The 142,415-nt window shown below is 28.7% G+C and overlaps 12 protein-coding genes across 20 annotated transcripts; 6 read left to right on the top strand and 6 right to left on the bottom strand.

The window, feature by feature from the left end:
- Positions 1-57,632: 57,632 nt before the first annotated feature.
- On the bottom strand, positions 57,633-58,839 carry LOC145751301 (uncharacterized). Its single transcript, XM_082567413.1, has 4 exons — positions 58,795-58,839; positions 58,560-58,703; positions 58,368-58,479; positions 57,633-57,771 (listed from the first exon to the last, which is right to left on the bottom strand). The coding sequence occupies exons 1-4, from the start codon at positions 58,818-58,820 to the stop codon at positions 57,745-57,747; spliced, it is 309 nt and encodes a 102-aa protein (XP_082423539.1). The 5' UTR covers positions 58,821-58,839; the 3' UTR covers positions 57,633-57,744.
- Positions 58,840-60,452: 1,613 nt separating this feature from the next.
- Positions 60,453-67,422, bottom strand: LOC145750801 (uncharacterized). Its single transcript, XM_082566878.1, has 11 exons — positions 67,363-67,422; positions 64,925-65,002; positions 64,170-64,827; positions 63,844-64,010; positions 63,590-63,729; positions 63,333-63,528; positions 62,691-62,789; positions 62,386-62,594; positions 61,736-61,883; positions 60,845-60,963; positions 60,453-60,605 (listed from the first exon to the last, which is right to left on the bottom strand). The coding sequence occupies exons 3-10, from the start codon at positions 64,787-64,789 to the stop codon at positions 60,944-60,946; spliced, it is 1,599 nt and encodes a 532-aa protein (XP_082423004.1). The 5' UTR covers positions 64,790-64,827; positions 64,925-65,002; positions 67,363-67,422; the 3' UTR covers positions 60,453-60,605; positions 60,845-60,943.
- A 1,638-nt stretch (positions 67,423-69,060) lies between these two features.
- LOC145750081 (trafficking protein particle complex subunit 12-like) lies at positions 69,061-74,046 on the top strand. 2 transcript variants are annotated; one of them, XM_082566019.1, is made up of 13 exons: positions 69,061-69,650; positions 70,266-70,430; positions 70,770-70,946; positions 71,206-71,321; positions 71,399-71,512; positions 71,671-71,800; positions 71,915-72,036; positions 72,111-72,231; positions 72,297-72,372; positions 72,446-72,586; positions 72,840-72,927; positions 73,189-73,320; positions 73,631-74,046. In XM_082566019.1, the coding sequence occupies exons 1-13, from the start codon at positions 69,095-69,097 to the stop codon at positions 73,778-73,780; spliced, it is 2,088 nt and encodes a 695-aa protein (XP_082422145.1). In that variant the 5' UTR covers positions 69,061-69,094; the 3' UTR covers positions 73,781-74,046. The 2 variants fall into 2 exon arrangements, with proteins under 2 accessions (XP_082422145.1, XP_082422144.1); XM_082566018.1 differs by having other exon boundaries at positions 70,263-70,430.
- A 102-nt stretch (positions 74,047-74,148) lies between these two features.
- On the top strand, positions 74,149-85,270 carry LOC145750080 (uncharacterized). Of its 4 annotated transcripts, none has more exons than XM_082566014.1 (24): positions 74,149-74,346; positions 74,658-75,372; positions 75,664-75,755; positions 76,229-76,331; positions 76,533-76,593; positions 76,667-76,770; positions 77,014-77,265; positions 77,630-77,803; positions 78,049-78,182; positions 78,424-78,548; positions 78,954-79,498; positions 79,751-79,790; positions 79,865-79,950; positions 80,193-80,437; positions 80,552-81,048; positions 81,423-81,582; positions 81,747-82,038; positions 82,269-82,394; positions 82,763-83,160; positions 83,240-83,363; positions 83,423-83,492; positions 84,015-84,142; positions 84,492-84,589; positions 84,664-85,270. In XM_082566014.1, the coding sequence occupies exons 2-24, from the start codon at positions 75,304-75,306 to the stop codon at positions 84,710-84,712; spliced, it is 3,972 nt and encodes a 1,323-aa protein (XP_082422140.1). In that variant the 5' UTR covers positions 74,149-74,346; positions 74,658-75,303; the 3' UTR covers positions 84,713-85,270. The 4 variants fall into 4 exon arrangements, with proteins under 4 accessions (XP_082422140.1, XP_082422141.1, XP_082422142.1 ...); XM_082566015.1 differs by having other exon boundaries at positions 74,149-75,372; positions 84,664-84,731; positions 84,816-85,270; XM_082566016.1 differs by having other exon boundaries at positions 74,149-75,372; positions 78,427-78,548.
- Positions 85,271-89,571: 4,301 nt separating this feature from the next.
- Positions 89,572-103,441, bottom strand: LOC145751517 (structural maintenance of chromosomes protein 4-like). Of its 2 annotated transcripts, XM_082567691.1 has the most exons (23): positions 103,250-103,441; positions 102,509-102,666; positions 102,153-102,344; positions 99,639-99,815; positions 98,518-98,623; positions 97,786-97,972; positions 97,505-97,645; positions 97,182-97,332; positions 96,830-96,994; positions 96,406-96,639; positions 96,109-96,294; positions 95,640-95,801; positions 95,352-95,549; positions 95,009-95,164; positions 94,663-94,891; positions 94,371-94,560; positions 94,129-94,255; positions 93,402-93,593; positions 92,669-92,854; positions 92,041-92,156; positions 91,697-91,807; positions 91,078-91,261; positions 89,572-90,805 (listed from the first exon to the last, which is right to left on the bottom strand). In XM_082567691.1, the coding sequence occupies exons 1-23, from the start codon at positions 103,332-103,334 to the stop codon at positions 90,653-90,655; spliced, it is 3,786 nt and encodes a 1,261-aa protein (XP_082423817.1). In that variant the 5' UTR covers positions 103,335-103,441; the 3' UTR covers positions 89,572-90,652. The 2 variants fall into 2 exon arrangements, with proteins under 2 accessions (XP_082423817.1, XP_082423818.1); XM_082567692.1 differs by lacking the exons at positions 102,153-102,344; positions 102,509-102,666; positions 103,250-103,441 and adding an exon at positions 99,927-100,689 and having other exon boundaries at positions 89,574-90,805.
- Positions 103,442-105,341: 1,900 nt separating this feature from the next.
- On the top strand, positions 105,342-106,619 carry LOC145751518 (stress-associated endoplasmic reticulum protein 2-like). Its single transcript, XM_082567693.1, has 3 exons — positions 105,342-105,486; positions 105,994-106,066; positions 106,337-106,619. The coding sequence occupies exons 1-3, from the start codon at positions 105,403-105,405 to the stop codon at positions 106,372-106,374; spliced, it is 195 nt and encodes a 64-aa protein (XP_082423819.1). The 5' UTR covers positions 105,342-105,402; the 3' UTR covers positions 106,375-106,619.
- Positions 106,620-112,006: 5,387 nt separating this feature from the next.
- On the top strand, positions 112,007-118,281 carry LOC145749701 (uncharacterized). 3 transcript variants are annotated; one of them, XM_082565531.1, is made up of 11 exons: positions 112,007-113,183; positions 114,333-114,362; positions 114,553-114,630; positions 114,901-115,073; positions 115,526-115,714; positions 115,985-116,073; positions 116,154-116,310; positions 116,499-116,619; positions 116,710-116,858; positions 116,974-117,130; positions 117,863-118,281. In XM_082565531.1, the coding sequence occupies exons 1-11, from the start codon at positions 112,331-112,333 to the stop codon at positions 117,871-117,873; spliced, it is 2,007 nt and encodes a 668-aa protein (XP_082421657.1). In that variant the 5' UTR covers positions 112,007-112,330; the 3' UTR covers positions 117,874-118,281. The 3 variants fall into 3 exon arrangements, with proteins under 3 accessions (XP_082421657.1, XP_082421658.1, XP_082421659.1); XM_082565532.1 differs by lacking the exon at positions 114,333-114,362; XM_082565533.1 differs by lacking the exon at positions 115,526-115,714.
- An 839-nt stretch (positions 118,282-119,120) lies between these two features.
- LOC145751341 (sperm-associated antigen 16 protein-like) lies at positions 119,121-124,429 on the top strand. The gene is made up of 16 exons (XM_082567457.1): positions 119,121-119,260; positions 119,967-120,013; positions 120,147-120,251; positions 120,644-120,768; positions 120,874-120,942; positions 121,010-121,078; positions 121,468-121,575; positions 121,646-121,763; positions 121,891-122,103; positions 122,230-122,363; positions 122,660-122,803; positions 122,899-123,084; positions 123,275-123,401; positions 123,485-123,550; positions 123,695-123,821; positions 123,964-124,429. The coding sequence occupies exons 1-16, from the start codon at positions 119,221-119,223 to the stop codon at positions 124,137-124,139; spliced, it is 1,854 nt and encodes a 617-aa protein (XP_082423583.1). The 5' UTR covers positions 119,121-119,220; the 3' UTR covers positions 124,140-124,429.
- Positions 123,816-127,143, bottom strand: LOC145751342 (uncharacterized). Its single transcript, XM_082567458.1, has 8 exons — positions 127,002-127,143; positions 126,572-126,657; positions 126,016-126,122; positions 125,842-125,942; positions 125,673-125,781; positions 124,525-125,580; positions 124,240-124,409; positions 123,816-124,134 (listed from the first exon to the last, which is right to left on the bottom strand). The coding sequence occupies exons 1-7, from the start codon at positions 127,104-127,106 to the stop codon at positions 124,243-124,245; spliced, it is 1,731 nt and encodes a 576-aa protein (XP_082423584.1). The 5' UTR covers positions 127,107-127,143; the 3' UTR covers positions 123,816-124,134; positions 124,240-124,242.
- A 188-nt stretch (positions 127,144-127,331) lies between these two features.
- Positions 127,332-128,997, bottom strand: LOC145751343 (mediator of RNA polymerase II transcription subunit 4-like). 2 transcript variants are annotated; one of them, XM_082567459.1, is made up of 8 exons: positions 128,833-128,997; positions 128,666-128,743; positions 128,357-128,495; positions 128,160-128,265; positions 127,927-128,039; positions 127,678-127,777; positions 127,547-127,599; positions 127,332-127,469 (listed from the first exon to the last, which is right to left on the bottom strand). In XM_082567459.1, exons 1-8 carry the CDS (start codon positions 128,901-128,903, stop codon positions 127,359-127,361), a joined length of 771 nt encoding a protein of 256 aa, XP_082423585.1. In that variant the 5' UTR covers positions 128,904-128,997; the 3' UTR covers positions 127,332-127,358. The 2 variants fall into 2 exon arrangements, with proteins under 2 accessions (XP_082423585.1, XP_082423586.1); XM_082567460.1 differs by having other exon boundaries at positions 128,889-128,988.
- A 148-nt stretch (positions 128,998-129,145) lies between these two features.
- Positions 129,146-131,799, bottom strand: LOC145751340 (dymeclin-like). The gene has a single exon (XM_082567455.1). It carries the CDS (start codon positions 131,744-131,746, stop codon positions 129,680-129,682), a length of 2,067 nt encoding a protein of 688 aa, XP_082423581.1. The 5' UTR covers positions 131,747-131,799; the 3' UTR covers positions 129,146-129,679.
- A 3,568-nt stretch (positions 131,800-135,367) lies between these two features.
- On the top strand, positions 135,368-138,295 carry LOC145750800 (ATP-dependent DNA helicase Pif1-like). The gene is made up of 5 exons (XM_082566877.1): positions 135,368-135,454; positions 135,729-136,254; positions 136,298-136,933; positions 137,078-137,640; positions 138,176-138,295. The coding sequence occupies exons 1-5, from the start codon at positions 135,368-135,370 to the stop codon at positions 138,293-138,295; spliced, it is 1,932 nt and encodes a 643-aa protein (XP_082423003.1).
- Positions 138,296-142,415: the final 4,120 nt, after the last annotated feature.

The following is a 142,415-nucleotide window of genomic DNA, read 5'->3' as shown; positions in this document are numbered from 1 at the left end:
TTGTGGATTGTTTAGGGTAATGATATGTTTTAAGATAATAGCATAATTTATGTGCCAATTTGCAAAATTGAGCTAGTTCTTAATTATGTGCCAATTTGCAAATTTGAGCTAGTTCTTAAAAGTTTACCAATTTGCCAAATTGAACTCATTCTTAATTATGTGGCAATAAGTTGTGAATTGTTAAGGGTAATAATATGTTTTAAGATAATGGTATTATATATGTGCCAATTTGCAAATCTGAGCTTATTCTTCAAAATGTGCCAATTTGCAAAATTAATTTTATTCTTAAAAATGTGCCAATTTGCAAAATTGAGCTATTTCTTAATTTTGTGCCAATAAGTTGTGAATTGTTAAGGGTAATGATATGTTTTAAGATAGTGGTATTATATATGTGCCAATTTGCAAATCTGAGCTTATTCTTCAAAATGTGCCAATTTGCAAAATTAATTTTATTCTTAAAAATGTGCCAATTTGCAAAATTGAGCTATTTCTTAATTTTGTGCCAATAAGTTGTGAATTGTTAAGGGTAATGATATGTTTCAAGATAATAGTACAAATTATGTGCCAATTTGCAAATCTGAGCTTATTCTTAAAAATGTGCCACTTTGCAAAATTGAGCTAGTTCTTAATTATGTGCCAATTTACAAAATTGAGCTGATTCTTAATTTTGTGCCAATATGTTGTGGATTGTTAATGGTAATAATATGTTTTAATATAATAAGATATATTATGTACCAATTTGTAAATCTGAGCTTATTTACAAAAATGTGCCAATTTGCAAATTTGAGCTAATTCTCAGTTATGTGCTAATAAGTTATGGATTGTTAAGAATAATGATATGTTTTAAGATAATGGTATAAATTATGTGCCAATTTGCAAAATTAAGCTAATTTTTCAAAATGAGCCAATTTGCAAAATTGAACTAATTCTAAATTATGTGCCAATAAGTTGTGGATTGTTTAGGGTAATGATATGTTTTAAGATAATAGCATAATTTATGTGCCAATTTGCAAAATTGAGCTAGTTCTTAATTATGTGCCAATTTGCAAAATTGAGCTATTTCTTAATTTAGTGTCAATAAGTTGTGGATTGTTAAAGGTAATGATGTGTTTTAAGATAATGGTACGAATTAGGTGCCCATTTGCAAAATTAAGCTAATTTTTAAAAATGTGCCAATTTGCAAAATTGAACTCATTCTTAATTATGTGCCAATGAGTTGTGGATTGTTAAGGGTAATGATATGTTTTAAGATAGTTGTATAAATTATGTGCCAATTTGCAAATCTGAGCTTATTCTCAAAAATGTGCCAATTTGTAAATCTGAGCTTATTCTTAAAAATGTGCTAATTTGCAAAATTGAGCTTATTCTTTAAAATGTGCCAATTTGCAAAATTGAACTCATTCTTAATTATGTGGCAATAAGTTGTGGATTGTTAAGGGTAATGATATGTTTTAAGATAATAGTACAAATTATGTGCCAATTTGCAAATTTGAGCTAATTCTCAGTTATGTGCCAATAAGTTATGGATTGTTAACGATAATGATATGTTTTAAAATAATGGTATAAATTATGTGCCAATTTGCAAAATTAAGCTAAATTTTTAAAATGTACCAATTTGCAAAATTGAACTGATCCTTAATTATATGCCAATAAGTTGTGGATTGTTAAGGGTAATGATATGTTTTAAGATAGTGGTATAAATTATGTGCCAATTTGCAAATCTAAGCTTATTCTTCAAAATATGCCATTTTGCAAATCTGAGCTTATTCTTCAAAATGTGCCAATTTGCAAAATTGAACTCATTCTTAATTATGTGGCAATAAGTTGTGGATTGTTAAGGGTAATGATATGTTTTATGATAATAGTACAATTTATGTGCCAATTTGCAAATTTGAGCTAATTCTCAGTTATGTGCCAATAAGTTATGGATTGTTAAGGATAATGATATGGTTTAAGATAATGGTATAAATTATGTGCCAATTTGCAAAATTAAGCTAATTTTTTAAAATGTGCCAATTTGCAAAATTGAACTGATCCTTAATTATATGCCAATAAGTTGTGGATTGTTAAGGGTAATGATATGTTTTAAAATAGTGGTATAAATTATGTGCCAATTTGCAAATCTGAGCTTATTCTTCAAAAAGTGCCAATTTGCAAAATTGAACTGATTCTTAATTATGTGCCATTAAGTTGTGGATTGTTAAGGGTAATGATATGTTTTAAGATAGTGGTATAAATTAAGTGCTAATTTGCAAATCTGAGCTTATTCTTTAAAATGTGCCAATTTGCAAAATTGAGTTTATTCTTAAAAATGTGCCAATTTGCAAAATTGAGCTAATTCTTAAAAATGTGCCAATTTGAAAATTTAAGCTAGTTCTTAATTATGTGCCAATAAGTTATGGATTGTTAAGGTTAATAATATGTTTTTAAATGATAGCATAAATGATGTGCCAATTTGCAAAATTGAGTTTGTTCTTAAAAGTTTATCAATTTGCCAAATTCAGCTATTTCTTAATTTTGCGTCAATAAGTTGTGGATTGTTAAGGGTAATTTTATGTTTTAAGATAATAGTACGAATAATGTGCCAATTTGCAAATCTGAGCTTACTCTTCAAAATGTGCCAATTTGCAAAATTGAGCTATTTCCTAATTTTGTGTCAATAAGTTGTGGATTGTTAAAGGTAATTTTATGTATTAAGATAATAGCACGTATTATGTGCCAGATTGCAAATCTAAGCTTATTCTTAAAAGTGTGCCAATTTGAAATACTGAGCTTATTCTTAAAAATGTGCCAATTTGCAAAATTGAGCTAATTCTTAAAAATTTGTCAATTTGCAAATTTGACCTAGTTCTTAATTATGTGCCAGTTTGCAAAATTGAACTTGTTCTTAATTATGTGCCAAGTTGTTGTGGATTGTTAAGGGTAATAATATGTTTTAATATAATGAGATATATTATGTGCCAATTTGTAAATCTGAGCTTATTTACAAAAATGTGCCAATTTGCAAATTTGAGCTAATTCTCAGTTATGTGCCAATAAGTTATGGATTGTTAAGGATAATGATATGTTTTAAGATAATGGTATAAATTATGTGCCAATTTGCAAAATTAAGCTAATTTTTCAAAATGAGCCAATTTGCAAAATTGAACTAATTCTAAATTATGTGCCAATAAGTTGTGGATTGTTTAGGGTAATGATATGTTTTAAGATAATAGCATAATTTATGTGCCAATTTGCAAAATTGAGCTAGTTCTTAATTATGTGCCAATTTGCAAAATTGAGCTATTTCTTAATTTAGTGTCAATAAGTTGTGGATTGTTAAAGGTAATGATGTGTTTTAAGATAATGGTACGAATTAGGTGCCCATTTGCAAAATTAAGCTAATTTTTAAAAATGTGACAATTTGCAAAATTGAACTCATTCTTAATTATGTGCCAATGAGTTGTGGATTGTTAAGGGTAATGATATGTTTTAAGATAGTTGTATAAATTATGTGCCAATTTGCAAATCTGAGCTTATTCTCAAAAATGTGCCAATTTGTAAATCTGAGCTTATTCTTAAAAATGTGCTAATTTGCAAAATTGAGCTTATTCTTTAAAATGTGCCAATTTGCAAAATTGAACTCATTCTTAATTATGTGGCAATAAGTTGTGGATTGTTAAGGGTAATGATATGTTTTAAGATAATAGTACAAATTATGTGCCAATTTGCAAATTTGAGCTAATTCTCAGTTATGTGCCAATAAGTTATGGATTGTTAACGATAATGATATGTTTTAAAATAATGGTATAAATTATGTGCCAATTTGCAAAATTAAGCTAAATTTTTAAAATGTACCAAATTGCAAAATTGAACTGATCCTTAATTATATGCCAATAAGTTGTGGATTGTTAAGGGTAATGATATGTTTTAAGATAGTGGTATAAATTATGTGCCAATTTGCAAATCTAAGCTTATTCTTCAAAATATGCCATTTTGCAAATCTGAGCTTATTCTTCAAAATGTGCCAATTTGCAAAATTGAACTCATTCTTAATTATGTGGCAATAAGTTGTGGATTGTTAAGGGTAATGATATGTTTTATGATAATAGTACAATTTATGTGCCAATTTGCAAATTTGAGCTAATTCTCAGTTATGTGCCAATAAGTTATGGATTGTTAAGGATAATGATATGGTTTAAGATAATGGTATAAATTATGTGCCAATTTGCAAAATTAAGCTAATTTTTTAAAATGTGCCAATTTGCAAAATTGAACTGATCCTTAATTATATGCCAATAAGTTGTGGATTGTTAAGGGTAATGATATGTTTTAAAATAGTGGTATAAATTATGTGCCAATTTGCAAATCTGAGCTTATTCTTCAAAAAGTGCCAATTTGCAAAATTGAACTGATTCTTAATTATGTGCCATTAAGTTGTGGATTGTTAAGGGTAATGATATGTTTTAAGATAGTGGTATAAATTAAGTGCTAATTTGCAAATCTGAGCTTATTCTTTAAAATGTGCCAATTTGCAAAATTGAGTTTATTCTTAAAAATGTGCCAATTTGCAAAATTGAGCTAATTCTTAAAAATGTGCCAATTTGAAAATTTAAGCTAGTTCTTAATTATGTGCCAATAAGTTATGGATTGTTAAGGTTAATAATATGTTTTTAAATGATAGCATAAATGATGTGCCAATTTGCAAAATTGAGTTTGTTCTTAAAAGTTTATCAATTTGCCAAATTCAGCTATTTCTTAATTTTGCGTCAATAAGTTGTGGATTGTTAAGGGTAATTTTATGTTTTAAGATAATAGTACGAATAATGTGCCAATTTGCAAATCTGAGCTTACTCTTCAAAATGTGCCAATTTGCAAAATTGAGCTATTTCCTAATTTTGTGTCAATAAGTTGTGGATTGTTAAAGGTAATTTTATGTATTAAGATAATAGCACGAATTATGTGCCAGATTGCAAATCTAAGCTTATTCTTAAAAGTGTGCCAATTTGAAATACTTAGCTTATTCTTAAAAATGTGCCAATTTGCAAAATTGAGCTAATTCTTAAAAATTTGTCAATTTGCAAATTTGACCTAGTTCTTAATTATGTGCCAGTTTGCAAAATTGAACTTGTTCTTAATTATGTGCCAAGTTGTTGTGGATTGTTAAGGGTAATAATATGTTTTAATATAATGAGATATATTATGTGCCAATTTGTAAATCTGAGCTTATTTACAAAAATGTGCCAATTTGCAAATTTGAGCTAATTCTCAGTTATGTGCCAATAAGTTATGGATTGTTAAGGATAATGATATGTTTTAAGATAATGGTATAAATTATGTGCCAATTTGCAAAATTAAGCTAATTTTTCAAAATGAGCCAATTTGCAAAATTGAACTAATTCTAAATTATGTGCCAATAAGTTGTGGATTAATTAGGGTAATGATATGTTTTAAGATAATAGCATAATTTATGTGCCAATTTGCAAAATTGAGCTAGTTCTTAATTATGTGCCAATTTGCAAAATTGAGCTATTTCTTAATTTAGTGTCAATAAGTTGTGGATTGTTAAAGGTAATGATGTGTTTTAAGATAATGGTACGAATTAGGTGCCCATTTGCAAAATTAAGCTAATTTTTAAAAATGTGCCAATTTGCAAAATTGAACTCATTCTTAATTATGTGCCAATGAGTAGTGGATTGTTAAGGGTAATGATATGTTTTAAGATAGTTGTATAAATTATGTGCCAATTTGCAAATCTGAGCTTATTCTCAAAAATGTGCCAATTTGTAAATCTGAGCTTATTCTTAAAAATGTGCTAGTTTGCAAAATTGAGCTTATTCTTTAAAATGTGCCAATTTGCAAAATTGAACTCATTCTTAATTATGTGGCAATAAGTTGTGGATTGTTAAGGGTAATGATATGTTTTAAGATATTAGTACAAATTATGTGCCAATTTGCAAATTTGAGTTAATTCTCAGTTATGTGCCAATAAGTTATGGATTGTTAACGATAATGATATGGTTTAAGATAAAGGTATAAATTACGTGCCAATTTGCAAAATTAAGCTAAATTTTTAAAATGTACCAATTTGCAAAATTGAACTGATCCTTAATTATATGCCAATAAGTTGTGGATTGTTAAGGGTAATGATAAGTTTTAAGATAGTGGTATAAATTATGTGCCAATTTGCAAATCTAAGCTTATTCTTCAAAATATGCCATTTTGCAAATCTGAGCTTATTCTTCAAAATGTGCCAATTTGCAAAATTGAACTCATTCTTAATTATGTGGCAATAAGTTGTGGATTGTTAAGGGTAATGATATGTTTTATGATAATAGTACAATTTATGTGCCAATTTGCAAATTTGAGCTAATTCTCAGTTATGTGCCAATAAGTTATGGATTGTTAAGGATAATGATATGGTTTAAGATAATGGTATAAATTATGTGCCAATTTGCAAAATTAAGCTAATTTTTTAAAATGTGCCAATTTGCAAAATTGAACTGATCCTTAATTATATGCCAATAAGTTGTGGATTGTTAAGGGTAATGATATGTTTTAAAATAGTGGTATAAATTATGTGCCAATTTGCAAATCTGAGCTTATTCTTCAAAAAGTGCCAATTTGCAAAATTGAACTGATTCTTAATTATGTGCCATTAAGTTGTGGATTGTTAAGGGTAATGATATGTTTTAAGATAGTGGTATAAATTAAGTGCTAATTTGCAAATCTGAGCTTATTCTTTAAAATGTGCCAATTTGCAAAATTGAGTTTATTCTTAAAAATGTGCCAATTTGCAAAATTGAGCTAATTCTTAAAAATGTGCCAATTTGAAAATTTGAGCTAGTTCTTAATTATGTGCCAATAAGTTATGGATTGTTAAGGTTAATAATATGTTTTTAAATGATAGCATAAATGATGTGCCAATTTGGAAAATTGAGTTTGTTCTTAAAAGTTTATCAATTTGCCAAATTCAGCTATTTCTTAATTTTGCTTCAATAAGTTGTGAATTGTTAAGGGGAATGATATGTTTCAAGATAATAGTACAAATTATGTGCCAATTTGCAAATCTGAGCTAGTTCTTAATTATGTGCCAATTTACAAAATTGAGCTGATTCTTAATTTTGTGCCAATATGTTGTGGATTGTTAATGGTAATAATATGTTTTAATATAATAAGATATATTATGTGCCAATTTGTAAATCTGAGCTTATTCTTAAAATTGTGCCAATTTGCAAAATTGAACTGATTCTTAATTATTTGCCAATAAGTTGTGGATTGTTAAAGGTAATGATATGTTTTAAGATAATAGTACGAATTATGTGCCAATTTGCAAATCTGAGCTTATTCTTCAAAATGTGCCAATTTGCAAAATTGTGCTATTTCTTAATTTTGTGTCAATAAGTTGTGGATTGTTAAAGGTAATGATATGTTTTAAGATAATAGTACGAATTATGTGCCAATTTGCAAAATTGAGCTAGTTCCTAAAAATGTGCCAAATTGCAAATTTGAGCTAGTTTTTAATTATGTGTTAATAAGTTATGGATTGTTAAGGATAATGATATGGTTTAAGATAATGGTATAAATGATGTGCCAATTTGCAAAATTAAGCTAAATTTTTAAAATGTGCCAATTTCCAAAATTGAACTGATTCTTAATTATGTGCCATTAAGTTGTGGATTGTTAAGGGTAATGATATGTTTTAAGATAGTGGTATAAATTAAGTGCCAATTTGCAAATCTGAGCTTATTCTTCAAAAAGTGCCAATTTGCAAAATTGAACTGATTCTTAATTATGTGCCATTAAGTTGTGGATTGTTAAGGGTAATGATATGTTTTAAGATAGTGGTATAAATTAAGTGCTAATTTGCAAATCTGAGCTTATTCTTTAAAATGTGCCAATTTGCAAAATTGAGTTTATTCTTAAAAATGTGCCAATTTGCAAAATTGAGCTAATTCTTAAAAATGTGCCAATTTGAAAATTTAAGCTAGTTCTTAATTATGTGCCAATAAGTTATGGATTGTTAAGGTTAATAATATGTTTTTAAATGATAGCATAAATGATGTGCCAATTTGCAAAATTGAGTTTGTTCTTAAAAGTTTATCAATTTGCCAAATTCAGCTATTTCTTAATTTTGCGTCAATAAGTTGTGGATTGTTAAGGGTAATTTTATGTTTTAAGATAATAGTACGAATAATGTGCCAATTTGCAAATCTGAGCTTACTCTTCAAAATGTGCCAATTTGCAAAATTGAGCTATTTCCTAATTTTGTGTCAATAAGTTGTGGATTGTTAAAGGTAATTTTATGTATTAAGATAATAGCACGAATTATGTGCCAGATTGCAAATCTAAGCTTATTCTTAAAAGTGTGCCAATTTGAAATACTGAGCTTATTCTTAAAAATGTGCCAATTTGCAAAATTGAGCTAATTCTTAAAAATTTGTCAATTTGCAAATTTGACCTAGTTCTTAATTATGTGCCAGTTTGCAAAATTGAACTTGTTCTTAATTATGTGCCAAGTTGTTGTGGATTGTTAAGGGTAATAATATGTTTTAATATAATGAGATATATTATGTGCCAATTTGTAAATCTGAGCTTATTTACAAAAATGTGCCAATTTGCAAATTTGAGCTAATTCTCAGTTATGTGCCAATAAGTTATGGATTGTTAAGGATAATGATATGTTTTAAGATAATGGTATAAATTATGTGCCAATTTGCAAAATTAAGCTAATTTTTCAAAATGAGCCAATTTGCAAAATTGAACTAATTCTAAATTATGTGCCAATAAGTTGTGGATTAATTAGGGTAATGATATGTTTTAAGATAATAGCATAATTTATGTGCCAATTTGCAAAATTGAGCTAGTTCTTAATTATGTGCCAATTTGCAAAATTGAGCTATTTCTTAATTTAGTGTCAATAAGTTGTGGATTGTTAAAGGTAATGATGTGTTTTAAGATAATGGTACGAATTAGGTGCCCATTTGCAAAATTAAGCTAATTTTTAAAAATGTGCCAATTTGCAAAATTGAACTCATTCTTAATTATGTGCCAATGAGTAGTGGATTGTTAAGGGTAATGATATGTTTTAAGATAGTTGTATAAATTATGTGCCAATTTGCAAATCTGAGCTTATTCTCAAAAATGTGCCAATTTGTAAATCTGAGCTTATTCTTAAAAATGTGCTAGTTTGCAAAATTGAGCTTATTCTTTAAAATGTGCCAATTTGCAAAATTGAACTCATTCTTAATTATGTGGCAATAAGTTGTGGATTGTTAAGGGTAATGATATGTTTTAAGATATTAGTACAAATTATGTGCCAATTTGCAAATTTGAGTTAATTCTCAGTTATGTGCCAATAAGTTATGGATTGTTAACGATAATGATATGGTTTAAGATAAAGGTATAAATTACGTGCCAATTTGCAAAATTAAGCTAAATTTTTAAAATGTACCAATTTGCAAAATTGAACTGATCCTTAATTATATGCCAATAAGTTGTGGATTGTTAAGGGTAATGATAAGTTTTAAGATAGTGGTATAAATTATGTGCCAATTTGCAAATCTAAGCTTATTCTTCAAAATATGCCATTTTGCAAATCTGAGCTTATTCTTCAAAATGTGCCAATTTGCAAAATTGAACTCATTCTTAATTATGTGGCAATAAGTTGTGGATTGTTAAGGGTAATGATATGTTTTATGATAATAGTACAATTTATGTGCCAATTTGCAAATTTGAGCTAATTCTCAGTTATGTGCCAATAAGTTATGGATTGTTAAGGATAATGATATGGTTTAAGATAATGGTATAAATTATGTGCCAATTTGCAAAATTAAGCTAATTTTTTAAAATGTGCCAATTTGCAAAATTGAACTGATCCTTAATTATATGCCAATAAGTTGTGGATTGTTAAGGGTAATGATATGTTTTAAAATAGTGGTATAAATTATGTGCCAATTTGCAAATCTGAGCTTATTCTTCAAAAAGTGCCAATTTGCAAAATTGAACTGATTCTTAATTATTTGCCAATAAGTTGTGGATTGTTAAAGGTAATGATATGTTTTAAGATAATAGTACGAATTATGTGCCAATTTGCAAATCTGAGCTTATTCTTCAAAATGTGCCAATTTGCAAAATTGTGCTATTTCTTAATTTTGTGTCAATAAGTTGTGGATTGTTAAAGGTAATGATATGTTTTAAGATAATAGTACGAATTATGTGCCAATTTGCAAAATTGAGCTAGTTCCTAAAAATGTGCCAAATTGCAAATTTGAGCTAGTTTTTAATTATGTGTTAATAAGTTATGGATTGTTAAGGATAATGATATGGTTTAAGATAATGGTATAAATGATGTGCCAATTTGCAAAATTAAGCTAAATTTTTAAAATGTGCCAATTTCCAAAATTGAACTGATTCTTAATTATGTGCCATTAAGTTGTGGATTGTTAAGGGTAATGATATGTTTTAAGATAGTGGTATAAATTAAGTGCTAATTTGCAAATCTGAGTTTATTCTTCAAAATGTGCCAATTTGCAAAATTGAGTTTATTCTTAAAAATGTGCCAATTTGCAAAATTGAGCTAATTCTTAAAAATGTGCCAATTTGAAAATTTGAGCTAGTTCTTAATTATGTGCCAATAAGTTATGGATTGTTAAGGTTAATAATATGTTTTTAAATGATAGCATAAATGATGTGCCAATTTGCAAAATTGAGTTTGTTCTTAAAAGTTTACCAATTTGCCAAATTGAACTCATTCTTAATTATGTGGCAATAAGTTGTGGATTGTTAAGGGTAATGATATGTTTTAAGAAAATGGTTTAAATTATTGGCCAATTTGCAAATCTGCGCATATTTTTAAAGATGTGCCAATTTGCAAAATTAAGCTAGTTCTTAATTATGTGTCAATATGTTGTGGATTGTTAAGGGTAATGATATGTTTTAAGATAATAGTATAAATTATGTGCCAATTTGAAAATCTGAGGTTATTCTTCAAAATGTGCCAATTTGCAAAATTGAGCTAGTTCTTAAATGTGTGCCAATTTGCAAAATTGAACTGATTCTTTATTATGTGCCAATAAGTTGTGGATTGTTAAGGGTAATGATATGTTTTAAAATAATGGTATAAAGTATGTCCACTTTGCAAAATTTTGCTGATTCTTAATTATGTGGCAATAAGGTGTGGATTGTTAAGGGTAATGATATGTTTTAAGATAGTGGTATAAATTATGTGCCAATTTGCAAATCTGAGCTTATTCTTCAAAATGTGCCAATTTGCAAAATTGAGTTTATTCTTAAAAGTGAGCCAATTTGCAAAATTAAGCTATTTTTTAATTTTGTGTCAATAGGTTGTGGATTGTTAAGGGTAATGATATGTTTTAAGATAATAGTACTAATTTTGTGCCAATTTGCAAATCTGAGCTTATTCTCAAAAATGTGCCAATTTGCAAAATTGAGCTAGTTCTTAATTATGTGCCAATTTGCAAAATTGAGCTGATTCTTAATTTTGTGCCAATATGTTGTGGATTGTTAAGGGTAATAATATGTGTTAATATAATGAGATAAATTATGTGCCAATTTGTAAATCTGAGCTTATTCTTAAAATAGTGCCAATTTGCAAAATTGAACTGATTCTTAATTATGTGCTAATAAGTTGTGGATTGTTAAGGGTAATGATATGTTTTAAGATAGTGGTATAAATTATGTGCCAATTTCCAAATCTGAGCTTATCCTTTAAAATAGGCCAATTTGCAAAATTGAGTTTATTCTTGAAAATGTGCCAATTTCAAAATTAAGCTAATTCTTAAAAATGTGCCAATTTGCAAAATTGAGCTAATTCTTAAAAATGTGCCAATTTGAAAATTTGAGCTAGTTCTTAATTATGTGCCAATAAGTTATGGATTGTTAAGGTTAATAATATGTTTTTAAATGATAGCATAAATGATGTGCCAATTTGCAAAATTGAGTTTGTTCTTAAAAGTTTACCAATTTGCCAAATTGAACTCATTCTTAATTATGTGGCAATAAGTTGTGGATTGTTAAGGGTAATGATATGTTTTAAGAAAATGGTTTAAATTATTGGCCAATTTGCAAATCTGCGCATATTTTTAAAGATGTGCCAATTTGCAAAATTAAGCTAGTTCTTAATTATGTGTCAATATGTTGTGGATTGTTAAGGGTAATGATATGTTTTAAGATAATAGTATAAATTATGTGCCAATTTGAAAATCTGAGGTTATTCTTCAAAATGTGCCAATTTGCAAAATTGAGCTAGTTCTTAAATGTGTGCCAATTTGCAAAATTGAACTGATTCTTTATTATGTGCCAATAAGTTGTGGATTGTTAAGGGTAATGATATGTTTTAAAATAATGGTATAAAGTATGTCCACTTTGCAAAATTTTGCTGATTCTTAATTATGTGGCAATAAGGTGTGGATTGTTAAGGGTAATGATATGTTTTAAGATAGTGGTATAAATTATGTGCCAATTTGCAAATCTGAGCTTATTCTTCAAAATGTGCCAATTTGCAAAATTGAGTTTATTCTTAAAAGTGAGCCAATTTGCAAAATTAAGCTATTTTTTAATTTTGTGTCAATAGGTTGTGGATTGTTAAGGGTAATGATATGTTTTAAGATAATAGTACTAATTTTGTGCCAATTTGCAAATCTGAGCTTATTCTCAAAAATGTGCCAATTTGCAAAATTGAGCTAGTTCTTAATTATGTGCCAATTTGCAAAATTGAGCTGATTCTTAATTTTGTGCCAATATGTTGTGGATTGTTAAGGGTAATAATATGTGTTAATATAATGAGATAAATTATGTGCCAATTTGTAAATCTGAGCTTATTCTTAAAATAGTGCCAATTTGCAAAATTGAACTGATTCTTAATTATGTGCTAATAAGTTGTGGATTGTTAAGGGTAATGATATGTTTTAAGATAGTGGTATAAATTATGTGCCAATTTCCAAATCTGAGCTTATCCTTTAAAATAGGCCAATTTGCAAAATTGAGTTTATTCTTGAAAATGTGCCAATTTGCAAAATTAAGCTAATTCTTAAAAATGTGCCAATTTGCAAATTTGAGCTAATTCTTAAAAATGTGCCAATTTGCAAATTTGAGCTAGATCTTAATTATGCGCCAATAAGTTATGAATTGATAAGGTTAATAATATGTTTTTAAATGATAGCATAAATGATGTGCCAATTTGCAAAATTAAACTGATTCTTAATTATGTGCCAATAAGTTGTGAATTGTTAAGGGTAAAGATATGTTTTAAGATGATAGCATAAATTATGTGCCAATTTGCAAATCTGAGCTTATTCACCAAAATGTGCCAATTTGCAAAATTGAGCTATTTCTTAATTTTGTGTCAATAAGTTGTGGATTGTTAAGGGTAATGATATGTTTTAAGATAGTGGTATAAATTATGTGCCAATTTCCAAATCTGAGCTTATCCTTAAAAATGGGCCAATTTGCAAAATTAAGCTAGTTCTTAAAAATGTGCCAATTTGCAAATTTGAGCTAGTTCTTAATTATGTGCCAATAAGTTATGGATTGTTAAGGTTAATAAAATGTTCTTAAATGATAGCATAAATTATGAGCCAATTTGCTAAATTAAGATAATTTTTCAAAATGTGCCAATTTGCAAAATTGAACTGATTCTTAATTATGTACCAATGAGTTGTGGATTGTTAGGGGTAATGATATGTTTTAAGATAGTGGTATAAATTAAGTGCCAAATTGCAAATCTGAGCTTATTCTTCAAAATGTGCCAATTTTCAAAATTAAGTTTATTCTTAAAAGTGTGCCAATTCGAAAAATTGAGCTATTTCTTAATTTTGTCCCAATAAATTGTGAATTGTTAAGGGTAATAATATGTTTTAAGATAATAGTACAAATTATGTGCCAATTTGCAAAATTGAGCTAATTCTTAATTTTGTGCCAATATGTTATGAATTGTTCAGGGTAATAATATGTTTTAATATAATGAAATATGTGCCAATTTGCAAATCTGAGCTTATTTTTTAAAATGTGCCAATTTGCAAAATTGAGATTATTCTTAAAAATGTGTCAATTTGCAAAATTGAGCTAATTCTTAAAAATGTGCCAATTTGCAAATTTGAGCTAGTTCTTAATTATGTCCCAATAAGTTGTGGATTGTTAAGGGTAATAATATGTTTTAAGATAGTGGTATAAATTATGTGCCAATTTGCATATCTGAGCTTATTTTCAAAATTGTGGCAATTTGCAAATCTGAGCTTATTCTTAAAAATGTGCCAATTTGCAAAATTATGTTTATTCTTAAAAGTGAGCCAATTTGCAAAATTGAGCTATTTCTTAATTTTGTGCCAAAAACTTGTGATTTGTTAAGGGTAATGATATGTTTTAAGATAAGAGTACGAATTATGTGCCAATTTTCAAATCTGAGCTTATTCTTAAAAATGAGCCAATTTGCAAAATTAATCTAATTCTTAATTTTGTGCCAATTTGCAAAATTGAGCTAATTCTTCAAAATGTGCTAATTTGCAAAATTGAACTGATTCTTAATTATGTGCCAATAAGTTGTGGATTGTTAAGGGTAATGATATGTTTCAAGATAGTGGTATAAATTATGTGCCAATTTGCAAATCTGAGCTAGTTTTTAATTATGTGCAAATTTGTTAATCTGAGCTTATTTATAAAAATGTGCCAATTTGCAAAACTGAGCTAATTTTTCAAAATGTGCCAATTTGCAAAATTGAACGGATTCTTAATTATGTGCCAATAAGTTGTGAATTGTTAAGGGTAATGGTATGTTTTAATATATTACGAATTATGTGCCAATTTGCTAATCTGAGCTTATTCTCAAGAATGTGCCAATTTGCAAAATTGAGCTAGTTCTTAATTAATTGCCTATTTGCAAAATTGAGCTGATTCCTAATTTTGTGCCAATTTGCAAAATTTAGCTAATTCTTCAAAATGTACCAATTTGCAAAATTAAACTGATTCTTAGTTATGTGCCAATAAGTTGTGAATTGTTAAGGGTAATGATATGTTTTATGATGATAGCATAAATTATGTGCCAATTTGCAAATCTGAGCTTATTCTTCAAAATGTGCCAATTTGCAAAATTGAGCTATTTCCTAATTTTGTGTCAATAAGTTGTGGATTGTTAAAGGTAATGATATGTTTTAAGATAATAGCACGAATTATGTGCCAATTTGCAAATCTGAGCTTATTCTTAAAAGTGTGCCAATTTGCAATACTGAGCTTATTCTTAAAAATGTGCCAATTTGCAAAATTGTTTAAAAAAATTCTTAAAAATTTGCCAATTTGCAAATTTGACCTAGTTCTTAATTATATGCCAATTTGCAAAATTGAACTTGCTATTTCTTAATTTTGCATCAATAAGTTGTGGATTGTTAAGTGTAATGATATGTTTTAAGTTAATAGTACGAATTATGTGCCACTTTGCAAATCTGAACTTATTCTTATATATGTGCCAATTTGCAAAATTGAGCTAGTTCTTAAAAATGTGCCAATTTGCAAATTTGAGCTAGTTCTTATTTATGTGCCAATAAGTTATGGATTGTTAAGGTTAATATTATGTTTTTAAATGATAGCATAAATTATGTGCTAATTTGCAAAATTAAGCTAATTTTTCAAAATGTGCCAATATGCAAAAATTGAACTGATTCTTAATTATGTGCCAATAAGTTGTGTATTGTTAAGGGTAATGATATGTTTTAAAATAGTAGTATAAATTATGTGCCAATTTGCAAATCTGAGATTATTCTCAAAAACGTGCCAATTTGTAAATCTGAGCTTATTCTTAAAAATGTGCCAATTTGCAAAATTGAGCTAGTTCTTAAAAATGTGCCAATTTGCAAATTTGAGCTAGTTCTTAATTATGTGCCAATAAGTTATGGATTGTTAAGGTTAATATTATGTTTTTAAATGATAACATAAATTATGTGCCAATTTGCAAAATTAAACTAATTTTTCAAAATGTGCCAATTTGGAAAAATTGAACTGATTTTTAATTATGTGCCAATAAGTTGTGTATTGTTAAGGGTAATGATATGTTTTAAGATAGTGGTTTAAATTATGTGCCAATTTGCAAATCTGAGCTTATTCTTCAAAATGTGCCAATTTGCAAAATTGAGTTTATTCTTAAAAATGTGTTAATTTGCAAAATTGAGCTAATTCTTAAAAATGTGCCAATTTGCAAATTTGTGTTAGTTCTTAATTATGTGCCAGTAAGTTATGGATTGTTAAGGTTTATAATATGTTTTTAAATTATAGCATAAATGATGTGCCAATTTGCAAAATTGAATTGATTCATAATTATGTGCCAATAAGTTGTGGATTGTTAAGTGTATTGATATGTTTTATGATGATAGCATAAATTATGTGCCAATTTGCAAATCTGAGCTTACTCTTCAAAATGTGCCAATTTGCAAAATTGAGCTATTTCCTAATTTTGTGTCAATAAGTTGTGGATTGTTAAAGGTAATTTTATGTATTAAGATAATAGCAAGAATTATGTGTCAGATTGCAAATCTAAGCTTATTCTTAAAAGTGTGCCAATTTGAAATACTGAGCTTATTCTTAAAAATGTGCCAATTTGCAAAATTGAGCTAATTCTTAAAAATTTGTCAATTTGCAAAATTGACCTAGTTCTTAATTATGTGCCAGTTTGCAAAATTGAACTTGTTCTTAATTATGTGCCAAGTTGTTGTGGATTGTTAAGGGTAATGATATGTTTTAATATAATGAGATATATCATGTGCCAATTTGTAAATCTGAGCTTATTTACAAAAATGTGCCAATTTGCAAATTTGAGCTAATTCTCAGTTATGTGCCAATAAGTTATGGATTGTTAAGGATAATGATATGTTTTAAGATAATGGTATAAATTATGTGCCAATTTGCAAATCTGAGCTAGTTTTTAATTATGTGCAAATTTGTTAATCTGAGCTTATTTATAAAAATGTGCCAATTTGCAAAACTGAGCTAATTTTTCAAAATGTGCCAATTTGCAAAATTGAACAGATTCTTAATTATGTGCCATTAAGTTGTGAATTGTTAAGGGTAATGGTATGTTTTAATATATTACGAATTATGTGCCAATTTGCTAATCTGAGCTTATTCTCAAGAATGTGCCAATTTGCAAAATTGAGCTAGTTCTTAATTAATTGCCAATTTGCAAAATTGAGCTGATTCCTAATTTTGTGCCAATTTGCAAAATTTAGCTAATTCTTCAAAATGTACCAATTTGCAAAATTAAACTGATTCTTAGTTATGTGCCAATAAGTTGTGAATTGTTAAGGGTAATGATATGTTTTATGATGATAGCATAAATTATGTGCCAATTTGCAAATCTGAGCTTATTTTTCAAAATGTGCCAATTTGCAAAATTGAGCTATTTCCTAATTTTGTGTCAATAAGTTGTGGATTGTTAAAGGTAATGATATGTTTTAAGATAATAGCACGAATTATGTGCCAATTTGCAAATCTGAGCTTATTCTTAAAAGTGTGCCAATTTGCAATACTGAGCTTATTCTTAAAAATGTGCCAATTTGCAAAATTGTTTAAAAAAATTCTTAAAAATTTGCCAATTTGCAAATTTGACCTAGTTCTTAATTATATGCCAATTTGCAAAATTGAACTTGCTATTTCTTAATTTTGCATCAATAAGTTGTGGATTGTTAAGTGTAATGATATGTTTTAAGTTAATAGTACGAATTATGTGCCACTTTGCAAATCTGAACTTATTCTTATATATGTGCCAATTTGCAAAATTGAGCTAGTTCTTAAAAATGTGCCAATTTGCAAATTTGAGCTAGTTCTTAATTATGTGCCAATAAGTTATGGATTGTTAAGGTTAATATTATGTTTTTAAATGATAGCATAAATTATGTGCTAATTTGCAAAATTAAGCTAATTTTTCAAAATGTGCCAATATGCAAAAATTTGACTGATTCTTAATTATGTGCCAATAATTTGTGTATTGTTAAGGGTAATGATATGTTTTAAAATAGTGGTATAAATTATGTGCCAATTTGCAAATCTGAGATTATTCTCAAAAACGTGCCAATTTGTAAATCTGAGCTTATTCTTAAAAATGTGCCAATTTGCAAAATTGAGCTAGTTCTTAAAAATGTGCCAATTTGCAAATTTGAGCTAGTTCTTAATTATGTGCTAATAAGTTATGGATTGTTAAGGTTAATATTATGTTTTTAAATGATAACATAAATTATGTGCCAATTTGCAAAATTAAACTAATTTTTCAAAATGTGCCAATTTGCAAAAATTGAACTGATTTTTAATTATGTGCCAATAAGTTGTGTATTGTTAAGGGTAATGATATGTTTTAAGATAGTGGTTTAAATTATGTGCCAATTTGCAAATCTGAGCTTATTCTTCAAAATGTGCCAATTTGCAAAATTGAGTTTATTCTTAAAAATGTGTTAATTTGTAAAATTGAGCTAATTCTTAAAAATGTGCCAATTTGCGAATTTGTGCTAGTTCTTAATTATGTGCCAGTAAGTAATGGATTGTTAAGGTTTATAATATGTTTTTAAATGATAGCATAAATGATGTGCCAATTTGCAAAATTGAGCTATATCCTAATTTTGTGTCAATAAGTTGTGGATTGTTAAAGGTAATTTTATGTATTAAGATAATAGCACGAATTATGTGCCAGATTGCAAATCTAAGCTTATTCTTAAAAGTGTGCCAATTTGAAATACTGAGCTAATTCTTAAAAATGTGCCAATTTGCAAAATTGAGCTAATTCTTAAAAATTTGTCAATTTGCAAATTTGACCTAGTTCTTAATTATGTGCCAGTTTGCAAAATTGAACTTGTTCTTAATTATGTGCCAAGTTGTTGTGGATTGTTAAGGGTAATAATATGTTTTAATATAATGAGATATATTATGTGCCAATTTGTAAATCTGAGCTTATTTACAAAAATGTGCCAATTTGCAAATTTGAGCTAATTCTCAGTTATGTGCCAATAAGTTATGGATTGTTAAGGATAATGATATGTTTTAAGATAATGGTATAAATTATGTGCCAATTTGCAAAATTAAGCTAATTTTTCAAAATGAGCCAATTTGCAAAATTGAACTAATTCTAAATTATGTGCCAATAAGTTGTGGATTGTTTAGGGTAATGATATGTTTTAAGATAATAGCATAATTTATGTGCCAATTTGCAAAATTGAGCTAGTTCTTAATTATGTGCCAATTTGCAAAATTGAGCTATTTCTTAATTTAGTGTCAATAAGTTGTGGATTGTTAAAGGTAATGATGTGTTTTAAGATAATGGTACGAATTAGGTGCCCATTTGCAAAATTAAGCTAATTTTTAAAAATGTGCCAATTTGCAAAATTGAACTCATTCTTAATTATGTGCCAATGAGTAGTGGATTGTTATGGGTAATGATATGTTTTAAGATAGTTGTATAAATTATGTGCCAATTTGCAAATCTGAGCTTATTCTCAAAAATGTGCCAATTTGTAAATCTGAGCTTATTCTTAAAAATGTGCTAGTTTGCAAAATTGAGCTTATTCTTTAAAATGTGCCAATTTGCAAAATTGAACTCATTCTTAATTATGTGGCAATAAGTTGTGGATTGTTAAGGGTAATGATATGTTTTAAGATATTAGTACAAATTATGTGCCAATTTGCAAATTTGAGCTAATTCTCAGTTATGTGCCAATAAATTATGGATTGTTAACGATAATGATATGGTTTAAGATAAAGGTATAAATTACGTGCCAATTTGCAAAATTAAGCTAAATTTTTAAAATGTACCAATTTGCAAAATTGAACTGATCCTTAATTATATGCCAATAAGTTGTGGATTGTTAAGGGTAATGATATGTTTTAAGATAGTGGTATAAATTATGTGCCAATTTGCAAATCTAAGCTTATTCTTCAAAATATGCCATTTTGCAAATCTGAGCTTATTCTTCAAAATGTGCCAATTTGCAAAATTGAACTCATTCTTAATTATGTGGCAATAAGTTGTGGATTGTTAAGGGTAATGATATGTTTTATGATAATAGTACAATTTATGTGCCAATTTGCAAATTTGAGCTAATTCTCAGTTATGTGCCAATAAGTTATGGATTGTTAAGGATAATGATATGGTTTAAGATAATGGTATAAATTATGTGCCAATTTGCAAAATTAAGCTAATTTTTTAAAATGTGCCAATTTGCAAAATTGAACTGATCCTTAATTATATGCCAATAAGTTGTGGATTGTTAAGGGTAATGATATGTTTTAAAATAGTGGTATAAATTATGTGCCAATTTGCAAATCTGAGCTTATTCTTCAAAAAGTGCCAATTTGCAAAATTGAACTGATTCTTAATTATGTGCCATTAAGTTGTGGATTGTTAAGAGTAATGATATGTTTTAAGATAGTGGTATAAATTAAGTTCTAATTTGCAAATCTGAGCTTATTCTTTAAAATGTGCCAATTTGCAAAATTGAGTTTATTCTTAAAAATGTGCCAATTTGCAAAATTGAGCTAATTCTTAAAAATGTGCCAATTTTAAAATTTAAGCTAGTTCTTAATTATGTGCCAATAAGTTATAGATTGTTAAGGTTAATAATATGTTTTGAAATGATAGCATAAATGATGTGCCAATTTGCAAAATTGAGTTTGTTCTTAAAAGTTTATCAATTTGCAAAATTCAGCTATTTCTTAATTTTGCGTCAATAAGTTGTGGATTGTTAAGGGTAATTTTATGTTTTAAGATAATAGTACGAATAATGTGCCAATTTGCAAATCTGAGCTTAATTTTAAAAATGTGCCAATTTGCAAAATTGAGCTAATTCTTAAAAATGTGCCAATTTGCAAATTTGAGCTAGTTCTTAAAAGTTTATCAATTTGCCAAATTGAACTCATTCTTAATTATGTGGCAATAAGTTGTGGATTGTTAAGGGTAATGATATGTTTTAAGATAATGGTATTATATATGTGCCAATTTGCAAATCTGAGCTTATTCTTCAAAATGTGCCAATTTGCAAAATTAATTTTATTCTTAAAAATGTGCCAATTTGCAAAATTGAGCTATTTCTTAATTTTGTGCCAATAAGTTGTGAATTGTTAAGGGTAATGATATGTTTTAAGATAGTGGTATAAATTAAGTGCTAATTTGCAAATCTGAGCTTATTCTTTAAAATGTGCCAATTTGCAAAATTGAGTTTATTCTTAAAAATGTGCCAATTTGCAAAATTGAGCTAATTCTTAAAAATGTGCCAATTTTAAAATTTAAGCTAGTTCTTAATTGTGTGCCAATAAGTTATAGATTGTTAAGGTTAATAATATGTTTTTAAATGATAGCATAAATGATGTGCCAATTTGCAAAATTGAGTTTGTTCTTAAAAGTTTATCAATTTGCAAAATTCAGCTATTTCTTAATTTTGCGTCAATAAGTTGTGGATTGTTAAGGGTAATTTTATGTTTTAAGATAATAGTACGAATAATGTGCCAATTTGCAAATCTGAGCTTAATTTTAAAAATGTGCCAATTTGCAAAATTGAGCTAATTCTTAATAATGTGCCAATTTGCAAATTTGAGCTAGTTCTTAAAATTTTACCAATTTGCCAAATTGAACTCATTCTTAATTATGTGGCAATAAGTTGTGGATTGTTAAGGGTAATGATATGTTTTAAGATAATGGTATTATATATGTGCCAATTTGCAAATCTGAGCTAATTCTTCAAAATGTGCCAATTTGCAAAATTAATTTTATTCTTAAAAATGTGCCAATTTGCAAAATTGAGCTATTTCTTAATTTTGTGCCAATAAGTTGTGAATTGTTAAGGGTAATGATATGTTTTAAGATAGTGGTATTATATATGTGCCAATTTGCAAATCTGAGCTTATTCTTCAAAATGTGCCAATTTGCAAAATTAATTTTATTCTTAAAAAAGTGCCAATTTGCAAAATTGAGCTATTTCTTAATTTTGTGCCAATAAGTTGTGAATTGTTAAGGGTAATGATATGTTTCAAGATAATAGTACAAATTATGTGCCAATTTGCAAATCTGAGCTTATTCTTAAAAATGTGCCACTTTGCAAAATTGAGCTAGTTCTTAATTATGTGCCAATTTACAAAATTGAGCTAATTCTTAATTTTGTGCCAATATGTTGTGGATTGTTAATGGTAATAATATGTTTTAATATAATAAGATATATAATGTACCAATTTGTAAATCTGAGCTTATTTACAAAAATGTGCCAATTTGCAAATTTGAGCTAATTCTCAGTTATGTGCCAATAAGTTATGGATTGTTAAGGATAATGATATGTTTTAAGATAATGGTATAAATTATGTGCCAATTTGCAAAATTAAGCTAATTTTTCAAAATGAGCCAATTTGCAAAATTGAACTAATTCTAAATTATGTGCCAATAAGTTGTGGATTGTTTAGGGTAATGATATGTTTTAAGATAATAGCATAATTTATGTGCCAATTTGCAAAATTGAGCTAGTTCTTAATTATGTGCCAATTTGCAAAATTGAGCTATTTCTTAATTTAGTGTCAATAAGTTGTGGATTGTTAAAGGTAATGATGTGTTTTAAGATAATGGTACGAATTAGGTGCCCATTTGCAAAATTAAGCTAATTTTTAAAAATGTGCCAATTTGCAAAATTGAACCTTTTCTTAATTATGTGCCAATGAGTTGTGGATTGTTAAGGGTAATGATATGTTTTAAGATAGTTGTAAAAATTATGTGCCAATTTGCAAATCTGAGCTTATTCTCAAAAATGTGCCAATTTGTAAATCTGAGCTTATTCTTAAAAATGTGCTAATTTGCAAAATTGAACTTATTCTTTAAAATGTGCCAATTTGCAAAATTGAACTCATTCTTAATTATGTGGCAATAAGTTGTGGATTGTTAAGGGTAATGATATGTTTTAAGATAATAGTACAAATTATGTGCCAATTTGCAAATTTGAGCTAATTCTCAGTTATGTGGCAATAAGTTATGGATTGTTAACGATAATGATATGGTTTAAGATAATGGTATAAATTATGTGCCAATTTGCAAAATTAAGCTAAATTTTTAAAATGTACCAATTTGCAAAATTGATCTGATCCTTAATTATATGCCAATAAGTTGTGGATTGTTAACGGTAATGATATGTTTTAAGATAGTGGTATAAATTATGTGCCAATTTGCAAATCTAAGCTTATTCTTCAAAATATGCCATTTTGCAAATCTGAGCTTATTCTTCAAAATGTGCCAATTTGCAAAATTGAACTCATTCTTAATTATGTGACAATAAGTTGTGGATTGTTAAGGGTAATGATATGTTTTATGATAATAGTACAATTTATGTGCCAATTTGCAAATTTGAGCTAATTCTCAGTTATGTGCCAATAAGTTATGGATTGTTAAGGATAATGATATGGTTTAAGATAATGGTATAAATTATGTGCCAATTTGCAAAATTAAGCTAATTTTTTAAAATGTGCCAATTTGCAAAATTGAACTGATCCTTAATTATATGCCAATAAGTTGTGGATTGTTAAGGGTAATGATATGTTTTAAAATAGTGGTATAAATTATGTGCCAATTTGCAAATCTGAGCTTATTCTTCAAAAAGTGCCAATTTGCAAAATTGAACTGATTCTTAATTATGTGCCATTAAGTTGTGGATTGTAAAGGGTAATGATATGTTTTAAGATAGTGGTATAAATTAAGTGCTAATTTGCAAATCTGAGCTTATTCTTTAAAATGTGCCAATTTGCAAAATTGAGTTTATTCTTAAAAATGTGCTATTTGCAAAATTGAGCTAATTCTTAAAAATGTGCCAATTTGAAAATTTAAGCTAGTTCTTAATTATGTGCCAATAAGTTATGAATTGTTAAGGTTAATAATATGTTTTTAAATGATAGCATAAATGATGTGCCAATTTGCAAAATTGAGTTTGTTCTTAAAAGTTTATCAATTTGCCAAATTCAGCTATTTCTTAATTTTGCGTCAATAAGTTGTGGATTGTTAAGGGTAATTTTATGTTTTAAGATAATAGTACGAATAATGTGCCACTTTGCAAATCTGAGCTTAATTTTAAAAATGTGCCAATTTGCAAAATTGAGCTAATTCTTAAAAATGTGCCAATTTGCAAATTTGAGCTAGTTCTTAAAAGTTTACCAATTTGCCAAATTGAACTCATTCTTAATTATGTGGCAATAAGTTGTGGATTGTTAAGGGTAATGATATGTTTTAAGATAATGGTATTATATATGTGCCAATTTGCAAATCTGAGCTTATTCTTCAAAATGTGCCAATTTGCAAAATTAATTTTATTCTTAAAAATGTGCCAATTTGCAAAATTGAGCTATTTCTTAATTTTGTGCCAATAAGTTGTGAATTGTTAAGGGTAATGATATGTTTTAAGATAGTGGTATTATATATGTGCCAATTTGCAAATCTGAGCTTATTCTTCAAAATGTGCCAATTTGCAAAATTAATTTTATTCTTAAAAATGTGCCAATTTGCAAAATTGAGCTATTTCTTAATTTTGTGCCAATAAGTTGTGAATTGTTAAGGGTAATGATATGTTTCAAGATAATAGTACAAATTATGTGCCAATTTGCAAATCTGAGCTTATTCTTAAAAATGTGCCACTTTGCAAAATTGAGCTAGTTCTTAATTATGTTCCAATTTACAAAATTGAGCTGATTCTTAATTTTGTGCCAATATGTTGTGGATTGTTAATGGTAATAATATGTTTTAATATAATAAGATATATTATGTACCAATTTGTAAATCTGAGCTTATTCTTAAAATTGTGCCAATTTGCAAAATTGAACTGATTTTTAATTATGTGCCAATAGGTTGTGGATTGTTAGGGGTAATAATATGTTTTAAGATGATAGCATAAATTATGTGCCAATTTGCAAATCTGAGCTTATTCTTCAAAATGTGCCAATTTGCAAAATTCAGCTATTTCTTAATTTTGTGTCAATAAGTTGTAGATTGTTAAAGGTAATGAAATGTTTTAAGATAATAGTACGAATTATGTGCCAATTTGCAAATCTGAGCTTATTCTTAAAAGTGTGCCAATTTGCAAAATTGAGCTAGTTCCTAAAAATATGCCAAATCGCAAATTTGAGCTAGTTCTTAATTATGTGTTAATAAGTTATGGATTGGTAAGGATAATGATATGGTTTAAAATAATGGTATAAATTATGTGCCAATTTGCAAAATTAAGCTAAATTTTTAAAATGTGCCAATTTGCAAAATTGAACTGATCTTTAATTATATGCCAATAAGTTGTGGATTGTTAAGGGTAATGGTATGTTTTAAGATAATGGTATAAATTATGTGCCAATTTGCAAATCTGAGCTTATTCTTCAAAATATGCCATTTTGTAAATCTGAGCTTATTCTTCAAAATGTGCCAATTTGCAAAATTGAACTCATTCTTAATTATGTGGCAATAAGTTGTGGATTGTTAAGGGTAATGATATGTTTTATGATAATAGTACAAATTATGTGCCAATTTGCAAATTTGAGCTAATTCTCAGTTATGTGCCAATAAGTTATGGATTGTTAAGGATAATGATATGGTTTAAGATAATGGTATAAATTATGTGCCAATTTGCAAAATTAAGCTAATTTTTTAAAATGTGCCAATTTGCAAAATTGAACTGATCTTAAATTATATGCCAATAAGTTGTGGATTGTTAAGGGTAATGATATGTTTTAAGATAGTGGTATAAATTATGTGCCAATTTGCAAATTTGAGCTTATTCTTCAAAATGTGCCAATTTGCAAAATTGAACTGATTCTTAATTATGTGCCATTAAGTTGTGGATTGTTAAGGGTAGTGATATGTTTTAAGATAGTGGTATAAATTAAGTGCTAATTTGCAAATCTGAGTTTATTCTTCAAAATGGGCCAATTTGCAAAATTGAGTTTATTCTTAAAAATGTGCCAATTTGCAAAATTGAGCTAATTCTTAAAAATGTGCCAATTTGAAAATTTGAGCTAGTTCTTAATTATGTGCCAATAAGTTATGGATTGTTAAGGTTAATAATATGTTTTTAAATGATAGCATAAATGATGTGCCAATTTGCAAAATTGAGTTTGTTCTTAAAAGTTTATCAATTTGCCAAATTCAGCTATTTCTTAATTTTGCTTCAATAAGTTGTGAATTGTTAAGGGGAATGATATGTTTCAAGGTAATAGTACAAATTATGTGCCAATTTGCAAATCTGAGCTAGTTCTTAATTATGTGCCAATTTACAAAATTGAGCTGATTCTTAATTTTGTGCCAATATGTTGTGGATTGTTAATGGTAATAATATGTTTTAATATAATAAGATATATTATGTGCCAATTTGTAAATCTGAGCTTATTCTTAAAATTGTGCCAATTTGCAAAATTGAACTGATTCTTAATTATTTGCCAATAAGTTGTGGATTGTTAAAAGTAATGATATGTTTTAAGATAATAGTACGAATTATGTGCCAATTTGCAAATCTGAGCTTATTCTTCAAAATGTGCCAATTTGCAAAATTGTGCTATTTCTTAATTTTGTGTCAATAAGTTGTGGATTGTTAAAGGTAATGATATGTTTTAAGATAATAGTACGAATTATGTGCCAATTTGCAAAATTGAGCTAGTTCCTAAAAATGTGCCAAATTGCAAATTTGAGCTAGTTTTTAATTATGTGTTAATATGTTATGGATAGTTAAGGATAATGATATGGTTTAAGTAAATGGTATAAATTATGTGCCAATTTGCAAAATTAAGCTAATTTTTTAAAATGTGCCAATTTGCAAAATTGAACTGACCCTTAATTATATGCCAATAAGTTGTGGATTGTTAAGGGTAATGATATGTTTTAAAATAGTCGTATAAATTATGTGCCAATTTGCAAATCTGAGCTTATTCTTCAAAAAGTGCCAATTTGCAAAATTGAACTGATTCTTAATTATGTGCCATTAAGTTGTGGATTGTTAAGGGTAATGATATGTTTTAAGATAGTGGTATAAATTAAGTGCTAATTTGCAAATCTGAGCTTATTCTTTAAAATGTGCCAATTTGCAAAATTGAGTTTATTCTTAAAAATGTGCCAATTTGCAAAATTGAGCTAATTCTTAAAAATGTGCCAATTTGAAAATTTAAGCTAGTTCTTAATTATGTGCCAATAAGTTATGGACTGTTAAGGTTAATAATATGTTTTTAAATGATAGCATAAATGATGTGCCAATTTGCAAAATTGAGTTTGTTCTTAAAAGTTTATCAATTTGCCAAATTCAGCTATTTCTTAATTTTGCGTCAATAAGTTGTGGATTGTTAAGGGTAATTTTATGTTTTAAGATAATAGTACGAATAATGTGCCAATTTGCAAATCTGAGCTTACTCTTCAAAATGTGCCAATTTGCAAAATTGAGCTATTTCCTAATTTTGTGTCAATAAGTTGTGGATTGTTAAAGGTAATTTTATGTATTAAGATAATAGCACGAATTATGTGCCAGATTGCAAATCTAAGCTTATTCTTAAAAGTGTGCCAATTTGAAATACTGAGCTTATTCTTAAAAATGTGCCAATTTGCAAAATTGAGCTAATTCTTAAAAATTTGTCAATTTGCAAATTTGACCTAGTTCTTAATTATGTGCCAGTTTGCAAAATTGAACTTGTTCTTAATTATGTGCCAAGTTGTTGTGGATTGTTAAGGGTAATAATATGTTTTAATATAATGAGATATATTATGTGCCAATTTGTAAATCTGAGCTTATTTACAAAAATGTGCCAATTTGCAAATTTGAGCTAATTCTCAGTTATGTGCCAATAAGTTATGGATTGTTAAAGATAATGATATGTTTTAAGATAATGGTATAAATTATGTGCCAATTTGCAAAATTAAGCTAATTTTTCAAAATGAGCCAATTTGCAAAATTGAACTAATTCTAAATTATGTGCCAATAAGTTGTGGATTGTTTAGGGTAATGATATGTTTTAAGATAATAGCATAATTTATGTGCCAATTTGCAAAATTGAGCTAGTTCTTAATTATGTGCCAATTTGCAAAATTGAGCTATTTCTTAATTTAGTGTCAATAAGTTGTGGATTGTTAAAGGTAATGATGTGTTTTAAGATAATGGTACGAATTAGGTGCCCATTTGCAAAATTAAGCTAATTTTTAAAAATGTGCCAATTTGCAAAATTGAACTCATTCTTAATTATGTGCCAATGAGAAGTGGATTGTTAAGGGTAATGATATGTTTTAAGATAGTTGTATAAATTATGTGCCAATTTGCAAATCTGAGCTTATTCTCAAAAATGTGCCAATTTGTAAATCTGAGCTTATTCTTAAAAATGTGCTAGTTTGCAAAATTGAGCTTATTCTTTAAAATGTGCCAATTTGCAAAATTGAACTCATTCTTAATTATGTGGCAATAAGTTGTGGATTGTTAAGGGTAATGATATGTTTTATGATAATAGTACAATTTATGTGCCAATTTGCAAATTTGAGCTAATTCTCAGTTATGTGCCAATAAGTTATGGATTGTTAAGGATAATGATATGGTTTAAGATAATGGTATAAATTATGTGCCAATTTGCAAAATTAAGCTAATTTTTTAAAATGTGCCAATTTGCAAAATTGAACTGATCCTTAATTATATGCCAATAAGTTGTGGATTGTTAAGGGTAATGATATGTTTTAAAATAGTGGTATAAATTATGTGCCAATTTGCAAATCTGAGCTTATTCTTCAAAAAGTGCCAATTTGCAAAATTGAACTGATTCTTAATTATGTGCCATTAAGTTGTGGATTGTTAAGGGTAATGATATGTTTTAAGATAGTGGTATAAATTAAGTGCTAATTTGCAAATCTGAGCTTATTCTTTAAAATGTGCCAATTTGCAAAATTGAGTTTATTCTTAAAAATGTGCCAATTTGCAAAATTGAGCTAATTCTTAAAAATGTGCCAATTTGAAAATTTGAGCTAGTTCTTAATTATGTGCTAATAAGTTATGGATTGTTAAGGTTAATAATATGTTTTTAAATGATAGCATAAATGATGTGCCAATTTGGAAAATTGAGTTTGTTCTTAAAAGTTTATCAATTTGCCAAATTCAGCTATTTCTTAATTTTGCTTCAATAAGTTGTGAATTGTTAAGGGGAATGATATGTTTCAAGATAATAGTACAAATTATGTGCCAATTTGCAAATCTGAGCTAGTTCTTAATTATGTGCCAATTTACAAAATTGAGCTGATTCTTAATTTTGTGCCAATATGTTGTGGATTGTTAATGGTAATAATATGTTTTAATATAATAAGATATATTATGTGCCAATTTGTAAATCTGAGCTTATTCTTAAAATTGTGCCAATTTGCAAAATTGAACTGATTCTTAATTATTTGCCAATAAGTTGTGGATTGTTAAAGGTAATGATATGTTTTAAGATAATAGTACGAATTATGTGCCAATTTGCAAATCTGAGCTTATTCTTCAAAATGTGCCAATTTGCAAAATTGTGCTATTTCTTAATTTTGTGTCAATAAGTTGTGGATTGTTAAAGGTAATGATATGTTTTAAGATAATAGTACGAATTATGTGCCAATTTGCAAAATTGAGCTAGTTCCTAAAAATGTGCCAAATTGCAAATTTGAGCTACTTTTTAATTATGTGTTAATAAGTTATGGATTGTTAAGGATAATGATATGGTTTAAGATAATGGTATAAATGATGTGCCAATTTGCAAAATTAAGCTAAATTTTTAAAATGTGCCAATTTCCAAAATTGAACTGATTCTTAATTATGTGCCATTAAGTTGTGGATTGTTAAGGGTAATGATATGTTTTAAGATAGTGGTATAAATTAAGTGCTAATTTGCAAATCTGAGTTTATTCTTCAAAATGTGCCAATTTGCAAAATTGAGTTTATTCTTAAAAATGTGCCAATTTGCAAAATTGAGCTAATTCTTAAAAATGTGCCAATTTGAAAATTTGAGCTAGTTCTTAATTATGTGCCAATAAGTTATGGATTGTTAAGGTTAATAATATGTTTTTAAATGATAGCATAAATGATGTGCCAATTTGCAAAATTGAGTTTGTTCTTAAAAGTTTACCAATTTGCCAAATTGAACTCATTCTTAATTATGTGGCAATAAGTTTTGGATTGTTAAGGGTAATGATATGTTTTAAGAAAATGGTTTAAATTATTGGCCAATTTGCAAATCTGCGCTTATTTTTAAAGATGTGCCAATTTGCAAAATTAAGCTAGTTCTTAATTATGTGTCAATATGTTGTGGATTGTTAAGGGTAATGATATGTTTTAAGATAATAGTATAAATTATGTGCCAATTTGTAAATCTGAGGTTATTCTTCAAAATGTGCCAATTTGCAAAATTGAGCTAGTTCTTAAATGTGTGCCAATTTGCAAAATTAAGCTAAATTTTTAAAATGTGCCAATTTGCAAAATTGAACTGATCCTTAATTATATGCCAATAAGTTGTGGATTGTTAAGGGTAATGATATGTTTTAAGATAGTGGTATAAATTATGTGCCACTTTGCAAATCTGAGCACATTTTTAAAAATGTGCCAATTTGCAAAATTGAGTTTGTTCTTAAAAGTTTACCAATTTGCCAAATTGAACTCATTCTTAATTATGTGGCAATAAGTTGTCGATTGTTAAGGGTAATGATATGTTTTAAGATAATAGTACGAATTATGTGCCAATTTGGAAATTTGAGCTAGTTCTTAATTATGTGCCAATAAGTTATGAAATGTTAAGGTTTATAATATGTTTTTAAATGATAGCATAAATTATAAGCTAATTTGCAAAATTAAACTGATTCTTAATTATTTGCCAATGAGTTGTGTATTGTTAAGGGTAATGATATGTTTTAAGATAGTGGTATAAATTATGTGCCAATTTGTAAATCTGAGCTTATTCTTAAAAATGGGCCAATTTGCAAAATTGAGCGAATTTTTCAAAATGTGCCAATTTGCAAAATTGAACTCATTCTTAATTATGTGGCAATAAGTTGTGGATTGTTAAGAGTAATTATATGTTTTAAGATAATGGTACGAATTATGTGCCAATTTGCAGATTTGAGTTAATTCCTAATTACATGCCAATAGGTTGTGGATTGTTAAGGGTAATGATACGTTTTAAAATAGTAGTATAATTTATGTGCCAATTTGCACATCTGAGCTTATTCTTCAAAATGTGCCAATTTGCAAAATTGAGTTTATTCTTAAAAGTATGCCAATTTGCAAAATTGAGCTATTTCTTAATTTTGTGTCAATAACTTGTGGATTGTTAAGGGTAATGATATGTTTTAAGATAATAGTACAAATTATGTGCCACTTTGCAAATCTGAGCTTATTCTTAAAAATGTACCAATTTGCAAAATTGAGCTAATTCTTAAAAATGTGCCAATTTGCAAATTTGAGCTACTTTTTAATTATGTGCCAATAAGTTTTGGATTGTTATGGTTAATAATATGTTTTTAAATGATAGTATAAATGATGTGCCAATTTGCAAAATTAAATTAATTTTTCAAAATGTGCCAATTTGCAAAATTGAACTGATTCTTAATTTTGTGCCAATAGGTTGTAGACTGTTAAGGGTAATGATATGTTTTAAGATAGTGGTATAAATTTTGTGCCAATTTACAAATCTGAGCGTATTCTTCAAAATGTGCCAATTTGCAAAATTGAACTAATTGTTCAAAATGTGCCAATTTGCAAAATTGAACTGATTCTTAATTATGTGCCAATAAGTTATGAATTGTTAAGGGTAATGATATGTTTTAAGATATTTGTATAAATTATGTGCCAATTTGCAAATCTGAGCATATTTTTCAAAATGTGCCAATTTGCAAAATTGAGCTAGTTCTTAATTATGTGCCAATTTGCAAAATTGAGCTAGTTAATAATTATGTGCCTATAAATTGTGGATTGTTAAGGATAATGATATGTTTTAAGATAATGGTATAAATTATGTGCCAATTTGCAAAACCGCGCTTATTTTTAAAAGTGTGCCAAATTGCAAAATTGAGCTATTTCTTAATTATGTGTTAATAAGTTATGGATTGTTAAGGTTAATAATATCTTTTTAAATGATAGCATAAATTATGTTCCAATTTGCAAAATTAAGCTAATTTTTCAAAATGTGCCAATTTGCAAAATTAAACTGATTCTTAATTATGTGCCAATAAGTTATGTATTGTTAAGAGTCATGAAAATGTTTTAAGATAATAGTACGAATTATGTGCCAATTTGCAAATTTGAGCTCATTCTCAGTTATGTGCCAATAGGTTATGAATTGTCAAGGATAAAGATATGTTTTAAGATAATGGTATAAATTATGTGCCAATTTGCAAAATTAAGCTAATTTTACGATATGTGCCAATTTGCAAAATTGAGCTAATTCTTAAAAATGTGCCAATAACTTGTGGATTGTTAAGGGTAATGATATGTTTTAAAATAATGGTATAAATTATGTGCCAATTTGCAAATCTGAGCTTATTCTTCTAAATGTGCCAATTTCCAAAATTGAGATTATTCTTAAAAGTGTGCCAATTTGCAAATTTGAGCTAGTTCTTAAATATGTGCCAATAAGTTATGAATGTTAAGGTTAATAATATGTTTTTAAAGGATAGCCTAAATGATTTGCCAATTTGCAAAATTAAGCTAATTTTTCAAAATGTGCCAATTTGCAAAATTAAACTGATACTTAACTATGTGCCAATAAGTTGTGGATTGTGAGGGGTAATCATATGTTTTAAGATAGTAGTATAAATTATGTGCCCATTTGCAAATCTGAGCTTATTCTTAAAAATGTGCTGATTTGTAAATCTGAGCTTATTCTTAAAAATGTGCCAATTTGCAAAATTGAGCTAATTCTTTAAAATGTGCCAATTTGCAAAATTGAACTCATTCTTAATTATGTGCCAATAAGTTGTGGATTGTTAAGGATAATGATATCTTTTAAGATAATGGTACGAATTATGTGCCAATTTGCAAATTTGAGCTAGTTCTTAATTATGTGCCAATGAATTATGGATTGTTAAGGTTAATAATATGTTTTTAAATGATAGCATAAATTATAAGCTAAGTTGAAAATTAAACTAATTCTTAATTATGTGCCAATGAGTTGTGTATTGTTAAAGGTAATGATATGTTTTAAGATAGTAGTATAAATTATGTGCCAATTTGTAAATCTGAGCTTATTCTTAAAAATGGGCCAATTTGCAAAATTGAGCTAATTTTTCAAAATGTGCCAATTTGCAAAATTGATCTCATTCTACATTATGTGGCAATAAGTTGTGGATTGTTAAGGGTAATTATATGTTTTAAGATAATGGTACGAATTATGTGCCAATTTGCAAATTTGAGCTAATTCCTAATTACATGCCAATAAGTAGTGGATTGTTAAGGGTAATGATAAGTTTTAAAATATTGGTATAAATTATGTGCCAATTTGCACATCTGAGTTTATTCTTCAAAATGTGCCAATTTGCAAAATTGAGTTTATTCTTAAAAGTATGCCAATTTGCAAAATTGATCTATTTTTTAATTTTGTGTCAATAACTTGTGGATTGTTAAGTGTAATGATATGTTTTAAGATAATAGTACGAATTATGTGCCACTTTGCAAATCTGAGCTTATTCTTAAAAATGTACCAATTTGCAAAATTGAGCTAATTCTTAAAAATGTGCCAATTTACAAATTTGAGGTACTTTTTAATTATGTGCCAATAAGTTATGGATTGTTAAGATTAATAATATGTTTTTAAATGATGTGCCAATTTACAAAATTAAACTAATTTTTCAAAATGTGCCAATTTGCAAAATTAAACTGATTCTTAAATATGTGCTAATAGGTTGTGGACTGTTAAGGGTAATGATATGTTTTAAGATAGTGGTATAAATTTTGTGCCAATTTGCAAATCTGAGCGTATTCTTCAAAATGTGCCAATTTGCAAAATTGAGCTAATTGTTCAAAATTTGCCAATTTGCAAAATTGAACTGATTCTTAATTATGTGCCAATAAGTTATGAACTGTTAAGGGTAATGATATGTTTTAAGATATTGGTATAAATTATGTGCCAATTTGCAAATCTGAGATTATTTTTCAAAATGTGCCAATTTGCAAAATTGAGCTAGTTCTTAATTATGTGCCAATTTGCAAAATTGAGCTAGTTAATAATTATGTGCCTATAAATTGTGGATTGTTAAGGATAATGATATGATTTAAGATAATGGTATAAATTATGTGCCAATTTGCAAAACCGCGCTTATTTTTAAAAGTGTGCCAATTTGCAAAATTGAGCTATTTCTTAATTATGTGTTAATATTTTATGGATTGTTAAGGTTAATAATATGTTTTTAAATGATAGCATAAATGATGTGCCAATTTGCAAAACTAAACTAATTTTTCAAAATGTGCCAATTTGCAAAATTGAACTGATTCTTAATTTTGTGTCAATAACTTGTGGATTGTTAAGGGTAATGATATGTTTTAAGATAATAGTACGAATTATGTGCCAATTTGCAAATCTGAGCTTATTCTTAAAAATGTACCAATTTGCAAAATTGAGCTAATTCTTAAAAATGTGCCATTTTGAAAATTTGAGCTAGTTCTTAAATATGTGCCAATAAGTTATGAATGTTAAGGTTAATAATATGTTTTTAAAGGATAGCCTAAATGATTTGCCAATTTGCAAAATTAAGCTAATTTTTCAAAATGTGCCAATTTGCAAAATTAAACTGATTCTTAATTGTGTGCCAATAAGTTGTGGATTGTTAGGGGTAATCATATGTTTTAAGATAGTGGTATAAATTATGTGCCCATTTGCAAATCTGAGCTTATTCTCAAAAATGTGCTGATTTGTAAATCTGAGCTTATTCTTAAAAATGTGTCAATTTGCAAAATTGAGCTAATTCTTTAAAATGCGCCAATTTGCAAAATTGAACTAATTCTTAATTATTGGCCAATAAGTTGTGAATTGTTATAGGTAATGATTTGTTTTAAGATAATAGTAAGAATTATGTGCCAATTTGCAAATTTGAGCTAATTCTTAATTATGTGCCAATAAATTATGGATTGTTAAGGTTAATAATATGTTTTTAAATGATAGCATAAATTATAAGCTAATTTACAAAATTAAACTAATTCTTAATTATGTGCCAATGAGTTGTGTATAGTTAAGGGTAATGATATGTTTTAAGATAGTAGTATAAATTATGTGCCAATTTGTAAACCTGAGCGTATTCTTCAAAATGTGCCAATTTGCAAAATTGAACTAATTGTTCAAAATGTGCCAATTTGCAAAATTGAACTGATTCTTAATTATGTGCCAATAAGTTATGAATTGTTAAGGGTAATGATATGTTTTAAGATAATAGTACGAATTATGTGCCAATTTGCAAATTTGAGCTCATTCTCAGTTATGTGCCAATAAGATATGGATTGTAAAGGATAAAGATATGTTTTAAGATAATGGTATAAATTATGTGCCAATTTGCAAAATTAAGCTAATTTTACGATATGTGCCAATTTGCAATATTGAAATGATTCTTAATTATATGCCAATAAGTTGTGGATTGTTAAGGGTAATGATATGTTTTAAAATAATGATATAAATGATTTGCCAATTTGCAAATCTGAGCTTATTCTTCTAAATGTGCCAATTTGCAAAATTGAGTTTATTCTTAAAAGTGTGCCAATTTGCAAAATTGAGCTATTTCTTAATTTTGTGTCAATAACTTGTGGATTGTTAAGGGTAATGATATGTTTTAAGATAATAGTACGAATTATGTGCCAATTTGCAAATCTGAGCTTAGGGTAAAGATATTGTTTTAAGCCAATTTGCAAAATTAAACTGATTTTTAATTATGTGCCAATAAGATGTATATTGTATTGTTAAGGGTAATGATAATGTTTTAAGATAGTGGTATAAATTATGTGGCAATTTGCAAATCTGAGCTTATTCCTTAAAATGTGCTAATTTGCAAACTTAGGTTTATTCTTAAAAGTGTGCCAATTCGCAAAATTAAGATATTTCTTAATTATGTGCCAATAAGTTGTGTATTGTTAAGGGTAGTGATAATGTTTTAAGATAGTGGTATAAATTATGTGGCAATTTGCAAAGATGAGCTTATTCTTCAAAATGTGCCAATTTGCAAAATTGAGTTTATTCTTAAAAGTATGCCAATTTGCAAAATTGAGCTATTTCTTAATTTTGTGTTAATAACTTGTGGATTGTTAAGGGTAATGATATGTTTTAAGATAATAGTTCGAATTATGTGCCACTTTGCAAATCTGAGCTTATTCTTAAAAATGTACCAATTTGCAAAATTGAGCTAATTCTTAAAAATGTGCCAATTTGCAAATTTAAGCTACTTTTTAATTATGTGCTAATAAGTTATGGATTGTTAAGGTTAATAATGTGTTTTTAAATGATAGCATAAATGATGTGCCAATTTGCAAAATTAAACTAATTTTCCAAAATGTGCCAATTTGCAAAATTGAACTGATTCTTAATTTTGTGTCAATAACTTATGGATTGTTAAGGGTAATGATATGTTTTAAGATAATAATACGAATTATGTGCCAAATTGCAAATCTGAGCTTATTCTTCAAAATGTGCCAATTTGCTAAATTGAGCTATTTCTTAATTTTGTGTCAATAAGTTGTGGATTGTTAATGGTAATGATATATTTTAAGACAATAGTACGAATTATGTGCCAATTTGCAAATCTGAGCTTGTTTTTAAAAATGTGCCAATTCGCAAAATTGAGCTAACTCTTAAAAATTTGCCAATTTGTAAATTTGAGCTACTTCTTAAATATGTGCCAATAAGTTATGGATGTAAAAGTTAATAATATGTTTTTAAATGATAGCATAAAGGATTTGGCAATTAGCAAAATTAAGCTAATTTTTCAAAATGTGCCAATTTTCAAAACTGAACTTATTCTTAATTATGTGCCAATAAGTTGTGGATTGTTAAATGTAATGATATGTTTTAAGATAGTGGTATAAATTATGTGCCAATTTGCAAATCTGAGCTTATTCCATAAAATGTGCCAATTTGCAAACTTAGGTTTATTCTTAAAAGTGTGCCTATTTGCAAAATTGAGATATTCCTTAATTTTGTTCCAATAAGTTGTGAATTGTTAAGGGTAATGATATGTTTTAAGATAATAGTACGAATTATGTGCCAATTTGCAAATCTGAGCTTATTCTCAAAAATGTGACAATTTTTAAAAATTGAGCTAGTTCTTAATTATGTGCCAATTTGCAAAATTGAGCTTATTCTTAATTTTGTGCCAATATGTTGTGGATTGTTAAGGGTAATAATATGTTTTTAAATAATAGCCTAAATGATTTGCCAATTTGCAAAATTAAGCTAATTTTTCAAAATGTGCCAAAAAATGTGAATTGTTAAGGGTAGTGATAATGTTTTAAGATAGTAGTATAAATTATGTGGCAATTTGCAAAGCTGAGCTTATTCCTTAAAATGTGCCAATTTGCAAACTTAGGTTTATTCTTAAAAGTGTGCCAATTCGCAAAATTAAGATATTTCTTAATTATGTGCCAATAAGTTGTGGATTGTTAAGGGTAATGATATGTTTTAAGATAATAATACGAATTATGTGCCAATTTGCAAATCTGAGCTTATTCTCAAAAATGTGCCAATTTGCAAAATTGAGCTAGTTCTTAATGATGTGCCCATTTGCAAAATTGAGCTGATTCTTAATTTTGTGCCAATTTGCAAAATTGAGCTAATTCTTCAAAATGTGCCAATTTGCAAAATTGAGCTAATTCTTCAAAATGTGCCAATTTGCAAAATTGAACTGATTCTTAGTTATGTGCCAATAAGTTGTGGATTGTTAGGGGTAATGATATGTTTTAAAATAGTGGTATAAATTATGTGCCAATTTGCAAATCTGAGCTTATTCCCAAAAATGTGCCAATTTGTAAATCTGAGCTTATTCTTAAAAATGTGCCAATTTGCAAAATTGAACTAATTCTTTAAAATGTGCCAATTTGCAAAATTGAACTAATTCTTAATTATGTGCCAATAAGTTGTGGATTGTTAAGTGTAATGATATGTTTTAAGATAATAGTACGAATTATGTGCCAATTTGCAAATTTGAGCTAGTTCTTAATTATGTGCCAATAAGTTATGGAATGTTAAGGTTAATAATATGTTTTTAAATGATACCATAAATTATGTGCGAATTTGCAAAATTAAGCTAATTTTTCAAAATGAGCCAATTTGCAAAATTGAACTAATTTTTAATTTTGTGCCAAAAAGTCGTGGAATGTTAAGGGTAATGATATCTTTTAAGATGATAGCATAAATTATGTGCCAATTTGCAAATCTGAGCTTATTTTTCAAAATGTGCCAATTTGCAAAATTGAGCTATTTCTTAATTTTGTGTCAATAAGTTGTGGATTGTTAAAGGTAATGATATGTTTTAAGATAATAGTACGAATTATGTGCCAATTTGCAAATCTGAGCTTATTCTTAAAAGTGTGCCAATTTGCAAAATTGAGCTAGTTCCTAAAAATGTGCCAAATTGCAAATTTGAGCTAGTTGTTAATAATGTGTTAATAAGTTATTAATTGTTAAGGTTAATAATATCTTTTTAAATGATAGCATAAATTATGTGCCAATTTGAAAAATTAAACTGATTCTTAATTATATGCCAATAAGTTGTGTTTTGTTAAGGGTCATGATAATGTTTTAAGATAGTTGTATAAATTATGTGCCAATTTGCAAATCTGAGCTTATTCCTTAAAATGTGCCAATTTGCAAACTTAGATTTATTTTTAAAAGTGTGCCAATTCGCAAAATTGAGATATTTCTTAATTTTGTGCCAATAAGTTGTGAATTGTTAAGGGTAATGATATGTTTTAAGATAATAGTACGAATTATGTGCCAATTTGCAAATCTGAGCTTATTCTTAAAAATGTTCTAATTTGTATATCTGAACTTATTCTTAAAAATGTGCCAATTTGCAAAATTGAGCTAATTCTTTAAAATGTGCCAATTTGCAAAATTGAACTAATTTTTAATTATGTGCCAATAAGTTGTGAATTGTTAAGGGTAATGATATGTTTTAAGATAATAGTACGAATTATGTGCCAATTTGCACATTTGAGCTAGTTCCTAATTAAGTGCCAATAAGTTATGGATTGTTAAGGTTAATAATATGTTTTTAAATGATAGCATAAATTATAAGCTAATTTGCAAAATTAAACTGATTCTTAATTATGTGCCAATGAGTTGTGTATTGTTAAGGGTAATGATATGTTTTAAGATAGTGGTATAAATTATGTGCCAATTTGTAAATCTGAGCTTATTCTTAAAAATGTGCCAATTTGCAAAATTGAACTCATTCTTAATTATGTGGCAATAAGTTGTGGATTCTTAAGGGTAATTATATGTTTTAAAATAATGGTATAAATTATGTGCCAATTTGCAAATCTGAGCTAATTCTCAGTTATGTGGCAATAAGTTATGAATTGTAAAGGATAAAGATATGTTTTAAGATAATGGTATAAATTATGTGCCAATTTGCAAAATTAAGCTAATTTTATGAAATGTGCCAATTTGCAATATTGAACTGATTCTTAATTATATGCCAATAAGTTGTGGATTATTAAGGGTAATGATATGTTTTAAAATAATGGTATAAATTATGTGCTAATTTGCAAATCTGAGCTTATTCTTCAAAATGTGCCAATTTGCAAAATTGAGTTTATTCTTAAAAGTATGCCAATTTGCAAAATTGAGCTATTTCTTAATTTTGTGTCAATAACTTGTTGATTGTTAAGGGTGATAAAATGTTTTAAGATAATAGTACGAATTATGTGCCAATTTGCAAATCTGAGTTTATTCTTAAAAATGTGCCAATTTGCAAATTTGAGCTAATTCTCAGTTATGTGCCAATAAGTTATGGATTGTTAAGGTTAATAATATGTTTTTAAATGATAGCATAAATGATGTGCCAATTTGCAAAGTTAAGCTAATTTTTTAAAATGTTCCAATTTAAAAAATTGAACTGATTCTTAATTACGTGCCAAAAAGTTGTGGATTGTTAAGGGGAATGATATGTTTTAATAAAGTGGTATAAATTATGTGCCAATTTGCAAATCTGAGCTTATTCTTCAAAATGTGCCAATTTGCTAAATTGAGCTATTTCTTAATTTTGTGTCAATAAGTTGTGGATTGTCAAGAGTAATGATATATTTTAAAATAATAGTACGAATTATGTGTCAATTTGCAAATCTGAGCTTATTCTTAAAAATGTGCCAATTCGCAAAATTGAGCTAATTCTTAAAAATGTGCCAATTTGTAAATTTGAGCTAGTTCTTAAATATGTGCCAATAAGTTATGGATGTTAAAGTTAATATTATGTTTTTAAATGATAACATAAATGATTTGGCAATTAGCAAAATTAAGCTAATTTTTCAAAATGTGCCAATTTTCAAAATTGAACTGATTCTTAATTATGTGCCAATAAGTTGTGGATTGTTAAATGTAATGATATGTTTTAAGATAGTGGTATAAATTATGTGCCAATTTGCAAATCTGAGCTTATTTTTTAAAATGTGCCAATTTGCAAAATTGAGTTTATTCTTAAAAGTTTGTCAATTTGCAAAATTGAGCTATTTCTTAATTTTGTGTCAATAAGTTGTGGATTGTTAAGGGTAATTTTATGTTTTAAGATAATGTAACGAATTATGTGCCACTTTGAAAATCTGAGCTTATTCTTAAAAATGTGCCAATTTGCAAAATTAATCTAATTCTTAAAAATGTTCCAATTTGCAAATTTGAGCTACTTTTTAATTATGTGCCAATAAGTTATGGATTGTTAAGGTTAATAATATGTTTTTTAATGATAGCATAAATGATGTGCCAATTTGCAAAATTAAACTAATTTTTCAAAATGTGCCAATTTGCAAAATTGAACTGATTCTTAATTATGTGCCAATAGGTTGTGGACTGTTAAGGGTAATGATATGTTTTAAGATAGTGGTATAAATTTTGTGCCAATTTGCAAATCTGAGCGTATTCTTCAAAATATGCCAATTTGCAAAATTGAGCTAATTTTTCAAAATGTGCCAATTTGCAAAATTGAACTGATTCTTAATTATGTGCCAATAAGTTATGAATTGTTATGGGTAATGGTATGTTTTAAGATATTGGTATAAATTATGTGCCAATTTGCAAATTTGAGCTTATTCTTCAAAATGTGCCAATTTGCAAAATTGAGCTAGTTCTTAATCATGTGCCAATTTTCAAAATTGAGCTAGTTAATAATTATGTGCCTATAAATTGTGGATTGTTAAGGGTAATGATATGTTTTAAGATAATAGTACGAATTATGTGCCAATTTGCAAATCTGAGTTTATTCTCAAAAATGTGCCAATTTGCAAAATTGAGCTAGTTCTTAATTATGTGCCAATTTGCAAAATTGCGCTTATTCTTAATTTTGTGCCAATTTGCAAAATTGAGCTAATTCTTCGAAATGTGCCAATTTGCAAAATTGAACTGATTCTTAGTTATGTGCCAATAAGTTGTGGATTGTTAGGGGTAATGATATGTTTTAAGATAGTGGTATAAATTATGTGCCAATTTGCAAATCTGAGCTTATTCTTAAAAATGTGCTAATTTGTATATCTGAGCTTATTCTTAAAAATGTGCCAATTTGCAAAATTGTGCTAATTCTTTAAAATGTGCCAATTTGCAAAATTGAACTAATTCTTAATTATGTGCCAATAAGTTGTGAATTGTTAAAGGTAATGATATGTTTTAAGATAATAGTACGAATTATGTGCCAATTTGCAAATTTGAGCTAGTTCCTAATTATGTGCCAATAACTTATGGATTGTTAAGGTTAATAATATGTGTTTAAATGATAGCATAAATTAAAAGCTAATTTGCAAAATTAAACTGATTCTTAATTATGTGCCAATGAATTGTGTATTGTTAAGGGTAATGATATGTTTTAAGATAGTGGTATAAATTATGTGCCAATTTGTAAATCTGAGCTTATTCTTAAAAATGTGCCAATTTGCAAAATTGAGCTAATTCTTCAAAATGTCCCAATTTGCAAAATTGAACTTATTCTTAATTATGTGGCAATAAGTTGTGGATTCTTAAGGGTAATTATATGTTTTAAGATAATAGTACGAATTATGTGCCAATTTGCAAATTTGAGCTAATTCTCAGTTATGTGGCAATAAGTTATGGATTGTAAAGGATAAAGATATGTTTTAAGATAATGGTATAAATTATGTGCCAATTTGCAAAATTAAGCTAATTTTACGAAATGTGCCAATTTGCAAAATTGAACTGATTCTTAAATATATGCCAATAAGTTGTGGATTGTTAAGGGTAATGATATGTTTTAAAATAGTGGTATAAATTATGTGCCTATTTGCAAATCTGAGCTTATTCTTCAAAATGTGCCAATTTGCAAAATTGAGTTTATTCTTAAAAGTATGCCAATTTGCAAAATTGAGCTATTTCTTAATTTTGTGTCAATAACTTGTTGATTGTTAAGGGTAATGAAATGTTTTAAGATAATAGTACGAATTATGTGCCAATTTGTAAATCTGAGTTTATTCTTAAAAATGTGCCAATTTGCAAATTTGAGCTAATTCTCAGTTATGTGCCAATAAGTTATGGATTGTTAAGGTTAATAATATGTTTTTAAATGATAGCATAAATGATGTGCCAATTTGCAAAGTTAAGCTAATTTTTTAAAATGTGCCAATTTGAAAAATTGAACTGATTCTTAATTACGTGCCAAGAAGTTGTGGATTGTTAAGGGGAATGATATGTTTTAATATAGTGGTATAAATTATGTGCCAATTTGCAAATCTGAGCTTATTCTTCAAAATGTGCCAATTTGCTAAATTGAGTTATATCTTAATTTTGTGTCAATAAGTTGTGGATTGTTAAGAGTAATGATATATTTTAAGATAATAGTACCAATTATGTGCCAATTTGCAAATCTGAGCTTATTCTTAAAAATGTGCCAATTCGCAAAATTGAGCTAATTCTTAAAAATGTGCCAATTTGTAAATTTGAGCTAGTTCTTAAATATGTGCCAATAAGTTATGGATGTTAAAGTTAATAATATGTTTTTAAATGATAACATAAATGATTTGGCAATTTGCAAAATTGAGCTAATTTTTCAAAATGTGCCAATTTTTAAAATTGAACTGATTCTTAATTATGTGCCAATAAGTTGTAGATTGTTAAATGTAATGATATGTTTTAAGATAGTGGTATAAATTATGTGCCAATTTGCAAATCTGAGCTTATTTTTCAAAATGTGCCAATTTGCAAAATTGAGTTTATTCTTAAAAGTGTGTCAATTTGCAAAATTGAGCTATTTCTTAATTTTGTGTCAATAAGTTGTGGATTGTTAAGGGTAATTTTATGTTTTAAGATAATATAACGAATTATGTGCCACTTTGCAAATCTGAGCTTATTCTTAAAAATGTACCAATTTGCAAAATTGAGCTAATTCTTAAAAATGTTCCAATTTGCAAATTTGAGCTACTTTTTAATTATGTGCCAATAAGTTGTGGATTGTTAAGGTTAATAATATGTTTTTTAATGATAGCATAAATGATGTGCCAATTTGCAAAATTAAACTAATTTTTCAAAATGTGCCAATTTGCAAAATTGAACTGATTCTTAATTATGTGCCAATAGGTTGTGGACTGTTAAGGGTAATGATATGTTTTAAGATATTGCTATAAATTATGTGCCAATTTGCAAATCTGAGCGTATTCTTCAAAATATGCCAATTTGCAAAATTGAGCTAATTTTTCAAAATGTGCCAATTTGCAAAAATGAACTGATTCTTAATTATGTGCCAATAAGTTATGAATTGTTAAGGGTAATGATATGTTTTAAGATATTGCTATAAATTATGTGCCAATTTGCAAATTTGAGCTTATTCTTCAAAATGTGCCAATTTGCAAAATTGAGCTAGTTCTTAATCATGTGCCAATTTTCAAAATTGAGCTAGTTAATAATTATGTGCCTATAAATTGTGGATTGTTAAGGATAATGATATGTTTTAAGATAATGGTATAAATTATGTGCCAATTTGCAAAATTGAGCTAATTCTTAATTATGTGTTAATAAGTTATGGATTGTTAAGGTTAATAATATCTTTTTTAATGATAGCATAAATGATGTGCCAATTTGCAAAATTAAACTAATTTTTCAAAATGTGCCAATTTGCAAAATTGAACTGATTCTTAATTATGTGCCAATAGGTTGTGGACTGTTAAGGGTAATGATATGTTTTAAGATAGTGGTATAAATTTTGTGCCAATTTGCAAATCTGAGCGTATTCTTCAAAATATGCCAATTTGCAAAATTGAGCTAATTTTTCAAAATGTGCCAATTTGCAAAATTGAACTGATTCTTAATTATGTGCCAATAAATTATGAATTGTTAAGGGTAATGATATGTTTTAAGATATTGGTATAAATTATGTGCCAATTTGCAAATTTGAGCTTATTCTTCAAAATGTGTCAATTTGCAAAATTGAGCTAGTTCTTAATCATGTGCCAATTTTCAAAATTGAGCTAGTTAATAATTATGTGCCTATAAATTGTGGATTGTTAAGGATAATGATATGTTTTAAGATAATGGTATAAATTATGTGCCAATTTGCAAAATTGAGCTGTTTCTTAATTATGTGTTAATAAGTTATGGATTGTTAAGGTTAATAATATCTTTTTAAATGATAGCATAAATTATGTGCCAATTTGCAAAATTAAGCTAATTTTTCAAAATGTGCCAATTTGCAAAATTAAACTGATTCTTAATTATGTGCCAATAAGTTGTGTATTGTTAAGGGTCATGATAATGTTTTAAGATAGTTGTATAAATTATGTGCCAATTTGCAAATCTGAGCTTATTTCTTAAAATGTGCCAATTTGCAAACTTAGATTTATTGTTAAAAGTGTGCCAATTCGCAAAATTGAGATATTTCTTAATTTTGTGCCAATAAGTTGTGAATTGTTATGGGTAATGATATGTTTTAAGATAATAGTACGATTTATGTGCCAATTTGCAAATCTGAGCTTATTCTCCAAAATGTGCCAATTTGCAAAATTGAACTGATTCTTAATTATGTGCCAATAAGTTGTGGATTGTTAAATGTAATGATATGTTTTAAGATAGTGGTATAAATTATGTGCCAATTTGCAAATCTGAGCTTATTTTTCAAAATGTGCCAATTTGCAAAATTGAGTTTATTCTTAAAAGTGTGTCAATTTGCAAAATTGAGCTATTTCTTAATTTTGTGTCAATAAGTTGTGGATTGTTAAGGGTAATTTTATGTTTTAAGATAATATAACGAATTATGTGCCACTTTGCAAATCTGAGCTTATTCTTAAAAATGTACCAATTTGCAAAATAGAGCTAATTCTTAAAAATGTTCCAATTTGCAAATTTGAGCTACTTTTTAATTATGTTCCAATAAGTTATGGATTGTTAAGGTTAATAATATGTTTTTTAATGATAGCATAAATGATGTGCCAATTTGCAAAATTAAACTAATTTTTCAAAATGGGCCAATTTGCAAAATTGAACTGATTCTTAATTATGTGCTAATAGGTTGTGGACTGTTAAGGGTAATGATATGTTTTAAGATAGTGGTATAAATTTTGTGCCAATTTGCAAATCTGAACGTATTCTTCAAAATATGCCAATTTGCAAATTTGAGCTAATTTTTCAAAATGCGCCAATTTGCAAAATTGAACTGATTCTTAATTATGTGCCAATAAGTTATGAAATGTTAAGGGTAATGATATGTTTTAAGATATTGGTATAAATTATGTGCCAATTTGCAAATTTGAGCTTATTCTTCAAAATGTGTCAATTTGCAAAATTGAGCTAGTTCTTAATCATGTGCCAATTTGCAAAATTGAGCTAGTTAATAATTATGTGCCTATAAATTGTGGATTGTTAAGGATAATGATATGTTTTAAGATAATGGTATAAATTATGTGCCAATTTGCAAAATTGAGCTGTTTCTTAATTATGTGTTAATAAGTTATGGATTGTTAAGGTTAATAATATCTTTTGAAATAATAGCATAAATTATGTGCCAATTTGCAAAATTAAGCTAATTTTTCAAAATGTGCCAATTTGCAAAATTAAACTGATTCTTAATTATGTGCCAATAAGTTGTGTATTGTTAAGGGTCATGATAATGTTTTAAGATAGTTGTATAAATTATGTGCCAATTTGCAAATCTGAGCTTATTTCTTAAAATGTGCCAATTTGCAAACTTAGATTTATTCGTAAAAGTGTGCCAATTCGCAAAATTGAGATATTTCTTAATTTTGTGCCAATAAGTTGTGAATTGTTATGGGTAATGATATGTTTTAAGATAATAGTACGATTTATGTGCCAATTTGCAAATCTGAGCTTATTCTCCAAAATGTGCCAATTTGCAAAATTGAGCTAGTTCTTAATTATGTGCCAATTTGCAAAATTGAGCTAATTCTTAATTTTGTGCCAATTTGCAAAATTGAGCTAATTCTTCAAAATGTGCCAATTTGCAAAATTTAACTGATTCTTAGTTATGTGCCAATAAGTTGTGGATTGTTAGGGGTAATGATATGTTTTAAGATAGTGGTATAAATTATGTGCCAAATTGCAAATCTGAGCTTATTCTCAAAAATGTGCCAATTTGTAAATCTGAGCTTATTCTTCAAAATGCGCCAATTTGCAAAATTGAGCTAGTTCTTAATTATGTGCCAATTTGCAAAATTGAACTGATTCTTAATTATGTGCCAATAAGTTGTGGATTGTTAAAAATGATTAACGATTTTTTAATTAAGAAATAAATGTATTTGAACTTTTTATTCTATAAAATGATCTTTGACAGACGGGAACGAACGTCATTGAAATTTTAAAAGTTCTAACCAACAAATACTGAATGGAATATTACAAAACATCAGAGGTCTGAATGGAAAAATATGCATAGAATCAAATACAAATATTAAACATTGCTGAAAGCAATAATATATCGTAAAATCTAATGTGGATTTTGTTTTATATATGTATACCTTTATATTTTCATTATTTACGATTGTGGGTATATTTTATATTTAAAAAAATATTTTATATTCAAATCTGCGAAAATGCGCAACGATTACTGTTTTTTATAATAAAATTCATATGCGTATTCTTTTTCGTTTTTTGTCCAGAAATTTATGTATGCTTTTCCGGGTTTAAACTATGGTTCAAAATTAGTTTTTTGTTCATTATTTAATATTTAAATTGTTAATTGTTTACTTTGTTGTTTGTGATTTTGTATTGCATGATTTGTTTCATTTTTATTTTTAATCTATATTGAAAGTCACTAATAGAGTAAATTTTATTTTTTAACAAGTTAGTTTAATACATACAACTGCACTTTTTAAAAAATACTATTGGTCCATATAGTTAATTGTTATTTTTGCCATTATCTTTGAAATTATATTTTAATTCCTAATGTTTCTAAACGTGATGGTAATGTTGCTTGTTGTTTTAATAAGCCAATTTTTTATTCCTGTGAATAACTATAACTTCTTATTTATAATTTCCAATATAAAAAATAAATTAGCTAATCTCGTTGTTAAACAGAAACTCAATAAAACAGTAACTGGCTAGTAAATCTAGTGTAACTCGGTTGGCAAACAATAATGCGTCATAAATATGTTTTATCAAGATTACCCATGTAATTATAATGCAATTGCACACGTATATAAATATTCGTAAAAGTTGTAACGAATCCGCCATGTTATTGTTTACGCCAAGGTCTTATCTATTCTGCAGATCACGTGTTTACACCTATTGCCGATCTGTTACTCCTTATCTCTATCACGTGGCTTAATCACGTGATGTATTAGTTTAACTGTTTCGGATGTATTTGTATTTAGTATTCGTGGTACAAGCTTCTTAACGGTTGTATGTGTATCTTTCCGCAATAATAAACTATAAATTATAATACGGCTTTTCTTACAAAAGACAATCAGACTCGATTGTTACATTGGAGGTCCTGCCGAGATCCTGGTTCTTTGAAGTCGTAAAGAATTTTAAAGAAATATTGCTGCAAGAAATTACAATCGTGTGTTTCACACTTGTCGAATATAAAAATAGAAAATATTTATTTAAAATGGACCAATTTCTAACAACATCAATATCTATAGAAATTAAGCGCGTAGTTGAACGCGAGCTCTGGGAAATTAAACGGGAACTAGCGTCCCTGAAAAATAAATTGGATTCAAAGATGTTGTACCAATCAACAGAGCTATCAACATCTAATCAAGAGCTAGAAAAATATACCAGCGAAACCGAAGTCGAAGATTATTTAATGAAATTTGACCTTATGTCAAAGGCCAATGGTTGGGATTCACGGGAAAGCGGCTATAGACTAGCGCTAAGTTTATATGGTAAGGCTGCCAGTATCGTCACCAACTTATCTGGAAGTGACCGTACATCAGTAGCAGTTTTAAAAGATAAAACTGCGTAAACGTTTTTCTTCCCCGAAGTTAAATTTATTGAACGAGCTACATAGCCGAAAAAGAAGAATGAACGAATCCTTAGATTCACTTTCAACCGACATTGCCAACATGGTTAGGCAATGTCCGATTTATACCAATTCAAGCACAAAAGAACTAGAAAAATTAAAGATGAATTGTTTCATGAATGCCATAAAACACGATGAAGAATTGCACTCCGCAATTTATCACCATTTACCATCTACAATCGAAAGTGCCCTGGAAACTGGACAACTTTACGAACAGCTGTATCGAGTGGATTTAAGCCTTAACTCAATGTCGTGTACCAGCACTAAAGACTACATTACAAAATCAAGCCGTTCTAATTTACCATGTGCGTTTGATCCTATTTCCAGTCCGACAAAACCTTTTTCTTGTACAGAAATAAACACAATTCAACAACCAAAGGCGATTACTACCAAAAAGAAACTAGTTCAGGATAATGAAACTTTTTATATGCCTATTCGTTCAATATCAAAATCAAATGACGATAATACTATTGAAAAGGAAATTGCCCAGGCCCAATTAGAAGACCCTGATATAATAAATGTAAAACTTTATCTTCGTTCTAAGCCAACTCATAATATAATTTCCACAAAGTTTGATGGCCAGCTATCTTCATTCGTGATCAAAGATGATGTTCTATTTGGAAAATGGAAGTCGGCATCGGGGTCAAAATTCCATTTACAAATGGTTGTTCCAGCATCGCTGCAGGCAGGGATTTTAAAGAAGGCGAATGAAGGCCATAAGGGGGTTATGTCGACGCTGAAGAGATTACGACGACGTTTTTATTGGACATCATTAAAAGCTGATGTGATTAAATACAAAAGGCAGTGTGCGGGGTGCAAGGAAAGAAAAAGAGATAAAAATGGAGAATCGCGAAGTTTTGTTCCCGGAGAGACGGTCTAGCTTCGTAACAAAAGTTCGGGTGGAAATTTACAAAAAGACATTTGCGCAGCTTTTGTAATTACGCAAAAGCTCAATGACAATACCTATCGCATAAAAAAAACAAAATGTTCAAACAAACCTATAGTCGTTAGCAGAGCAAGGCTTCATAAACTCTGTTAGTTACATGGTGAATTCGTTTCTTATTTTTGTTGTATATTTCCTGCTTTCATCGGGAAGGGAGGAATGTAACGAATCCGCCATCTTATTGTTCACGCCAAGGTCTTATCTATTCTGCAGATCACGTGTTTACACCTATTGCCGATCTGTTACTCCTTATCTCTATCACGTGGCTTAATCACGTGATGTATTAGTTTAACTGTTTCGGATGTATTTGTATTTAGTATTCGTGGTACAAGCTTGTGAACGGTTGTATGTGTATCTTTCCGCAATAATAAATTATAATACGGCTTTTCTTACAAAAGACAATCAGACTCGATTGTTACAAAGTGATGACATTACTCAACTGGAATTTGAACATTTTAAAGGTTTTCTTTAAAAGATGTTAGAAAACACATTTGATTAAAATCAAAGTAAGAAACACATTTGATTAAAATCTTAAATAATAAAATGACATGCTTGATTATTATACAAATAAACAACCCAACAAACATAATATGTTTCAAGGTTACTTATAAACGCAATAACAAATGCATTTTTATATCGAGGTAAATGTGGTTATTACTACATATTACTAAAAAAATATGAGGGATATATATGTATATATATATATAAACGTATTGTAGTAAAAATACTACGTTTTACCTATACTACATTTTTTTATTCGTATTTGAAGTTTCTGCCACCAATAAACACTGTAATAACAAAATATTTGAGAAAAATTATACGATTTAAATGTTTAATTTTGTTTTTTGCGTTTTTATAAATATCTATAAATAGAAAATCTTTTAATAAAAAGGCTTTTAGTTTGTTGCAAAATCACGTCGTCGATATTGTAGCGAACTTTGTGCGCTTTTTGACGCTAACACTTCCTCGGGGGCTCTAACTTACCTTGTGGCTCTGATTTACCTTATCTATGAGCCACTTTTCTTATCGTTTTTGTAAAGTGTTGGTACTTTTAGTGTATGCTTTTGATCTGATAGTTTAGTATAATCTTTTAGTTAAATTTGGAATAGGGATATTATATTATATTGCGTTATTGTATATATGTATTGTGTTTAACCTTGATTCTATTTGAATAAGGACAATTAAGTTAATACAACTGTGATTACATAATAAAATTGAGTGATTTTATAACAAAACCCGTTACAATGGAGGTCCTGCCGAGATCTCAAGAAAATGTGTTGGACGATTCGGAAATTTCTTTTAAATTGCACGAAGAAATAGAAAATTTGCTTCAGGAAAAGACTAATGAAATACACAAAAAAATAATAGAAGAAGTTAATGTACAATTAAAAAAACAAATGGGAGAATTTCATGCTAAAATGCATAATAGAGTTGAAGAGGTGGTATCTGATTTAATAACGAGATACAAAAACATACAAACAAAGGTTAAAGTCTTCATTAAAGAAAACAACGAAGCAATGAAGCAGTTACAAGAAGTTATACTTCAACAAACAGAAAAAGATCAAGACCTGCAAGGTATTTTAAATGAGGCAACAATTGACGCAGAAGAAACAGCCAACAATATGTTGCAAAGCGCCAAGGTAGAGATTACAGAAGCACTAAGTTTAAAAGAAACGTTGTCGCTGCCTGTTAGCAAATTGGCGGAAGGTTGTTCGCCACGTTTTGACACTGTGACAGTAGACTCATTTGATGGGCAGTCGTCGTGGGAGGATTTCATCGATAGGTTTGAATTAGCGGCTGAATTTAACCGTTGGTCAGAAAGTTCAAAAGGTGTTAGATTGGCCCTACATCTAAGAAGTTCAGCGTCGAGTGTTGTAACCAGCCTACGCCCCGAAGAAAGAAAAAACTTCTCAATTGTTCGTGCGAAGTTAGACCAAAAGTTTGGGAAAAAGCTTATTGACCCGGTATCTCTGTTGCATACAAGAGTTCGTGGAAAAAATGAAAAATTAGTGGATTTAGCGGAAGAACTCAATAACATTGTAAAACAATGCCCCATTTACGACTGCGTAGACAAAGAGCAGCTAGACTTGTTAAAAGCAAATTGCTTCACCAATGCCCTTAAAAGCAATTGGGAACTATATTCGACAATAAAAATGTATAGTCCCATTTCAATGGACGAAGCTTTAAAAGTAGCTTTACGACTGGAAATTGAAGGAACGACCAGATACAATAAAGAGCGACCGATTCGAGCAATAAATTCTGAGCAGGAAGATGACGTAAGCCTTACTCGCGAAATAATGTCTATGCGCCAAGCCATTAACGAATTAACGGACACCTTATGCAAAAGGCCAAGTAACGTTTATGAACGACCCCAAAGTGGAAGACGAGCGCGAAATGGCAGCTTTGGCTGACAGGGAAACGGCCAGTAGTCGAGTTTAAGGGATGGCACTCGACTTTAAATAAGAACATCCCAACTGTTAATATTAGTGCGACAACTAACAGTCGCCAAAATGGACTTTATTGTAATATTTTTATTAATAATTGTAAATTTTTTACGCTCGTGGATACCGGCGCTGACGCCACGGTATTAAGCTTTAAAGCCTTTAAAGCAGCCAAACTGTCGCTTGAGCCTTCACACTTCGTTTTAAATGAAATAGGCAATGAAAAATTACCAGTGCAAGGAAGTTGTACTATCAAGTGTAGATTCAATGCCATATATTATGACCACAACGTTTTAGTGTCGGATATATTAGAAGAAGGAATCATTGGACTGGACTTTTTACAAAAATATCGCTTCAACATTAACCTTACATCGACCTTTCTTCAAAATAACCTTGAAAAAGTAAAACTTCAAGTGGTAACAAGAAACAAGCCATACCCAAAAGTAATCGAAATAGAAAACGAAGTCGTGTTTACCGATGACGACGATACCCAAAACATGATAAAAAAAAGCCGTAAAATTTGTAGATTCGGATCAATGTAAAAAAGTAAAACACTTAATTGAAAGTTTTGTAAGGCATGCTAAAGGAAAACTTCCTACCAATTCTACCTTTCACCGTATTAATACCGGTAACACAGCAGCAATAAAACAAAGGCCGCGAAGGTTGCCGCAATCCAAGCAAGTAGAAGCTGACAAGCTTGTAAAAAAATGCTAGAAGACGGAATAATTTCTCCGTCTTTTAGTCCTTGGTGCTCACCAGTGGTATAAAAAAGATGGCACAACTCGGTTCTGTGTGGATTACCGCCAGTTAAACAATATAACTAAAAAGGATTCCTATCCCTTGCCAAGAATAGATTCTATATTAGATTCAGTCAGTGGGTCAAAATGGTTTGCCACGCTTGACTTGAAGTGCGGTTATTGGCAGGTGCTGGTTGACCCAGTTGACAAAGAAAAAACAGCCTTCTCAACTGGAAATGGATTATATCATTTTAACGTAATGTCATTTGGACTTTGTGGTAGTCCAAGTACGTTTGAGAGATTGATGGAACAAGTGTTGCAAGGTATACCATCCTCTGTTTGTCTCGTATACTTGGATGATATATTAATTCACGCTAAAACGTTTAACCAACTCTATGAAAACCTGGAAGTAGTTTTTAAACGTCTAATGAACGCTAACCTCATGCTAAATTCAGCAAAGTGTAACTTATTTTGCAATAAAGTAGAATACCTGGAACACGTCATTTCGGCCAATGGAATATCAACATCACCAGAAAAAGTAAAAGCTGTTAAGGAATGGCCACAACCTACCAGTCTTAAGCAATTGCAGAGCTTTCTGGGATTAGCATCCTACTATAGAAAATTTATACAAAATTTTGCGGAGTTAGCTCAACCGTTGTATGGTCTTTTGGAAAAAGATAAAAAGTTTGTTTGGACGCGGGATTGCACAAATTCTTTCAAAAACTTAAAGCTTGGACTTATCACAGCACCAGTTTTAAGCTTTGCAACCCCTAACGGTCAGTTTATAATTGACGCTGACGCTAGTGACAGCGCCATAGGAGCTGTGTTGAGCCAACGCAACGAAACCGGTAACGAGTGTGTTATTGAATATTATGCAAAAGCCTTTTCAAGACAAGAAAGAAACTACTGCACAACCCGGAAAGAGCTTTTGGCAATTGTTAGGGCCGTAGAACATTTTCATTTTTATATTTACGGTCGAACAGTGCACATAAGGAGTGACCATGGTTCCCTAAAATGGCTTTTGAATTTTAAAAATCCAGATGGTCAAATGGCTCGCTGGCTTGAAAGGCTGGAGCAATACGACATTAAAATCTTTCATCGTCCTGGTATGCAACATAATAATGCAGATGCATTGTCGCGCAGACCGTGCATAGCTGATAACTGCAACTACAGTAATCGAGCAGAAAGTAAATTTTTACCAATTGATACTTGTGTTTATTCGTGTATCTCAAACACCGTTTCCGACACTGATCTGCGTGAGGCTCAGATAGGCGACCCTGACATAAAATGTATTCTGCTGTGGAAGGAAGCCAGCGATGTTCGACCCGACTGGTGCCAAGTGTCACCCTTAAGCCAAACAGCTAAATCATATTACCATCAATGGGCTTCGCTTGTCGTAAAAAACAGTATATTGTATCGGGCATGGGGAAACTCCAGTGGTACAGAAACAACAATGCAGCTAATTGTGCCCAAGTGCCACCAACAACTAATTTTGGGTTTAATGCACGAAAATGCAAGCTCCGGACATTTTGGTATCAAAAAAACAAAAGAACGATTGCGGAGAAAATTTCATTGGAATAATAGCCAGACGGATGTTGCAGCTCATTGCAAAACCTGTTACAAGTGTGATTCAAGAAAAGGACCTTTAAATAAACAAAAAGAGCCAATGAAATTACACCAGGTGGGCTATTCATTAGAAAGAGTAGCCATTGACGTATTGGGGCCATTACCGACATCTTATTTGGGTAATCGATACATTCTTGTGGTAATGGATTATTTCACAAAGTGGCCAGAAGCATACCCGATGCCGAACCAAGAAACTGCTACGGTGGCTAAACTACTTATAGAGCAATTCTTTCTACGGTTCGGTGTGCCTTGCGAAATTATAAGCGATCAAGGTTCCAACTTCGAGTACCACCTGTTTAAAGAAATGATGAAAGCTTTTGACATTGTAAAGACCAGAACTACACCATATTGGCCGCAAGCAGACGGAATGGTCGAACGATTTAATCGAACTTTGGAGGCTCAGTTAGCAATGTCCGTAGAAAAAGGCCAACGCGATTGGGATCAACAATTGCCATATATATTAATGGCATATCGAACAGCAGTACATGAAAGTACAGAGCATACCCCCGCCAAACTAATGTTTGGCAGGGAAATAAATTTACCTACAGACTTTATATTCGGTCGACCGGAAATCACTAAATATTCAGCGTGGGAATTTGCCAAGAAAGCTCAAATCAACATTGATGAAGCTCACGAATTTGCTTGAACAAAACTACATTTATCCGGCCAAAAAATGAAGAAGTATTACGATCGTTCAACTGCGACAAAGTTACTAAACGAACAGGAACCTGTATGGCTGCATTGCCCCCAAAGAAAAAAGGGTCTATCCCCAAAACTGTCGTCGCCGTGGCAAGGTCCATTTAAGATAATTAAGCGTATTAACGACGTGGTGTACCGGATCAGACGTTCACCAAAACATCAATCAAAAGTCGTGAATCGAAACCGGTTATGGCGTTATAGTTTAAAGTTGCCAACCAACTGGTATCGAAACAATAATGGTCAAAGCAATACACCGGTACAAACTATTATTCCACAAATTGAAAACACACACATCCTATCTGATGGTATTAAATTACCAACCTCGCGCAGAGGCCGCAACATTAATATACCACATCGTTATCGTTAAAAACCTACCGTACTTACCTTTATAAATATATATTTAATATTGTTATCGTATTTACTTCATTGTTATTATTATCGTTGTATATATCATTATTTCTCTTCGTTAAATGGTTGTTGTTTCGTCTTTATAAAGTTCGCATTTTGATTATCGTTTTATTATTTGTATTATGTGGTGCGTGTTAATGTTTATGTAGTTTTAATGTATATCGCTTATGTATTGTATTGATTATCTTCTTATTTAAATATTGGGAAGGGAGGAATGTAGCGAACTTTGTGCGCTTTTTGACGCTAACACTTTCTCGGGGGCTCTAACTTACCTTGTGGCTCTGATTTACCTTATCTATGAGCCACTTTTCTTATCGTTTTTGTAAAGTGTTGGTACTTTTAGTGTATGCTTTTGATCTGATAGTTTAGTATAATCTTTTAGTTAAATTTGGAATAGGGATATTATATTATATTGCGTTATTGTATATATGTATTGTGTTTAACCTTGATTCTATTTGAATAAGGACAATTAAGTTAATACAACTGTGATTACATAATAAAGTTGAGTGATTTTATAACAAAACCCGTTACAATATTATTAATAAAAGCACCTTTTTTTAGTAGACTAAAAATAAAAAAATCAAGAAAGTTGTAATTTGCTGTGATAATTTAATTTTGGCGCAAGTTTTTTTTTTAATTTGCAAACGTCACGATTTTTTAAAGTCTTTGTGATTTAATCATGGCATAAACAAATTTATTTTTATTTTATTTTTAAAAACACTTTTACTTTGATACACATTTATTTATAATCGAATTAGATAAAACAAATAAAAAATAAATAAAAAAGTGTGACACTGGCAAGAAAGTGTAGTGGTTTAAATAATTCTATAACTTGAGGTCTTAAGTTCGTTTTCAACTGTTTTCATGCTGTAACATCATTAGGAAAGCGCTGTATGCGGTATAAACTCCTGCTGCCAACACTCAACCCCAGCTTATTATTGGGCGATTATAATCTATGATATCCCATATTCCAAAGTCCTGCTGCCAACACTCAACCCCAGCTTATTATTGGGCGATTATAATCTATGATATCCCATATTCCAAAGTCAATTTGAGATTAGGTCTGGGTAACAAATGTTACTTCATGTATAAATCTTAAAGCTTACCTTCTTACATCAATGATAAATAAACGTAAAATAAGAAAAATTATTTGGCACATTTTCGAAATTGAAAAATTATTTGGCAACAATAGCACATTTATCATTTGGCACATATATTGTGCCAATTTTGGCACAAATTTTGTGCTATTTTATTTGGCACATTATTTGTGCTATTTTTTGGCACATGTGCCAATTAAACCCGCAAGCCCAATAGGGGTTGTGAGATTTTTTGCCACATGTGGTAAAAAAATGTGGCAAAAAATGTGGCAAAAAAATGTGGTAAAGAAATGTGGTAAAAAAAATGTGGTAAAAAAATGTGGCAAAAATTTATTTTTGTTAAATGTGGCATTATGATTTCGGAAAAAATGTGGTAAAAAAATGTGGCAAAAATACTTTTAGAAATGTGGAAAAATAATGCAGGTAAAAATAGAAAAATTTTAAATAACTGTTGCTTGGTAATCTATTCGTATTGATTGTTTAATGTTGTAATTGTATTTTTTTGCCTATACGGTGGGTGTTGAATTAAAAGAAGTAATTTGCATATTTTTGTTATTACGATCACATATATAAGTCGATTTGAAATTGTTATGATATAGTCGCAACTTATATATGCTATCGATAATTTACTCACGCACCACAAAGTGGTTTAAAAAAGTGTTGTATAGCGGTTATGTAACAGGAGTATAAGCCAAAAGGTTTAGGGTTTAGGTCGCATGAATGCCACATTATTCATCCTGGGGCCCAGAGTTCACGGCTAGCTTAAAAACGCGTCCCTACGACACACCCATGTAGCTTATTTTATACCCAAGAATTTTCGATTTTGTTTTCGTCTATTTAACTAAATTAAGCACAGACGTTAGTTTAAAGTGACGAAAGCATCATAAGGTTTTAATTTGTTGTATTAAGCGAAAAAAAGGTCGTTATTTGAAACAATATACAAGGAAAATTAACAATCATAATATCAAATTTTTTAGTAAACAGTTTCCAAATAAATGGAATTAATCATTTTCCTCTTCTACTTTATAAATATAAAACATGTAAAAAAATACAATTTAAAGTCAAGTTTCAATGTTCCGTTTTTTTTTTTAAAATCGTCTTTAGTATCTTTTTTTTGATGCCTTTTCAATGTTGTTTTATAGAAAAATGCCATTCCACACGGTAGTGGGGCTGTTCGATTTAAATATCATTCACACAGCTACAGTTGATTGTGTTTTTTAACAGCCTATAGATATAAAAAAATAAATTTTTATGTAGTTAAAAATAAAACTAGATTTATTTGATAAATAAAAGATGGTTAAAATCATTTGATCATTTTTAAAATTAATCTTTAATAATAAACAAAGTTTTAACTCAGTTTGAAATTGTTGATATCAGAATATACATTACACTAAATTTTGAAAGCCTAATATAAAACTTTAATTTTTAATAAACAAACAAGCATTTAAATATATTAAACAAAAAAAATTAAAATTTTAATCCATTTTTGAGTTAATAATAATATGGAATATAACTGACCAAAACTCAAGAAATTAATAATAATCTTTAAATTTTTTAAAAAACAAATACCTATTAATAAGTAATCAATAAATTTAGAGAATGGGTAGCCTAAAACGCAATATGATATTGTACAATATACTGAAGTTTTAGACTTATAAACTCTAAGGAGCAAAAGTTATCTTTATTCAAAATTGGGACAAGACAGAAAAGAATAAAAATAATAAGTATATTGACATAACAATATGTTTTGAAATCTAAGATTTCGACCATGATAATCTTAAAACGCATATAATTCTGTAATAGCATTGAATTGAACTTTACCTGTTCGGCTTGATGTAAAGTTATGTTTTTTATTTGAGAAAGACCAAAAAATGTGGCTTCTGCTAGCAAAACATCGAAAACCAATGCTACTCCCTTGTTTTCAAATCCATCTCTGTAATAAAATAGGATATAAAAATAACATTTTTTTTGCATACTAGAAATTCTAAAGCATAAAAAAAATATAAAATTTACCCAACAAAAGTAAAAGCAATTTTTGTTAAGTAATGCACAATTCTTTCTGTGTCATCACCAAACACAGAAATATCCAATTCATGAATTCGTTTATCAGGAGCTGCATACTTTCGATCCCCGAATCTTTTTTCGAAATTTATCATTCTGTACAAAATTAATTATTAAAATACATTGTATATAATTGTTTAATAAGAATTTATATACCTTAAAAAAATATTAAATCAACCAATATTACCGATTTGATTTAACTTTTTTGTTCATGACATTATTGATGTGCACATCACAGTTTCCCATTAAAATATGGGACTTTATAGCTTTTTGATCAATTAAACCAATTTGATTGAAAATATTTTGCTTTTTTTTTTGTCGATCATCTTTACACTCCGGACAAAAATAACGTTTTGGAAGTTTTCGTGTGGACTGAATTTTTAAACATTGTAAATGATACCAATCACGACATTCACCCTCACAGAAGATCATTTTTTCATTTTTTTTAGGTTTTAGACAGTTTTTTCCTGCATGACACAGACTAAAGTTTGACGTAAATAAAATAGATACAGCATTTATTAAAATATGGATGTCTGTAGGTTAGATTATCTTTGGTATCACTGGTGCACACCCCATTATATTTTTTTTCTTTAAATAAGAATGATGATATTTTTGTAGCCAACCAGTTTCGTATAGCAACTGAATTTTCATGTTTGTATGGTAAATATTTTCCAGCACAAATATAAAACGCATTTAATAGCATTATAATACCGCAATCATAGGAGTTTCTTTGCAAAGTCGTATCCTCAGGCGCAATAATATACCACTTCGATATATCATCTTCATTACAAGTATTTTTTTTTATTTCATAATTAATGTACTCCAGTATTGGTGTAAGTACAGGTATCGAATAAGTGTGAGTTGAATCAAGATAAATTATTAAATGCTTCGATAAAAGCACAATGAGTAAACCCCAATGAAAGTTATTTCCAATATTAACAGGAAAAATCCAAATATCATTTTGGATAGGAGATTTTTTTTTTAACCATTTGCTGTAACCTGGATTAAGTTGTTTTTTAACCAACTTTAACCAGACAACAAAATGACAAGGAAAAGCCAGAACTTTTACAGATGCATTTACCAGATGTTCATGTTGAGTGCATATCTCAAGAAATGCATCTATGATGCCATCATTGACCTTGTTACCGATTTTTAAGCACTCGAAATCACATTTAGGCACTACAAAAGAACCACTGTCAGTTAAGATATCATGTCCAAGTGTTGGGAAATTACATTTAGGAGGCCAATTTTCAGTTACAGAAAGGGCAATACCCTTGGATAATTTAACGTTTTCAATTTCACTTGATGTTTTTTTTTCATTATCTTTTTCAATATCCTTCTTTTTTAGTATACATATTGATAATGAAGGAACATCATGTTTTTCAATATCTTCACATATTGGTAGTAAAACAGCAACATCTTTTTTAATATCTTTACATTTACGTAGTAAAAGGAGATCATCTTTAGTAGTATCCTTACATATTTGCAGTTGAAGAGCATCATCTTTTTCAATATCTTTACACTTAGGTAGTAAAGGGGCATCATCTTTATCAGTATCCTTACATATAATCAGTTGAAGAGCATCATCTTTTTCAATATCTTTACACTTAGGTAGTAAAGGGGCATCATCTTTATCAGTATCCTTACGTATAATCAGTTGAAGAGCATCATCTTTTTCAATATCTTTACACTTAGGTAGTAAAGGGGCATCATTTTCATCAGTATCCTTACATATAATCAGTTGAAGAGCATCATCTTTTTCAATATTTTTACACTTAGGTAGTAAAAGGGCATCATTTTCATCAGTATGCTTACACATTGGCAGTGAAAGAGCATCATCTTTTTCAATATCTTTACACTTAGGTAGTAAAAGGGCATCATTTTCATCAGTATGCTTACATATTGACAGTGACAGAGGACCATCTTTATTTAAATTCTGACATATTGCATCTAAGCAAAAAGAAGACTCCTTTGAAACACTTAAAGCAATTGAGTAACCTTAAAAGACAAAAAAAAAATTTTATTAATATTTCTTCAAACTGTAGTATAATTAAAGAACTTTTTGTATATTTATAGAAATATTTTTAAGTATATATAAAAGTTAATTATGGCAAAGCAAAAAAGTGTTCTGCATTAAATCATTTTTAAATGTATATAAATGAACAAATAAAAAACTACATACATATGCTACTTGCTAGCCTTAATTTTTTTACTAGTTTTTTGTTTTATTAAAATACCTCTAAAATTTTGTTCAATTCTTTTAAGGCTTTTTTGGTTTTTTGTATTACACTCAAGTTGAAGACCAAGGCGGGTCATAAACAAAAAATTAACAACACTCATTGATGTAAATGAGGGTCTGCAACAAAAACATCCATTAAATATGTTGATATTTCAAATTTTAATGATTATTTTAACATTTAAAGTTCACTAACTTTCAAATATATAAAATTATCACTTAATACTGCAAGTTTTTAATAAAAATATTGTCACACCTATCCTTTTTCATACTGGCATTACACTGCTCAGCTATGCTAGAGTTCACTAATAAATTTTTACAAAACGATAGGTCCCTAAATGTTTTTTCTGGTCCCCTTTTTTTTGTTCTATTATGAAATTTGTCAGAAAGACTATAAAAATTGTTTTTCAAATCAGCTTCCACTGGCATCAAAAGGTCCTGATCTAATTTTTTTAAATTTTCTTCACTCCACTCAAATAACATTCCCATATTAGGGGAAAATAGTCCACGATGTCGATTTTCTCCATGGTGTGCTATCTGTTAGTCACACAAAACAATTTTCTATTTAATGCTAAGCATCTAAAATAAGTTTATAACACTTTTTTATGTAGCTACTGTTCTCATAAATACAAAATTAAATTTTTGTCTATAACAGTTATTTTTTTTATATAACCTGTCTCGAAATGTCAGACACAACAACATTAGGTTGCGTTTTAAAAGAAAGTAGGCCGTCAATATAATCTCTGGCACTTTCTTGTCTCAAGATATATTTAAAATAAACAGCAACTCCATGTGTGCATCTAAAGTGTACTACACCTCCTAATAAAACAATTAAAATTTAAAAAATATTTTTTACCGATTATAATCAAGTTTGTGATTTAAAACAGCATACCTCCACACTTCTTAACACTACGAAACATTTTAGGAAAAACATCCTTAAACAAAACTAACTCATTCAGTTTTATAATCATGTCATCTGTGCTTCCCGAGCTTGCTATGCCAGCAGCCGTGCACAACTCCCTTAATTTGTGCGAAGCACTCTAAAAATTAATTTAATTTATAAAAATTTTATTAAAAACAGAATGTTTTTACTTGTTATGTGATATGAAACAGTGTTGAACAAAGATATATATACTTATAAAAAAAATGAGAACTAACAGAACTTATTAAAATTATTATTCCTAAATGCTTTTGCCAAACAATAAAGTCCTAAATGCTTTTGCCAAACAATTAGACTTGAAATCAACTTGGCTCATCTCTACTAAAAAATGTCACAAATTACAGATCAATTTGCCCTACTTGCTAGAGTAACCTTTTGCTGTTACAATAACTTCTGGACTGTTTACCTACCAGGCCAAGGTTTGCAAGACTAACAGTTAATAGTAAAACAGCAAAAAAATAATAAGCTTTTTAAGTAGAAGATATTTCTAATATTTTTTTAGCATAAACAGCAAATTAGCCCTTGATTTGCAGTACAAAATTGATACAAGGTCAGTCCAATTTTGTGAATTTATCAGTAACTCAGTATATATCTAATTTTACCTCATCCGTACTATGTAATGCTTCCAAAATTTCTTCATGAGAAACTGAAACATTTGTTAATTTTCTTTTATTGGAAACTTGAGATTGCACAACTGAAATTTTTCTATGTTCTGTATTAAAAAGAACATTCCCAGCCCTAGTCAAGGATCCCATCCAGGGTGCAATGGTATTGTATTTAATTTTTACCTTCCAAGGGTTTTGATTTGAATCTTAAAATAATAACATTTAAATAAATGCCAACAAACACAACTAATTATAAATAAAATAATTGTAATTTAAATTTGATTTTTAACATTTTATCCTACTAAAAAATCCCCGGCCAATAATTTCCTTGGAATAGTTTTGCCACATCACTTCAATATCAACCTTATCTAACTCTTTTTGGTCCAACTTCAGACAATCAACTGCGTATTATAAAAAACGCATTTTTTTAAAGTGCTATATTACAGAGTTTTGAAATTTTGTAAGTAATGTTTATAGCACTTTAGTATGGTTGACAATAAATCACAAAATGGCTTTAGAACTTTTAAAAAATGTCTGTAGTACTAACAATTTAATTTTCAAAAACACTGGAAAATGATTAACATAAAAAACCAGGTTACCATATTTTTTCGTGTGACATAATAGCGTAGTTAGGGTATACAAGCTAGTTCTTTCTAAGTCATTACAAACAAGGCTTGCTTTTTCTTTTTTTTTAATTAATTTTGATTTTTTTTGTATTTATATATATATATAACTTAAAAATTAGGTAAAATCATTTAAAGTTAAAACCATTTTTGTGTTTAGTGACACCAACTTTATCAATTCTTGGGTAAAAAAATATTGCTAATATATGTTTTAAAGCAATTTTCTTAAAAATCATAAATTTAAAATATAAAATTATTTCAAGAGAAAATCAATATCGAATAAAAATTATATATATACATAAATTGATGCTAGAAATGCACCTGGACGCTGACAAGTATTTTTCCAATTGCCATCTGCTATGAAAATTTTAGGAGAAATTCCACATTTTAAACAAGAAAAGTGATAATTGATATCGAGTAGGGCACAAAAATGATAAAATGCATTCCTAATGCTATCAATTTGATTAAGTGGTTCATTGAAAATCATATTTAATCCCGTTTCAACTCCAACATGATTCTATGAAGAAATACTTTAAAATATTTTTTTTTTAGTAAAATTGATGTTGTTAAAAACAAACCTCAATTCCTCTCATAAGGTATTGTATAAGTTTCAAGGAAAGCAACACTTTGTTGTTAAAATTATGAAATCCTGATGCATACTCCTGAAATCGAACTACGAATTTGCAATTAGCACAGTGGTAACTTGCAACTAGAATATCTAAATAATTATATTTTAGTTAGTATTTCATTTTTACTAGTTGTCAATGCTAAAAAATCAAAAATTTTTACAACTTTATTCTTGTTCAATTAAAGAAAATTTGTAATCTGTTACCATTCCAGACTTTTCCCAAGCCATACACAGTAGCCTTCTTTCGTTTTTGTTCTAATAAGATTTTATTTGAACAATGCGGGCAGCAAACCTCTCCTGGAAAAAATATGTTTGGTGGTGACTTTTCCTCAATGTTATCTTTCAAGACAGTTGTTGGAATTTTTTTAAAACTTAAAAAATAATCCATTAAAATAATATCCTCCTCAGTTGGTAACTGGATTTCACTAAAAAAATATTAAAGATTTACAAAAAGAAATATTAAAATTTAAAATTTTTTTTACCTTTTTGTGTCTTTTTTTAATAAAGTGAAGTCTATTTGACTGACTAACCACTTGCATGCATTCTCATGATTGCAAGAATAATTTTGATTCGAGAATGGACATTTGCATGACCATCGTCCACTTTCTTTATCAAAGGTTACTCTAACTCTGTTAAATTTGCAATAATAATCAACTTTGTCAGTAAGCACTGAAAAATACATATGTTTGTCATTATAGCCCAGTGAAGCAAAGTCTGCATAAACAACCAAAGGTAAATTTTCCTCACAACTTTTAACATATATGTCATTTAAATAATTTTTTGTTGATAATGTTATAACTTGAAGAGTAAACAACTTCTGAAGACATGCTGTATTCAGTTCAGGAAAATTTTCAATCTGTGCATAAGGAACTGAACTTAAATGTATGCACTGTGTTGACGGATTATTATTATAGATTTGGTCACCCATCATTAAAGAAACACAATCTTCATTGCTACAAAGCTCAATTTGCAGGCGTTTGTGGCTACGCACATGGATTGGTGACAAACAGCCACTCTTTTTAAGTGCAATGAGAAAAATACCACTTTTTTTGTCTACACAAACAGCAGAAAGAATATTTACAGGTGTCCCATGTTGACACTCTTTATGTCGTCGCAGCGAAGCCGCACTTCCAAAGCATTTTTTACACATATTGCAGCTATTCTTTGTTGTATTTTCTTCTAACAAAGCTAACACAAAAATTAAATTTTAGCAACTTAAAACTACATAAACTTACAAATTTTAAGAATAGTTTGTAGGTTTTATAAAAAAGTTCTAGTTTCTTACTATTAATTTTGAAATTTGAATCATCCTCTTCTTTTTTTTTTTCATCGTTTGTAGTTAATAATGATGTTGTACAACCCTCTAATCACACATTAAAAACTTATTTAGTTTATTTTAAAATTCAAGAAAATATTTGCAAAACGTACAAAAATAACTTATGCATGTAAAAACCATATTTTAGAAGGTGACCACTTTGTCCAACAAAAATTGTTTCTTTGCATTTAAAGTATTACACAAAACTTTCTAAGACCCGACCTAATATTTGCAGCTAGACTAGTGATATTTAATTAATCATATATGGGCAATTCTCATTGGGAAAGTGTTTTTTAAAAAAAAATTAACTTAAATTATTTGTTTAATTAACTTACCTGTTTCTTTGGTTTTGATATTTAAAGTTTAAATTTAAAAAAATTTAGGCAAATATCTTTTTATAAGTGATTTTTTTTTTAAATTTAAAATGTACAAATTTTTTTGCACTTTTATGGCTATTTTAAGCAATAATTTTAAGTTAATATAAAAGTTAAAAAAACAGATTACAACAGATTTGTAAAGTGTTAGTATAAGAGGTTTAAACATATGCTTAACATAAGCAGGGTACGAATTAACGTTTAAAAAACGATTCGCTAAAAATGAGGTCGCATTTTTAGAGTAATTATTAGGTCCAAGTCATAATCTTCGTTTTTTTGTATCACTTGACGAGTTGCGTGGCATTTTTTAAATGTAACGTATTGTTAAACAATCGTTAAGAATATTTTGCACAAAAAACGAGACATTTTTAATTCTTTTAAGGCTGTGTTATGCATTTAAAAAATTGCGCAACAACTGAACGATCTCGGGAGCGAAATTTACGCATTGCCAAAACATGGAAAGTTATTGTTATTAAATGCCCTATAGTAACCTACATTTACGCAGGATTATGTTGATGTAATTGAATTAGTGTGAAACCGGTGTAAAATAGATCGTAAAAATATACACGAGAGTTTTATCACTGCCTGAACCTTTTTTGGTTGATTCGCTATTTCTAATATATTTGTAAAAAACGATTCGCTAATTTTAAAAAACGATTCGCTTTTAGCGAATAGCGACCCGTTATTTCGTTCCCTGATAAGTTAAACAACAACTTCTATATTACAATTTAAAAATCAGCAATTTTTAAGTTTTTAACTTGTAAGAATATAGGTAATTCCGTTACCGAATTTACATAAAAAGTTTTATAACTTGAAATTTAATCAAATACAACTTTTAATATTTTTAATTCTCTGATTTTAGTTGTTAGGTACTATAAATAAAAACTAAACTTTAATGTTCCTTATCAATTCTATCTACAATAATGGTAACGGAATTACAACAACAGAGATTTTGTAGAAATGCTTATTCTGCCTGGTTTAAGTGATTTAAAATAATATAATTATTTTTATAAGTAAAAAAATGAAATGGCATTGTAATATAATATCCATTTTTTTTAATTTTGTGAGAAAGTAGTTTTGAAATTTATAAATTAGTTTTATGGGTACATATATTACTAAATAAAATTAAATAAAAATATTTATAGTTAACAAGTTGATTTTTAACTGATATTTGGCATATTCAAACAATATTATAAGCTATTTTACCCACTAGACTTATTGTTTTTGCATAATTATCCATTTTATTTAGGTGTAACAAATTGTTTCTGCGACATCAATTTTATTACTAATTTAGAGTTTAGCGATTTAGAATTTTAAACATGTTATGTTTGTTTGTTAATTTTATTTTTGGAGTTATGTTTGTAGTTTTTGTTAAAATGGCAGTAAGGAATTTTAAAATTTGGTTTGTTTGTTTCTGTTTAAGAGTTTATTTAAAAAAAACCTAGTAGTTTTTAGTTTTGTAATTCCGTTACCAAGATTTTTTAAAAAATTTTTTAGTTAGGTTTGTTTCTTATTTTAACAGTACCTAAAACTATTTTTTTTAATTTTATCTGAATTTGAGTAAATTTAAGGCTAAAGTTACATGCCAAAATTCGACAGTGTCTTTCTGTTACTTAAAGTGTTATTCTGTTACCAGGTTTTTTAAGTTAATTTGTCAATAAATAAACATTTTTTAAACCCCAACTAAAAAAATTTGGTATCTTTTTGTTGCTTTCAATAAGGACAATTATTTACACATGTTTAATTTAAGTTAGTTTTTATAAAATTCAGACGAATTGGGATTAAGTATTACCCAACTTTTTATATCTAATTTATTGGCGTAATTCCGTTACCAAACATTTTTCAATTTTTAAGAAGCATAGAAGTTCGAACTGCACTTCTTTGCTTATAAAAATTTAGAATGGCAATATATGGGTTGTTTTAACTTAAAAAATGATTTCAATTTTATTAAAAAAAAAAATTATAGGTTTGTAAACCACAGTAATTGTAATTCCGTTACCGAAGAATTGCCCATATACATATTTGAACACTTACCATTAGTTATCTTTTCCACACTCAATTTTTTATTAACAATTTCAAGCACCCCGGAACACTTCGCAGCTAAAAATAATTTATAACGTATATATATACTAAAATTTTTAATAACTTACATTTAAACAAAAAAAAGATATTATCTTTTACAATTTCAAATAAGGTTAAAGTTTAATATAACAATTTTACTAAAGCACCTTTTTTTAACAAAAAAGAGAATTACCTTTGTAAAAACTATAAAATTAATAATAAATCATGTATACTTTTAATATGTCTAACAAAGGTTTCTTTTCTAGCATACACTTTTTTACAGTTTGGGCAGTGGAAGTGGCCATTACGTTCCGATGCAATAACTCCTCTACATTTTAAATTGCAAGAAACACTAAAACCTAAAAAAAGTTATGTTTTTTTAGTTCCGTTAGTCAATTAGTGTAGGCCAGCCTGGAAAGTAGAGCAGTTTTCGACGAGATCTCGTGCATGCAAGCGTAAAAAATTGTGACCGCGCGTGCACGCGTACTAAAATTTCCGGTCTAGGCATGCACGCGTGATATATGTTAGCGTGTTTTACTGTGCATGCACATTTTTTTAAGACACCAGGGGTGCAAAACGCTAATTTCAGGTGTGCATTTTTTTTAATTAAAAAAATCTCGTGCGTGCACGCTGCCCTACTATCCAGACTGGAGTGTAGGGTGGAAGGGGGTGCTGACAACTGGTAGCCAGTCACCTTTTTCTTGTTTAAAAAGGTTTAAGGCTGAATTGGCTAACACACTGACCACCTAAGCTATGTAGTACCTTTTTAATACATTAGCTCTGCAAAATTTGTTACCCTAACATTTAAATAAAAAGATTGGGTTGTTTTAAATCAAACCCTTCCTTAACATTTTACTGAAAAATTGCAGTTGCATTTTTATTTTAACTTAACTCTTTTCTAAATGAACGCCAGTCCTTTTAAAATGCAATAACAGCAGCAAAATTAGCAAAAAATAAATCGTTGTCGATGAATATGAATATACATACCGTTTCTTTTTTCTAAAAGATAAAAAACAGCCTTTTTAAAATGTTTTTTGCAGTGTGTCAGAAGCTCTTGGTGAGTTTTAAAACTACAGTTGCATAAATGACACTGCGTCCCACTTAGATAAATGTAAATATCTTCTAAGGAATCTCCGAAAAAACAATTTTTGTTTTTCATACTTGGTCACGAAAACAAAAAAGAATTCGTGCCCCAAAAAAGAAGGAAATTTCCACCACGCGTTTCAGTTTTAGTGGTAAACGGAAAAATGAATTAGTTTATTAAAAATAAAAAAATTGATTAGTACTTGCATATTTTGTACTTTATAAATAAAAGTTAATTAATAATTAATAAAACTACTATTGTTAAATATATTTTAAACCTAGTAAAGTATATATTTTAACTAAAAATGTATATATTTTTAGCCACATTAATAAAAGTATTTTACCACATTTTTTTACCACATTTTTTACCCACATTATTTTGCCACATTTTTTACCACATTTTTTTACCACATTTTTATGCCACATTATTTTTGCCACATTTTTAAAAACTATTTTTGCCACATTTTTTTTACCACATTTTTTTACCACATTTCTTTACCACATTTTTTCGCCACAATTTTTGCCACATTTTTTTACCACATGTGGCAAAAAATCTCACAACCCCTCCTCTTTATCAGTTTACTGGTAGCTGTTATAAGAAAAAAAAAAAAATTAATTTCAAATGGATAGTTCAATTCCTGTTTGTACGTTATTTAAAAGGGATAGTCTTGGTGATTTAGTTCATTCACAACAAGAAGAAAGTACAACTAAAAAAACAAACCCTGATCAAAATAACGCTGCAACATTCTTAGATACATCTATAAATTCAAATGTTTGTGATGTGTTTAAAAATTCCCCTTCAACAGAAGATTTATTTGAAAGCATTTTAAATGTTTCTGAAAATGATTCTACTCAAAAGGATTCCATCGAAAATCCAAATTTAAATGAAACTTCTGCACTTGAAATTGAGGAAGGTTTACCAGCAAATACAAAAGATAACCTTTTTGTTAATATTAAGAAAAAAAATGACGGAATAGGTTTTAATGACAATGTAATGACTTTACAAACCAACAAATCCTTAAATGTTTCCAAATTATCTGAGGTTATACTGGCAGATACACAACCTGAGAAACAACTTAACAAAAGTCAGAAAAATTTGTTAGAGAGCTTAGATATTTTTGATGAAAACAAAAATCATCAAGAGGCTGCTGTGTCAAACAATTCTACTTTATTCACTGGTATTATAATTTAAAAAAATGAAATGGTGTTATTTAAATTATTGAAACTAAGCAACATTGTCTACACACAATATTTATTATGTGTTTATTGTGAATGGCACCTATGTTTTGGATTACATGAATCTAGTGGAATTGAATGAATTTATTACTTGGGTTTTAATCATTTTTTATAACTTGGGGCTTAATCAATTTAATTCATTCGAACCATTATTTATTTTTTATAGGTATATACCCAAGAATTTAAGTTTTACTTGTTTTAGTTAACAAAACAACATTTCACACACAATATGTATAATTTCTGTTATTTTGTCAATGTTAGGAACCTTGTAGTGGAGCTAAAAGCAATCGTTTTTTTAAAATTAGCGATTCGTTTTTTACAAGTATATTAGAAATAGCGAATCAACAAAAAAATGATTTTAGGTGATAAAAAAAAAACGTTAATTCGAACCCTGAACGTTAATTCGAACCCTGTATTAAAAAGTAAGGGTATACCCCTACGAAAAATGTACTGGATTGAATGGATAAATAAAATTATACTAACTGAAAGAATTTTAGCCCTAAAACTTATTTTTTATTTTTTGACAAACAAAAATTAATACACATTTTTTTAAGAAGATGCCGTTGCCAAGGAAAACAATCAACCCAAAACACAAGAAACAAATTTAAGTTTTGGTGAAAATGTTGTTAAAGTGCCTATGGCAAGTGAACTGTTTCCTTTACTTGATAATGATGATGGCGCTGATTGTTTGTTTAAAAATTTTGATAAATCTTGTCAACCAGGTATAAAATAGATACAAAATCTATGAAATTTGTTAGATGTTTTTTTTTTAATTTAAAAAAAGTGCTGTAGTACCATTTAGAACACTGACTTCTCAACATGAAGTTATTGGTTCGATTACCATTTTATCCTTGATGCAGCACTTTAAAGCAGAGTGTTTTACAGTTTAAACTTTTGTTAAGCTTAAAAAAAACAATTAGGAAATCACTTATTTTTAAATATCCTTAAAAATATTCAAAATTGCCAATGGGTACTTATGACTAGGTATCAGCGAATTCTTCCGACACCATGATTTTGGTTATTTTTTTAAATTTTTAATAACGATTGCTATGTTATTCAAGAAAATGATGCATTCACCAGTGCGCTAAACAATAGTGAAACATGTAGAAGAAGAGATGCTTGGATTCCAAAAGAAACCACCGCCCAAGTTTTATCTACAGTTGCTCGCACTCAAAAAAGGATTAAACTAGAAACCTCATACTTGATCAGACCTGGTCTTGTAACCAGTGAAACATTAGGTATTGATCTAAAAATTCATCCTTTTAAATTAAAGCTTAGTGGACAATACATGTATATTTATATTTCATATGTATCTCCAATTTATTGGCCTACCGCTAAATAAAACAACTATTTGTGGTGTGTGGTAAAGGCCACCAAGGAGGTAGGCCATAAACTAGTGTTATTTATACATTGTATGACTTGTCATAGTTAAACAAAAAGTGTATATATCTTTGTATTATTTTAATTCCAATTTAAAAAAATTAAAAATTTTTATAGGGGACCCTGTGAAGGCAGTGTTAGTCAAATTTAAGGGAATTGAATTTGCATCAACACGAGAAACACTGAATGTTGAATCAGTTTCTTTTGATCAAAATGGATTCTGCAAATTAATTGTAATCTATTGACTTTGTGGCAAAAATATAATTAAAAAAAATTTACAGGTAATTAAGTTTATGTTATTGTTTGACAGGATACTGGCAACTTGCGTGCAGCAGTTAACTTAACAGGGCGTGCGTTGTCTAATTTGGGACAAGGATTTGGAAAATCTACTCAACCAAGTGAAAACACAGAAATTTCACTCAAGGTAGTAAATAGATCATTTAATTAAAAAATTGTTAAATGGTTAAAATTTTAAATATTTTCATTCTTTCTGCTCTGATGTTGTAAAATTTTATTAACTGATGTATTATTTCACATAGATTTTACCTAAAGAATTAAATTAGAAATGTTTTATTTATGCAGTGGTGGTATGTGCGATTGTCGCTTCTTATTCGATTAAAACTTTTTGATATTGCTGAATCAGAATTGTTACAATTTGGTGACTTGGATTCAGCCAATCTTTATTATGGGTTTTATCCAGATCTTTATCCAGGTTAGGATTCTTTAAAATTGCTTAAATTCGAATTTGAATTTGCTTAAAACAGAAATAAGATTAATCTAGTACAATGAGTTATAACTTTTTACTTTTACCTGTTTTTATTTAAAGGAAGGAAAGGTAGCATGGTTTCATTTAGTTTCCGACTGCTACATGCTAATTTTCATCGACATAAACAGCAACCACAAAAATCTCTTTCTGAACTTTACTCTGTAAAAGCAATCTGTCTGAAGGTGAACAGTTAACAATTTATTAATGTTTAATTAAACATAGTTTATGATTATTTATATCAGTAATTTTTATCTAGATTTTAAAAAATCTTGACACTGGAAAAAGTGAAGATGGTAAAATGGTGTTAAAAGAAGATGATAAATGTCTATCCATAACTCTTTGGAAACAAAGAGTTATAAAAGTCATGTATAGTATAGGTATGTAAAATATAAAATTAGTTTTTAAGTGTTTAATAAATCTCATAAACACAATATTTTTTTAGGTAACACCTTATTACAAATGAAGGAATATCATGTTGCTTTTAAAACTTTCGATGAAATTGTGCAATTAAACCCCAGGTTTGTTATAACTAAACATATATACATAATTTTTTGTTAAGAATTTTGAAATGTACTTTTATGTTTTGGTAAGTGATGCTGTTGTACTTGGAAGTGGTGTTGGTAGAGCTATGTTACAGTTAGGTGATATAAGGGCTGCCAAACAGAGATTTGCAAGTATCGAGAAGCTTGTAGAAAATGATCCACCGCACAAATTTCAAGTTCTTTTAAACAGGTAATAAATACATAAGAAGCTATTTAATTATGGCAGCCTACTAATTATCTTTCTTGCCAAATTTCTCAATAAAATATAGTTTATATACTTAAACTCTTTGTGTCGCTAAGAGTTAAATTTTTATAACATAACTTCAATTTTACAATAGGTAAGTATTTTTTTATGTATGTGATAATTAAAAATACCTTTTTGTTTCTTCTGCTGTTTTTGCATGTCATTAAAAAAAATTTTTTTTTTTAAACATTTTTTACAGGGGTTTTCTTTACGTTGGGGCAAACAATTGGAAAGAGGCTCTCTTGCAGTTTGATGAGGCTCTGAAATTAAAACCAACAAACATCGAGGTAATAATAATTTACTTTACTTCAAGTAGGTTATTTTTTTTTATAAAGATAGGATTTATTATAAATCAGCATGACAGTTACAACCTATTTTGAAGTTTTAAACTATTTTTTGGTGGATGAATTTGTTGTTAACGGTTGATAATGTATGGTAGTAAATCAGAAATTTACTTTAGCGCCAATGTTATTACTGTTTTAACGTACCTTTTTTTATGCATAGCAGCAGTAAAAATCAAAATTTAACACCATAATAAATGATTTAAGGCATTGAGTAATAAAGCTGTTTGCCTGTTGTATCTTTGCCGTTTAAAAGATGCCATTTTTACACTTGAGAATGCTGTAAAACTTAGAATGGAGCAAGAAGACGTCTCTGTATCTTCCCAAATTAGTTTTTCTGTAAGTTTCTTTTTATAAATTTATTTATGCAGATGTTGGAATTTAACTTTACAGCCTAATCATAGGGTAACATTTGTTACACCCCAGTGTTAAGTTACCTTTGGCAGTTTGGGATATTGTTGAATATAGTTGCCCAATAATTAGGCTGCTGATTCAGTGTTGGCTTCGCAGGAGTTTATACTCTTTATATCGCCTTACTCAAGGGTGCTACAGCATAAGAGCAGTGGTAAAAAAACCCAAGAGTAAGTAAAACTGTTGAAATATACCAGTAATCTGTTTATAAATGGGTTTTTCATTTATTTTTATGTAGAATTCCCTGTCGTTTGAGGGGGCTTTGTCAAATTTAGTGACGTTGTATGAATTAGAATCATCTCGTTTTATGGCAAAAAAACAACTTTTATTGCAACATGTATCAAGAATAAGTGGCGATGGATTTGATGTTTCATGCCTTAAAATGTAGTGTTAATTTATATTTTTTAAAGTGTTTTGAAGTTAATATTTTTAATTATTGTTACTTTAACTTTTATTATTTTTAAATAGTTTAAATTAAAAATATCACGGAAAATTTTAACAATACGTAAAAAAATTTAATGTAAATTTTTTATTTTCTTGCATTTAATTTTTATGTAGATTAGTTTGATTTAATTATGAAATAAATTGGTTATTTTTTTGTTTATCTAAAAAGCAAAAAAAAATAAAAATAAGGAAAAGATTAATTAGACATTATTTAAAAATTTGTAGTCATAACTTTTGCTCATATTTTTATTTTATTATTTTGGATTGCCAATCCAGTACTGCAGTACACAAGTTAACTGCCTGACAGCGGTTAAAGTCGAACCTTAAATTTATTTGTATCTTTCCACGTACAAGAAGGCTAGTTTTTATAGACTAAATGTTTCAATAAATGGACAATTTTATATAAATTAAAGGTAAAACAAAAATTAAACAATAATAGAAGCTTTTATATTCGCCATCGCAGGTTAAAGGCAATTTTGTTAGTCAGTTAGTAATGGAGTTTGGACTACGGTACGTATAACCTATAAAGGATGGAATGGATCAAATTTATATTATATGGTTATTGAATAGATCAAATGGATATGAATAAAACAAAAAAGATTGCATAAATTAAACCCTCACCTTGCTGCCTTGACCCTCACCTTGCTGCCTTGACCCTCACCCATTTAAAATAGGCTTAATGCATGCGATAGTCCATTTAATACCCACTTAATATGCATTCAATCATTTGATCTGATTCATTTGGTCCATTCACTCAATTCGTTAACTATTTGATGTATGTTCGGGTACATTCTATTTATTTGATTCTGTATATTTTATAGGTACTGGTGGACTACTACTACTCTGCTAATATTGGTTAAAAGTTCTAATATAATATTTTTTTTAAAAAAAGAACCTAAAACTAAAAGTGTCTCTGTTATAAATCTTCTAACTTCTAACAATTTTTTGTTTATCTTTATTTTTTATGTGTAAAGATGGCCCCATGGCTTAAGCATCAGATAACGTTTGTTAGTTTAACCAAGTCTCAGGTTGCTTTTGTCAGTTTTAGATAATACTAAGCGTAACGTCTAAAGGCTTTACAAATCAAACCAACTGCACAATGACTTAATGGTTTAAGGTCAATAAGAGCTGTTGTTAAGACAGTTACGGTAGGATTTAAATACAACTTTTACCAAAACCTCTTTTAAAAATGGGTAGTAAAGTTAGTTTATCACAAAGTTATTTTATTATATTGGTCATATTAACTAGAAACCACTATTTTGTTATGTACTGTATGTAAGCGTGCTTTTTCATAGTATTCACAGATATTGCTTATAAATTGAGGTAACTTTGTATTTTGGGAAAAAGTAGCTTTATAACTAACACAACCTAATTTACTATGACTATTTAGATTTTTTGAGTAAAGATAAATAAAAATAATAATTTATTTACTTGCATTCTATAAAGTAATTGCCATTCTATAAAATAATGAAAAGTAGTCGCATAACGAAAAGAAAGAAAAAAAAGGATAGAACATGGGCCGAAGCAGCAACCTTGGTATTATTGTTTTGGTTTACCTGATTTAATAAGAAAATTACATTTTTAAATACTTAACTTGTTGTTAATTAAGCCTAAATAATTTTACCCACATTCATCTTTTTTTTTCCATATCACCTTAAGGTGATAGGTTTTAAATTTTTTATTGGGTAGTGTAATATTGTGACGTGAATGAGCTATCTGTAAACATTCATCTTGCTATTTTTTAAAAATGGTTAGATAGAAACATCCTGATGGTAGTTATTTTTAATTTTTCCAATGAATCAAAACTTTTTGTTGTATCCTTTTTAGGCTATTCAGCAAAGTACAGCAAAGATGCTTGGAATTCGACCGATCCTACATACAATTTACAACAAGAAACTAAAAGAAATTTCAATGAACAAGTAAAATATGACAAAAAACAATTAGTATGATTAATGCAAAAATGGCTTGGCTTTATAGTTAAATTTTAAATTCTGCTGACATGCAATTTTAATAGTCCTAGGTTTGTTATTTTAAAATAATAAAATATCATACACTTTGTATAAATTGATTGTGCATTTATTGAAAAAAAAAACTATGAAAAAGGCGTTACAGTTTACACTTAGTGTTAAATTTTAAAAAATTTTAATGTTTTTTGTCTTACAAACTGTAATAATAGGTTTGACATAAAACTTTTTTTTGTTTAATTAAAATAAGATTATAAAAAAAATTATATGGCCTTAGTTAGTGTTAAATGTTAAGTTAAAATAAAATTATATAAATGGCCTAAGTTAATGTTAATTATATTTTATATAGGCCTATTTATAATTAGTTTTCCTACAAACAAGTCAACAGTTTGAATTAATACAGTATTTAAAATTTGTTTTAAATGCAGAGCTGCAGAAAATGTTTTAACTACAATGTTAAATCATCATGCTCAACTTCCAAACTGTCCATTTTATCGTGTCAAAGGAAAAATGGGACTGTATGCTCTAAAGGTATTATAGTATATTTATATACACTGTTAAAAAATTGTAACAGGCGATACCTGTTTTGTAAAGTATAACATTTAAGGTTTCATGGTTGGCCTTTTACCAATATGAGCAACTCAATAGGTACAGTAAATTTGGGTACTTTAACCAAAAATAGTGCTTTACAAATCAAGTTAATTATTTTTATTTATTTATGTTTTTAAATAGGATGCCTGGCTTAAGAAAAATGGTGATATTATTTTAAAACCAGAATCATCAATCAGTTCAAGTAAGTTTTATAAACTGGATTTATCAATCTTAGCAACAAGTTTTTTTCTAGTTTAACCTTGATTTGTCACTAGGTGAAGATTTGCTTATTTCAGAAGAGAGAGTGCCAGCTTTTAATGACATTGTTGCTCGGGAAAACCATACCTACTCCATACAAGGAAAACCTTTTAGTCCTGAGGTAAAATTATTTTAAAATTAAAAAACGGTCCCTTACATATAGGTGATTGTGTTAATTTTAATACAAGTCAATAAACACAACTTGCAACTTAAAGATGCCATTGATAAAATAAACAACTTTTAAATTTAAGGCCTTTGAATTGGACATACTTATACTTGTATTGTCTACCTAAGTTCCATTATATATAGATGTATAAAAGCAATTTTTATATTGTAAAAGTTAATTTTTGTTTTTTTGTTTTAGTCAAGGCTACCTTCAAACTTTCGAAAAAAGGTAAATTCTATTACTAACAACTCTCCACAAAGAAGTAATTATGAAGAAGAAACTTACTCACAAAAATCCAATTGTCCAAACCAAACCATATCCAGAAATATTAATCTTACTAGTAGGATTACTTCTCTGCACCCTGACCATTCTGGTGGGAAATCTCCTAAAATTGTTTCATATATCGACCTAGAAACACCAAGCAGTATATTGGTTAATGCTAACATGAGGGTAGGTTTTAAAAAATTTATATTAACTAAAACCTAAATACTTTTAGCTTAACAAATAAGAATATTAATTTGATTTCCACTACTACCATGATTAGTAAAGTGTTATAAACGGAAAAACTCTCGCCGAGTATAGTTAACACACATAGGGAATAATATTCCAAATTACTTACTTAAGACGAGGTCAGGGTTACAAATGTTACCCTATGTTTGAGCCATAAGATCGGCCTTTCACAATCAACAAGAATAAAAAATATTCAACAATAAAAAAGCTTTGTTGTGTTTGATGTTAAATGGGTAGCATTGGCATATCATTAATTTTATTAACGTGCAAAGTTATACCAACTGGATATTGTTAAACTGTTTAGGCTCTTGTCAATAAGGATACATTTTCAATGCTTCCCTCCTCATATCAATATAAATTAACTGGCTACTTGCCACAATGTGATCAAATTTTAAGTGATAAAAATGGAAAAGATAATAAAATATTTGTACCTTCCACCTCTGCTCTTACGAATGAATTTTTCACGCAAGCTGTCCAGGTAATTGAATGTTTAGTATATTTATTACTTATATCATTTGCTTGTAGTCCATAAGTTATTATCATTACAGGGCTGTTGTTTTAAACAAAACGGTATAAGTGTATATAAAAAGAACTTGTAAGAATTTTCGATTTCCAGAATTATTAACTTAGTTGCCAAAATTATTAACTTTTTGCTCATCACAAATCTAAAATATTTTCTTATAGTTAAAAAACATTGAAACATTTTTGCATAAATATAATTAGGAATGGAAAGATAGATTAACAGACGGAGAGTTTACTCGGGAAACGCAGTCAAGAATTGTGCAAGAAATTGCAAAGGAAAGAGGAAAAATAGATCCCTGGAAAGAGAAATTTTTTGAGGAATATTATGGCCAAAAGTAACATCTTAAAGTTTTCAGTATTTTTAAACTTTTGTTTAAGTTGTTGGTAATTTTTATGCACATAAATTAAATTTATTATATAAAAAAGTTTAGTTTACTTACTAAATGGTCTTCATTTAAGCTGCGCTGATAGGAATATTTTTTATATAACATTTTAAAGATTTTTTTCTATTATTCACAATTAAATAAAAAGCACTGAGTATTCTTTTTTCATGTAATTTTTAAATTATACATCTAGCAGACAAGTTCCCAGCAAAAGGTTAAGAAGTCGAAGTCATAACTTAGCTGCAGCTGAGGTTGGACATCAACTTCGAGATTTGGGAATGGAAGCTCAACTTGAATTATTTGAACATCTTAAACCAGGTGGGTATTTTTTCACAAAAATTAAAAATTATCAAATTGTAATAAAGGGTAATTTATATAAAAAGTTTGTTAATTAGTTGTGTTTGTCCAAACATTAAAGGTCAATATTTTTGTGTAAGCCACACCCTTAAAATTTGCTTAACAATAAAAATTTTGTTGGAAAAAAAATTAAATCTGAATAAAATTTGGAAAGACTAACATTAAAGTTGCTTCTTTATTAAAGGGGCAAAGAAAGTATATTGGTTTTTGCTTAATAATTTTTTAACATGTTAGAAATACTACCTCACCTTATAACCATATAAAGCAAAACAATTTTTCTACTAAATAATTAGTTTTAATAGCATTTAATATTCTTATATTTCATAAAAAGTTTTTCTATGATAACTTTTTATATTACTTACATAGAGGTAAAAAAAGCCAAGGACATTGATGCAAATCTTGCAGAGAGCGATCTTGAAATAAGTGATCCTGAGTTTGAGGATTATGATGATTTACCTTTAGAGTTTATCCAAAGAAAACAAAGACTTGATAATCTTAAAAGGGAAACAACGCCACCCAATACCAAAACAATTAAAATTGGACTTGATGATTTTCAAGCTAGCAATAAAACGTTATCTAAACCAATAAAAGTTCGAAATTACAAACCAGTTTCTGATTTAAAAAAGCAATTGCCAACTGGAGTTGAAACACAACTTCGTTTAAAAGAAAGTTTGGATGCAAAAATACCTCCATCCTTAATTTCCCCCATTGTTATGAAACCTTCAGGGTATTTAACTAGTAATTGCAATAACTTAACAAACTCGAACAATCTTTTAAATAATGAGATATATAGTTATAGTGATGGCGAAACAAAAAATGATAAAGAAAAATTTTTAAATATTCGTAAACATTCTGAGAGTGGGTCGGCAGTCATTGCTGACCATTCATATACCTCTGTTTTGTGGCAAAAGGTAAATAAAATTTTAACAATGTACGGATATAAAAAAGTACCTGACAACCAATGTCAAAATTGTTAAAAATCTGTTTATTGGGGTTTTGTCATTTTTTTTCGAAAACAAATGTTCTATTGTTTAATTCAACCAAATTTGAAATTTTTGGGGTAAATTGGTAAAAAATTGTTTAAATCTGTTTGGGTGTAAATTTTATTTATTTTACTATTATGCTTTAATCTTTTTATTAAAAATTTTGGATATTTTTTTTAGGGTAATCAGTTTAATTCACCAAAAGAAATCAATAATGAAGGTATGTTAACAAGTTTATTACATCTGTTTAGTTTATTAAATACCTGTTTAGTATTAAAATAGTTTTTTTCATAGTGCCAAACCCACAAATGATATATCCGAAAGAAAATGTTATTGCTCTTAGGACTTCGTCTAAACAACTTGATCTTGTTGAAAAAATGGTAAGGTACTATTTCTATATAAATGGAGCTTAATATATGTTCATGTATGCCTAATTCACTGGCATGTTAAATGAGTAACTACCATTTGTGGTGTATTGGTAAATTATCTTTGGCATATAAAAGAGGTAAGTTGTGACTAAATGACTTTTAATAAAATGCAACCTGTAGGACAAGCAATCAGCTAGATATAGTAAAATAATTGGCTTTGTTTAGCTTTTTGAAATAAATCAATTTATTTTTAGGTAACAAGTTCTACTCTTAATTTCCCTAACAAAAATACAACAACATCCATGCGAAGTGCCACCACACCTCTTATAAAAAAAAATAATTCAATCCAAGAACACACATCAAGTTTAAATATAAGACCATCAACATCAGAAGTTCAAAACACTGCCAAACTTTTTAATTACCCAACAACTCATACTAACCAAGTCCCTGGTCTACCTGAAAAAAGCTCTAAATGTAATGCTGATGTTGTTTTGTTAAGGTAATAAATTCTTAAATTATTTTTAATAACAATTTTTACATATATTTTATAGCTTAATTTTTAACATAAAAGGCAAATGACAGAATAACATATGTAATGGTGCATTATTTTTAGAAAAATTTGTGTTCCAAACAATTTGGATACTTTGAAAACTTTAAATTCGTCAGGTTCTGAAAAATTACCAGATTCAGCTGTCAATATTAAAACCACAACAACCCAACCAAACACAACTTCTCTAAACGCAACCATTCAAAATACACCATTAACTAAACAGACTGTTACAGTCGATATATTACCTAAAAACTTTAAATTTTCCAGTAATGTTGTGACAAAATTTGTCAACCCAGCTTCAACTGTTAACAGTGCAACACATATAAATTTTAACAAACAAGAGAATTTGGATAATCCTTCTACAGTTGCATATTTTTCCACTACTACCATCACAAAGCCTTTCTTAAACCCAGTTGCAAAGAAATTACTAAGCAAAGACAGTTTTTTTAAGAAGACTTCTGTGAGTGCAACTAATTTATTGAGGTTTTCTGATAGCTCCTCTGTGTTAAAATCAACTAATCATACTTCCCCTCTTATTCCAGCCAGAATGCAAATACCAAGTAAGAATATTTATTTTTTAATAAACTTTCATAGTAAAAAAAGTGAGCCTCAAGCAATTTTTCGTTAAATAGTTATCAATGAATTTTGTTTTAATTTCTTAAATATAGGTTAACAAAGTTAATGTATTGTATATCAAAATTACCATTTAATGATTTTATTTTAGGTTAAACCTATGGTAATAAATATATCCCCTTTTAGATATATCATAAGGCATATTATTTTTTTATTTAAGTTATCAATTTCTGTAATGTTTTAAATTATAAATATAAAAATTGTAGTATTGAAGGTTTACAGACTAGGGTAACAAAAGATAAAAGTTTTTTGCAAATTTTTTCACATGTTAATATGTTTTGATTTACAATATTTATCTCAGGCATGAAAAGATCCCACCAAAGTCCAACTCTTAAAACATCCACTAATCATTCAGCTCAAATGAGATGGGGTTCTTCCATATCACCATCTCCAATCAAGAAAACCAGAACCCTGGCTGAAATTAAAGCACAGATTAAAGCGAATAAAGCTGCTGCTACAAGGTTAACCAATACACTTTAAATAAATAAGTTTTTTTTCTTTTTTTTTATTGCTTTTTTTTCTTTAAACTTTGGTTATGGCATTATTTTCTGGATTTAAAAGTTTTAATAAAGGTGAATTAGAGTACTTTTAAATTTACTCATTTCTATATTCTAAATTATTTCAGGCCCGAATCCCAATCTTTTTGTGTACCAGCCTCACCTGTCTATTTTCCTCTCAAGACCTCAGTGCTGTTAAGTAATGGTCATGTTTTGCCCAATCAAACTACAGTCCCGGCAGCAACCTATGTGAGATTGTCAACTACTACAACTGTCAGTCAACTAGATCAGATAAGATGGTCCGGTCCAAAATCATTGTTAGCTGGATCCCCTAAAATGCACATAGCAGTATCTCTGTCTGGCCAAATTTCTTGCCCTCCTAAAATATCTCCTCTGCAAAATTCCGGGTTTATTCCCAAGGTGAAGTCATTTATTAGTTTTTGTGGATCACTTGTACCTTACAGTTTTAGGAAAAACTTAGATTCAAAAAGTATGATAGAGAGAATTGGCATGAATTGTAAAATATAAGAGAAAGTCAAAAACAATAAATTAGTTTTAAGTAAAATAAATTTTTTAAGTAAAATTGTCTTAAATCTGTAAATTCATGTAAATGTTGAATTGTTTTAACAAGGGTTAATTAAATTTTTCAGGAATTCATTTCATCCGTTGCGAATAAAGACAATTGGAAGTGTTCCTTGCTTTCATCACCAACTAACCCAAGCAAAGGAAAAATTACTTTAAAAATTAAAACGGCTGGCCAAGCCATTTTAAGAAAAGTAAGCATTTTTACAAAATTGTTTTTTGTAGCCATGATTTGACATGTTCAACATTGTGTATTTTCAAGATGCTACCATTGGTTGTAGCCAAAGGGGGGCCTAGGTAACTGAAAAAGTAAATTTGTCAAACAGTAATTTGTAATTTCAGTAACAGTGTTTAGTTAAATTAAAAGGAATGTTCCAAAAGTTATTAATTACCATTACATAAAATTTTAACTAACAAAAAAATATTAACAAACTATCCATTTAGTTCCCACCTTTTAATAAGCAATTGCAGCACATTATATTAATTCAATGTTAAACAGGGATCGTTAAATATACTAAGAATATTTTTCAAAAACTTCAATATTTTACTTTAATTTTTCTAGGTTGATGCTGATGTGATTAAAAAAGGAATAAAGGAAGCTGAGTCTACCTCGGATGAGGAAAAAAGTGAAGAAGAAGAGGACAAAAGTTCATCTTCTGAAAACACAGACTCTGACAACAATGAGTCACCTATAAAAACTACTTGTCGATATATGTCATCAAATTTACAGCCAGTAACAAACCACTCCAAAAACATTTCAAAATCTTCCGATCCCTCTTCTGACTCCGGCAGTGATTTAGGGGAAGACACAAAAAGATGGGTTCCGAACACATCCGAAACTAGTCAAATCAGGGAAGTTCAATTTAAGTTATCTAATTCAAGGCCACCTTGTCTTTCCACAACATCTAATACGACTTTAGTAAAACCACCTATATTTGGAATACCGCCATATAACATAGAGTATGTAATTTAAATTTTAAAAAAGTACTATAGGTTATATTTTTTATGCTACAAAAAATATAATAATTTTTTTGTTTAGTGTTAAGTCAAATCAATTAACGTTAGAAAAAGGAGGGTTTTCTGGTAATAGTTTGTTCCAAACACAACAATCGTCGATATCATTTTTTCCAAAAAAAATATGCAACGACAAAAATTTTAAGAAGGTAACAGCTTTTACATCTAAAATTGTGGCATATATTAAATTTTACTCTACTTGTTACAGGTAAATAATACACTGATCTCAGGTTTTGTGCCAAATTCCTTAACCAATAAATACAGATCCACGAGTAAAGGTAAGTTATAAACTTTTACTAAAGTGAGTTAATTAAGGTACATCTTATTAAATAAATGTATTTAGGTCTCAAGTAGGTAAGTATTTCCAATTTAAAATTCTTGAAAATAAAAAAGGCATTTGTAGTGCGTTGGTAAACTATCATAAGGATATATTGGTTGACCCATATTCCAACAATAAAAATGAAGCCCTTATGGTGGGCAATGGAATAGCAATACTTAGAAACGGTGTAGGTTTTTCAAAATAGGTTCATGAAAATTTACTATGTAACTAAATTCTGTAGTTTTTTCCAACATTAGTTATTTGTCCAGCCTTGTTAACTTTTAGTTTTGTAATGTATATAATACAAAAATGTGTTGTTTATTAAAAAAAATGCACTTGCTACTACAGTTGGATTTGCAAACAACAAGAGTAATGTTTCCAAGTCTGTGGATCACTCTTAATTTAAAAATTTACCAAAATAGTAATATATTTTCTATTAAAAAGGTTTTAGATCCACATAAATTCGTAGCATTACTTTTAGGAAAAAGTATTCAACAAATGCAAGAATTGGCAAGAAGCAACCGAATTCATTCTGATGACTCGTCAGAAAATGAAGATGACAGACTAGATTCCTCCTTTTCTACCAGCACTGCTTCAGAAAATGATAAAGTAAATTTATACAGTTTGTACAATTCAGATCAGTTAATATACCACAACAATTTTTTTTTAAATATATTTATTTATCCTTGTCATCAAAAGGTTGACCTTATGACCTTAACATAGATAACTTGTATTACCCTTCCCCAGTTTTGGGTTGTCATTGGCAGACTGGAATGTTATTAAATTGGTTTTGTCTCGACAGAAGTTCATACCTATAGCTTTTTACCCAAGGGTGTTACACCATGGAAACAGTAAAAAGCAAGGGCCTCATTAAGTGAAAAAAAGTTTTACTACTACACCACGTCCCAGTAAACTTAAACTTGTTAATCAATTAAATTTTACGAATACACTATTATAGTTTACAGACAGTGATGCATCAGATTCTGCTTTGAAGTCAAACTTTAAAAAAAGGCCATTTCGATCTAGAACTTACAATAAAAACAATAATACCCAAAGGTAAATCTTTTATAGATTTCAAAATTTCACTTAATTTTCTAGAAGTTAATCTAAGTGTTCATTTTATCTTTTAGATCAACAGCCGTGCAAGTTTTACCAAGTTCCACTGTAGTTAACAAATAACCTAGTGTATATGTTTTAGGTAAATATTTCTAGTTTTTGTTTTAGCTTAATATGAGTTAAGTATAATTCCTGAAATAATAAAAATGTAAAAAACAATTTTTAGGTAAGCAAGATAAGTTGTTAATTTTTTTAGTTTTTGCTTAATTTTTTAATACTGTTTTTGTTTTATTTATATTAAAATTAAGCATAAATGTACAAGTTGTCTATTTATAACATTGTCATTTGTTTTTTTGTTATGCTTTTGCACATAATATATATTATTTCGTTTTAAGTTTTTACAAAACATTTTATAGTAATTATCTTGCTTCATTTATTTTTTTAAAGTGGAATAAATATTTTATTGGGTTTTTGTGACTTTGCAACCCTAAATCATTTAAGAATTTTTTTTGCCATTTTTGGTTTTAATTTAAAATATTGATCAATTTATTTGAAGTTATAGTTACTGAAATTAAAGTGATTTTGTTAATATAATTTATAAATTCAATAACGTAAAACAACGTATTGTTTAATTTATGGTGCATGTTGATTAGTGCCTTTGCAATTAAAAATTATCTTGGAGAATTAATTATTTAAAGTAATAAGACGTACTTATGATTTTATAGTTTATTTTTATGCAAGCTAGATTCAACCGTCCACAAACTCGTACACAAATCTAACACACAATGCATTTTAAACATAAAAACTTTAACGTAAACAACTAAATGGCGGATTCGTGCTGATATTAAAAAAGGTTTGTGATATTTTTGCGCAGGCGACGCTCTTACATATTTTTAAAACTAATTTTATAAAAAAAGATTGCCTCAAAAAGTCATAGGCAAAAGTCCCAAAACCTGATTTTCCACAAATTACAGAAGTTGTAATGCCGAAAACTACGACACCAAAAACAAGCCCCTACATACCAAATTTAGGTAATAAAATTAATAAATACTTCAAAAAAAAATTGGTTTAATTTTTTATATTAAAAAAAATATGTAAACAAAAACGTGGTAAAATTTTGCTTATAATAAATCTTTGCCGGCCTGTTTTAAACATGAAGTAATTCGGACAGCCGATGATATCAAATTATGGTGGAATAAAATAGGTGCACTTAGCAATTGCCTAACATTAACTGCGAGAAATTACTATGTTTCAAAGTTTATTTTTTTGTATCAGCGAATGCTTTGTTTTATAAATTTAGTTTTGATGGATATTAAATATTTCCAATTTCTTTTGTTTACTTCTATTGAGAAAATATGCCTAATTAGACCTGTCTAGAAAACTATTTAATAAGTTTATTTTGATTTTTAAGTCCGTTTTAAAGAAAACAATCAAATTAATGTTGACACTTTAGTTAATCGGTATATTTTGTAGTATATAGGTGAATACATTTTACAAAAATTAAAAAGAAAAAAACAAAGTTGATTTGGGATATGTCTTTCTTCAAAATTTGAGTGACTCTAACAAGTCTTAGATAGATTCATTAAATAACACCGACTTTGATTTTTTAGTAATGTCAATCAATAAATTTACAAATATGTTAACTGATTTGAAAAAAATTAAGAATGTTTTACTCCCACAAAAACACTCTTAAAGTAATTCAACAAATTGTTGTGCAGAAGTATTAGGATCTTTTTTGTTTAAACTGTACTGAGGCTAACATTTTAAGTGAACAAGATATTATATCAAAGATTTGTCATTTTTTTATTAAAATCTACTGTTACCAAAAGGCAAAAAAATAAATATGGCCTTTTAACTGAAAAAAGATCAAAATATAGGTCTATAATAGTCTTTAAAATTTTGAATTACATTTAGTGATTCAATGTCTTGATTGCGGGAAAAAGCATCTGTCCTGCTCTAATAAATAAACCCCGTAGCGTGATAGGCTTATCATTTTCAAATCGTTTTTTACATGAAGAAGCAAGGCAGTATGGGCTGAAAAAAAGGAAAATGTAATTTAGGCGTGCGTCAATTTAGCACATTAAAGAAGTTAATATTTGCGAATTTCATATCAAGTTGGAAGATATAATATTGTGTATGTATTTTTCAGGTAAAACCTCCAAACGCAAACTTCTAAAAGTGGGTGCAATACCTATATTTTATCTATACAAGTATATTAAAAAAGAAAGACAGCCATCAAAGCTAAGGGGAACTGTGTCTAAAGTGCAATCTTTTGACTAGTTAAAAACTGCAACTTTGCCTGAAGGATGCATAAAGGTCCTTAAAAATGATTGAGTTTCTTTTAACTTCAGTGATGGCCATGATCAGCTACAATATCAAATAGTTGTGTTTGAAAATTTGAATATAGCTGACAGTTATTATGTACACTGCGTAAGCTTGAAGTTAAGGAAATGGCAGTCGCTGCGTAAGTTTGAGTACACTGCGTAAGCTTGGGGTTAAGGAAATGGCAGTCCCAGAGTTATTTAAAGGTTGAAAAATTTAAATATGTAAAGGTTGTTTCAATGACCACCCATCTGGTATACATTATATTACTAAGATATCTGATCCCCATTTACCTTTCTTGTGCTTATTTGAAGTTATAATGTTATGGTATACCAAAATATAATATACCTATAGGTTTTAAAATAATAATTTACCTTTTTAGCTAAAGGTGAAGTGTATAAAAGTAATTCAAGTTTTATAACATAGGGCATCAAACTGCATGGTGTTCATTAAAGGTGGAAATAAAAATATAATTTGCAAAAATTGTAGTTTTTAAGATTTCTATAATCTTAAAAAGAATAGCATAATAGCTTTTTACAGTAATTTGATTTTTAAGCTATTTATTTAGCGGGTATTTCTCTGATTACATAAAGTAATCATTATAATTTATCATTTAATATCTTAATAATTGAATAGAAACTTTAAAAACTCAAGTAAAGGAACTTTTACAGCAACCAAGCCAGGTTGAAGAGGATGTCTACGTAATAAGTATATAAAGTAAATAAATTAATAAAAATATTAACTACCTAAAATTTAACCCAGCATTTAAGAAGGGTGAAGTTAGTACTTTTAACATGCTCTTTTGGAAAGAGCAGCAAAGGTGGCAAAGTGTTGTAAAAATTTATTGTAATAATGAGTATATTTAGTTTTTAGCGCATATTCTTAAAATTGCAATGCTGCTTAACTACTTTCACATACTGTGAAAAACCTAATAATTAGTCGTGGTGGTAAAAAGATAGCAAAAAATGCATGGTTTGCAGACCTGATAAATAAATGGTTTGATTTAATGAACACTCAAATTAACAAATTATATACCCGAGATCTTCTAACCTATATTGTTCACTAGACAATGCAAGGTTACGCTGGCTTCTTGATTACTTTTTAGACCAACTTGCTAAATGGAAATGTATATTAACAAGGCAAACTGCATCAGAAAAAGCTAAACAATTTTTGCGGACACAAACATATACTGGTTTAATTATGTCCACAAAAGCAATGGTTAAAAAAAATTATTAGATTTGTCCTTAATTTAAGTCCACCTGACACATATGTCATACCAAGACGAATAAATCAAGATCCTTTGAAGGGATATTTGAAGTTATATGCGACAGCTGGAAAGGTGCAACGAAATGCCGGATGTCAAACAATATTCCAAGTTTAAAAATATAATAGTCAAAAAAAATGTTAAAGCACTTAAGGGGTCAAATGTAAAACACCACATACATTGGAAAGGTGGCTTTACTTATGCTGAGAAAATCCCCAAAAAAACAACATGATTGTATATATATTTTTATAAACTTGATCCAATCCAATGTCCCATTCCAATGTCTTAAAAAATGCTTAATATTAATCTTTGATTTTTAAGAAACAAACAAGCATTTAAATATAATAAACAAACAAAAATTAATTTTTTAAACCGTTTTCAAGTTAATAATATCATAATATACATTAGACTAAATTTTTAATGCCTATTATTAATCTTTGATTTTTAATAAACAAACAGGCATTTAAATATAAGAAAGAAAGAACAAAAATTAATTTTTTAACCTGCTTTCAGATTTCGAACCATAATAATACTGACAATAACAACATGTTTTAAAATCTAAGATTTCAAACCATAATAAAACTGACAATAACAATATGTTTCGAAAACTAAGATTTCGAACCATAATAAATACACGGACAGTAACAATATTTTTCGAAATCTAAGATTTTGAACCATAATTAAAATTAAATGAATCATTAAAAAAGTTAACAAGGTTCTTAACACTTTAAAATTTGAATAAAAGTAATACCAACCATTAAAAAATTGTTAAAGTAGAAGTAAACTTTTGTACCAAACTGAAACACGTGTTATCTATGACGTCACAGATCGGGGGTTTTAACAACTTAAATATCATGGCGTTTTAATTTATTTTACATATTTTGTGGAAAACAACGTACCAAAAAAAAACGCTTTTTTTTAAATAATAAAAGGTAGGTAAATACAGGTGTAAAGTTCGTATTTTCATGTAATACGCAACTAAAGTGACGTCACAAATTAAAGGTTTTAACAACTAAATATTATGGCGCCATAACTAATTTTACATATTTTGTGTAGACTTAGGGAAGCACAGTAAACACAACTGTTAGGAGGTTCTTCAAAACGCAACTCACCAAAAATGTAACTTTACATTCTAACTCAGTAATTCGCATCAAACACTTGCGCGCCTTATCAGAAGGTGCAAGCTAATCATCTTTTAGGGAAGTGCAACTATGATTAGGGTAAATGTGATGTTTACGTCATTGTTACAATACATTATTAAAAATTAGTCAATTAAATTACTATACATGTTCAATTTTTTATTAAACTTTTAGTAGACAAACATTTTAACTTTATTTGTAACATAAATCAATAATAGTTGTCTAATAAGAAAAATGTTTTTACGAAGTTCCTGCATCTTGTAACGATTTAGTCATTTATATAAAAAGCCAAAATATTTATTTTATATTTTATCAATGCAGAAGAGTTACATTCAACCATTCACAAACGCTTTACAAATATTAACACACGGTGCATTGCAAACACGTCATACTGACAGACTACAAGATTGAGATGAGGGGGGCTATAAAACTTCCATGAAGTAACACAACCAGGCAATATGTGTTGACACGTGACTTGAATTTAAAATGGCATATACATGATGTTATTGCAGGAGAAATTATTTTTTATTAAAAAAGCCTAAAATGATAGTTTGCTGACCCTAATTAAATATCATTAAAATAATTTCGAAGATAGTTTAAAAATCTTTGTTCATAAAAAAAATTGAAAATTACGACTGTTTTTTTACATACTACTTAAAAATTTTCATTACTAAATACTAATACGTAGAAAAAAAAATACTTTCGTCGCATTGTCATAATTTTTTACGACCGATTGTGATAGATTTAATCTTCGTAATGTGTATTACTAATCAATAGAAACTTACAAAAAATGAACAAAATTAAAGAGTATAATATAAAATTTCTTTGGACGCCTTCCATATCAGCAATACTTAAACCACTTTGTTTGGTTGCCATTATTCCATTAAAAACTTGGAGAAAATATATTTAAAAAAAATTGGTCGATTCTATAAACATGCGATTTTTGTTATAAATAGTAATCATTTATCATTGATAAACAAACTTAAGCTGGCATTAGTGATATTTGAAGTGTTGGAAAAAAATAATACTATTTGAGATTTATTTGACAAATAAATAATGGTTCAAAATCTCCTAAAGATGATGATAATTTACCCTCGCATCCCAAAGTTATTTTTCTATTTTAAAAGTTTTGTAAGCTCAATAGTTAATAGATAACCAATTTAACAAACTGTATTTATAATTTATTTAAAGCATTCGCAAAATTCATTTAACGGTTAACCCAATTCATTTAACGGTTAACCCAACTTTTTATTAAAATTCTATGTTTAATGTTGTAAATGATGTTATATATTAAGATAAAACAAAACTACGGTAAACATATTGACAATCGGTATACATTTAGGCAGTATTCACTTGAGAAATGAGTGCAGGCTCAATGGTTGTACTTTTGGTGCAGTTGTCGGTCTTATAAATACCAACCAGTCGATCAGCTACCTCAAACATGTTGTTTCGAAGACTAATTATTATAAATTGGGCATTTTTCGTTCGTTCCTGAAATAAAAAACACAAAATCGTAAGGAATTTATGTCATTTTATCGAAAATCATTCGCCCGAAAAACTCCGTTTTAAATGTAATTAGACAACGTGGTTTTTATTATTTTGTTTTTTGCAAATGTAAATTTGGTCAAATGTGGGGATACCAACCATTTAGTAAATACACTATTTTTTTAACAATACTGCTTTATAAGTTAACCATATTGTTAGACTCATAATTTTAAAAAACACTATTTTACAATAAATCCCAAAACATATAGATTACTTACAATAATGTAACGTGCAATAATTGTGACGTTTTTAAAGTCAAGTGCCGCATCTATCTCATCCATGACATAAAGCGGTGTAGGTCGATAATGATGTAATGCAAAGACCAAGGCAAGCGAACTTAACGTCTTCTCCCCTCCTGACAAGTTGCAAATACTTTTCCAGGATTTTTTAGGCGGTCGCACGCTATTTAAGAAATGTTTCGTATAATTTATTTTTTATCAAGTTGATATCTTTTTAAAAAGGAAGGGTTATTCCAGATAAAATAGTTAATACAAACATTATCTGCATTTACCATATCACTGTCACAAGATTAAACTTAATATGATAAACCGAACGGGAAAACTTATGTTATCTTTTCCCAGTCTGAGTTGCTTTTGGCAGTTTTTGATATTACTTTGTTATGTTATATTAACTAGCCGATTGATTTTGTGCTCAGCCGCAGATTTACCGTTTATAGGGCTCTTTTAAAGGGCGCTACGACATAAAAGCCGTGGGTATTGAACAATCTTGTGTAGTTAAGCCAAGTGTTCTTACCACTACATCTCGTCACAAGCTTTTTCACTAACAATTAAAAACACGATAATTAAACAAGATACAAAATGTTTATAATTAGTTTACCTGAAGACAATTCCCTCCGAAAATGGGTCAAGTGAATCAACAAATTCAAGCTCAGCATCACCTCCTAGTGTTATCATTTGATAAATCTCTTTCAACTTGTTCGTGATAATACTAAAACATATTAAGTTATTGTTAAAAAAACTTGCACTGTCTTTCGCTCTCGTATTCAGGCACAAAAATGACTTTTTGGATGCAATTTAGTTTAATATTACACCGACTTTTGTAATAAAACAAACCTTTAACAGTAGTTCTTACATATTTAAAAAAAAATTGAATCCGTTACATAAACTTGCTTTTATTAATGCAGTTTAATATTATTATAACTTTTGTTATAAAACACTTACGTAAAACCTTCTGTGAATTCATTTAAGCGAGTTTTCCTTAAAATGTTATGCATATTTCTGTACTTGTTTCTTTTTTCAGTGACAACATCAAGATCAGCAACACGACTGAGATAAATCTAAAATAAAATACATTAATGATTTTATTAATTAACATCTAAACATTGTCTATACATATAAGAATCCAATCAAATTTTAGAAAAAAATAAAACTTTTTAAGTGTCAGTTATGTTAACTTAGAATTACAATCAACATTTAACATTTCATTTATTAACTATTTAAAGATAAATAAACTAGAAAAATTTATATTAACAATATTTAAAAGTAATGACATTTAATTTAATGGCAAAAACAATTACATTATTATTTAAAAACGAGTTAAAAATCATATCAGCAGTTTAACTAACTATAAAGTTTTTTTTTAATAATTACTACAGTGTAATCATGAATTATATACACAAAACATTTGTTAGATCTACTTTGATTATAAAGCTAATATTAGGGTAAATATTAGGTTGGAGTAAATTTGAAGAAATGCAAAAGTAAAAGGGGATTTTGCAGGGACCATAAACTATGATTGATTTAAATTTTGTATTTTACTTATAAACATCTAACTTTAGTTGAAAACTACCTTTTGTTTTTCTCTGTACTCTTCAATTGCTCTCATGTTTGGACTCATGGCATCTGTCTCCTCATCAATTAGTGTAATTTGATTGGTTATGTTGTCCACAAGAATATCTTCTAATTGTTCCGGAGTATACGTAACAAGCTCCTGGACTTCATCTTCCTCAATTTCATGAAACTTTAGTCTTGACAACTAAGTAAGGTTAAAGTTCAATAACAATCGATTACAATGCAAATAAAATTTTTTAACTTACAATTTATTAAATATAATTAAATAATTTGTTTGCACAATATTTGAAATAAAACTTGTAATGAAATTAAAAAGTTACCGAGAGTAATAATATAAAATTGGCAGAATTCTATTATTATGAATTTATGCATCCAAAATGCAATAATCATGATGATATGGAGCAGTGACACTATAATTTTGGTGATCATTTAACTACTAAGCTAAGCTACTAAGCTCTATGTGTCAAAGATAAAAGTCTATTTATGCATAAATTTACCGAGAATTTAAAATGTTACTACAGTAATTTTATGTTTTATAGACCACTATTTCAGCAGAAGTTTGGTGATGCTGATGGCTTATTTACTATACTGCGCTTTTACCGAATGTCAAAAAAAGAAAACATATACCTAGGTGCACATAAGCAAAAGTTGGTTTTTTCTTAAAAATAGATGTAAATTTTACTGCATGACAGTCAAGCTAGGGAGATGTACTATAATATAAAAATAAAAACCTTATCTTTCCAATCATCGGCATTTTCTTTTTTTTTATCATTTGCCTCCATCAAATTAGTAAGATTCTTTCGTTGCAAACCAAAGGATTGTAGAGCTTTATTTTGACTTAGTTCAACTCGCTTTACTTCGATTTGGGTTTCTTCTAATCGTTTACTACATTGAATCTTTGCATCCTCCGTTTCTTGAATTGCCTATAATATTTGTAAGTCAAAAAAACTTGACAACTAAGACAAAAAAGATTGCTTTTTTTTAACATTAAAAAAAACATCTGTGCTAAAAGCTAAAAAGACAACTTTAGTTAAAAAATTCAACTTTGATCTATTTATATATTTAATGTAGGTGTTGTTAAAAGATTTTATTGCAAATTTCTATAAAATTTAATGTTGTAGCAATTTTAATTTAAATATAAAAAACTATTAAAAACAGTTTATGTTAGCACGCTTTAAGATATTTTTGAATGCATAATTAGATAAAATTGTTTAAGTTTAAAAATTTTTATTAGTTTTATTGCATATTATTGTAATTGAAAAAAGTCTACATTAGGCCAAAAAAAACAAGACATTTTTTAAACTTAAATTAAAGGCAATTTACAAGGAATTAAAAGATGATTTTTGTGCAACTTATTTAGCTCCATATTTCTTGCTTTTGTGTAATAAATTTAAGATAAACAACAATAATAAACCCCACACTTTAATTATAAATTAATACCAAGTGGTTTAATCTTACCCGATAAACTTTGGCACCATCTGTTTCCAATGCAGTCCATTCTTCATCCAATTTTGCAACCATATTTATATTCTCAGTTATTTCATTTTCCAACATCTCAATATTGGTCTTACACTTTTCAAAGTTACTTTAATATAAAAAAAATAATAAAAATTCTTGCATTACAAACTTGTTTATATTTTAAGTATATTTTAAACAATGTACAAGTCATAAGTTATTAACAGGTTTTTTAGATAACATACCGCTTTGACGTAGCCATTGCAACTTTGAGTTTAGGAATTTTTTTCAATGTGTCGTTTAAACCTTTTTTTAAGTTATCCAAGTGGGATTTGTAAGGTTTGAGTTTTTTTTCATTGATTTCACAAACCTTTCCATGAATTGTGTCTTTCTTGGTTGATATACTTTTGGTATTAGCAGTACCAGCGTCAAAATCTAAAGAAAATTAAGATGCATTTAATATTAAATAGCTTATAATGTTATTCTAAAATAAGTGGGTCACAGGTTTTAAAGTTAAAGGTTAAAATTATTGGTTACCTGCAGTTGCAGAAGCTACCTTATCCGTTAACCCTTTTAGTTGAACTTGGTTTGGTTTGGCATCTTGGAAACATTTTTCCAATTGTGGTAACCGTTGTTGGCAATCTTTTAAAGTTATTTCTTGACAACGAATTTCTTGTTCTGAAAGTTGCTTGTCTTCAGAGAACTGATGTAATTGATTGACAAGTAAGTTAAGTTCATTTTCTAGGGAAACAATTTTGTCTTGAACCTAAAAAGAAATTTTTAAGTAAAATTTAATCTGTTCAAAATGTCATTTTAATGTAAACAATTAACTAAAAGGAGACATACCTAAACTATTTTGAATCTCGATAACAATACCATTTACCTTTTTTAAATTACTTTCACTTTCTGAGCACAAGTTTTTTAGATTGGTCAGATCCTGGTGTGACATTTCAGGAGTTTTGTAGTTGGAGCTCATTCGACCTTTCATGACCCTGTTTCCACCCCCGGTCATTGTCCCTGAGGTGTCAACTACCTCACCCTAAAGAACAAAACAATTCACCAAATATAATAACAAATTTGTGAATAGTTTAAAAAAATAAATTTTTTTCATATAAGTTAGTCAACCAATTTTAAGTAAGAAAAAATGTTATTTTAGGTTAAAGCACCCAGAACCTGTAGGTAAAACATAATTAGAAAATAACAACTAAAAATAGAAAAAAAGTCACTTTTAGAGTCACAACTTTCCATCTTTTCTGTTTGTTATAGGCAACTTTTGTAGCAATTTCAAGGTTTTGAGCCACTAGAGTGTCTCTAAGAGCATGGTAAAAAGCCACCCTAAATCGTTCTTCTTTAACTTTTATAAGATCGACCAGCCTATCAAGTGGAGTGTTCTGTTTTTGGGCAGCTTTATGATGCCGCTCCATCTAAATATAACCGAATAAAAGCTATATCATACAAAAATTTTTAAAAATAGTATCCATATGATGCAGCTTAGTGGAAAGACAAAAAATTACCTTATCTAGAGCAACAAAAGTTGCTTGACCAACTTCGTTTTGTTTAAGAGCTTTGATACATTTTTCAGCAGTAAAAATATTATCTACAACAATATTTTCCAAAGCACCACAACACGAGGAAATTGCTACATCATATTTTTCATCTATTATGCCAAGGTCACCCTGAACAAAAAACATAAATAATGTTTTGCTAACAAGCATAACAACAAAAAAAGTTTTTCGCCTTTTTACCATTGTGTCAAACATACAAGAAAATTTGGCGAATCTTATGTGCTTTATCGTCCTCAAACTACCTTATTGCATTTAAGGACCTTGGCAAATTTTTTATTTAATGTTTCTTTAAGATAGATTTATTTATACCCTCACTTAAACAAATAAATCATAAGGTTTTAAAAATAGTTTTTTTTATGGTATCCTGATAAATGAAACCAAGCAAGCAAACAATATTTCAAATAATTGGATTTTTTACCAGTCTTCCATAAATTCCATCAATGTTTTGAGATCTTTTTAACTCCATAAGGAATTTTAAAACATTGCTTTGTGATTTATTTTGTTGGGCGCTTTGTTTAGCTTCACTGAGTGTAGTCTGGCTCTCATGAAGTTGATTTGTCAGTTGATTTTCATGTTTTTTTAAATCTTTCACTTTCAAAGTAACCTTGCAAAAAATTATAAATAAATTTTCAAATCAGTGTTTCAAATAAAATGTGTTTAATTACAGTTATTTTACACCTTTATTATATTTTTAAACTAAATTAAAAAAAAATACCTCAGAATGTTTAACTTTGATTTTTGGATACTCCTCATTAATATTGGCATACTTCTCAGTGGCAATTTGTTTGGCTTCGTTAGAGTTTTTCATTTGAGTTTTACACCTTTCAACGGCGTGTTTTGCTGAGTTTAATTTTTCGTTAAAAAGTTTTAACTCCATTTCTGCAACTTCCTTTTTACTTTTTGATTCATTTACATATTTCATTTTGTCAAGCAGCATGGTTTCTAATGCCTACATGTTAACATGTTAGTTAAAACCAATTCAAATTTAAAATTGCTTTTTAGTAATTTTAATTAATAAATTTAAAAAAATGTTAAATATTAAATGGTTTGTTCTTATAATTGGAACATTGTGTTTAATATTTAGGTTTTCAAAGTGTTTAGATTTTTATGAATAAGAATATTTTAACAAAAATCCCCACCTCCATTTCTTCCTGAAGAGTTTGCGTTTCTTCCTTTAAATTTGACATTGCATCATTTAAGGATTTTTCTGCATCCTTTTTTTCCTGAGTCAACTCTTCTTTACGAATGTTGAGCTCATTCATTTGTTCTTCCATTGTTTCTGGAGCAGTTTTTAACTCCTCCAACTATAATTAATAATTTGTTATAATATAATATTTTTCTCTATATATTTAATTTTAATAAGTTAACACCAAGTACTTATAAATATAAAGGATTAAATGAATCGCATGGATTAAATAAATTCTGTATTTAAAATGGATGAAATTAATTTAGAATAAACTAGGATAACATTCCAACTCATAGTTTTGATACTTTCTTGTTTTCCTTTTCCAATTTTATTTTTAACGATTTGGCTTGACTTTTTTGATGTTTTTTGTCTTCGAATACTTTAACATTTTTATTTTCCAACTCTCTCATTTCATCTTTTTTTTCTATGTGCTTAGATTTAATTTTTTCTAGTTCCCTTTTTTTTAAAAAAAAGGATAATTTTAATAAACATGTTTCAGCTGGAGTTTAAGTTTAAAAAGATTTCATTAAGTTAACAAATTAACATTTTATCCTCATTATTAACATTAAATATATTTATTTTAAAATTAAATATATTTCAAACTAAATACGTTTTTTTTGATACTAACTTTGAAATTTTGGCGCACTCTAGATTTTTAATTTTTTTCTCATCTTCGATAAGTTTTAAATTATTTTCAAATGTTTTGTTTTCATTTTCCATTGCACTAATGTCCTCATTATTCTTGTTTATTTCTTTTGTAAGATTGTATCTGGTAAAATTTATTTAAAATTAATAAATAATGAAAAATTTGGATCATTTGAGAGAGTCATATCTACATTTATCTATATTATTTAAAGTATCTAATTTGTAAACTTTTATTTTGTATTTAAACAATAAAGAATTGCCTACATGTAGAATTGATATATTTGATTCATTAGCGAAATCTTTTTATTTTTTTTGTTCAGGTATTCAACAGCAATATTTCTTACACTCTCCAGTTCATCTTTGTCTTTTTCCACAATTTTAACTCGAGCTAATTTGTCTTTTCTGTCCTCATCAAGATCTTCAACAACGCTATTTATACCTTCAATGGCATCTAATAAATAAACAAAAAAGTTTACTATTTCTCATTAAAAAATTTTATGCTAAATGTTACTCTATAATTTATAGATCAACAATGGCACTATTTATTGATTTTGTTGTATTATGATTTTCTAATAATACTTTGCCCTCCAAATACAAAATTAATTTTTACCTGGACAAGTATAAACTTGCTAATTTAAGATTTAAAGAAGAGCATTAAACTGCAGGGTTATTTTTAGTTATCATAGCCTTTAAATTAAATTTTGTCTTTTTTTTATTGAAGTTAAAAAAAACTAAACCCTGTGGTTTATAGTTCCTTTAAATTAACAATAAAAATTATATTTATTGTTAAATTTGTTAATTTAAAAAAAAAAAAAACTATTAAAATTAATTTTAAAGAACCTATTTTACAAACTTAATAAAAAGAGAAAGTATTGACATAGAATTAATTAAGATTTTTAAAGTAGTCGTATTTAAGGTAAGTAATAGCTTGAATACAAGTCATTCAAAATAAAATAGATCAGGCTGTAGCCTTTTAAATCATCCAGTTAAATTTACTTTTAAATCTGGAAGATCCAATAATATCTTCTAAATACTCGAGCATTCCATCTCCATGTTCATTTAAGGACTTTGGCTTCATTAACGAAATTTGTTCCACCTCACCCTAAACAAAAAAGTTTATCCAGTTTTAGAATTTAGGGCATAGTTTATAGACATATTAAAACTTAATTCCTTTAAAAAAGAGTTCTTTTTTATTTTTTGGAATAAATAGACCGATAACTTAACTAATCACTAACTACAACTTAACATAATATCTAACCTATATACATACTTTAATTTAAAATATTAAAATCCTGGTTGAATTTAATCAAGATTTACTGTGAAAACAAACAAACTGGGGTAAAAATAACAAAGAGAATATGAAAATTAACAATAGTTTATAACAATAAAGAAATCACTTGTAGCTTGTGGTCCTTCAATAAAATTTAGGACCATAAAAGTAAAGAAATGCAAGATCATAAAGTAACCAATATTTAAAATATAACACTATTAAAAAAAGGAATCCCCTATCATTAAATATATATATAGTGACTAGACTACAGGCCAGGGTTATAGTAAACATAAGATGGAGATAATTAAACATATTTTAAAGAACCATAAAAGTAATAAGAAATACAATAAAGACCGTAAAAAAAAGAAAATTTCAAAGAACAGAAACTACAAGGGATCCCAATAAAGATTTTTATGTCTTAAAGTTGAAGTATCAAAGTAAATAAAGCAACATAAACAATATTGAAATTAACTTTAAATTTTCCAATACTGTCTTTGCTGCTATATCTACATTTGACTAATTTTTTAATTAAAACTTATATAGCTAACCTGCTGAGATATAACAATACAACAAAAACAAATAAAAAAAAGTATTTCAAATTATTATTTTGATGGACTATATAAAAGAATGGCAATAACTTATTTGTTGAAAGATTTTAATAACGCAATTGGACAGCAAACAAAAATCATCATTGCCTTTAAGTTACATGATAATTTTGTGTGCTGCTACTTTGCATTACAATTTACACAATTATTTGTTTAAATTATAACTATAACAGAGTATATACAATCCAACTATACAAATATTTAACAAAGTACAGGATTTTACATGTTAGATAAAAACTTACTTGTAGAATAAGGAATCGGTTGTGGTTAAGATCAATTCCACTGTTTTGTAGGAAGGCTGCAATCTCTTTGAATTGAACCCGGCGATCATTAATATAATACTGTGATGAGTTGTCCTGTTTTCCCGTTCTTGAGACGAAAAATGAGCTACCGGGGACTGTACAATATCCTCCATCATCCTAGAAAGAATAATTTTTTATGTCTATTAAAAAAATGCTTGCTAATAGTTTGCACTGTTAATAATCATTAAAGTACAAATAAAGTGCACAAAAAATATGCTTCAAACAAACCGAGTTGCGTAATAGTTGTTTTCTTTTTGAATACACTCGTCTACTTGTTTAAAAACGTTTGGAAATCCTTCAAATTTCACCTAAACGATTCTGTCTAATTACTGTTCGCCTATTAGAATATACTGATTTTGTCTGTGTTATCTTTAATAAAGCCGCATACTGAAAAAATACTGGGGTTAAGGCGGAATTTAACCTTCGCTATGTCATTTGTGTCATTGTTATAGAAAGCCGATATGGCAATTGTCCTAAGTCGCGTCCTCACACATATTATATGTTGCAATAAATAAATCGCAGATACGCTTTAATCGTCCAGACTTGCCTGCCGACATGACGCTACTCGCACAATAATAAAACGGCCTTGTCAAATAGAACGGGTCTAGAAATAAAGCGAACGCCAAACAACCTCGCGCGTCGAACTGTGCGCAGTACAACTCATAGCACAATTAAATAAAGGGCTGTATTCGTTTAATCCGCATTACTAATAAGTCATAAATTTAGCGCAAAATTACCTTCAAAAGTTAGAACTATTAATTTTTAAATTGAAATATTAGTATACTTTTGTAGAAGATGCACTAAGTTAATAATGCCTCGAAACCCGCGTTGGCCTGACGACAGCCAAACGCTAAAAGAAGGTCGCGGGACAAGTGAATATGATATTTTATTGTTGTGCAGGAACACAATAGAACTTTACAATAAATATGATACGACATTCTTAAAATACACGACATTCAGTACACGCTCCAATGTTAAATTACAATTTAACACAAAAGTGAATGATAATTAAATATTTAAAAAAGTTTTTAACCTCCACTTGTGTTTATAATATTTCATTCTTATATTTTATTCTCAATGTTAGAATGCCGACTGTACAACCTTGTCTAAGTAACATTTGTTATTTCAAATTAATCGATTGCTATTGGCAATATTATGCCATAGCAATGTAATCTAACATCTTTAATCAGTGCGCAATGTAATATTGTTTACCAAAATATTTAATAACAAAATATAAAATTTATATAAACGCGTAAAACGATGCAAATTTAATTCTTTTATTTTTTACCTTTTTGTTTACATTGTAACACATAATTGATCAGTTGAGGTAAGATAAAATAATGGTTAAGCTAAGGTCAAGTTTGCTTATAAAAAAAGATTGTCAAAACATAAATTGTGTATACGGACAAAATATCCTTTTTTATTTGTTTTTTGAACACATGTTTACTTACTAAAAGACTGCTATTAAGCTTATCAATAATATGGGATAATATTATTTATTAGGTTAGTTTAAAATCCTGGTAATTATATTATTGTTAAATTTACACAATATAAATTAAAAATAAAGTGTTTTTCTTACTTATATGCTTATAAGCCAGGGATGGGTTGAAAGCCAAATTACTCGGATTCAACCAGCCCGAGTATTTCGATACTCGTCCGAGTACTCGGTTATGACATCATTAAAACATATGACTACTATCGAGAATTTTGCTCGCATAGTAATCGAACTGCAAAGATTTGTCAAAAAACTCGTGTTAATGGATTATAAAGTGTATAACATGGGCCATACTACTAACTGCTAATAGCGATATGATTTTAAGTCCATACAAAGATATAAAAGTTTGAAATTTATTAGGCGTAAAATATTGGTGCTACGAGGCTGAAAATGGCAGTTTTTCCATAGCAACGCAATGATAAGCCCTTTATTACAAAATACAAATCATAATACAATAGACCCTAATATATAACGAACGGACTACGTTAATTTGTTTTTATAAAATAAATAATTAAAGGAAGTTTTGAACGAAGTTTTTAAAATTTTGATAGTGACCTATGCTACTTAAGAGTTAAAAAGCCAAACATAAGCCAGGAAACTGCGTATCAACCAAATAAGAAAAAATTGCGTATCAACCAAATAAGAAAAAAAATTTTTACTAAGTAAAAAGTGCATTTGTTGTGCATTCGTTGCTTACGTAACATAACAGAATTGTGAGTAATTTATTTAGGAAAGGGCAGACCTCTGTTTTTTTATGTTTAGTAATCGTATATATACGTTCTTAAACGACAAATTATTACTTGGCATCCGAGTACTCAGATTCAATTGGTCCATCTTTATTAAAAGCCATCAAAAAATAAAAAATATTGGTAATCTAGGTAAAAAATTTTGGTAAAAATTTACATGTTTACATTTAAACACGCCTAATACCTAAAAAAACAAAACCTTTTTCAACTTACCAAGTCAGTAATTTTTTCAAAGTGAACTTCGACAGTACATGAAGTTGCAGATTGATGATTTTTACTTTTATGAATAAGAACAGAGAGCTTGGTGGAACGAATTTTATTAGCTCGAAATCCAAAAACAAACAACATTGAATCTATCACATTAGACTTTCCACTTCCATTTGGACCAATAATTGATGTAAAACTCTTTATTTAATATCAGATTAAAGTTTTTTTTACTATTAAAAATCGTTACTAGTTAATTTATGTGGTGTAATTAGCCAGCAGGTTATATATCATTAATCTATAGCATAAACAACTATTTACTATAATTAATCTATAGCATAAAAAAAACGTTTTACTTTATATACCTTATGAAATGGACCAAGAACTTGCTTGCCTGAATAAGATTTAAAATTTTTGTTGACTATGTGGGTAATAATTAACCGGGGATCGCCCTCATTGCCAACCCCAAATATTTTTGGGGGAGGATCAACTGTTAATCCTTCAGGAAGTTCTAGGTTTGCATCTGTGAAATTTTGTTTAAAAATAAAAACAAAAAGATAAGGGATCAAAAAAAAATATATATATATATTTGATATGTATATATAGTCTATAACTTGTATTTAAGGTTTATTAAACAGTTAAATATTTAAATATCATTAAAAATAAATGCCTGGCTACACAACACACAATAAATAACACTTTCAGACTGTATTAACATACTAATGAGGGAAGTAAATATAAATTTTGCACAACTTCTAGTAAAACTTTTTACTAAACTGCTAAACAAGATTTATATAAAACAACTAGTTTTTTCAAAATAAAAATTATAAATCTATGATTAGTTTTTCAAATAAAAATTATATATATATATATATATATTTATGAAAACCAAAATTATATCTATGAAATCATTTAATGTAGTTGGATAAAAATAAAACAATTATTTTATTTAATACACAAACAGATAAAGTACAACATAAATTAGGCAAGAAAAGGTATGGGAAATTTGCAACCTCTTTTTTCAGTAATTATTTAAAAATATTTTAGTATATATATACCCATTTAAAAATAAATGCAGTATATAATTTAAAAATAAAAAATATTACCATTATCACTAGTAGCTGCTTCTGCAGCTTCAGCATCCATCATTTCCACATCTTCTTCATTTTTTTTAACCGCAACTATTCCCATTATTTTGAATAAGTTATAAGGACCTATTTGCCTTAATAGCCTATATGACTAAGAAATTCAGCAAAAACCCTAAACTTCAAACGGCAGGTGATCTATTGGGCATAACCCAGTCTGGAAAGTAGGGCAGTTTATAACTTCTGTCCTTATATTAACTGATCAAATAATACATTTTGCAAGTAGATACACAATTTTAAATTTAATTTCAGTTAAATAAAAGATAAATACAACAATTGTTAGCAAAAGAGATAAAAAAATGAGTTGAAACACAAATACTACCAAAAAATAAAGCAATTTTTCTTTTTGATACTGTTAAACAATGCCTAAAAATCATTGTTTCACAGTTGTACTTTTATGCAATATTTTTCGCGCGCACAATAAAAACTAACAGTAAAACTAAACACTAGATGTCCAACTTTTTAATAAAATTTGCCAAAAAAAAGTTAATAATGCAGTACATTTTTGTATTTCTTTATTCTTCATAAAAAACAACTTGGCTTTTGCCGAATAAAAAAAAAAACGATTTCCTGAGTAGTGTCTAGCAAAGAAGGGTTTACAAAAAATGTCAAAAAGTTAGTTGGCTTTAAGTCGTATTTTATTTTTTTGGCTAAAAAGCAAAAACATTAAATTTTAAACCATCAGCAAAATAAAATGTTAATATTAAAGACGATAAGAAAAAACAAAAATAAAATTTAACACAATATACAAATTTGATTTAGTTTAGGTTTAACTGTTTCTAGTTGGGCGACCGAAACTTGATAAATGTGCAAAAATGGCTTTCAACGCACATCACATTTAAATGTTATTTTTGGAAGAACGAGGATTCTTTTAAGAGAACGAGAATCTTATTTAAATAAAATCGCTTTAGGTACTAATTTCCGATTACAACTTAATCCACCTGACGAGAATATATTTTCGGATCGTGTGGATTGATTGACTATTAGATGGATAGAAGGATCGAATGGGTCGAATGTGTTAATGGGTAATCTAAATAGGTGAGGGTTAGGGCAAGGGTTTAATTCATGAAAACTTTTTGTTTAATTAAATATCCGTCAAATATGCATTTGAATTATGTAATATCTATTTAATATATATTCGATTCAGTTAATAAAACTCGATCCATTAATCCGTTCGATCCGTTGATCCGTCAAATATATATTTTCGTCAAGTAGATTAAGTCCGATTCCTAATTTCCAAAAAAATTAAACTAAAATAACATCTAGTGTTAAGTTTAAAACCTAACAACTTTCTGCCAGAGAGCTCGCAGCAATGATATACAATAAACAGAGATGACCAATTTTACAAAATTTTACGCCAGAAAGTGAAACCTACATGTTAATCGAGATTATGCCCAAAGTAAAATAAAAATAAATTTTTTAATTTCGCTTTTTTATTATTAATTTTTTTCTTTATTTTTCGGCTTCCTTATTTTCCATTTTTTTTTGTTTCTTAATTTTCCGTTTTTTCATTTTTTGTTCTTTTAATCTCTGTTCCTCCATTTTCCATTTCCTCATTTTCAGGCGACCCTTTCATTAAATTATTTTTGAAACGTAACACTTTTGAAATCGCTACAGCTAATTTACTGTACACGTCATAAAAACCCTTTAAATTTCAATAAAAAATGTATGATGTTAAGACAATTTGGAAAGTTTGGCGTTTTGATTAAGCGTATGAAAACTGCTGTTTATAATTTTTTTACATTTAAAAGCTTTTAAAACTACATTTACAAATTTTGTAGTAAAACGTCAGGTCGTACTAAAACAAAATATTTACGTTTCTGTCTGACGACTGTCAGACTGTATATATTACTCGTTGCCTGTCTCCCAACTATTAATTATTTGATTATACACAACTCAGATTAGGCAGTTAGGATTTAAATAAAATTTCAAGTGCTCTATTTAATTTTCTAACATTTGTGCTTAAGCTATAAAGTCAGCTTAAACATTCAGTCTAAATGTGCAAATATGCAATAATATTATTTAATAATTAACCTTTATTAATTAAATTCTACTCACTTTTTTTAAATTTTTAGGGTTTGTAGTTATAATAAATTAAATCTAAAAAAATAACAATGGTGACAAAACAAAGAATGCGAATTGCTTCTGAAAAACACAGTAAAAACATTACTCAACGAGGAAGTGTAGCAAAAAGTTTGGTATGTTTGGTTGTTCTGTTTACCGTATTTAAACCTAAATAGTATAGTAATCAAAATAATTTATTTAAAAAGTTGTTGGTATTGCCCAGTCTGGAAAGTAGGGCACAGTCCACGCACGAAATTTTTTCATTAAAAAAATGCACGCCTGGAATTAGCGTTTTGCATGCATGGTATCTTTAAAAAATGTGCACGCGCAGTACTAACGCCTAAAACACGCAAACATAAATCACGCTTGCACGCTCAGACCGAATATTTTGGTACGCGTGCACGCGCGGTCACGCATTTTTTCACGCTTGCCCGCATGAGATCTCGTCGAAAACTGCCCTACTTTCCAGACTGGGGTATTACTATAAGCATGTTTCCTAACTTATTCAAAATTCATAAACTTTTCAGGAGAGTTTATCCAACTAAACTTAATAATTGTAATGTATCTTTTGCATTCTGAATTTTTTTTAAGTTGAGAATAGGCTTTATATATGCTTTATATAGTAAATATGCTTTATGTAGAACCCTAAAGAAGAAAGTTCTCCTGTTGGACCCTGGTTATTAGCACTTTTTGTTTTTGTTGTTTTTGGATCAGGTTGGTGAATTATTTTATGTGTGTATATTATGTTTAATTAGTTATTTGCCCTTTAAAATAGCACCATTAAACATATTGGCTTTAAAATAATTTAATTTGAATAACTTTATTTTTTAAACCCTCATTGTATAAACTCTAAAACATTTTTTATTGATCAATAATTATCTGATTATTTTTTTAAAATTTTTTTCTTGTTTGTATAAAAAAACTATTTAAATGGGTTAACACTAAATTGTTAAATAAATTTTGAACTAAAGAATTATTTTGCAGCAATTTTTGAAATAATCCAAAAAGTTCGATCCTACTAACCTGCCCAAAGAATTTGAGATCTTGTATAACATTTTTCCATCTTTTACTTCAATATAACTTTTATTATTGTGTCTTTGTCAACCTACAGTTACATTTAAAATCTTTAAAAACAACTTATAATTATGAATTCGAGGTAAAAAATATAAAGTGTATATATATAATTGTTTCTACATGGTGTTCTTTTCTTCAATTTGGTGTATTGACTTCAAGCAGGAATAATTTTAATAAATTTACCTTCAAAATATATACATTGTTTTGTTGTATCAAGGTTTTTTTTAACTAATTTTTATATTCACAAAAAAACTAAATATTTCAGGTTTGTGTTATGTTACTTTTACAATTTAAAATAAAACGTGAAAACAAAATAGAGTCCTGTAGACCACTAATCGCTAGTCTATTTCGTTGGGTAGGCTATTACTTCTTGGTATGCTGCAAATCATTTACGTGAACCATTTATCCCGTTTAAAAATACATAAAATAGCACTAGGCTAAATCAGTATATAAATTTTTTTTCAATCTTAGTTGTCGGGTCAGCAAGTGTAATTTGCAATTTAATCTTAACCCGCTTGGGTAGGGCGTGAAAAATTAAAGTTTAAAAAACGAAAAATAAAAAGCGGTAAAAATTATTACTAGTAAAAAACAGCAATAAATTATGCCTTCTGTATTTGTTTCTTTAGTGGAATAGTCATTAGTAACGCATGCAAAACTAATTCCTTGTTATTACAGAGCTTCATATTACTAGGACTAAGCCTATTATCTCGGTTTGTAAAATGTTTTTCTTCTATTTTAGATGTTGATTGTATATAATTAATGTTCTTTTTATCATTTTATGTTACGGGTAAGTTAAACAACCCTTTTAAAACGGAGAATGTGTTTTTGTACAACTAATATATTTGGACCCACAGGCAGAGGATACAACATTTTCTTTTAAATCTTTTGTATTTACTTTTAAGTGAATTATTAGTAAAGAAAAAGATTTCATGTTGTTAGGAATAAAATGTTTTGTATGTAATTTCCATATCGTAAAAACAAATCAGTATTTATTCAAAGTATAATGAAAGAAGTGCAAGGAAAAAGTCTGACCGTCGCGTAATTTAGCCCATCGTTAAGGTGGCTATACAGTAAGGTTTTAATCATAATAAAAGTATTAATTATATTTTAACTACACCCTAAGTTGTTTATCAAGACGAGGCGATCGTCCTGATTTAGTAAAAGCCTAGGTACTTCGCTCTACTGGCTTACTGTAAAAAAAAATCAGCATAATCTCTTTTATTTACATTATTTCGTAAAGTAGGTGCGGTAACTTACTTTAGTAAAAAAAATATAAACTCTTATTGCAATTATTTAGATTAAAACATAAAACAAAAATATACTACAGGTAAATGGTACGCTCTATATTTTCTCGCACCTAAGTCATAACTAGATTATTTTAAGAGCTACACAAAAAATATTCAAAGGCCGAGGTTCGGGGCAACAAATCACGATAAATCCGCAACTTTACAATCATGGTATGGTTAGGTCCTATGACCAACAATAAGGTGCCAGGGACCACTCATAACAACATTAATGTTACATAAGCCTGTAGAAGTTTATCTTGCTAAACTACACATGCAAATCTTTTAAAAGCAACTTTACTTCTCTTACTTAGTTTGATAAACTTTTTTGCATTTGTAGGTGCAATCGCGTTTTTTTTTTAGCCTTCGTTTACAACCCATCGTAACAAGTTCATTAATTAAATATACCCATTAAAATCAGAATAAAGGGAATAAAAAAAAAAACAATGAAGAATCTAACTTGCACGAGGATATTATTTTTAATAAAATTGTTTTAGTACTTTTCGCGATGTCGGTATTTAAAATTTACCAAATTTACAAAAGGGTAGATTTTTGACACGCTCGAGTTTGTTTTTTTTTATTTTATTTTGGTTTTTCGCGCACTGATAAAAGTAAATAATAAATACGATATACAATTAATATTACAACAATGCGACGAGAAAAATGACAAAATCAATTTAATGATTTAAAACATACCAAAAGTATTAATGTTTACATGAAGATTTTAATTATTTTATGGCATGGTCACCAAACCCAGTATAGATTATATTATTAATAAATGCGATAAATAAAATACATTTTACAGAATATACACCAAAAAAATAAAACTATAACAAAGGAGTGACGGAAAAACAAAATAAAATTGTACGAAAAAAAAAGAAAGTTACGACACATTTGATTTATAATAGTAGAGCAATCACTTCGATGGTAGTTGCCGTGTAAAAAATAACTTAAAGAAAATAATAATTACATTTAATATAACCCAGTATGGCTCTAGTAGGAAAGCACGAACTGTTCACGATAAATTGCATGTGATAAAGGGACTAACCGAAATAAACCTACCTAAAGAAAGAACGTCCCAGAATGGCCTTTCACAACGTATATCACATACAACGCACAAAAATATTAAACAACCCACCAACTAGTGGGGGTTCACGTATATAGAGTAAGTAAATATAAATGTTTAAAACTAGTTAATAATAGAAAAGAAAGAGGAAACTTGATAAATTAAAATATATTACATTGATAGTTTAAAGAGAGATTGCATAATTAAGTTAAGTTTGTGACGCAAAGTGTTAGAGTAGCTGAATGAATAAGTAGCTTTGTATGGTCCAAATTATTTGTTCAGGGTGGTTGGAGGAATATGGTAAGGTTGGTGTTGCTTTTTGAAGTATATGGTCTGAGAGCCCAGTCTGTAAAAACAAAAAAATTCTCGGCAGTAATAAGTTCTTAGTTAATGTATTTATAAGAATAATTTACTGGTAATTTATTAAAAACGATGCTGCTTTGGTGTTTTGACACTGGGTTTGGCAAAATTTTAAAGAGGAGTTTTGGAATTGTAGCACACAGTGTAACAGAAAAAAAATATATAAAAAATACATAAAAAAAAAAAAATAAAAAATATTGTGAGTACTTAGGTGCAGTCAAGGAATAGTGCAATTACAAATTTAGTGAAAAGGTTAGTAAAAAATAAATTAGGAAATAAAACTGTTTCACAAGTTTGGCATGACCTGTTATCAGCATGGACTGCCTTTCGGAACAACAAACTATTGCACAGCGCACTTAGTTACTTTACATGTGACGTCTGTAGCTTGTTGGGCATGAGCTAGCCTTTTTTTTAACGTATTATATTTTTTGTGCCGCATTTATTTCGCATTTCCTGTAGTTTCAATTCTAATTAAAAGCAGCTTGTACAGATTACATTTGGTAGATTAAATCTTTAGGCAGGTGGGTTATAAGTCAGCGAGTTTGATTTAACACGACTATTTTGTGTATTTTAATTAAGTGTAGCCTTCTTATTAATGCTCATTTTTACAGCGTACTCTATTGGGGTTTAATAACCGTTTAATCCATAGTAGGAGTTTATTAGATCGTACACAGGTAAAACTTACCCGCGTGTAAGTTTTATTACCGCTATACGTCGCCGTCGTGTGCTTATATGCTGGTAGACATAGGAGGATATCCTTACGGATTTATAATCTTAATTTGCTATTGCAAACAACAACATTAAATTGAACGGCTCAGGTTTTTCGTCTGTCCTGACATTTTTATATCAAACATGCAGAATGCCACGCCGAAAAAAAAGAACCAAAAATTATAACTCAAATCTTTTTAAATCGTTTGTAATTTAAGTTTAAAAATCACTTTTAAAAAAAATTTCAAACGCAAATTTGCGTCACTCTAGCAGATCATGACATGGCAATGGTAGAAGCGCTGCTTTAACATACGGTTTTGCAATGTTTTCTTTTGCGCTTTGAAGTTTTATGATGAGTTTCATTTAATTAAAAGTTTATTTTAGTTTAATTTGTATTCTTGTTTGCCAAATCAAACCTAGGAATAACGTTAGAATTGCTTAAAAAACAATCAGACTGTTAAATCTTTACCTAGTAAGCGCAAACGCGATTTTATTTTGCTATGTAGGCTACCAATATCTTTTAGATAAAGGCAAACCAAAGTGTTAATTAAATTACAAGTATGACTTTTAAATCGTTTTTTTTTGTTTTTTTTAATAAATTGTAGGTGGCAGTAACTAAAACCGCCTGACTTTCAGACCCTTGGCTGTTTAAATGGAAATGTAAAATCGCCTAATTTAATTAAAATAAGCATACAATCAGAAACTTATTGCTACTTGCCCTATTTATAACAATTTATGAATAATAAGGTAATAAAACCTGTAAATATTTTTAAACCTTAACAATTTTACCTAATCTCGCTTTTAAAATAACTTTGAAACGATGTGTAATTTGATTGTGACGTCATAATCTACCAGAGTGACGTCAATTCGCGTTTTTATAGGAACAAAGTTTTAAACTAAGATTGCAGACTAACTACACAACCAAAATTAATAAAATTTAAAATATATCAACTAACAACAACATATACTTTAATTTAAAAGTAAGTTGTATGACCCAGAGCCATACTGTTTAAGAAAATTTTAAACGTAATCAGATAATCCAATAAATTTACCTGTCAAACAGAAAAGAACTATTAAAAATGCCAACCCTCAAAAACAATTCTAAAATTTATTTTATTATTTTTTTAATTTTAAATCTAAATTTTCAGATTGAAACTCACATATTTGTCTTCGAATTATGTTTCAGACCACGTGGGAAGAACAACCCCGCGTTAGCAATATAATATTTAGTTTGATTGAGTTGAGGTATAAGCGGTAAAAATTATAACAGACTTTCTGGCATTTTACATAAACTTTTGAACCGACTCAACACCATATCAAGTTGGCCGATAGAATTTTTTTGAAAAAGTATAACAACGTTAAAGAATGCTGTGTTTAACCAGTTAACACGACCCACAATTGTTAAAAAAAACTTATATGTAGTTATGCCCAAGACTATGCTTTTTTATTAGCCCAAGACTATGCTTTTTCTACATAAATAGTTAAGACACTAAAAAGACATTTTTTGTTCATTTGGTTTCCAATTAAAATCAATAAAGCAAAACCTTGAAATAATAGTTTAACAGCTAAACTTGAACTTTTAATTGTTGGATTCAAGCTGCAATAATTAAAATATTCCTTGTGAAAAAACCATGGTTTAAATCTAAAAAAGTAGAATTTGCGTTTTAAGAAAAAGGCCGGGAATTGCCCAGCTTCGGGCTACATAGGTATTTACCTTGCTGTAATTAATAAAAAAATCGTTTAGTCTGCTTTGTCTTAAAAACAGTTGAGGTTTGTAAATGAGAAATTTTAACAAGATGGGAGTTTAAAAACCAACAAGTAAGTTATTATATGTTAGTAAAATAAAATATCGTCGTAAACAAAGACAATAAAAATGAAATATAGTAATAGAAATCAATTGTATTATAAATAACTTAGCAGTAAATAAACATTATTGTAAAAAACCTAATGAATAAAAATAATTTTGTTACGCTAATTATGCTTTTTACGTCACTTCCGCCAATTCAATATTTCATGATGTTTTAATGATTCATTATAACATGGAGGGGAGATTATTTTTAAATACTTTAACAAAGGCAATTTTATACATACATTAGTTTTACCTAACATGTTTAAGATTAGCAATAGGCTTAAAAAGTCATATAAATTATTTTAAATATATGTTTAATTTGTCTTACATGAGCTGAAAGTAGCGTGTGATAATTATTACTTTTCAGCCTAGTGGTGTACACGACATTTAAATTCTATAATTACTGCTTACTTTATAATTTTAGTGCTAGCAAAAGCCAGCGTAAATTTTTATGTCAGATTAAAACTTTCAACGTAGCTTTTACAGATTATCAAAAGTTATTTAAAAGGGCTTCACCCGAAAGTAACAAAACATTTATAAAAAAAGGTTTATATTGTTTAAACCACACAGAATGTGTTGACATAAGGTATGATTTTAAAAAAGAAGTTGTTGATATTTTCTGTTTGCAACGTTCTTCAATGTTGGCTGATAAAATTATGAATTTCGATAAATATTCAAACTCCAACACTTCGATAGTAACGACAAAAAAAAGCTCACCTTTGTCGTTGCACAACCCTGGTAATGATATTGCCGATAACATTGAATCAAATCATCTAAAAAAAAATAAAGCTACAAAATTGGATCGTATTGAACAAAACGGCCATATACCTTTAAAATATCATTCTAAATCCGAACCATTACCTATCGCAAGGGATAAAGTTTGTTTAAAAAAACAAACAAATTCCAGCAGTTGTACAAAAAGTTCAGTTCAACCTAACGATACCAACACGGACGCGAAAATATCTCATTATCCAATAAATTTAAAAATATTTGATCGATGTCCAAGTAACCAACGACAAGTCTTACATGCGGTGTCTTGTCAAAACAGTTATAACCAATTCGTTAGGTATGAATCAAACAATTTTAATCTTACTCACAATTCGTTGCATAGAGCGTTTTCACAGCCAACTCAGTTCGTAACAAATAGCGAGGAAAATATTTTAAACGAGAGTGGCCTTTCGTCGCGTTGGACATATCCACCACCGGTTTGGGTACGAAGTAGTAAATTTGCAAAGGTTAATGGAAATGGCGAAGGATATACAGGACTGAATGTTGTTGGGTCCAGAAAAATAAACCTTGGTGACGACTTAAACAGAATGTTATCAAATGATAGGCAGCTAGAGTCCTGCACTGCAACAAAAGAAACAAGGCAAGAAGAGAGAAAAAAAAGTACTTGTAAAAGATGTTGTGTTCGAAATCGTAGCTTACTGGCATTAGTCGTTATTCTTATTATAATCACACTGTCCACACTTTCAGCATTGGTGTATTTTGGTAAGTTGAAATTTTATATTTTAAATCACGATTTTTAAGGTTCGTGCAATTTTTTAAGTTAATGTTGCTAATATTATATAACCAAATAATTTGCATGAAAATTTAAAAAAAAGTTAAAGAAAACTAAAATTACTTTAAATTTAAGTTCATTTTATATAACACAGTACTGTTTTTGCAAACTTTGGCACAAATGAATTTTTATTATTTCAAAATCGCCATTGAGAATTAAGTTATAACGACTGGATCGGCACAAGTAACTATAAAAATACCTTTATTTAAACAAAATCGACCAGTTTATAATTATTATAAAAACAAGCTATAACACCCCCGGGCACCAAAACGAATTTAAAATATTCCTGCTTAAACTTCTCTTAGTAGAATGCCAATTGCTACCTCAAAAATATTATTTTTGAAATATTTAAAAACGTGTCTAAATTAATATTTCAATCAAAATGCAATATTATTAAAGTTGTGCGTTTTTAAGCTCCCCGTTGTTTGAAAGTAATAAATTATAAGTTTTCTATTTAAACTAATTTTAAATGGGCAGTCGGCACGTAAAATTTATTGTTATAGCTTTGCAAGTTTTTAGCTTAACTATTCTTTGTGTATTTCTGAATCGGTTTATTTTAAATTAGTATTATTTTATTTTTAAAAAATATCTAGCTTAATCAAATCATGCCGCTTATTTAATCTATAACAGTATTAAATGGTTTGGAAAAGAAATTAGCAAAGCTTTAAAACGAAGTAATAACAAATGATAATACAAAATTAGTAAAAAATACAGAACAAATATTAGTTACTATTTAAAAATATAATTAAAAATTTAGCCAGGAAACTAGATATATATTAAAAAGGTTTGAAATAAAAAAAAATAGGCAAAATTACTTTAACTTTGCTACAAAAAAAATCTTAAATTTTAAATTGTTAATTTACACCACAAAAAATTTAAAAATAAGCATACATTATAATAAAAAAGATTTACTAAGAAAAAAAATGTATTGTAAATAAAAAAACGGAAAAAAATGTATTGTAAATAAAAAAACGCAAAAAATATTTTATTTTTTTGTTACATGGTAGGCAATGTTATACTTTTAAAACAATGCATGATACAATTTTATTCTTTAATGTTATTTTTAATTTACTCTTTAGTTCTTTTTGGAAATAAAGTCGATAAAACCGGTAAGAAAAATTGGTGCTCATTATCTTTTTTTTAAACTAAGGCAAATTTTATTTTATTTTTTATTCTGTTGTAAATTAAAAACTATTTTTTTATCTCTTCGTTTAATTTTTTGCATTTTACGCATTTCAATTTTATATTTAAATAGTTGAGATATTAAATTTAATCTATTTTTTTAAATATTAATTAAAGGTGCTACCTCATTTGTCACAACAACAACGATTTTGCAATCAACAGATATTTCGACTGTTAAAATTATTCTTAATCAAAGTAAGTAGCCACCTTTTAACCAATTAAAACAGCGTGACATTTAAAAAAATTAAAATTGTTATAGCATAAAATATTTTAACTTTGTTTATGATAAATATTTAAAGTTAAAAACTAGTAAAAGCATAAGTTAAAAACTAGTAATATATTTTAAAAATTTATACGCCAATGTTTAAAATTAATAATGTTTATATGATTCGCAAAATATATACCATTGACCATTTTATTCACCTTTGCAAATACCATATGTTGCAATTTTTAATTTTTTTTTAGCTTTGTATTGCGGTACCATACCCGATTTATATCTTAATGATTTGGGTACTCGTTCATTTGTATCACCTAGGCCCGATTTTATTACCCAACTTTTCCAAACTGATGCAAGGATCAACGTAACAAGTCGTATCGTGGGAGGAGAAAGCGCCAACATTCTTCAATATCCATGGCAGGTATGAACAAATATGATTTTCTTACAGTTTTAAACTACTAAGATTTGTAGTAATTTACGTAATGTCAATGAATGTTAAGTTTAGTAATATGTTTGAGCATGCGTCTTGGTTAAATGCAATTTATTTTAAAGCGCAAGTATATGGAATGCATTAATATAAAAAGAATATGTTTTTTTTAACTAAACAAAAATTTTATTTTAAATTAAACATTTGCGATATCTAAATTAAAGCAACCTTGTCATATCTAGAATACCAATTTTAAACAAAAAAATAGTTAAAAATTATAACGCAAAATTTAACTTCTGAATTCGAAACAAAAAATAGCTTCACCTGTTTATTTAAAATCTATTTCGTGCTACAAAAGGTCAGTAAGTCATTAGTCATTTAAATAATTATTATTATTGTTATTATAATTTTGGCCAACGGCAGCATTTGTACATCATATATCACAGAATAATCAATATGAAAATACCGAACCAAATTTATCAACATACAATCCCATTGAGATATCATCGCCATTTGTTGGCTCGGGGGGTAATGAGTCCGACACAACGACTACTAATGCCATTTTTCATCAAGTTAGTATTCAGTCAAGGGTTGTTGGGGGAAATGACTCCCCTCGTAAAAAAATTCCTTGGCAGGTATACTTTTTTATGCTTCTCTGAATAACAACATCATTTTTTTCTAAGAAAACATATTTAATAAAGATTATTGCCTAAAAAATAAATATTATTTCTTGTTATTTCATTTTTATGTGCATGTTAAGTTTTTTTTTCGATTAGCATTCTTTTGCTTAAACCTTAAGTATTGTTTATTTTAAATAATTTTTCTTTTTAGGTGTAAAATAAGTTTTACCTACATATCATTTAAAAATTAATTTTATAGTAATATTAATTATTAAAAAAATTTAGGTTAGTTTGTGGTATAAAAAGGGAGTGACTTGTGGTGGTTCAATTATATTAAACAATTGGATTATTACAGCCGCCCATTGCACTTACTTGTAAGTAAATTTTACAAATCCCATGACATTTTAAGTTATAAAAAGCATTCAAAACTTAGTTTTATTTTATTTTTTTTAAGAAAACATGAACCGTCTGATTGGAAAGCTTACTTTGGAATGACGTCGTTATTGCAAAAAGGAATTCCCCCTTCAGAAGCAAGAGAAATTATTCGTATAACACAACATCCAAAGTACAAACAAGATCAAACTTTTGACTACGACATATGCCTGATGAAGGTATTTTTTTATATTTAATCGAACATTTATCTTTTGTATTTGAAAATTTATACGTTATCTAAATTTAGAGTTAAAATTGATAAATCTTTTAAGCTACGCAGTCATGTTTTAATATTTTAAAATCGAGCGAAATTGTGTCCTTGTACAAATTGTGTTAAACTAAAATTATAAAAATTTTACATTTGCAGTTAAAAAGTAAGTTAATTTTTTCGAAACACATTCAACCAATATGCATTCCTCCTTCGAGTTTTACATTTAAGGCTGGTATGTCTTGTTTTGTGAGTGGATGGGGGTCAACGGATCCATTAGGTGAAAATACGCTTTATTGCTTTTTTTAGCTTAGAAAAAATATTCACAAAGCCGTAAATAATTTTAATTATCAGTTGATTTTAATATCAGGCTATACGCCTCATCCTGACATTTTACAACATGCGCAAATCAATATAATTGATACCTCCACATGCAATCAAATGACTTGGTTAAATAGGATGGTTACACAAAGAATGATTTGTGCGGGAAAGCCTCAAGGAGTCCGGGATGCTTGTCAGGTATAATTGTAAACTTGTAAAATATATATTTATTGTGGTGATAACAATAATACACATATTTTAAATATAATTATAGTATTTTAAAGTATCACTAATTACTGAATTTATTTCACAGGGTGATTCGGGGGGTCCCCTATCGTGTTTTATTCCCGAGAGGGGTGTGTGGATGTTAGCTGGAAGTGTGAGTTGGGGAGTAGGGTGCGGGCAGCCAAGGTACCCAGGTGTTTATTCAAACACAACCTTTTTTACAGATTGGATTTGGAATACTATTGGTTAGTGATAAATATATTATTTGTCCATGAACTTCAACTATATTTCAAGAAATAATTGCGCCATATCCGTTTTAAGTGTTATCCCTGTAATTGTTTAATATATAATTCGCCAAACCTCATTTTAAGCTGATTCGATAATACAAAAAACCAAGGCTTCAGAACAACCTGTATTTCTATGCGGACTAATACCTTAATTAATAGCCTGTCAAAAAATCTAGATTTGTAACCCATAATTATCTAAGATTACGTTACTCGAAAAATGTAGATGTAATTTGTGTCTGATGTTTTTTTTTCATTACTATCCTATATTTATTAAATTCGTAATGTGTTTAAATTTTTTTAAATTGTTAATACGACTTTATGATAGACACCTTAAAATACCAAAGCTATTTTTTATCAGTTTGGTACTGTGTTTCATTTTTGTATAAGTTTCATTCAAAATAAATAGGACTATTTTTAAAAAGAAATTAGGCTAATTTGTTTGAAGCTAAGTGTTCTAACAACTGCTTCCGGCATGCATGTTCAACGGCTGAAAGGTCTTGCGCGTTTTTAATTATAGTATTTAAACACCTGACGTGACGTCGCTGTTTGAAACAAATTTCTAAAATTGGGATTTCAGCAATACTTTTATTTGCTTCACTTTTTCAAAATGTGTAATATTTAATAGTTAAGTTGGCCAAACTTTGTTAGACTATGTAATAAAATAATAATATCATATCTTACTACTTTCAGGTAAATCCTAAAGAAGAATTTATTTACCCAAATTCAATCACAAATGGTTTCGCTGATTTTATTTATACATTGTTGACAAATTAAAACTTTTATGTCCTCTGCCTAATAGTGCCGACATTTGCTTTATTTGTAATATTTGTGCCTATATGCCTTCTTCAAATGTATTCTAACGTATAGTTTGATTTCTTCATGTCAAGGTTTTGTATATTTTTAAACACAGCTATTAACCAATTACCAATGTTGTTTTGGAGGGTTTTTATATCATAAACAACGAAATTCAATATTAGCTATACATCTATTTAAATAGTTTTATCTTTAAAATCGTTCTTTAGTAAATATATTATTAAAGATACTTAGTATTTTAGTAAATTTTATATATAATTTTATGTTCATATTGGTCACTTGCAGTTTTATTTAAAGTTATGCCCTAAAAGTAATAAAACTAACATTTTGCTATATAGTTTTGTTTATCAGTTGCTAAGTCGTGTGTAGCAATGTTAGGGAAAATTAATTATAGTCTAGTGTAAAAAAGTTTAAGTGTAAGGAAGGTAAGAATTTAAAAAAAAACGGTAACTTTAAAGTGCTAGTTTTAGTAATTCAAAATGTATCAGGTCTCTCACACAAATTCATTAAACCGAGCACATAATAATTAAAATGTTTCCTAAATTAACGCAAAGTTAAATTTAAACAACAATTTAATTTCGGAAGTGCTAGCTGTTAGCTTACTTCATAGTTTTTTGGAAACAATAGTATGTGGGCATCGCGTTGTTGTGGCTAACACTAGATGCGCCACACTCCAACACCTAACATATAGGCAATCTCAGGCTATTATATGTATCTATGTAATAATCAAGATAGCGTAAAACAAAAAAGTTTGCGTAAGTAATCTACCAGAAAACCATTAAACGACGTACATAGCCTATTTCTAAAAACTTAAATTCATAAAATGACAATTTACCTAACTTTAATTTTTTTTAAATTGGTTGGAGGTCACTTCTCAGAGTGGAGTTTGTGTAGAAGAGGTTTATATAAAATGTATCACTGCTTTCGGCAAATTACGGTTAATTTTCGTAGAATGTCAGTAATTTATAAAAAAAAAATTGCTAAGCATTTGTCTTCAATCTTAAAATAAATGCAAATTTATTATTTTATAAAAAAGCACAAATAATAAAAAATTAGGATGCCTGCCGCTAGCGGAATTATTGCATTCTATTTAACAACCATAGCAACCGAAACAATTCCACCAATAACTGAATAAAGGTAAAACTCAAGAGGTTTTGTTGAAAGTAATTTTGGTGTCGTAATTAAATAAATTGTTAAATAGATTTTTTTAATCTAACTTATGTTTTATTAATATAATGGCATCGGAATTCGAAGATAAGCCCTTTTATTTGGAACGTAAGTATTTAACTAGTGTTTAATGGGTTTGGTGGTTGCCAGAAGCTTCTCACGGCCGAAGCTTCTGGTCCCCGGTTTGGTGACCATGCCATAAAATAATTAAAATCTTTATGTAAACATTAATACTTTTGGCATGTTTTAAATCATTAAATTGATTTTGTCATTTTTTCCCGTCGCATTGTTGTAATATTAATTGTATATCGTATTTATTATTTACTTTTATCAATGCGCGAAAAACCAAAATAAAAAAAAAAAAAACTCACATTTAATGATTTACTGACTTAACTTTACTCTGACAGTCTGACACTCGGACAGTCTAAGCTCAGTACTTAACATTAAACTTAGGATCAACAAAAGAAAAAATAATGAAATGTGATAACTAACACCTTTATTATTTACCCAACTAATCCATTTAAAAAAAGTTGGATTTGGTGTCCATGTCAATGCCATTACTTACTTAAAATTTTTGTTTTAAATCATTAGGTTGATTTTGTCATTTTCTCCTGTCGCACTAATGTTACATTTATTGTATATATATCTTTTTATTTACTTTCACTAAAAATTAAAATGTATTTGTATGTGATTACTTGCTCTTGTAGTTATATCTAAAAATATGTGTATTTAAACAAGTTTAGCTATTGTTAATGTTTAAACTGTTTTGGATAGGATAGAATATCACCTATACTTAAAATTTTTTATTAAACAGATGTATCTTTAACTTTGGATTCTGACGATGATTATCAGTATGAAGAGGTAGGTTATAATATTTGGACCAGAATAACTAGTTTAATCCCATTTTTAGTAAGTAAAATCTCACATTATTATTAGAGTTTAACAAAATTTTTATTAATCACAATTAGTAATAGAAAATAACCAATTTTTTTAGGTACCAGTGGATGACAATTTAAGTATAACCAGATCAACTATTTATGAAGATTTGGATAAAGCAGTCTGTTCAATAGAGGAGGCAAAGCAACATGAAGAAGCAGCGGTAATACAAAAATTTAATTTTAAATTCTATACAATATACACGCTGGTTTAGTTTTTTAGGGTTTGCTAATATAGTAAATTTCTGTTTTTAACCTTTTTAATTGTTTTACGCTTTAACTAAAGTATTAAATCATCATTTTTTTATATGTTATTTGATAAATTTAAAAGTACCTTAAAACAAAACACTTTTTAAAATCTGATAAAAAATGTGTATAATATAATCCATTTTTCAACAAATAAGCTGATTGTTATTTATGTGGGATTACCAACTTAATATAAGCCACCTATACTAAATAAAAAAGTTAACATACTATTTAAAAACTTTAAATAGAACATGGGTTGCTTGGTTCAAGTTTTTGACAAGGGATATCTGATAACTTTTAACTTAATTAGGTTAAAGTGGAAGAAAAGCTTACAACATCATTAATTCACAAACCTGAAGTTGTTGATGATTTTGTTCGAAATTTTTTATTGAAAATGGGACTTATGAAAACATTAGATTGTTTTCAAACTGAATGGTTACAATTTTTTTATAAAAAATATTTAATTAATTTCTATTAAATACTTTTAAAAATTTGAAATAGAATTATATATTTTTTTTGACAATAGTTATAACATTACAGGTATGAATTACAGCAAAAGGGGTTGCTTAACGAAGAAGATGTTTGTGTAGTTGCCGATGCTTACAGCAGGCAGGTTTTATTTTAAAAGTTTTGGTTATAAAGTACTTAAATTAAAATACTTGTATGTATTGTGTAGAAATGATTGCCTAAATGAAAGTGTGAGCAAACTGAAACAAGAATTGCAAGAAAGTAGAAAGGCAGCAAGGTGTGTTACAGGTTTTAATTTGTATTTTTATTTTCTGGGAAAGGGACAAGTTGACTCTGAATTTCGCCTGAGTGTTAGGGATACTTTAATACCCTAACTTTCTAAGTTTTATTGTTACTTGGCTAACGGCTCCTAATTTTTTTGAATTATATAAATTTTTCTTTTATGTTTAATATACTAATGACATCATCACCATGTACTTTTAAAGTCAAGTCTTGCCTTGTCCAAGGCCAAGTGTAAATAATTTTGTTTTTAACACTATTTTACCTTTTTTAAAAAAGTACACTTCAGATTTGGTTTGTTAATAAATAAATATTTTAACTAAAAATGCACGTATTAAGATATTGTTTCGAATTTTACATTTAATATATATATACCTAATGTTTTAGTAAATCTAAGGAGATTTATGTAAAACTTCAAAAAGAAAGAGATTTTCATAAAATTCACCACAAAAGAATTGTCCAAGAAAAAAATCAGCTTATTACAGACATAAAAAGGTGAATAATAACTGTGAAAAGTTATGCTTGGTTTTGTTACTTGCATTTTTTAATTATTTTTTATATTTAGACTAAAGAATCATTACAATTCCTATGAACCTACCCTAAGACAGTTAAAACACAAGTATGAGCTTGCAATAAATCAAAAGATGTTAACCAAACTTGAACGTGATCGAGCTTTAGGACAGGTGAACACAAATATATTATTGTATCGTTTTATTTTCAAAATTACCAACTTGATGTGACTCTGTTTAGGTAAAGCTTTTGTCCCAGTCTCATTTATTTTTAATAACATTATTTTTTTACCTTCGACAGGTGACAGGTTTACAAGCTACTTTGAATAATTTACAAAATGGCCAAGACAATAAAATCCAGCCTGTGTCAGGATATAGATTGGAGCGAATAGGTGAACAAGATGGTCCAACACAATTGACATTAAAAGAGGCAAGGGGAAATAATACTGAAATGAAAAATGTCAATACTAAAAATTTTGACAAGTCAGCAATGAAATCACCTAAACATGAGAAAGTAAATGTTCCAGAATGTATTTAATATACTTAAAAAATTGCACAAAAAACTAAAATAGTTAAATTTCATGAAATTAAATATTTTAAAGATTTGTGGTTATGATTACATTTAATATTATGTTTACAGAACAGTGAATTTCCTACAGATTCGAGAGTAAATCCTTATTTAACAAATTTAAAAGGAACCCCTGCCCATCTTACTAGAACTGGAGGATTTCGACAAACTGGTTCAATCCATGCTCATGACCTAGCAATCAGCAAGTAAGTTTTCACTAAAAATATCTGGTTATGAATGTTTTTGTTTTGTTACTTTAAAACCAAGAATTAAAAAAAATTTTTAACATACTGTTGTGGTTTTAAAAAGTGCTTTAATTAAAAAATTCTTAAATTAAAATTCAATGTCATATACTACCAACAGATAAACAAAACATGTATAGGCCTACTTTCAAACTTGCAAAGGCAACGTCTAAAAGTTGGACTTTGGTTTTAAAAACTACAAAGGTTAAATTGCCTTAATAATATTGAAAACAAATTTAAACATATCCTTAATACTCTAGTGTTGCTCTTCATCCTCGGAAGAAAATAGCAGTTACAACCTCAGATGATCATCTGTGGAAGATGTGGGCCATACCAAGTGGTGATATTATTATGACAGGAGAAGGGCATACTGACTGGGTTTCCAGCTGTGATTTTCATCCCTGGTAAATAATTTAGATAATTTTAATATGTAAAAAAAAATTTAAAAAAAATCTAAGTTGCTGCAATTTTTTCACTCTTTTTAACAAAATTTTTAAAGTGGAAACAAGTTGGTTACTTCAAGTGGTGATTCATCTTTAAAAATTTGGGATTTTTCGAAAGCAATGTGTGTACAAACTTTTGAAGATCACACTCATGCAGTATGGGATGTATCTTGGCATTCAAGTGGTGATTTTATAGCATCTTGTTCCATGGACAACACAGCGAAAGTATGGGATATTAACAGGTATGCATGTTGTGAATCATTAAAGTTTAAACTATTTAAAATAATATGCTTTGGCCCAGTATTCCTTGTTCAAGTTTACTTTTAATTATTAATTTTTACATTTATTGGATGTGGAGTTTTATAAAATATGACATTTAACAACTTAGTGGACTATAATAAAAAACAAAGATTTCTAATATTTGTTTTACAGTGAAAAATGTCGATCAACTTTAAGAGGTCACACTGACTCTGTTAACAGTATTCAATTTCTCCACTTTGCAAATACTCTGCTTACAGCTTCGGCAGATAAAACATTATCACTATGGGATGCAAGAATGGTAAAAAAAACTCATGTCACAATAGAATATTTTTTGGCTCCAATGTCAACATTTTATTAAATCATTTTTTTACCGCAAAACAGGGATTATGCGCACAGACATTTTATGGCCACATGCACTCAATAAATCATGCCTTATTCAACTTTAAGGTTTGTTTTTATGTAATCTTAATCACAAGAATCATTAACACCTGTACTAAATAAACAAAAGTTGCAAATCTAAAGTTGTTATTAAGCTTAATATAATAACTTGACTTATAACTTGTAACACCAATTTTATGTTATATTTATTAGGGTGACACCATAGGTTCATGTGACAGTTATGGTATAGTAAAGTTTTGGGATGTAAGGCATGTTGCTCCTATGATGACAGTTGATATTGGACCTCATCCAGGAAACAAAGTTGCATTTGATTCATCTGGTAAGTTTTAACAGTTAACTTTAAACAAAAAAATTATACATCTGAATATTAATTGATTGTTTTGCGAATAATGAGTCAATCATCCAACATTTTTAAGAACCAAATACAGTTTGTTTTACTTTGCTTAAAAAATTTTTTGCAGGGCATCTTTTAGCTGTAGCCAGCAATGATGGAACAATAAAAATAATTGAAGTTGGAACTTGTGAGGTGACGATGTTAGCTGGGCATGAAGATGCAGTACAGGCAGTTGATTTTGATGTAAACGGACAATTTGCTCTTTCTGGTGGTTCCGATGGAACTCTTCGTTTGTGGTCTTAAAAATACAAAATAACAATTCTCCTATATTTTTAACTTGTTAGTACAGAAAAAACACCACTTAATAAATAATATAGTTTTAAAAATAAAATGTTTCATATACCAGTTATTTTTTTCTTCTTCGAGCACGCAGTTTAGTTCTTCCTGGGTTTGGTGTTTGTTGGTCAATACCTCCAGACCCAAGGTGAAACATTGGGGAAGGTGTAGTTTGTTGAGGGTTTGGTGAAAATGATAGTGCATGAGTAAAAGGTGAACTCTCTAGGGTATTTGTTTCTAATATAAAAATGGTTTACCTTCTTTGTTGAATAACTTTTAGCATTCATTTTAAGTAACACATTTTTAAACAACTTAATATAATTAACAAACATGATTAAATTGTTATACTTACTAAGATGTGATGGTGTTCCACTGAATGTAAATGACTTTTGCTGGTTAGAAATATTTGATTGTAATTGTTTCTTTGGAGTCAAATATGAAACATTTGGCATATTATTAAAGTAAAAATTGGAAGCAAAAGCTGGATTAGTGGTTTCTTTGGACTTTGGGCTATCTTCGGAACCAAACAAATTTAGGGATTTATTACCTAATTGGTTTTGTAACTCGGATTTAAAAAAATTTGAGTTATCTAAAAGTTTTTTTGAAAAATTAAATGTATTATCTCCCTTTTTTTCTCCAAATTGAAATGAATTGCTTTTATGGAATGGCAAGGCTTGACTGTTTATAGACAAAGACTTCGTTTTAACAGTCTCATCCTTGGAAAAGTTCACTTGATTATCATTGAAACCCAATGTATGGTTGTCTTTAAAAATAATGGTATTTGCAGAGCATTCATTGTTTTTGATGCCAAAAGAAAATAGATTTGTGCCTGAATTAGTTTTATTACTATTTTCTGCACTAACACCAACCTCAAGCAATGTTTTTGATGTGATTTTTTCTTCATTTATAAGTGGGTCTTTCTCAAAAGATGGTATCATTATACTACTAGATTTAGTATTTTCTGTACCAGTGTTATAACTACTTGATGGTAAAAATTGACTAGGATTCACGCTTGATGAAGTTGTAGAAGCAAATAAAAAGCTGGCTTTATTGTTTGCAAATAATGTAGTAGTGGTAGCAGAAGTTGTATTAGAAGCAGTAATTGTGCTACAAATGGTGGAAATAGTTGTGTTATTTGTAGTAGAGTGAACAAAGTCAGTGGTTTTTAGAAGTGAACTCAGAGTCACAGATTTGTTTATTCTTAACGCTGGTGGATCAGGTATGTCGTTTTTAATGATGGATTTCCTTTTATTGGCCGTATTTTCAGGGGAAGATTTAAAAAGTGGTAACAGTCTTGAATTGGTTACAGTTGGTTGCGTAGTTTCAGATACATTTATAGAAGTAACAGGTAAACTGTTTTTCAGAAGCAATATGTTCTCTAAAGACGCAGAGCCATTGTCAGCAGATGCTGCAGGTTGTAAACAGAAATTTATTAAATGGTACCAAAAATGTTTTGCATATAATTTTTTGTATCCTATGAAAAATTTTGGGGCAACTTACTAGCTGAAGAAAGTACATTTTGTTCCTTTTTCTCAAAAATATCGTTAAACTTGTCATCTTCAGAGCGATCCGAAATGACATCGGCAAAAACTATTTTTTGCCGCTTGTACTTATTTAATAGACAAAAAACAGTTATTTTATTTTTATTTTATAAATAAAACCTACTTACTAGAGTAAATTTTTTTTGCTTGGATTGAAAAGTTTTGTCTTTTTTTAACTTTGCAGTTTTATTTCCCTTGAAGGAGAAATATTCTTTAGTTTGCATCTTTCCTTAAATATTATTACAAAAAAGTTTATTTATATACTAAAATTCGATGCCAAGTTACACTATAATGTGTCTTACCAGCCTTTTTAAACAGTGTGGTTATATTACTGTTAATTGCTCCCTGACTTCGTTTTACATTTAAATGGTCCCCATTTTCTTTAACATGTTTAAAGTTTTTTTTGATTCTGTAAAATTATTAATTAAATAATTAAAATGTTTTTTTTTGTATATATCTTTATCCCTGATGTAAGAAGGTCGAATGCGCGACCTAAACATAGAATAACAACTGTTACCCCGACCTAGTCTCAGGTTGCCCGTGGCAGTTTGGAATTGTATAGATTATAATTGCCCGATAATTATGCTGCTGATTAGTGCTGGCTCAGCAGGAGTTTACACCGTTTATAGCGCCTTACTTAAGGGCGCTACAGCATAAGAGCAGTGGGGATTAAACCCACAACCTCATATGGTGTAGCAAGTGTTCTTACCACTATACCACGCTGCCGGTATGTGTTATTGCTATTTCTATGTACTAAATAAAACTTTAAATTTAATTTTCTTTTCAATGACAGTATAAATAAAAGGATGATTTTAAAAATATTATGATAGTTTTGTTTCTTTTAGGTATTTTATATACCTGGATTTTATTTTAAGATCATTTAATTCATCATTTTTGGGTAATAAGTTGTCGAAAACCCCCTTCTGTTTTAAAATTTTCTCTTTCTGCAAAAAAAAGAATCACAGTATAAGGCATGCGATTTAATTCTTACAGGTACCTACTATTAAAATATAATTTAAAAATATTTTCATGTTTAAAATAAAGCTGTTGGGTAACATTATAGTGGTTTTATGTGTTTATCTAGTTAAATGAAAATATTTTAAATTAAATTTTTGAGCTTAGTTGAAGTTAAATAGCTATATTAAGAAACAGTTTTTTTACACATCTATTAAAATAAAAAAAACAAGAACATGATGTTAAACTATTAGGAAAACCAGAGCAAGCTATTTTACTTTGTGAGTAAACGAAGCTGTCTAGAAACATATTAATATTTTTAAAGAACTTTTACCTTTACTTTTTTTGATGAACTCATGGAAGAATCAAAAGGGTTTCTTATACAATAGTTTTCAGAGTAGCATTGATCAAATTTTCTTTTTTGGAAATTAATATCCATATTTTAAACAATTATTTTAAAATCTAATTAACGTAATTTACAAATTCTAAAAGAACAAGTATAACATAAAATTGGCTAAGCACTATCTGAATATTTGTGAAAAATGTTAAGTTATAGAAACAAATTTGTCTTTATCATTATAAGCTAGGGATCAATAGTATCAATATAAGCTATGCCCTAAATAATAAAAAAGACACATTTTTTCATATTCTAAAAACAGAATAAATTTGTCCAAAGTGTTTTTTTGCCCATTTAGTCATTGGCAAAGCTGGAATCAGATGAGTCTGAAGAGGTAGAGTCAGAAGATATTACTTCTGTTTCTTCTTTACCATCCAAACTAATACTCAAATTATTCATTTTATCCTAAAACATAATAAAAAATTGTATTGTGATGTTTATTTTCTAACAAGACATTGCAAAAAGTTCTATTTAAAACCGACCTTTTGTTCCCACTGCGCATCGAAACTTGAAAAATATGGAAGTTGTATTCCATCTACATGTAATATATTAAAAGTTAAGTAATAAAATAGTGTGTATATATTGTTAACTAATATTTAAAAAAAATTTTAACCTGTGCCTAATTGGGCTGGTGGCTTTAAAGGAGGCTCACCATCTATTGAAGTGTTCAAATTGCTTAGTTGACCCAAAAATCCACATCTCATTTCAATGTTCTTAACAAAATGTTGTCAAAAAAATAAAAAATAAAAGATTAATCCGCTTTACTATAGTTTATGATGTTAAACAGGTATATAGATTTTTTAAGTGCTATAAAGTGCTTTTAACAATCACTTTAAACAAACTGTTAAATTGCAAAAAATACCCTCGGATAAGGTCTTCTAACATCCCCTGGTGTCCAGGTAAGGGGGGCAGCTGTACAACAAGATGCACTTATCTTATGTGCATATTTAATTATGTCCTCCGACAAAACATCATCTAAAATCAAAGATTCTATTTAAACATAAAAAACTTTAAATAATAAACCACTTTATTTAAAGTAGATTTTAAAAATTAAGTAAAAAATTATACAACAAAAATGGTTTAAGCAAAACCTACTTTTATTAGCATTTTCATAGGTTTTTAGTTTATCTTTTGCATGGTACAGGGCCGTAGCAAGTAAATTTTCTGCATTTTTAAGGTGCTTTTGTAAACAAGAAATATTCTAAGCAAAAATAAAGATATTTACTAAAAAAATGGCTTTATTTTAATATTAATAGTATTTTATTAAACAAAAAAAAATAAATATCAATAACTGTATTTAGAATTTCTATTTCTGTTTTTGCTTTCTTAATTTTTATTCCAGTTATTTGTTGTTCTTTTGCAATTGCGGTTAGGTCAGCTAGTTGACTATGCTTTTGCAAAAGTAATTCAGTTAATTGTCCAACATCCATACTAAAAATACACAATTTTTTTTTAATTTTAAACTTGATATATTTATTTGGAAAGTGATTCTTGGCTTATATGCAAGTAAGATAGTAATTAAATTTTTCATTTAAATATAGAGAACCCAAGTTTAGGCAAACAAATAACACAAAAGCATTTAAAATGGTATTTTTACTTACACAAATACTTTGTTATTATCAAATGATAGTAATATTTTTTGCTTTGAGGATTGTTGGGTCAGGGTCTCCAATAGTTGTCTAAAAAAATTTCAAAAGTAAACCATAAAATTATGCAAAAGTTTTATTGACTGGTTATTTTTTCTAGCTTTTAGTAAGTAAAATAAAACCTCGTTATAGAATCTATATCTTCCACAATGACCAATATTTGTGTTTTCGTACTTACACCACAACCATTCATGATTATATCCCTTATGTAGCTTTTTGGTTTAACTAGGTTGCAAAAAAAACTGTAACCTATTGCATTTTTAGTAAATTAATCTAAACACAATAACTACATATATTAAGAAATTAACATAAATATATTTCTAAATTTTAAAAAATTTCCATACTAAAAATAAATATGATGGAATAATATTAATTAACTGATACAACCATAAAACTTAATTAGCAAAGAATAAAAAAAATCATATTTTTACAACAAATTGTCTTAAGTTATAAAATATTGGGATTAGCAAAAATTTAATACAGCAGTAAAGGCAGAAATTACTTTTTAAAACCAGAGATGTATATAATAAAATACACAAGCTATTTGTTAAAACACCAGTACGCTTCTAGTTTCTTTACTTTAAATATTATCTGTGTAATTGAAATATTTACTAGGTAAAAATGCCTATTTTTTAAAATTACATTATTTGTCTAAAAATTACAAGTTTCACATGTTAAAAATGTATTAAAACTAAAAGCTTTAAAAAATCTAAAAAAACTAAGCAAATTCATAATATGTGTTGATATGCTGTTAGGTTATTTTATATTCGATCAACAAAAATCTATTTCTTTTACTATAGCCTATACATTTAATTTGCAGATTGTTTATTGAATATAGCCTATACATTTAATTTGCAGATTGTTTATTTGAACCATTGTTGCTTATCTCAATAATAAAAAGTTAAATATATTTTTTTGTTTGCTTTAGAAATTTTTTATTAAGTTCAGTAAAAATCACTTTCACAGGTCTTATTCTAAAGTGAACAATTGTACACAACCCGGGTTCCAATATATTCCACTTTTGTTAAAAACCAAAGACCAAACATAGGGCACAAAGAACTCTTCTGGGCAGTCTTCTTCAACATAACGAAATTTTAAATCGGGGAATTTGTGCAAATGATGACTAGGCAACTGCACACAGGCATTCCTGATAACATCATGAATTTCCTCAACTGACATTGGCTCTTGTTTTAATTCATTAACTCTATCAGAAAAAAATGAAATAATAGTTTCAATGTTTTGTAGTAAATCATGAAACCTTGTATACTTTTGTAGTTCCACAAACGCTTTCTTTTTATGCAATAAGGCATAAACAAGGTTGACATTGTATCGCAAAGATTCAGCTGTAAGACATGAGTTGATTATTTCTAACATCATTCGTATTACTTCTTCTAGTGTATGTAAATCTGTTTCAGTTTCCATGTTAATCATAACTGAAGCTAAAGAAGAATCGCTTGTGGTAATATTGGTATCTGTGTTGCCAGTAATTTCAGAAATTCGCTTATGTTTTTTGACGAGAAGCGTAATTAGGCTTAAAATTCTTTGAGTAGTGTAATGGTTTAATAAACGAAAGAAAGATGACATATTGGCAAGGGCTGCTAAGCAATTAGTGTGTAAATACTGATCTCGAACTCTACACACATTGAACTGTATAACCCGAATAAGAACAAGGATGATAAGATCTCCAAGACTTACATTTACTAATATTCGTTCTGTATACCAGGAAGTATTTTTAAGTTTAATTTCATGAACACTTCGATTGAAGTGATCGTCTTCAGTCAGAATAAGAAGAATAATAAGTGACATATAAATGTGATGTGAATTTTTAATAGATGCTAAATACAAAGTGTGTAACAGTGGCAAGATTAAACTCTCAATGTCAGTTATTGATAACACATAAGACCTTACTTCAGGATTACCATGCAGCAAAAAATAAAGTAGTAATGTACTAGACTCATTATGTTGAGATTGGTACAACGTTGTATATAAGCGAGAAAAGTTTACTCGAAATGATGGCTGAGTCTCTTCGTTTTTAATTTTCGTTAATTGTCTTCCTTGTATATGACAAAATTTGTAAAAGGCATGCTGATATGGGTTTTTAAAAACAATGTTGTTGCTATCACTATAATCATTATAGTTGATTAAAACTAAAAGTAATAATGAACTTTGTTGTCCTAAGCAAGGCACTATACTATCTGTTTCAGTTACAACATTTTCTTGATTTTCATGCGAACTTACTGCATTCCATACACTCGACGCGAGGGCACTTGTGACACGAAACACCAAGCTTGCATGTTGTCCTGTATTTGGTTCAGATTCCGCCGGCGAAGCTCTTTGCTCAATAAAATTTTGTAGAAGTTTTTGTGAAAATAAATTAATTTTTGCCCCACAATCGCTTGTTGTAAACAGTTTATAAATACTACAATCTTGTTTAGAAAATGGTTTAAACATTTTAACTGATAACAAGGTAAGAAGTGTTTTTATCGATTCCAAATGCAATTGATAAGTAAAGTCTAAAATTGGAACATCTATTATAATATCCATTAAAGCTGTAATTAAACCCTGAGCTAAATTTATTTCACCCAAAGAACCCATTAAAAAACCATTTGCCAAATCTTTGTTTTGTTCTGCAAGAGACTGAGATTCAAACTGTTCCAATATTTTAACCTCGGACATGTTTTCAGCCATGAATTTGCACAAATGGCCTACAATAAAAAGTGCATTATAAGTTTGCCAAACAAACAGTTTGTTTTCACATTCTGCAGAGGATTGAACTTCCGAAGCACGATCAAGAAACACTTTAATTAAAGAAGTAAAATTTCCAGTTAAATGGTTATGGGCAAACAAAGATTTGCAAAAACATTCCAACTCTTCCTTTAACTGAACTTGCCTTTCTCTGCTATTTAAATTCAATAATGTGAAAGAAAATAACTGATTCCATATAGGATCATTTTTAGATAGAGGCAATTTACTGGAAAATTTTATTAAAAACTTATTTTCTTTTAATTGAGCATTACTGCTGCTGGTGATTCCCATAATCAAACAGTTAAATTGTTTAATCTATTTTTGGTAAATGCCAGTGAGCTGGTAGGAGCCGGGCTTGCAACAGGGGTCGCAGGTTTAGTTGGCACATGTGCCAAGAATTGGCACAAAAAATGGCAAAAAATTTGAGTTTTAAAAATCAAAGTTTGTTTATGCAAAACTTAAATTACCAGCCCTTTTAAAAGTCGCATTTTTATATGTGTTATAAAAAAATGTATATAATTATTGAAAAAAGTTTTAGTCGTCTGGTAATATTAACAAACTAACGCTGAAAATTAATTATCTTGTGTGTTGTTTATTCGTATATCAAGTGTCCTTATATTATTTAAGGTTTAAATTAAATGTGTTTCTCTGATTGTTGCAAAACTAACACCATTTAAACTTAATTTTAATTCCAAAAAACTGGTACGACTATTAAACAGCTTTTGACCGCATCATTACGTATAGCAAACAAATTCGCGTACAACGCGGTGACGACTTTGCCGTTGAAGTTCAAAACATCGAACCAGGTTTATTATAGGCCCGAAAATATTTTAGTTTTTTTTTGGGGGGGTGGGGGGTTTCGCGCATTGATAAAATTAAATAATAAATACGATATACAATTAATATTACAACAATGCGATGGGAAATAATGACAAAATCTATTTAATGATTTAAAACATGCCAAAAGTATTAATGTTTACACAAAGATCTTATAGTATATTATGGCATGGTTTAATTACACTTTTAAACTCAGTACATCTATCTATCTATTTATCTATCTATATATATGGATTTCTAAATTTTGTGCGTTCCATTACGGAACAACTACAATTAATTGTGACTCGAGTTTTTGCCTATGGCTGGGATATATGTTCTTTTGTGGAATTGGCTTATCACTTTTTTAATGTTTTATGAAAGTTAGCCGTAATAAGCATAAATATATTTTAATTTGCCCCTACGTTTCTTTCTATTATTTTAAAGAGAACGAGATAAATGTAAAAAACGATCGCGTGCGTTGTTCTTCGAGCGCATGCGCTAAAAAGAATGTAATTTTTCTCTTTAAAATTTCGCACCGTTTCTTTTTAATATCACGACAGAGAAGCAAAAACCACCTGCAAATAAATGTAAAAAAAGGAAAATTAAAAATTTGAAATTTTTTGACTTAAAAAACATGTGGATTGAACAGGTGCAAATTAACGATTTTTAAGTGCGCATTTATTCCATTACGCACAGACTAAGTGAACAGTTAAACGAACAAATGGGACTGTTGTTGAACAATTTTATAATTACTTGCATAAAGAATATTTATTGTACAAGAATTGATATTATGTTTACATCGTTTAAAGTAATATAGGTTTACCTAAATGTTGTAAAAAATTAGACATAATTTTCAGTTTAGCGATAAATTTATCAAATAAATATTTTTTTGTTTACACTTATTTATTAATCAGGTTTCGTTTAAAGTATTTAAATTTTTGGGGATCGCCGAAAAACTTGGTGGGCTATTAATGTTAACCGTATTTGGGCATTAAACAAAAAGTATACAGTTTTCGGGCATTAAACATGTATAAATTTTTTATAGTTTTAGAACTTTGTTCTAATAATGCAATTTTATAAACTTTTTTACGCATAGCCTATAGCTTTTAAATCGGACTTTTACATAAAAAAAAAGTTTTACATTGCCGTTAAATGTTATCTTAATTTTGTTATTTAGTTTTTTTTGTGTAAATAAAATGCCTTACACTAATAAAAAAATAGTAAAAGGAGAAAAACCAGTGCGTTAGTTAACGCTAAAAGTTTTTCGGTGTCCACGAAGTGCGCTCTGTATTCGACAGAAGTATTTTCCGCCAATCAGAAAGTTATACTGCAAAATATTGGTGTTTTAAATGTTTAATATATATTTTGCAAAGCACGGCTTTGGCATCATGAATCTAAAAACTTTTGCTGTTCAGGGGGTAAAATTGTACTACAACCATTTCCTATGTTACCACAAGTGTTTGCCAATCTGTGAAAAGCAGATACATTAAATGCACGAGTTTTTCGTGATTATTCCCGACAACTTAATAACGCGCTTGCATTAATTTCACAAAAAGTTAAACTTCCTCCAAATCCGTTAGGTCACCATAATTGGAATCCAAGCGTTGTAATACAAGGAAATTGTACAATTTCATAGGTCCTCTACAAGGTGATTTTAATTCACCCAAATTTGCACAATTGTATATTCACGATCCTGACCATGATTTCGAAGAAGCGTCGCTGCGACTTGCAAATATACCTCTTCCGTCTTCTACTACAAAAAACCAGCGCCAGATACTTTTGGAATTATTAAAATATTACAAAGTATTGGAGCGAAATTTGTGATATGTGAAAGTGCCCGACCACAAGTCGAGCATGTACGACGTTATAATAAAAGTTTTAAGGAAGTGTCTGTATTTGTTGATGATGAACCAGGAAGACGAGACTCACTTCTTCATCTTAGAGAAGGCGGATTACAAACCATACAAGACACGCACAGATCTGCAAACCCGCTTTATTTTATTCTCCTTTTTTTCACAAGAAAAAGACGGATGGCATTTGGAAATTAAACACGTAAACCCAACAACCAAAACTGCTACAAAAAAGGGAGTCGTTGCAAGAGAATTTTATTGTTATCATCTTCAACAGCGTTTACGACAGTCGCCTTCTCTTTTTCAAGCCAAACGTCTTTTTCAAGAATATTGCTGCGTTGCGTTTGCAACTGCTGAAAATCAACGCCTATTTTACATTCGCAATAATCAAAAAAAGATTCGTGCGAAATTGTATTCAAATCTTTGTAATGCCGTACATTCACACGATGTTCATTTTTTACCACTTTCGTTTTCTGGTGGTCCCCGCGACAAGCATCGCAGGTTTCAAGATGCAATGGCAATAGTTTGTAAATTTCATAAAGCGGATTTATTTTTTATTTTTACATGTAATTCCAATAGGAAGGAAATTACAGACTCTCTATTTCCTGGCCAATCTCCCGCTGACCGGCCTGATATTGTAACAAGGGTGTTCAATGGTAAATTAATTGCATTAATGGAAGAAGTAAAAAATAAAAATCTTTTTGGAAAAATTAGTGCTTATATTTATACTATCAAATTTCAAAAAAGGGGTCTTTCACATAGTCACATTTTGCTTATACTCGATGAACAAGATGGATTAAGAACTTGTGACGATGTTGATAATGTAATTCTTGCAAAACTTCCTCCAGATCCCAATTCTTTTTCTAATGAATCTTGTGAGCAAAAACAAGCTGAACGTTTGCAAAATATAGTTTTGCAAAACATAATTCATGGACCATGTGGCTTTATTAGAAGCAACTTGCCGTGTGTGAGAAATGGCGCATGTAGTAAAGGATTTCCAAAACCGTTTATACAACGTTCAGTTTGGAATGAGAATACAAACTATCCTTTGTATATGCAACGGTCTCCCGAAGAATTTGGACGACAGGTTGAATACAAAAGGCAAATCATTAACAATAGCTGGGTGGTCCCTTTTAATCCATACTGCACTTTGCGTTATGAAGCCCATATTAACGTTGAATCTTGCACTTCTTCCCTTGCTGTTTAGTATCTTTTTAAATACATCCATAAAGGATCTGATAGAGCGATGGTAAAAATAACACAAGAAAACTTGGCTCAAACAAAAAACGAAATCGACGAATATCAAGCCATGCGGTCAATTGGGTCGAGCAAGGCATGTTGGCGACTATTTTCTTTTCACATTAGTAAGCCTTTTCTTGCTGTACAAGCGCTACGAGTTTATTTACCAAACCAGCAACTAATATATTTTAAAGAGGGCAATGAAAAGGAAACTGTTGAAAAAGGGCCAAAAGCTACAGAATTAGACATGTTTTTTCAATACAATAAAATCAATTCTAATACTTCTATTACGTATTGCGATTTCCCAGAATATTTTACTTACACCAAAAATGTTTGGACAAAAAGAAAAAATCGTTCTTTAACCATAGGCAGAATATAATACTATTCACCCACTAACTGGATATGTATTTTACCTAAGAATTTTATTGCATCATAGCCATTGCAAGGGTAAATCATCATTTGATGCTTCGAAAATAGTTAACTTTTATAAATGTGATACTTTGCAAGATGTGTGTAGAAAGCTTGGTGTATTACAGGATAACAATGAGTGGGAAAACTTACTTACTGAAGCAGAACAAACAAATATGTGTCCTCAATTAAGAGAACTTTTTGTTACGATTTTGTTGTTTTGTATCCCTGCAAACCCTGCAGAACTTTCCAATAAACATTATTTATACTGGATAGACGACTTTCAGAATGGATCAGATCAAATTACTGAAAGTTTTTTAAAAGTTTTGGTCTTGCATGATTTTGAAAAAAGACTTAACAATTATGGAAAGAATTTATATGACTTTGAACTACCAATTATTACTCCGGATGAGCGAGCAAAGGCACATATTTTTAATAACACTATTACAGATTTGCAACTTTCGTTAATGATTCAACAGGAGTTAAGTTACGACTGGGATACACGAATTGCGAATAATTGTTCAAATAGCTCAATCTCTTACTCAAGAACAAAGCGAAATTGTTAGCAAAGTATCACAGTCGCTAAAGAAAAACGAGCCTCTTGCTACTTTTGTTGACGCTAGGGGAGGTACAGGAAAAACATATATGCTTAATACTTTGTTGGCAACAGTTCGCACCTCTAACAGAGAAGACAAAGTTATAGCATTAGCTGTCGCTTCTAGCGGCATCGCTGCTACGTTGCTTATTGGTGGCCGGACATTTCATTCCAGATTTAAAGCTCCTCTACATTGTAATCAAAATTTAACATTTTGCATCTCAAAACAAAGTTCAACAGCTAAACTGATAAACATGGCAAAGGTTATAATATGGGATGAGGCACCAATGGCAAATAAAAGTTTGCTAGAGGCACTTGATCGCACGTTGCAAGATATAATGGATAATAATTTGCTATTTGGTGGGAAAATTGTAATATTAGCTGGAGACTTTAGACAAATTCTTTCTGTAGTTAAACATGGATCACATACACAAATTATTAACGCCTCATTTAAAAAATCAAAATTATGGCCAAGTATCAGCGTACACCATTTATCAAAAAACATGAGAGTGTTACTTAATAGTAGTAGCACTGCTTTACTTAAATTTGACGACTGGCTGTTAAGACTAGGTAATGGAAATATAAATTACTTCAAATGCACAGATTATATAGAATTACCCCCTGAACTTTGCTTTTTAATTGATGATAGTACGAAAACAACAATAAAAAAATCGATGCTTCAACAGGTCAAATGAATTTACCCAAATTTTTTAGAACATTGCCATGATCTTAATTGGATGACAGAAAGATCAATTTTAGCTCCCAAAAACATTGTAGTTGATGAAATAAACTCCGTCGTGTCAAATCTATTTCCTGGCATTATGTTTGTTTGTACAAGTGCAGACAGTACAGAAGAAGTAAATGATTGTACAAGATTTCCAACAGAATATCCTAATTCTTTAAATATAAATGGACTACCACCACACCAACTACATTTAAAAATAGGTATGTCAGTTATTTTGTTACGAAATCTTAATCCCAAAGACGGTTTATGTAATGGAACAAAACAAATTGTACAGGGAGTTCAAAAAACTTATTTACTAATAGCCAAAATTGCTTCAGGGGAAAATGCTGGTAGAGAGATTTTTATACCTAGAGTAACACTGCAACCATCAGATCACGATTTTCCTTTCCAATGGAAACGTCGTCAATTCCCAATAAGGGTTGCTTTTGCAATGACTATTAACAAAAGTCAGGGCCAAACATTAAAAAAAGTTGGTATCTGGTTGGAGGAACGAGTTTTTACGCATGGGCAGTTATATGTTGCTGCCTCAAGGGTAGGCAACCCAAATAAAATTAAATTTTCTATTAAAAGCAAATCTGGGTTTCCCCCAACAGCAACACGAAACATGGTGTATCGAGAAATTTTGTAAATTAATGAATTTTTAAACAATTTTGCTGAAAATATTTAAATAAATAAACCTTCAATATGTAAAATACTTTTTAATTGGGATGTTTGATTTGACACGAACTATTGTAAATAGTGCCTAATTATTTTTTATTTATTTTTTTGCAAATAATAAAGTAATCAATTTACAAACAATTTACATTCAAAATATTGTTGAATATGGAAGAAATGCTTCAGAGAATTAATCAAACAAAGAATAAGTTAGAACTGGATATAAACAGAGCCATGGTTGCGTTTTTAACAAATAAAAAAGAAACAGGCGTACAAATTTTAAACGAAATTTTGCAAACCGTTATGGAAGATTTGGAACAATTAAAAGATTTATAGCATCTCAGCATAATCAAAATCAAGTCATGATCACTAAACTAAATAAAGAATTAAACAATTTAAATAAAAATAAAAAGAAAATGAAAATAGATATTAAAGACAAAGATGAAAACTTGCTGGTACTTTCTCAAGAATTAGCAAATTCAATGTCGGAAGAACTTTTAGGGGATCTAACCCCAGAAATTTCGGATGTCTGATTAAAATCCTTTTATTTATGATAAGCGGTGTTTATTTAAATTATTTTTTATAAAGAATTGCTCCTTTTGTTTCGTTTTAACTGTATCTCATTTAAATTGTAATCGGTTTTAATCGTGCTTTTTTAAAACAAAATCTTTTTTAGTACTTTCGGGTTTAAATAGTTCATTAAATAAAGATAGCAAAAAACGCATTTTTTAAACATTTAAAATTATTTAAAGCAGACTTTTACCAGTTGAAAGCAGGCCACGTTCGACTAGTGACGACGTGTGCGTTAAATTTAAATAGGGGCAAATTTATTTTTAATCAAATTTTAGAATAAAAAAATTATTAGTATATAAGGGGGACTAATAAGAGCAATTTTCCAAAAAGAATATTTTATATAGGCCGTGGTAAAATTGGACTGGTCTTAATAGATAACTGTACAACATAAGTGCCACACGAAGTGTGGCGGGTCCACTAGTTTTAAATAAATATATTAGCTATCCGTATTATTCAATTGAGTTCCCCTTTAAATTTATGAACAATTTAAGATAAACGATAAATAACTTAAAATTAAACATTGTCATAACATTGCTTTTACTTCAATAACAAAAATCAAGAACTTTTTTTGCAGTTAATAAACCATTTAAATTGTAGTTATGGGCACGCAGACACGTCACAATGGCCCTTGCAGGATTTGTGCAAAGTGTTTTGACCCCTACACCACGCTGCCGGTATTAAAAGCTGTATAACAATATCCAGCTGCAAACTAAACTGTCGGTCTTAAATTATTTGAAACTTCAAAGGCGATATCTTGAAATATACCTTTGATAAATTTTGACAAATTTGTTAACATTATGTAGGTCAGAACGTTGCAAACTTTTAAGAAATAATAATCTTAATGATTTTTCTATGCCTATAACCACTTGTAATAAAATACACGTTAAGACAATGAACTTAAATACTTTAAATTAATTTTATCGGTGTTTATTTAATTTATGCAATTACAATGCCAATCTTTATCTAAAAGAACAATAAACTTACGTTGCATTTCGAAAGGCTAATTGGGCCAAAAGCAATAAGCTTGTCACTAATCGATCAAGTAATAAATATTTATACCACTGCTAAAGTTACAATACCGTATTTAACTTTTTTGTATAGTAATAACGATTACTAAATTTTATAATCGGAGAAATATTCAAAGACGAGAAATGATTTAAGATATATTTAACAAACAAATCTCATTGCTGCGTCTTGATCCTAAGTTACCGATTAACTTCTTTTATTTAAAGATTTTGTTAAAACATCCAACTTATTTTTAACAAGCAGTTTTCTTGTTGGTTGTCTCTTTTAATTGAAGTTGTGTAGATATTTTCATGAAAATTTAAATTCTTTAAATAAAAAATTCTAACTTGAAATAAAACCCAGATATCAAATGCTGAAATGAACTTTCTTGCACAACCTTGCCTTTAACTTAAAACGTCGGTCCAAATGTTTTACTGTTTGTGTGATCTTGCGCGCTTGCGCGTCCATAAAATTTAAAGGCTGATTTAGTTAAAAGCGATAGGGGGATGAGACGATTAACTGTTCAAATTAAATGTGTAAACGTTTTGATTGTACGCATCGTATTTATTTTTTAATTAACAAATTTCGGCGAAAACGTATACCACATTGAATGTATGTTGAATCCTAACGGTATAAATATAATTGGTCACAAGAAATTAGTATTTTATTGCCAAATGTAAAGTTTATGGCAGGTTTGAGTTTTAATATTACTATTTAGAAAATACATGAATGAATATACGAGTTTTATCATGCAAGTTATGCCTAAACACGACAAGCAGTTACGAGCCGTCACCTTTGAATCGAAAGTTCGCAAGTTAGAAGACAAAAAAGACTTAATACCGATTATTGGTAATTTTTTTCATCATATAACTCGAAAGGTCAATTTTATACGTAAATAAATATTTATAATTGGTATGTTTAGTGTTTATAAAGTGAATGTTGGGAAGACGTTTTTCAGAATTCTTGCAGCTACAAATATTGTTTATATTTAGATGGGTCCAACAAAAATATTTTGTCAGGGGAGCGGGATGTGGAGAATACATTTTCAAGCAATTATATGCCAGCAACTATTGGATCATGTGCTTCAAATAAATACAGGTTTAAAAATAACCGTTTGTGTTTATTTAAGTGTAAAAATTACTACAAAAATGTTAAATCATTTTTATCTTTTTCGATGAACGAATAATTTAATTTTTTAATAATATTGATCGATTTTTGTACAAATTATAGAATTCCCCTACAGACACCATCCTTTGCGCAGAGAACCTCAGCTTTAACTAATTCTTCCTATTCTGGTTTTGAATTTTATCGAGGGTATACTGCAGGTAAATTTTTTTTTTTTTTTTAAATATATTTTCAAGTCGTTGGGTATGCGTTTATTAACTAATCTGAAGTTTATTAATTGCTTAGGCTGATTATAACTTATTTAATAATATGACTTTAGAAAGGTGGCCTGAATTGGCCGTTACAATCAAACATTTTGATAGCGTGACAACCTCAAGAAATGGAAACAGGGGAAGAACAACATATTCTGATGACCAAGTTAGTTTTTAATTTAATGATTGGAGTATATAAGTATTTATATTTTTACACTAATGCTCCATTGATTCGACAATCATTTTGTAAATCATTATTTTTTATGATCCCGATAATGGATATACTTATTGTTCTTATTACTTTTTTACGGCTTCATGTCTCATTTCTTTCATGGTCCTTTACAAATCTCTTATTGTTTACGGGTCTAAGATTTTTTTGAAGGGCAATAAAAGCGATGATCCGAATAAATTTGAAAGAATTCAACAAATCAATACAAGAAAAAATAAAAATAATGGGCGTTTTATCTTAAAATATTTTATAACTTATTGATTTAAAATGCTAAAGTATTAAGAAATTTGGGTAATTGCTTTATGTTATACAAAATTATATACATTATCATGCAGGTAGCAGAATTAGAAAATACATTTGCTGTTAACCCATACCCGACTCCACAAGCACGACAAAATCTTGCTCGCAATATAAACGTTCCAGAAGGCAAAATAAAGGTGACTATTTAAATTTGCACTAAATATTTTACAAATATTTACAGAGAATTCTTAATTTTTTTAAAATCTCTTTTATCAACTGACAATCGAGTTCGTAAAAGCGGTAATATTATTTCCTAAACATGATTTATCCTATTATTGAAACAGGGCATATAACAAATATACTAGCGCATTTATTTGTTTTGCAACGTTACAGCCACAGTATAATATTGTAACATTTTGATAGATTTGGTTTCAAAATCGAAGAGCGCGCGAAAAAAAGCAGCGTTTGAATTATTCGAACTGGAAGTCTTCTGTAAAGAGTATGCCCGATCAGAATACTGCTTCGATATTACACCGCAGAAATAAACCCCATCGCAGTTGCAATAACAACAACAACAACAAACCCTTGGTGGAAAATATATCTTCTTCTTCATATCAATGGAATTGGAGTAGAAGTAACTTTAGCGACATACCGCCATCGTCATCTATATCTCTTTCGTGCTTGTCTCTTGATGTTCCCGAGACACCGGTATATGATACAAACTTTAAACAGTATCCCCAACAACAACAACAACAACAACCTAATGATAATATATTTACTAAAAACAAGCTTTTTAAAACAAACGATAACAAGAAACAATTTAATCATTGTGAAAAACAAAGCGGAGAAAATGGCTCCTATCGAGTGGCGACTGCTATTCCTCAGGTTAATCAATCAGATTTAATACCTGATCGTTTTCCTGTAATAACTAGCACGCATTCACTTAAAGCTAACCCACCATACATTAAGAAAACCAACCCTGCCCTACATTCTTTTAATAATACGTTAAACGCGAACAATCAAACGTCTTCAAACATTAAACTTCCGTTTGACTTTCAAGCGAAGTGTAGTATCGATTCGGAAGCAATATTCATGCAGTCATTATTTTACGATTCTCAGAATGACATGCAACATGATTTAACATATCATAATGAGACAACACACAATGGAATTAATTTAGCCACGGGTTCGAATTTAAAAGGGTCATTAGCAAGAGAAAATTACATTTGC

Source organism: Corella eumyota, chromosome 4, assembly GCF_963082875.1.
Source record: "Corella eumyota chromosome 4, kaCorEumy4.1, whole genome shotgun sequence".
Classification (NCBI taxonomy): domain Eukaryota; kingdom Metazoa; phylum Chordata; class Ascidiacea; order Phlebobranchia; family Corellidae; genus Corella; species Corella eumyota.
This window is presented reverse-complemented; position numbering and strand designations above follow the sequence as displayed.

What these genes read in the sequence shown, in the direction of transcription:
- LOC145751301 (XM_082567413.1), bottom strand. Translation starts at nt 58,820, where the DNA reads ATGAACAAAAAAGTTAAATCAAATCG. An exon ending in AAAAAAGTTAAATCAAATCG is followed by an intron (nt 58,704 to 58,794) that starts GTAATATTGGTT and finishes AATTTTGTACAG; the next exon opens with AATGATAAATTTCGAAAAAA. An exon ending in CTTTACATCAAGCCGAACAG is followed by an intron (nt 57,772 to 58,367) that starts GTAAAGTTCAAT and finishes TTATATCTATAG; the next exon opens with GCTGTTAAAAAACACAATCA.
- LOC145750801 (XM_082566878.1), bottom strand. Translation starts at nt 64,789, where the DNA reads ATGTGTAAAAAATGCTTTGGAAGTGCGGCTTCGCTGCGACGACATAAA. An exon ending in AAATACTTGTCAGCGTCCAG is followed by an intron (nt 62,790 to 63,332) that starts GTGCATTTCTAG and finishes TATAATACGCAG; the next exon opens with TTGATTGTCTGAAGTTGGAC. An exon ending in TAGTGTTAAGAAGTGTGGAG is followed by an intron (nt 60,964 to 61,735) that starts GTATGCTGTTTT and finishes TTTTTGTTGCAG; the next exon opens with ACCCTCATTTACATCAATGA.
- LOC145750081 (XM_082566018.1), top strand. Translation starts at nt 69,095, where the DNA reads ATGGATAGTTCAATTCCTGTTTGTACGTTATTTAAAAGGGATAGTCTT. An exon ending in ACACAGAAATTTCACTCAAG is followed by an intron (nt 71,513 to 71,670) that starts GTAGTAAATAGA and finishes TTATTTATGCAG; the next exon opens with TGGTGGTATGTGCGATTGTC. An exon ending in AAAAGTCATGTATAGTATAG is followed by an intron (nt 72,232 to 72,296) that starts GTATGTAAAATA and finishes ATATTTTTTTAG; the next exon opens with GTAACACCTTATTACAAATG.
- LOC145750080 (XM_082566014.1), top strand. Translation starts at nt 75,304, where the DNA reads ATGAAAAGTAGTCGCATAACGAAAAGAAAGAAAAAAAAGGATAGAACA. An exon ending in ACGACAAAAATTTTAAGAAG is followed by an intron (nt 83,364 to 83,422) that starts GTAACAGCTTTT and finishes TACTTGTTACAG; the next exon opens with GTAAATAATACACTGATCTC. An exon ending in AAAAACAATAATACCCAAAG is followed by an intron (nt 84,590 to 84,663) that starts GTAAATCTTTTA and finishes TTTATCTTTTAG; the next exon opens with ATCAACAGCCGTGCAAGTTT.
- LOC145751517 (XM_082567691.1), bottom strand. Translation starts at nt 103,334, where the DNA reads ATGGGAATAGTTGCGGTTAAAAAAAATGAAGAAGATGTGGAAATGATG. An exon ending in ACCGATTCCTTATTCTACAA is followed by an intron (nt 98,624 to 99,638) that starts GTAAGTTTTTAT and finishes TTTTTTGTTTAG; the next exon opens with GGTGAGGTGGAACAAATTTC. An exon ending in CTCTTCAGGAAGAAATGGAG is followed by an intron (nt 96,640 to 96,829) that starts GTGGGGATTTTT and finishes GTTAACATGTAG; the next exon opens with GCATTAGAAACCATGCTGCT.
- LOC145751518 (XM_082567693.1), top strand. Translation starts at nt 105,403, where the DNA reads ATGGTGACAAAACAAAGAATGCGAATTGCTTCTGAAAAACACAGTAAA. An exon ending in GAAGTGTAGCAAAAAGTTTG is followed by an intron (nt 105,487 to 105,993) that starts GTATGTTTGGTT and finishes TGCTTTATGTAG; the next exon opens with AACCCTAAAGAAGAAAGTTC. An exon ending in TTTTGTTGTTTTTGGATCAG is followed by an intron (nt 106,067 to 106,336) that starts GTTGGTGAATTA and finishes ATTATTTTGCAG; the next exon opens with CAATTTTTGAAATAATCCAA.
- LOC145749701 (XM_082565531.1), top strand. Translation starts at nt 112,331, where the DNA reads ATGTTGGCTGATAAAATTATGAATTTCGATAAATATTCAAACTCCAAC. An exon ending in TAAAATTATTCTTAATCAAA is followed by an intron (nt 114,631 to 114,900) that starts GTAAGTAGCCAC and finishes ATTTTTTTTTAG; the next exon opens with CTTTGTATTGCGGTACCATA. An exon ending in GAGTCCGGGATGCTTGTCAG is followed by an intron (nt 116,859 to 116,973) that starts GTATAATTGTAA and finishes TTTATTTCACAG; the next exon opens with GGTGATTCGGGGGGTCCCCT.
- LOC145751341 (XM_082567457.1), top strand. Translation starts at nt 119,221, where the DNA reads ATGGCATCGGAATTCGAAGATAAGCCCTTTTATTTGGAAC. An exon ending in TAAGCCCTTTTATTTGGAAC is followed by an intron (nt 119,261 to 119,966) that starts GTAAGTATTTAA and finishes TTTATTAAACAG; the next exon opens with ATGTATCTTTAACTTTGGAT. An exon ending in GAAAGTAGAAAGGCAGCAAG is followed by an intron (nt 121,079 to 121,467) that starts GTGTGTTACAGG and finishes CTAATGTTTTAG; the next exon opens with TAAATCTAAGGAGATTTATG.
- LOC145751342 (XM_082567458.1), bottom strand. Translation starts at nt 127,106, where the DNA reads ATGGATATTAATTTCCAAAAAAGAAAATTTGATCAATGCTACTCTGAA. An exon ending in GTTCATCAAAAAAAGTAAAG is followed by an intron (nt 126,658 to 127,001) that starts GTAAAAGTTCTT and finishes TTTTTTTTGCAG; the next exon opens with AAAGAGAAAATTTTAAAACA. An exon ending in CACACTGTTTAAAAAGGCTG is followed by an intron (nt 125,943 to 126,015) that starts GTAAGACACATT and finishes ATAATATTTAAG; the next exon opens with GAAAGATGCAAACTAAAGAA.
- LOC145751343 (XM_082567459.1), bottom strand. Translation starts at nt 128,903, where the DNA reads ATGAATGGTTGTGGTGTAAGTACGAAAACACAAATATTGGTCATTGTG. An exon ending in CTATGAAAATGCTAATAAAA is followed by an intron (nt 128,040 to 128,159) that starts GTAGGTTTTGCT and finishes CTTTGATTTTAG; the next exon opens with ATGATGTTTTGTCGGAGGAC. An exon ending in TTAGAAGACCTTATCCGAGG is followed by an intron (nt 127,778 to 127,926) that starts GTATTTTTTGCA and finishes CATTTTGTTAAG; the next exon opens with AACATTGAAATGAGATGTGG.
- LOC145751340 (XM_082567455.1), bottom strand. Translation starts at nt 131,746, where the DNA reads ATGGGAATCACCAGCAGCAGTAATGCTCAATTAAAAGAAAATAAGTTT.
- LOC145750800 (XM_082566877.1), top strand. Translation starts at nt 135,368, where the DNA reads ATGGTAAAAATAACACAAGAAAACTTGGCTCAAACAAAAAACGAAATC. An exon ending in AATGATTCAACAGGAGTTAA is followed by an intron (nt 136,255 to 136,297) that starts GTTACGACTGGG and finishes TTGTTCAAATAG; the next exon opens with CTCAATCTCTTACTCAAGAA. An exon ending in CGACTGGCTGTTAAGACTAG is followed by an intron (nt 136,934 to 137,077) that starts GTAATGGAAATA and finishes CAAATTTTTTAG; the next exon opens with AACATTGCCATGATCTTAAT.